Source organism: Mercenaria mercenaria, chromosome 8, assembly GCF_021730395.1.
Source record: "Mercenaria mercenaria strain notata chromosome 8, MADL_Memer_1, whole genome shotgun sequence".
NCBI classification, from domain to species: Eukaryota; Metazoa; Mollusca; class Bivalvia; order Venerida; family Veneridae; genus Mercenaria; species Mercenaria mercenaria.
In genome coordinates this window covers 25,230,742-25,374,920 of record NC_069368.1, presented here as the reverse complement: position 1 = coordinate 25,374,920, position 144,179 = coordinate 25,230,742, and the positions used below count along the sequence as shown (strand labels likewise).

At 35.2% G+C, this 144,179-nt stretch overlaps 6 protein-coding genes across 6 annotated transcripts in view; 3 read left to right on the top strand and 3 right to left on the bottom strand.

Annotated features, from left to right (window-relative positions):
* Window positions 1–10,247, bottom strand: part of LOC123522832 (ubiquitin-associated protein 1-like) — a 22,559-nt gene extending 12,312 nt beyond the window's left edge. Inside the window, exons 1-4 of the mRNA XM_053549081.1 lie at window positions 10,223–10,247; window positions 8,128–8,198; window positions 4,578–5,828; window positions 2,002–2,211 (exon numbers count right to left, since the gene is read on the bottom strand). Coding sequence (XP_053405056.1) covers window positions 2,002–2,211; window positions 4,578–5,828; window positions 8,128–8,198; window positions 10,223–10,247 — 1,557 coding nt within the window. The remainder of the gene's footprint in view (window positions 1–2,001; window positions 2,212–4,577; window positions 5,829–8,127; window positions 8,199–10,222) is intronic.
* A 17,418-nt stretch (window positions 10,248–27,665) lies between these two features.
* LOC123565813 (G-protein coupled receptor 157-like) lies at window positions 27,666–34,235 on the top strand. Its single transcript, XM_045359596.2, has 5 exons — window positions 27,666–28,303; window positions 30,705–30,726; window positions 31,317–31,516; window positions 31,775–31,969; window positions 32,540–34,235. Exons 1-5 carry the CDS (start codon window positions 27,791–27,793, stop codon window positions 33,038–33,040), a joined length of 1,431 nt encoding a protein of 476 aa, XP_045215531.2. The 5' UTR covers window positions 27,666–27,790; the 3' UTR covers window positions 33,041–34,235.
* Window positions 34,236–40,744: 6,509 nt separating this feature from the next.
* LOC123565450 (keratinocyte-associated protein 2-like) lies at window positions 40,745–54,745 on the top strand. Its single transcript, XM_053549574.1, has 5 exons — window positions 40,745–40,848; window positions 49,091–49,245; window positions 50,571–50,631; window positions 51,606–51,672; window positions 53,822–54,745. Exons 1-5 carry the CDS (start codon window positions 40,845–40,847, stop codon window positions 53,928–53,930), a joined length of 396 nt encoding a protein of 131 aa, XP_053405549.1. The 5' UTR covers window positions 40,745–40,844; the 3' UTR covers window positions 53,931–54,745.
* Window positions 54,746–65,097: 10,352 nt separating this feature from the next.
* On the bottom strand, window positions 65,098–76,980 carry LOC123522833 (amiloride-sensitive sodium channel subunit alpha-like). Its single transcript, XM_045300296.2, has 11 exons — window positions 75,472–76,980; window positions 74,161–74,234; window positions 72,617–72,771; window positions 72,039–72,095; window positions 71,532–71,640; window positions 71,248–71,320; window positions 70,621–70,678; window positions 70,120–70,160; window positions 68,109–68,184; window positions 67,409–67,539; window positions 65,098–66,110 (listed from the first exon to the last, which is right to left on the bottom strand). The coding sequence occupies exons 1-11, from the start codon at window positions 76,326–76,328 to the stop codon at window positions 65,516–65,518; spliced, it is 2,226 nt and encodes a 741-aa protein (XP_045156231.2). The 5' UTR covers window positions 76,329–76,980; the 3' UTR covers window positions 65,098–65,515.
* Window positions 76,981–81,448: 4,468 nt separating this feature from the next.
* LOC123522834 (methyltransferase-like protein 25B) lies at window positions 81,449–111,200 on the top strand. Its single transcript, XM_045300297.2, has 12 exons — window positions 81,449–81,577; window positions 84,472–84,587; window positions 85,154–85,287; window positions 85,586–85,648; window positions 89,564–89,643; window positions 91,310–91,470; window positions 94,554–94,587; window positions 97,068–98,071; window positions 100,418–100,545; window positions 107,453–107,585; window positions 108,579–108,769; window positions 109,881–111,200. The coding sequence occupies exons 1-12, from the start codon at window positions 81,473–81,475 to the stop codon at window positions 109,964–109,966; spliced, it is 2,235 nt and encodes a 744-aa protein (XP_045156232.2). The 5' UTR covers window positions 81,449–81,472; the 3' UTR covers window positions 109,967–111,200.
* Window positions 111,201–120,564: 9,364 nt separating this feature from the next.
* On the bottom strand, window positions 120,565–130,357 carry LOC123522835 (uncharacterized). Its single transcript, XM_045300298.2, has 3 exons — window positions 129,936–130,357; window positions 123,032–123,226; window positions 120,565–121,251 (listed from the first exon to the last, which is right to left on the bottom strand). Exons 1-3 carry the CDS (start codon window positions 130,333–130,335, stop codon window positions 120,662–120,664), a joined length of 1,185 nt encoding a protein of 394 aa, XP_045156233.2. The 5' UTR covers window positions 130,336–130,357; the 3' UTR covers window positions 120,565–120,661.
* Between the last annotated feature and the right edge of the window lie 13,822 nt (window positions 130,358–144,179).

Sequence of the window (144,179 nt, the reverse complement as noted above, 5' to 3'; positions counted from 1 at the left end):
GTTTTCCCTACGGCCAATAATAAAAAAGTTACTAAAAATAAGCTATTTATAGTAACGTAAAAGGGAAGTAATTAAAAAAATAAATATTGTAAGTGGACAAAAGAAGGATCTACCAAATAAATCTGTTGACATAAATGAAATCTCAGATCAGTATCTTCATTAGTTATGGAGATATAACAATTTTAATTTGAAATAAAGGGAGGTAATTTGACATAAAATCAGTCCATAGTTATCTACCCTGATTGTCTCAGTCCAACTAATAACAATAATGAAATTTTAAATAAGTCCTGTAAGTTCTTACTGATATAAATCCATTTTGATTACAATCAGGGGAGATAATCAGATATAAAATAACTCTGGAACCTATGATTGGATCGGATTTGTCATGGAATCCAAGATTTATTGTTGTTGAAGATATTTTGGAAGTTTGTATCAAATAAAACCATAAAAGAAGTCTCTATATGGTTGCAAAAGCCAAAATAGCCAATTTTGGACCTTTAAGGGGCCATAACTCTGGAACCCATGATGGAATCTGGCCAGTTGAAGAAAGGAAGCAAGATCTTGTGGTGATACAAGTTGTGTGCAAGTTTGGTTAAAATCAAATCATAAATGAAGCTGCTATTGTGCAGACAAGGTCAAAATAGCTAATTTTGGCCCTTTCAGGGGCCATAACTCGGGAAACCATAATGGGATCTGGCCAGTTCAAGAAAGGAACCGAGATCTTATGGTGATACAAGTTGTGTGCAAGTTTGGTTAAAATAAAATCATAAATGAAGCTGCTATTGTGCAGAAAAGGTCAAAATAGCTAATTCTGGCCCTTTCAGGGGCCATAACTCTGGAACCCATCAAGGAATCTGGCCAGTTCAAGAAAGGAACCGTGATCTTATGGTGATACAAGTTGTGTGCAAGTTTGGTAAAAATCAAATCAAAAATAAAGCTGCTATTGTGCAGACAAGGTCAAAATAGCTAATTCTGGCCCTTTCAGGGGCCATAACTCTGGAACCCATAAAGGGATCTGGCCAGTTCAAGAAAGGAACTGTGATCTTATGGTGATACAAGTTGTGTGCAAGTTTGGTTAAAATAAAATCATAAATGAAACCACTATCGTGCAGACAAGAAATTGTTGACACACGGACGGACGGACTGACGACGGGTGATCACAAAAGCTCACCTTGTCACTATGTGACAGGTGAGCTAAAAATGAGAGCACTTTTCCGGGTATTTATTGAACACCCCTCGTACAGCAACTGCAGCCACAGAGGGTGCGAACATCCTCTACTAGTACAGACACAGAGCGATCTGACCAGAGGGACAGAGTGAGATAAAGCCCCCAGAACAGACAGAGAGAACTTTTCAGATACAGACATGTCCGGCTAACTTAGCCTAGCTCTTTTCGAATAGACAGTCTGGTTCTTTAACGTGCCCGGTGTATAGCACCGAATACACGCGAAGCCGTCTTTCCTGGGAAGAATCAGTACAGGCCTCTAGTTAGGTGGGAGACACTCAAGAGCATCTCAGAAATTTCCAGTGCCTGGACCGGGATATGAACCCCGGACCTCTGGATTGACAGTCAAGCGTGTTACCACTAGACCACCGGCCCACCAAGATATGGGTTAAATATTGTTACAGCAAATATCCCCTTCCTTTATATCTACATATAAAATGGTATCACATTATTAATATAATTCTTTGCTGACCTAATTTAGAATATCTTTTGTATCTTGTTACAAAAATAGATTTATTCCCAGCATTTTTAAGTACAGTTTGATTTTGTCATTTGAGGGTTCAATTTAAAGACTAGTCGGTCAATCTGGGAAATCAGCATAATTCACTTTGCCTTAGTTAGGTAAGAACCACTATCATACTGAATAACAATACCTAATAAATTATAATGGACTTTTCCATTATTGAAAGTACAAAATCATCGCTAACCTCCAAACTGAACTACATGTATATACATGTAGCCTCACTAATGTTTATATGTTTCATATGTTTACCTACCTCCTTCTCATCGTGCCCAATTTTCTCGACAGCTCTTGCAAGTCGATCCTTCTGAAAGCCCATCATGGCAAGTTTATCAACACAGCCCTGAGCCTCAGTAGACAGTTCCCTGTACAAATCTGGACTGGTTCTAGCAGGCAAGGATACAGTAGATGGTTGTTCTGATGCTGAACGAGGGGTTGGCGGTAGAGGGCTGTATCTGTTCCATGGCTGAAATATTTTCAGACATTTTCTATCATATTAGGGATCATGTTTGACATATTTTCAAAATAAATTGTACCAAATTTCTTTTTAACTGCTTAATTTTTACGAGTTTGTGATAAGCGGTGGCGTTTAGAGTCACTGGGGGGCACATGGGTAAAACCACCCAACTTCTGTAAGCCGGCCAGATGACTTCCCCACATGAAGAATTCTAAATCACTAGGTTTTGAACCCACATAGGTGACAGGCAACTGATTTGGCAAAGGAAGTTCCTCTCATACTCATACAATTAATGTAAAACATTTTAACACCTGTTTGTCCTGGAAATAAATGTTGACAATTATATGAATACAATTAAAAATATCTTCAGGATTTAGAAATATTCAATACATTTCCCTCACATTTTGACATGTTTAAAATAACTGTAAACTTACATTAATTTCTTGATTAAATCTGACAAGTTCAACATAACAAGAGGACCATGATGGTCCTGAATCGCTCACCTGTTCCCACATGACCCAGTTTTGAGTATGACGTCGTTTTTTCTATTATTTGACATAGTGACCTAGTTTTTGAGCTCATGTGACCCAGTTTTGAACCTGACCTAGATATCATCAAGATAAAAATTCTGACCAATTTTCATGAAGATCCATTGAAAAATATGGCCTCTAGAGAGGTCACAAAGTTTTTCTATTATTTGACCTATTGACCTAGTTTTCGAAGGTACATGACCCTGTTTTGAACTTGATCTAGATATCATCAAGGTGAACATTCTCACTAATTTTCATGAAGATCTCATGAAAAATATGGCCTCTAGAGAGGTCACAAGGTTTTTCTATTTTCATACCTACTGGCCTAGTTTTTGACCGCACGTGACCCAGTTTCGAAACTGACCTAGATATCATCAAGATGAACATTCAGACCAATTTTCATGAAGATCCATTGAAAAATATGGCCTCTAGAGAGGTCAAAAGATTTTTCTAATATAAGACCTACTTACCTTATTTTTGACTGCAGCTGACCCAGTTTCAAACTTGACCTAGATATCATCAAGATGAATATTCAGACCAACTTTCATACAGATCCCATGAAAAGTATGGCCTCTAGAGAGGTCACAAGGTTTTTTTATTATTTGACCTACTGACCTAGTTTTTGATGGCACATGACCCAGTTTCAAACCTGACCTAGATATCATCAAGGTGAACATTCTGACCAATTTTCATGAAGATCCATTTAAGGGTATGGCCTCTAGAGAGGTCACAAGGTTTTTCTATTGTAAGACCTACTGACCTAGTTTTTGACCGCACGTGACCCAGTTTCGAACTTGACCTAGATATCATCAAGATGAACATTCAGACCAACTTTCATACAGATCCCATGAAAAATATGGCCTCTAGAGAGGTCACAAGGTTTTTTCATTATTTGACCTACTGACCTACTTTCTGATGGCACATGACCCACTTTCGAACTTGACCTAGATATCATCAAGATGAACATTCTGACCAATTTTTATGAAGATCCATTCACAAGTATGGCCTCTAGAGAGGTCACAAGGTTTTTCTATTTTTAGACCTACTGACCTAGTTTTTGACCGCACATGACCCAGTTTCAAACTTGACCTAGATATCATCAAGATGAACATTCAGACCAACTTTCATACAGATCCCATGAAAGATATGGCCTCTAGAGAGGTCACAAGGTTTTTCTATTATTTGACCTACTGACCTAGTTTTTTAAGGCACATGACCCAGTTTCGAACTTGACCTAGATATCACCAAGGTGAACCTTCTGACCAATTTTCATGAAGATCTTGTGAAAAATATGGCCTCTAGAGAGGTCACAAGGTTTTTCTATTTTTAGACCTACTGACCTAGTTTTTGACCGCACGTGACCCAGTTTCGAACTTGACTTAGATTTCATCAAGGTGAACATTCTGACCAATTTTCAGAAAGACCCCATGAAAAATGTGACCTCTAGAGTGGTCACAAGCAAAAGTTTACGCACGGACGGACGGACGGACGCACGGACGGACGACGGACGCTGCGCGATCACAAAAGCTCACCTTGTCACTTTGTGACAGGTGAGCTAAAAACAAAATGTTCAGTCTTTGGTAGCAGTACTTGTACTCACTTATACATCACTGGAGAAGTAACTTTCGAACCAAACAATAAATCTTCTGTGACCTTAACCTCTACCCTGCTAAATTTCTAAAATAGACTGGTCTATTATTTAATCTGAACAGTACTATTAATAAATCGAAGGGGTGTTCAATGAAAATTTACTGACTGAACAGCAAACAGTGCAGACCAAGATCTTGGTCTGCCATCGCTTGCCACCAGCTGGCTAAAGGTTAATACAAAATTAAAAGTGTTTACCTGTGTTGGTCTTGGGGGTGGTACTGGTTTTCTTGGTGCTGGCTGTGGTCTTGCCGGTCCATTTGCACTACTAGCCTCTTCCTCACCAAAATGATGGTTAATGAAGTTAAGACCATCACTTGAATTTGTGTTTGATTGTAAGTTTTGCGTTTGATGACTGTTTGTAAATTGCACATTTATGTTTGTTCCTACACTATCTATAGACACCTTTGGTTGAGTGTTTTCATAATTTGAATCGTTCGTGTCTGTAGTGTCACTATTGTCAAGATCATGTCGACTATAGGTAAATGTTCTAGGAGGCTTTGGTAAAGCAACTCTTCGTTTTGATATGACTTTTGTTGCACTTTCCTCTCTTTGGAATGATGCATCAATGGAATCTGACTTTTCTATGTTTTCACTTTGTCCATTCTTCTGTTCTGAACTTTGGTTAATTGTCTGAGAAAATGTTGGGTCACTATAACTCTGACCAATTGGGGGTAGGGGTGGACTGCGCCCCACAAGGTCCCGCCTTGGGGGTACAGGTGGTAAATTAGTCAAACTAAGACCATCTGTTTTATTATTATCATAAATAATTTCTTTACTCCCTCTCTTTAAATCCACTAACTTTAATTCCACATTCTCATAATTTGGAACATCTTCATCACCATCATGCTCAACAGCACTATTATCTATTTGTTCACCATTAGCTTCAATACCAACTGTATTTTCACTTTGAACCACATTTGGTTCAGGCGATATTTTTTTTGTTTCTTCAAGAACACTAGCTAACTCTTCCATGTCATTAATAGTCTGCAGTTCCAAATTATCAAAAGGATTGTCCTCCTTTTCGAACCAAGTCAAGTCTAAATCATTTGACTTTGATGCAGTCTTTGAGTCAGAATCTTCTGTAACACCATTTTCACTTGGACTACTACTTGGCATAGGTTTCAAAATATCATTAGAAATGTTTGCAATTAGAGGGTTTGGAACTAATACATTAACATATTCATCTTTTGGCTTTGGTCTTACTTTAGGGCGCGGAGCCGGTTGAGGTAATAATATACCAGGGTTCTCGTATAAAGGTTCAGGTCCAGTTTGCGCGTTAGCATACAATGACTCACTAGGGGCAGTATCTTGTTGATCAACGTCCTCCTTGGAGACCGCTTGTCTAACTGACTCAGCAATCTCCTGTTCTAGTCTGCGTTGCTCTGCTGACTGCTTCTCTCTTTCAGCTGACCATTTCAGCACAGCTTCCTCTACCTCAAATGTGTACTGTAATATGTACAATATAACAATACACACATACATACAGTGTAACACGATCATGCAATAAAGTATGTTGGAATATTTTCTTTTCCTATTTTCAGTAACAGCTGGTCTAATGCGCAATCCCAACCTTGGAATGATTTGACACATCAAACTGTTCTTAACTGGATTTTGAAGGCAGACACTTTTTTTATTTCAGTAATTCCCGACCACAATTCTTACAAACTAAGACTGTTTTTCATGAAACAATGTATGTATATTATATTATATAGTAAATAATTATTAATTTTGTAACAATATCATTTTCTGATTACAATAAACATACCTCTTGTTTTTGAGAGCCCTGGACTGTTTAGATGTATAAAGACTGATGGTAACTCAACCTAAATAATGGAAGTAAGGCTTGTAAAAGAAAAATTTGATTTTAAAAGTATCTAAACTTTCACATACATAAACAAAAGACCAGCAATAACAATCTACACAACGCAGTCTGTCACGACAGCGAAATCCCCGCCACTGCATGGATAGTGAAAGGTACACCTTTTGACGTGGGTTAAGCTGTGGAACCTATTGACCTGAACTGACATTGCGACTCATGAATTCTGCACAACATCTTGATGAGGTGAGCATTTGACCCAAGTTTCATGAAAATCCTTCAATGGGATTAGGAGATACAGAGCTGAAACTTTGACCTTCATTTGTGACCTTGACCTTGATTTGACATGGCCGACTCATGAGTTTATTGATGAGGTGATCATTTGACCCAGTTTGATGAAAATCCTTCAGGGTTAGGAGATACAGAGTGACACCAAATGGAAGGCCAAACCTTCTACCCTTACAGTTGTGACCCTTGACCTGAGCTGGCATGGTTGACTTATAATTTCTTCACATGAGTTCTGATGAGGTTAATCATTTGACCCAAGTTTTATAAAATTCCTTCAAGGGGTTAAGGAGATATAGAGCGGACACGAAATCGAAGCTCAAACCTTTGACCTTCAGTTGTGACCTTGACCTGAGCCGAACAATGCTGACTCATAGTGTTTCTCACATCACCCTTGATGAGGTGAACGTTTTGAACCCCAAGTTTGATGCAAATCTGAGCTCAAGGGGTTTAGTAAATATAGACGACACAAATGGAAGCTCAATCCTTGACCCAAAGTTGTGACCTTGATCTTGAGCCGGCAAGACCGACTCATGGGTACTGCACATCGTCTTGATGAGGTGATCATTTGACCAAGTTTTATAAATTTCCTTCAAGGGGTTTAAGAATATAATGCGTACACGAAAATGGAAGGCTCAAACTTGACCCCGAGTTGTGACCTTGACCTTGAGCTGGCATGGTGACCTCATGGGTTCTGCACATTGTCTTGATGAGGTGATCATTTGACCCAAGTTTTATAAAATTCCTTCAAGGGGTTTAGGATATATAGAGCGGACACAAAATGGCGGATCAAACCTTTGACCTTGAGTTGTGACCTTGACCTTGAAACCGACACGGCTGACTCATGGGTTCTGCACATCGTCTTGGATGAGGTGATTCATATGACCCAATGTTTGATGACAATCCTTCAAGGGTTTAGGAGATATGGAGCGGACACCGAAAGAGTTACAAGACGGAAGGCCTGACGGACCGGAAGGACGGATGCAGACCATTCCTATAATCCTCTCCGCCATGGCGGGGGATTAAAAATATCTAAGATCATAATTCAATAACATTCAAATTAATATTTAATGTATACACCATAAAGTGAAGCAAAAGGGTGGCAACGTCGGGGGTTAGGGTAGGCATAAAATACAGTGCAACTTCTCTAGAGCCAACACCACTAGAAAGGTAAAAAATTAAATATTTGTTGAACAGTACAAACACATTTGTACAGATTGAGGCTCTGTAGACGTTTATAGCTGATTAAACATATTTTTGTTTTTGTTGGGTTTAACGTCACACCTACACTATGATATGTTATACGCACCTTTCCTGCTCTGTGGTAGAGGAAGACCCAACTCTCAGTACTGTAAAATATTCCAGCTATGCTGAGCTAAAAACTTTTGAATGGGAGACCAAGGAAAATCTCAATGATATACTGCCAGTAAACCATATTTCAAGCATGCATTAACCTTTAGCCTGCTGCCTGCATATGTGTCTGCCTTTGCGACTAGTGCAGACTGGTCATGGTCTGCACTGTTCGCTATTCAGTCAATAAATTTTCAGTGAACACCACTTTGAATAATAAATGGCACTGCCCAAATTGAATGACAGACCAGTCCATTTTAGAAATTTAGCAGGGTAAAGGTTAAAATAGTTCACCTTTGTTGGAGGCTTAAACTTTGGACCAAGTTTAAAAGGAATATCATCCAGGCAGTTTGTGGTGAAGCTTCCTGAAAAAAAAAGACAAAACCTGATTGTCATATAATATATATGAGAGTTAAGTACATTGTATCAGTAAATTTCACATCTATCTGTATAAAAAATAGCCTGCTTGTTTCATATTTAATACATGCATGAAAACTAGAAAATGCTTTTGTAAAAAAGCGCATGTCTCCCCCAATGCAAAGTTCCTATAGGCAAGAAGTCAATAGGGTCAGAGCGAAAGTCAAAGAGACACTGATGGTTAGGTGCAATAGGATCATCTACTGGCATTCCAGTCATCCCCGCCAATTTCAACACTCTTGGTCCTAGTGGATCTCAGTCACTGTTCAGCTCCATGACCTTGACCTTTGATCAGTACCTCAAAATAAATAAGGGGTCATCTACTCTGCATGTCCAAATCATCCTATAAAGTTTCAACATGTAGGTCTAATGTTCTCAAAGTATTTTTCCAAAAAATGATTTTACATAACAGGCCACTGGAACTTGACTTTAATAGACGGACCCCAAAAACAATAGGGTCATCTACTCTGATGTTCAATCAACCTATTGAAGTTTCAACATTCTGGGTCAGTGGTTCTATCAAGTAATGAATCGGAACTGGTAAGCAATGTTCAGGCCCCTGTGACCTGACCTTTAACGGAGTGACCCCCAAAACAATAGTGGCGTTAATCTAGCATGAACAATCATCCTATGAAGTTTCAACATTCTGGGTCGAGAGTTTTTCAAGTTATTGATTGGAAATGGTTTTCCATGTTCAGGCCCCTGTGGCCTTGACCTTTAACAGATCGACCCTAAAATCGTTAGGGGTCATCTACTCTGCATGAACAATCATCCTATGAAGTTTCAACATTCTGGGTCAAGTGGTTCTCAAGTTACTGACCGGAAATGGTTTTCAATGTTCAGGCCCCTGTGACCTTGACCTTTCACAGAGTGACCCCAAAATCGTTTGGGGTCATCTACTCTGCATGACCAATCATCCTACTAAGTTTCAACATTCTGGGTCAAGTGGTTCTCAAGTTACTGACCGGAAATGGTTTTCAATGTTCAGGCCCCTGTGACCTTGACCTTTGATGAAGTGACCCCAAAATCGATAGGGGTCATCTACTTTGCATGTACAATCATCCTATGAAGTTTCAACATTCTGGGTCAAGTGGTTCTCTAGTTATTGATCGGAAATGGTTTTCAATGTTCAGGCCCCTGTGACCTTGACCTTTGAATGAGTGACCCAAAATCAATAGGGGTCATCTACTCTTCATGACCAATCATCCTATGAAGTTTCAACATTCTGGGTCAAGTGGTTCTCTAGTTATTGATCGGAAATGGTTTTCAATGTTCAGGCCCCTGTGACCTTGACCTTTGAATGAGTGACCCAAAATCAATAGGGGTCATCTACTCTTCATGACCAATCATCCTATGAAGTTTCAACATTCTGGGTCAAGTGGTTCTCTAGTTATTGATCGGAAATGGTTTTCAATGTTCAGGCCCCTGTGACCTTGACCTTTGACGGAGTGACCCCAAAATCAATAAGGGTCGTCTACTCCAGCAGCCCTACAACCCTATGAAGTTTGAAGGTTCTAGGTCAAATGGTTCTCCAGTTATTGCTCGGAAATGAAGTGTGACGTATGGACGGACGGAAGGACGGACAGACAGGGCAAAAACAATATGTCTCCCCATGTCTCCTGGCGGAGACATAATAAGACATACAATTATCATTTCACATGATTTAATATGTCCTTATAGTTTTACCACAACAAAATTACTGGTGAAGGAAACTTCAAGTGACGGTTCTGTAACATTTACATTTACATTAAATCTGTTTCTTTTACAACTCGGAAATGAAGCTGTCGTTACTTGTTCGATAACATTTCTTTGCCATTTCTCAGACTCATATAAATAGTAATCAGATCTCAACAACTAAGCCATTATCGTGAATTTTTGAACAAATGACCTCATTTATAGAAAATAAAATTGAATATAAAAATTGATTCATTTAAACAAACCACTGGTGTTTACAAAACAGTATAGTACATACCATATAAACTACCACCAAATGCCATCCTTCTTGGTCTGAAATGAAATGCAAATGGCAAATAAGTAAGATGCATTTTCAATTCTTAGAAGTGTTGTATTTTGGGCAGGCAGAGGTAAGAGGGCATTAAGCTTGTGTTTTAGCCAATGTGGAAACAAATTACAAATGGGAATTGATATATACTTATTTAATGGCAATGTTGGGCCTGATTTGCTGCCTGTATACAGATTTCATTGTGTAGCATTTCTATCCACCTGCTACTTTTTATGCAAAGGCCCTCGGTTACTGATAGATTTTTTTCAAGAATAGGTTTGCTAGAGACTTATGTTGGTCTCATTTTTGTAGTTGAATATATACATGAAAACTGGCAGAATGTTCAATAAATTGTCTTCTCTTTTAGAACAGTGTGAGGAGCATGTAGCAATTATTATGAGGCCCACACTGGACTTTCTGTCAAACATATTTCACTATATATTATTCACTTTGACTTGTTTTAGGATGAAAATGAGTTTTTATTAATCTACTCTTTTTCAATGAAACAGACTTTTATTAATCTAATGATTTTCATAGTACATGGTCCAATACTCTTGCTTCTGCCTCTTCCCTAATCACCTGTTGAGTATCATCACAGTTAATCAGGTATGTTTATCAGGTCCCAGAAAAGTAACAAATTAGCAACATTTTATCTAAATCTATCTATATAATTATAGCCTTTGTTAATTGGTTTTAACATCACACTGACAAAATTATCAGTCATATGTTTGCTTTCCGCTAGCCTAGTAATTCAGTCCACAGAGCATTGGAATGGTAATCTGAGGCCTCAGGTTAGAGTCCAGGTCTATCTCACCCTGTGGCAATTGGCACCCAATATTGGGCAGTGACTGAATATACTGCAACATCATGTTCACTTTGTTTTCTGTCCCAACAGAAATTCGAGGGATGAATTTCATATAATGGGAGAGTATGTCACCGCATAGGACTTGAATGTTAAAAAAGGATGTGTCGGTGGCCAGGTAGCTCAGTCGGTAGAACATAGAAAAAGTATTCCGAGGCCCCTGGCTCGAGCCCTTGTCTGGGCCTTGTCTAGCTGCACATATTTCTTACACTGTGGCATTTTTCTTTTCTTTTCGGTAATATTAATTAATATTAATTCTACAGAGTATATATACGTATTTTGAATGAAAATTTGTGGCCCGTTGTAGCTAAAAATTTTGTTGGAAAGCCATGGGGATTACAAGAGGACAACTGTCCGGTGCATAGATCAAAACAGACTGAAACTTGGAAAGAATCGAACATTACTCCTTGTTTAATTTGGCCACGTCATTCACCTGACATTAACATTATAGAAAACTTGTGGAGGACAATTAAGTGTTGCCTTGAAAAGAGACTTGACGAGGTAAAAAACAGGGTCGACCTCATTCGAGTTGTGAAGGATATTTGGTACGACATTGATCCAGCCGTCGTATCAGCTCTGAACGATTCATTACCAAAACGTATGCGGGCTGTTGTAAAGGCAAATGGATCTATTACAAAATATTAACAAGTACCGGTAAGTTACTTTTGATTGACAAAGTTTTGAGTTACCGTAGTTAATATGTCACGTTATCAAAAAGTTAACGTCAAAGTGACATCGCTTTTGCGTACTTTAATATGGCCACACACTGTTACAGTGTAGTTTATCACCAGAATAATTACCGATAATTGTTTTTTTCTCGCTTCCAATACAAGTGAATGGATGATGATTATTGTGTCTGTATTTTTTGGGACACTTTTCAAAATAATTATTTTTTGGGAAATAAGTCTTGAGAAAGTAAAAATAACTAATACTTTATGCTGTCTTAACACTTAAGGAAAATACAGTAGGGATTATAATTACTATCGATGCAGTTATTATAGTGAGCAACTGGGTGGTGGAGACGACAAACCTGAGAGTGAAAGAAAAATAAGAATGTCTGCTGTAAAAAGGAAATTTAAGAAGGACAAATATGCTTCTTTAAAAAGAAAGTGTAGTGTACAAGAGAATATTATTTTCTACATTTGAAATTTACTTACTGAACATGTAAAATACTCCTTTCATAAAAATGACAATATTTTATATGCCACTTGTTAGGGCAAGTGACTGTTCACTAAGGGCGAGTAGATTTTACTGGCTACTAATCCTGCAGGGCGAGTGGTGCGAAAATTTTTTTACACCCTACTGAGTACCGCCAAATGTTGAACTATAATATGTTTTTTATAATTATGAATCCATCACTTCCTGTATCCAGATTAATGATACTGGGTACACAGAATTTAGACAAAAGATGTAACAGTTGCCACCATTTCATTCCTAGCAAAGATGTTACAGAGGCCACGATTTTGTTCCCATCAAAAGATGTAGCTGAGGCCGAAATTTCATTCCTGTCACAAGATATAACAGAGGCCACTATTTCATTTCTACAGGGATCAGCCTACAAGGCGATTTGAGCGATATCATCGCTTTTAAGTCGGCCACTTCGCCTAATTATCGCCTCTGGGCGAAATCCAAATCGCAGAGTTTTTCAGCGAGTTATTATCTGTTTACTTAAAGTTGCAAAACTTGATGCATATTCTAGATTAAATTATCGATAAATCCATAGTCAACCCCGCCTACTCGCCTGTCAAACTTCAGCCAATCGTAGCGTTAATATCTAACAGTGTCAATCAATAATATTGTAAGCCGCCGCCATTTTGAAAATTTTCAATTGGCGTGTAAAAAGCCGATAAACTTAACTAGAGCATGATTTTATGCAACAATTGTATATTATTCTTTCATTTTATTAAAGATTACTTCAAAAATTATTTCAGTTACCATAATTACGGTCAATTTCTGTAAATGAACGGCTCGGCCAGGTACTGTGGATAAAAAATGATTTCGCGGACGTCAGAACTGCCGTACAAAATATTGTAAAAAGATCGCCATTAACTACGAGTTTGGTATTATTTTCGAAAAAATAATAAATAAATAAATTAAATGTATAAATCTGAACAAGTTGGTGCAAAAATCGGGCATTATAAAAGTACGAGAATCGAAACATTAATGAAAATTTTCACGCCGTTTTGATAGAATCTATCTTTAACAAGAGCACCGCCTTGCGGGTGCTGACGCTCATCTGATTTTTTTTTGTGTAATAGAAATATTGTCCTACCCATGATTTTCTAAGTCTAAAAAGGGCCATCATTCTTGCAAAAAGCAGGTTAGAGTTATGTTTCTTGATGTTCAGTGTCCACTTATGATGGTGAAAAACTGTTGCAAGTTTTAAAGCAATAGCTTTGATAGTTTATGAGAAAAGTTGACTTAAACATAATACTCAACCAAGAAAATTATTTTCTAAGTCCAAAAAGGGCAATAATTATTGCAAAAAGCAGGATGGAGTTATGTTGCATGCTGTACAGGGTCAGCTTATGATGGTCAACAAGTGTTGCAAGTTTCAAAGCAAAAGCTTTGATAGTTTAAGAGAAAAAGTTGACCTAAACATAAAACTTAACCAAGAAATCTGATATTTTCTAAGTCCAAAAGGGGCCATAAATCTTGCAAAAAGCAGGATGGAGTTATGTTTCTTGCTGTACAGGGTCAACTTATGATGGTGAACAAGTGTTGCAAGTTTTAAAGCAATAGCTTTGATAGTTTAGGATAAAAGGTGACCTAAACATAAAACTTAACCAAGAAAACTGATTTTCTAAGTCCAAAAGGGGCCATAAATCTTGCAAAAAGCAAGATGGAGTTATGTTTCTTCATGTACAGGGTCTGCTTATGATGGTGAACAAGTATTCCAAGTTTCAAAGCAATAGCTTTGATAGTTTAGGAGAAAAGTTGACCTAAACATAAAACTTAACCAAGAAATCTGATATTTTCTAAGTACAAAAGGGGCCATAAATCTTGCAAAAAGCAAGATGGAGTTATGTTTCTTGCTATACAGGGTCAGCTTATGATGGTGAACAAGTATTCCAAGTTTCAAAGCAATAGCTTTGATAGTTTAGGAGAAAAGCTGACCTAAACATAAAACTTAACCAGGCAACGCCGACGCAGACGCAGACGCCGACGCCGACAACCGCTCAAGTGATGACAATAACTCATCATTTTTTTTCAAAAAATCAGATGAGCTAAAAATGTAAAACAGGCCACTATTTCACTGATACCAGGGTAAGGACAACAAACATTTTTCAATACCACCCTTTCATTCCTATCAAAGATGTACCAGAGGCCACTATTTCATTCCTGTTAAAAGATGTAACAGATGACACTATATTTCTAACATTTCCAGGGGGAGGACAGTGAACTTTCTTCCTTACCTATCTCTCCCCACCCAACCTCACAACTAACAGGTTGGACAGCTTTGGAGGTCAGTAGTGAGGCCATTATAAACCTTCTGTTTCTTCCTGTGCCCAGATAAATGACATTTGAATACTGAAAACTTAGACCAAAAATGCATCAGAGGCCATAATTTCATAAACAAAGGGTCTGACAGCATCTGTAGTGAGAACAACTGTCCTGTAAAGGGTTTTAGGGAATGAGGGTTGGGAGTGTCGAGATTGTTTGGTGCATTCTTAGACTATATATCCACAGTAGTGGTGTCATTCAGTTTACAAAAATATTAACTGATTATATAATGTAAGATCAGGTTAAAAATGTCTGCATGCAAGCATGTGCAAGTTTGTGCTTTATGAAATTACTGGTAGAATTTAACTTAAAAAAAAAAAAAAAAAAAAAAAAAAAAAACAAGAGCTGTCTCCATAGGATGACACATGCCCCCGATGGCAGTTTAAATGAATAGTTATGGCCGATGTTTGAGTTTAGGACCTTTGACCTACGGAGCTGGGTCTTGCGCGCGACACGTCGTCTTACTGTGTCACACATTTATGCGTAGTTATTTTAAAATCCATGCATGAATGACAAAGATATGGACCGGACATGCCCATCAATGCACTATCATGAAAAAAGACCTTTAACATCTAAGTGTGACCTTGACCTTTGAGATACGGACCTGGGTCTTGCACGCGACACGTCGTCTTACTGTGGTACACATTCATGCCAAGTTATTTGAAAATCCATCCATCGATGACAAAGATATGGACCGGACACGCCCATCAATGCACTATCCCTTAACGTCTAAGTGTGACCTTGACCTTTGAGGTACGGACTTGGGTCTTGCGCGCGACACGTCGTCTTACTGTGGTACACATTCATGCCAAGTTATTTGAAAATCCATTCATCGATGACAAAGATATGGACCGGACACACCCATCAATGCAATAACCTTTAATGTCTAAGTGTGACCTTGACCTTTGAGCTACGGACCTGGGTCTTGCGCGCGACACGTCGTCTTACTGTGGTACACATTCATGCCAAGTTATTTGAAAATCCATCCATCGATGACAAAGATATGGACCGGACACGCCCATCAATGCACTATCCCTTAACGTCTAAGTGTGACCTTGACCTTTGAGGTACGGACCTGGGTCTTGCGCGCGACACGTCGTCTTACTGTGGTACACATTCATGCCAAGTTATTTGAAAATCCATCCATCTATGACAAAGATATGGACCGGACACGAAAAATGCGGACAGACCGACAGACTGACAGACAGACGGTTCAAAAACTATATGCCTCCCTTCGGGGGCATAAAAAAAAATCCCTACCTACCTACCCATTCCTAAAAGTCTGGGTTGGAGCACTACAAACATACAATTTTTTAATTTAGGCCCAAGTGTTTTGTAATGAATTGGGTATTAGGAATTTTAATTGCGTTTCAGTACGCACACTGTATGAATTCAACTAAGTTTCTGCAACTTTGTGTAAATATGCAAATACACAGCTTTTCTGGAGCTCTAAGTAGCGATATAGTTCTTTATGGGACTAAAAGTCTCTGAAAATCTGATATGCTAGAAAATGTTGAAAAACCGTTTTAAAGTGAGTGGATTTTATATAAAATAAAGAACAACCGGATTTAGTGTTGTTCAGCCTTTATAAATAATGTGGCCCGTTACAGTATGTGTTGTCTATGTAGTGTGTATATATAGTTGATAGGTGTTACCAACATTTATCTGTGGTAATTTAATTAAAAGTTCTTTCATATAGTTACATATATTCATATAAATGCAGTTTCAAAGGCCAGTCAATATGCATTCGATGGTACCCTTGCGTCAAATAATGACCGCAGATCTTTTTTACTATTGCCGTAGGTTCAACATATTTGTTTTTGTCTAAGCATGTATAATTGATTCTGTATATTTTTTAGTGTTGCACTGTGCATAATATTTCATTAAATTACGCTAGAAGAGTCTGTGAAATGCGTAGGGGAAGTGATTGGTGGTGCAGTTTTAATTACGGTTAACCAATATAATATATCACGTGTTTGGGACTTTTCCTACATTACACTTCAATAAAACAAGGTTAAAATTTTTGCTATACAAACGACTGTCATTCCATTAAACTTGACACAGGGACATGTTGAACGTCCAAATATTAAAAGGCGCCATTGGTGGGCCCTGTGTACAGTGTATATATACATTTGGCACAAGCCATTGAGACGCGTTCCTCACTCTTCCATTCCCAGCTTTTAACACTCTCCAGTAGATGTACACAGCGGCATTGGAGAGCGTATCATCGAAGTTGAAGTTTTACTCTGACACTATAAATACTAATTAAGGATTGCCATTAGGAATTACTGTCTTCCATAATGAAAGGATGGACAGATTCTGAAGCAGCAACTAATTGTAAAGTATGAAAATTTCATTTGCTATCCGCATGATCTTTCAAGTAGTCTTTGTCTTTAAGCAAATGTTGAAAATTATGAACTTGCAGTTGCATGAAATGAAATTACGGTGCTTTCCAAATGTAGAAAATTAGTTTAGAAATGTCATATGACGAAACTCAGAACAAAAATACATCTTTAAACTGAAAAATACTTACACTGTCTGTCTTACGTTCAAACAAATTTGGTACACTTTCTTTATCGATTAGTCAACAAAGCCTGACATTTGACAATTCCGTCCATCTTTGTTTTACAGCGCCCTCTTTGAAAATTGCGAATAACATTTTCTACTTGTCGTTGTCAGACCGACACAGGTTAATGTGTAGTGTAATTACGGTAATGCAGTTTATTATTTACTGGGGGTCATAGTAATAAAGAATGCCTTCTTTCTGTAATATATTTATGGACGAGTTGGCAAATTGAGGCTCATAAACTTTTAGGGTTAAAAATCCGTCTTTGGATTATTTGTAAAAAATACATCCATCCATTCATGCAGTCATTTGAAATTCAAGGTCCACGAGGACATCTGACATACAAAACTATAAAAAATACCAACAATAACACAGATACAAAAATAGCAATACATAGTATACTGCAAACATGTGTATAATGAGGGAAAAAAACACATGATGAATGAGATAATACTTACTATATGCATGCTAAAAATTTTTTTTTATTGCAAAAATTGAAAGCCTTACTATCACTATTCATTTGCGTAGAAAACTTAATAGAACTTGGGTGCTGAAAATAAAACTTATCCATATATGTTCTTCTCAAGTCATTTAAAGTGTCTGCAATTAAATAGATAATGGAATTCATCACCCACTGAAAGATTTGAATTACAAAGCTGACAGTGCCTGATTTCTCTGGAAATATTAATAAACCTGCCCTTTTCAATAGGTAACTTATGGGTTAGTACATCTAAATGTAAAAATGCAGTCATTGGCAAGATCAGTAGGAAGAATTCTGAAATAATTTTCTAATGCAAAATCTTGTTTATACATTCTATAGTTTAGACATTTAGTGGTTTTCAACAACACTACTCCAATTTACTAAATTAGGATAAACTGATCCTTTAACCTATTGGTAACAATACTCTCAAACATACTAATAGGAGCAACACCTTGATTCAACCAATAATAAGAGAAACCAAGACTATTTAAACTATCTATCTATCAGCGTTGACGTCAAACCCCTTGCGGGAACGTAGACGTTTTGCGCGTCAAAATCAATAAGAGAAAGAATATAGTAATAAAAAATTTAGAGTGGAAAAAAAAAACAACTAAAAATAAATTTGGTGATATAAAAAGATTAAAAACTTCAGTTAGCAAGATAACTAGGGCGAGACATGTTCTAGACTGCAAACTGCAACACTGAACTGCTCTAGGGTAGGGAGGTGGGCGACACTGGAGGGAAGTTGGTTCCAATGGTACACTGTTCTCGGAAAGTAAGAAAACTTGTAATAGTCAGTGGTTGCAGTAATTAACCTATAACTTAGGGAATGGCAATAGCGAACATAGCGGTTCATTGGGGTCAGGTAATATACAATTGGGATAGCAACCATTCTTATTAATTTTAAGGCAGATCATGATGAATCTTATAGAAGAATGATAACCTAAAATCTATACGCGACGAAGGTTTAGAGAGTGTAGCATATCTGTTACACTGGAAGTACGGCCGTAGTAGGTCTTGATCCAACGGGCGGCTCTCCTTTGGACGCTTTCAATTTGGTCAATTTGAGTTTGGGTGTGGGGCGACCATACCTCGGAGGCATATTCGAGCTGGGGTCGGACTAGAGTCTGGTAAGCAATGGTCTTAATGGGTTGGGATTTGACCCTAATGTTTCTTTGTAAAAACCCTAGGGTTTTGTTAGCTTTCTTGGTTGACCTGTTTATGTGATTGTCCCATGATAGGTCATCTGAAATACCCACGCCAAGGTATTTAGCTGAGCTGACCGATTCAAGTTTGACTTCATGTAGGTAATACTGGGTAGGAATAGGATGTTTCCTTCTAGTGACGTGGATCACTTGACACTTGGAGGGGTTGAACTCCATATCCCATTCCAACTCCCACTTTTCTAGAAGTTTGAGGTCATTTTGGGGAGTGACAGATTGGTCTGCAGATGTCAGAGTTAGATATATTGCCGTGTCATCTGCAAACAGACGGACTTTGGAGCTGACGGACTTTGGAGCTGACGTTTTGTGGGAGGTCATTTATGTAAGCTAGGAAGAGCAGGGGACCAAGTACAGACCCATGTGGGACACCTGATGATACTGGGATGGCATCAGAGGTAGTGCCATTTAGGACTACTGATTGGATCCTATTATCTAAAAAGCCTTTGACCCATCTCAGTGTGTTACCTCTGACTCCATATTCGTGCATTTTTAGAAGAACTTTCTCATGGCTAACCTTGTCGAAAGCCTTACTAAAATCTAGTTATATAAGATCTACTTGTTTCTTGTTGTAGACTGAAGTGACCAGATCATTTACTAACATAACTAACTGAGTGACACATGATCTTTTTTCCCTAAAACCATGCTGCAGGTCATACAGAATACCATGGTTGGTGAAGTGCTTAACAATAGATGAGGAAACAATGTGTTCAAGAACTTTGCACAGGACACATGTTAATGAAATTGGCCTATAATTTACTAGATTTGACCTATCACCTTTTTTAAAAATGGGGGCAACATATGCGGATTTCCACTGGGATGGAACTGATCCTTCCTCCAGAAATTTCTGGAATATGACCTCAAACTATTATATACAAAGTCTATCCAACTTGATTTAATGTTACGCAGTGTAGGAAGTAGGTATGATGTCCTATACAATAGATTACAGATTTTGCCTTCGTTAAAACTCACTAGTATAATTACCCCAAAAATTAAGAACTCGACTTTTAATATGATTTGTACTGAAAGTGGTAAAACTCCTAAATCACCACAAATCATACAGTTTGTAGTACTTACTCTGTTTCAAGTTGAAAACTGTTTTTATGTATTTTAACTGAAATTTATTCATACTACTAACATCTTCTACTTCAAACCATATAACAAATTTCAGTACATTTCATTTTCTTTTGAAATAATGACCAGCAGTCAATACTGAGGCATCATTGCTATGTGTAGGAGGTAGAAAGCAAAAAGGGTGTCAATACTCCAAGCGACTCAATCCACCTTCCCAATGGGAATAAAAAAATAAAGCCAATATAAATTTAGACTTGAGAGAAAAGAAGAAAAAAGAAAGGGTAACAATTATAACGATTAATATCAGCATAATTGTCACGCAAGGCATGTAAGAACGACAATAAAATCAATTTTAGATACGGGGAAGAAAATAATTATGAATCCAGATGAAATTGAAATACACGCATATATCAACTTATTATTATTATTACACATTTCAATTACATGCTTAGGCTGTGTCACAATCTTAATGAATAATATAAATGAATTTGATAAATGAATATAAATCAACACAGTTTACAAACTCCAGAAGGAAATACTTTAAATGTCGATGAGCCGGTCTCTTTATACTATATTTGAGTCGCACCATGGGAAAACCAACATAGTGCATTTGCGACCAGCATGGACCCAGACCAGCCTGCGCATCCGCGCAGTCTGGTCAGGATCCATACTGTTCGCTTCCAAACCCTAATGCAATTAGAGAAACTGTTAGCGAACAGTATTAACAAGGCTGGTCTGGACCCATGATGGTCGCATATGGACTATGGTGATTTTCTCATGGTGCAGCTCGTATATAAAACACTCGGTAAAATCTGATATCACTGTCACTTCTGATAATTCAAGCACTATGAATAAGTATTGATCATCGCATCCAAAGCATTGACGTCTTCTTAAATTCACTTTCAGAAGAAAGTTGAAAGTCTACACTCAGCCAGAACAGCTTATACTGTTTCACTTAAGCACAAACTAAGAAAGCTACTTTCAGAAGAAAGCTTTAATGTATGTACACTTTCAGCATACAATAAATTACCCATTAAATATCATTCACTTAAGCACAAACTAAGAAGACAAACTGTCTGAAGCGACATTCAAAAGAATCATGCATCGATAGAAAATATGCAAAATAAAATATACAAGCAACACAAGAAACAATGACAGAACAACGCACAGAGTACTTGTAAGGGTAATTTCACAAACGACGTGACACATCAAAACTAAGAACTAAATGGTTCTAATATTTGTATGTAAGTTTATGGTAACCCATATGGGCGACTCCTACAGAAGACTGTAAGTAATGATAGTAAGAGGATAGTGCAAGATACAGAAGATGCTCCAATTCCAGAAGCTTCCCTGGTTCTTAAATTAGCCTGCTAGGTGTAAATATGACTGGGTTTTGTATTGAATATATATAATAAAGCATTTCAAGTGTCAACATCATGGGTATTATAACTGTAAAGATGGCTGGATGTTATTGAATGTTTATAACATTTGAGTAGACAAAATCACGAGTGTTTGTAAACATGACTGTTTTGTATTGAATATATAACATTTCAATCGATCAAATAATAGTAGGTTGTCACTTGAAAGAAGACTGAAACATTTACACATAAAATTATGATAAATGTACAACACTATTTAGTAAACTAAATAAGCAAGCGACACGGACATATATTAAAACATTTATAATTGTCTTTATGACAGCTCGTGTCAATCTGTGATACAAAAAATAACATTTTCATTTGTTATCGTTTACCATTAATGAACACATTTCATATCCTTTTTAATCCCGGATTTGAAGCTTTTGCCTAGACTTTTGTTAATTAAATCATTTTCATTGGTCAAACCATAACCATTAATTTTTTTCTAACCAACTACATCTTGTACGACAAAAACAAATGAATCAGATAACAGGATATGACCGCATATATAAATAACACAAACATAGGTAAATAGTTAAAACTGTAATTATATATGTACGTTAAGCAGACATATAAAATGTGGAAGTTAGCATTCGTTAGCTGTTGCTTGTTATTTCTTGTTAGTGAGGTAGGTATTTTTATCACTTGATTTTTGCCTTATGCTGTTGTTGTTTTTTTAATCCGATGCCGCGTATCAGATGTATTTCACGTCATTTCAATGAGTGAAATCATTCTGACCTGCATTTAGGTTAGTTTACATCCGCTGAATTTACAAAAACATTAAAATGAAGCTATGCCCAGCTCATCACCACGTTCGTTTGGCAAATAGTTTCGCTTAAGCACTCTAATCTCACTTACTTTTATGCCTTAACTTCCAGTCGAAGTTAATCGCTCTACATTTTGATGATAACCAGTCAAAAGTTTAAGAAAAGGTGAATTTGGGACCGTTTCTGGACATTCTTTAGTAAATTTTTAACATTTATTTTATGCACGTGTACACTTGCAAAGACATTATACGGCACAATTCCAAATAACATTTCTCCGTGATCTACTATCCCGCAAGTTCCTTACACAAACCTGACTGGTTCACGAATGAGGCAAACCAACAGCAGTTGGACATTATCATTGCTACTATTTTACAGTAAATCCCCTTATTGACAACATTAATCAGTTATATACTTGTACGTACACATCATCGAAAGGAAGTGGACAGTAGAACGTGATCCTGAGGTTGTAGATTCATAGATACCGTATTAATTAACTACGAACCTTAATTACCATATGAAATGAAATTATCTACTTAATTCCGGATTATCTGCCATTTAACTGTTATGTAGTGGGACTATTTGTACACATCGGGATCAGGCTATATCTGCCTTTGCAACGTTTGCTGTCAATTACATTTCTTTTATGTTAACTCAGTTGTCGAGTGTGATTAATTATGTACGTATGTACATTTACGCGATGAAGTGCTGTGTAGCTGGCTGCGTATTTTGAATGTGGCTTTTCCAAATGTAATTTTATCATCGTTTTGTTTTTCATCAGATTCATTTATCTATTTTCGTATTTTTTGTAGGCTATACCGGCTCCTGGTCGCGGAGCATTAGAAGGTTTCTGTAACATTGATGAACATTGTTACAATGAAAGAAAATGTTGTGCAAGCTTCGATACACAACGAGGACAAATTGCTGTCAGGAAACTCAAAAAATTAGGATTCAGCCGAGGAATTGTGAACGGTTATTGTGAAACACGCGGACAATCTGGTTCAAGTAAGTATATCAGCATAATGAAAGCTGTATTTTATATATACAGAGGTATAATTTCTTAACATTAGTAGTTTGCACGTACCTGCTACGAACCAAAGAAGTAACTGTGGTCCTTGCAAGTGATTCGCAAACGCAACTAACATGACTTTCGCATGTAAACAGATATGTATCATACAATTTCAAATTGTTTTAATAAAAAGTTTTAGAAAAATATTTTGCGCTCTGTTCTTGCTTGTCTTATATTTAATTTACAAGGCAAATTATTTATTGTAAAGGTGATACATGTAATTCTTTTTTATTGCTTTTTCAGGATGTCTCTAGCCATGATACTAATGTTAGAAGAACTGGGGGCCAGACGTTTTGCCCTTTTCTTCAAAATATTTTGTACATTCGTTATATGTGGGCTTTGCATATGCTGTCATGAAAGGGAGGAATAAAATATTTTAAATCAATTTGTGTGTGTGTGTGTGTGCGCGCGTGCGCGCTCGCGCGTGTGTGTGTGTTTAGTGCCGGTGTTTAGCAGTATTTCAGTTATGTAACGGCGGACAGTTTTTGAATATGTATCAGTACTAACCTTCTCTCCACATGTCACTTCCAACTTCGTTGACCTTTCATTTTAGGTACTAGTAGTTTCATTACGTAATTCTGACATTGTAGCACTGGATGCTGTTCTGAACATAGCCCACGCTAAATACTCTGGTGATTCAAATACGACCCGTCCTATGACATCACTTTGTACGTTGTCCCACCTTTTTAAGGTCTTGCCCTAGGTGCAAACATTTTTTCGTGTTTTGACTAAGACCCATTTGCACCCGTTGGAACTTGGACCCTATGTAGATGAATCTGGATGGGGATTATGGTCAGCGAATTAAATGAAATCACATCAAAAACGAGCAATAGATTCATAATCATACTATTGCTTATCCATTGTACATGAAATGTAATGTAAAGTTATATTTGACTGAACTATTGTCAAGATGTATAAAATTGAATGACTTAGTAAAGTTTGCATTATTTGTTTTCATCCCACTTTCAAGTAATGAAAGTATGGCCTTATTGATGTGTAAAATATCGGTTCAGTTTACGTAACAATGTTAAAGAAAATCAACTTTTGTTCAATATGAAAATGAAATATGGAAAGATTTTTTAAGTAAAAACATCAAAAAAGGTGTTGGGACAGGAAAGTTTTTATTCCTGAGTATCATACTATATAAAATCTGACTTATATACATCGCCATAGAAAGTTATGCAAGCCGATTCCAATAAAGAAATTTTGACTAAATTTGGTAAACATCTTCAGACAAAGGATGTACATATCAAAAGAGCGGAACGTAACTATTACTAAATGTACCAGTTGGATACAAGTGTGTTTTGTTTACATTTTGTCCAGAATTAAGATCATTAATTGTTTTGTCTAAGTAACAAGTGTATTACATTACAATAAATCAAATCTGTAAAATGGATCTTATGACGCATGTAACATATCCAAGCAATATAACGGCAGATTTAGTTTGACTGAGTATGCTCATTATTATTATTATCTTATTATTATACTAGATTAATATAACGCCCTTTTCATGATAAACACGTTCAAAGGCGCATTACATATAGCAAACGCAATCACACAGGGAGCGAAATTCATCCTCTACTAGTACAGACACAGAGCGATCTGGCCGGAGGGACAGAGTGAGATAAAGCTCCTAGAACAGATAGAGAGAAATCCTTTTTAAATAGATGCAGGTCTGTCCGTCTAACTTAGCCTAGTTCCTTGGGAATAGACAGTCTGGTTCTTTAACGTGTCCGGTGTATAGCACCGATACATGCGAAACCGCCTGTCCCGGGAAGAACCAGGTCTTTTAGCTAGGTGAGAGACACTCAAGAGCATCTCATAAATATCCAGTGCCTTGACGGAGGTTCGAACCCCGGACCTCTGGATTGACAGTCAAGCGTGTTACAACTAGACCACCGGTCCAATTAAAGGTAATAGAAAATATTGCACCCCTCACGACCCTAGGCCCAGCCTTTTTTATATGGGAAATCCTAAATTTTAGTTTTCCTAATACATAACAACCATGTTTGGTATAATTATGTCCAAGTATGAACTGGAAACAATATGCAAATGTAGTCTTAAATTGTTAACAGAATGTCACCTTTTCGGATTGCTACTGCTATACATACATTGTTTGGTATAATTCAATAACTTCTGTTTACCAAAGTGGGTGATAAAATAACTTTTACAAATCCTGATCATATGTACATCTAATAAACAGTTTATCATATACATTACATACTTAATATAAGACTGCTTGAATAGCATTTGAGAATGATTTGTTTCTCACATTTTTATAGCGATTTTGATGAAAGCTGTTAAATGTACCCCTAACCCTTCTTCTTCAGCTTTACTATTCATTATAACTAATAATGTAAGATGATTACTGAAATAAATATTTAGGATAAGATATTTAGTGCCTTATAGATAGTTTTCATAGTTGTTTGATAGGATATAAAACAACTACAACAAAAAAAAAAACAAAAAAAAAACCCGAAACAATACCCCCCACCCCCTCAAAAAAAGAAAAAAAAAAAAGAAAAAGAAAAAAACAGCAACTGATTAGATAGGCATTTAAATACTCGGATACACTTTTTAAGATAAAAGCGCCCTTGTGTATGCTTTTTTTTTCACTGAAGATTTTTATGTGTGACACTTTCTTTGCTAAGTTCTTATAATAAAAACCAAAGCCAAATTATTCTTTCTTAATTGAAACGTTAGATTTAATTATGTTACAGAACTTAGCGTTTTCAAATGCATGTCATGCTGCTAAACTTGTTTTTCTAGCTAGTCAATTAAATTCACACCAGAAGAACAATATTTACATAAACGATTTTAATTTCCTGACGCTAAAGATGCGTAAACATAGCTTTTAATATTTCTGGAATCAGTACTCTTGACGATCCCTTATCACTGGAGTGTAGTTAGGGTTGTACAGGGGTATTGTCAGTAATCACGGTCAGCCATTGATCTGATTACTGTTTCTTAGATAATGTGCCAGTCATTTTATCAATCGAAAATAGGGTAAACATGATAACTGGATTTCTCCCAGATGCGCTTAATTCTGCTTCTGCTACGAGACAATTTGTCCGCCCAAATTGTATTGCAACAAACGTTGAGAAATGGCTTTTTAAGTCAAAGTTTTCATTCATTACATAAACTAGTATGCTGACTCAATTGTAAAATTTTAGCGTTTATCTGCATCGATATAAACTTCATAGCTAAGGACGAAGAAACACTAAAAACAAGGACAAACGTTCAACCGTAGAAGCCCAATTTAAAAACTGCAGCCGCCCATTAAACAGCACTCCATGTTGAACATAACGATACATGTAAATATATGCAAGTGAACATCGATTAAGCGTATGTATGCATAATAACAAAATCATTGAAGTAACACATCAACAGAAACATACATAAGCACAGTGGACCTTGAAACCAGCAGTTGCATAACTTCCACAGGGAAGTTTAAACTAACCAAACCTCACTCTTTAATTCCATATATTACAAGACACTGTGAATCATATAACCCCGCCAGATGAATCCCTTACAAACGTTGTAGGAGTCACATGAATACATTGTATAACACAGATATACTGATGTAAAGATTTGTAAATCAAAATCCGTGGAACCATACACAGTGATTTTGCAGAACAAGCCAGAGCACAAAAAGAAACACCGTTTAGGTAACGACAAAGCAGGTCAATAATCAAACCAGGGGAATTTAAGAGTTAAATGTCACGGAGTCCCCACCTGTCCCGTCATCGTAAGATAAATGAATAGTGACCAATATAAAAGGGTTGAACACGCAATGTGTAGAACGATATGTCCATATAACATGTTCCAGTGAAACATTTGATAATTTTAATTTAAAACGGTCGGAAATGACTTTGTCGGAGAATTTACACTTCCATAAAAATCAGGTTGTTATATACATTGTGTCATTACATTTCTTTTATAAAATTAAGTAAAACATTTCGTATGATAACGGTAGCCCAACTGAAGAAGTTTTCTGGTATTAGTAATATTATAAAGGTTATAGGGTCTTCATGTCAACATAAAAGCATGCTCTGACAAGAACTATAAATCCAATAAGATGTTGCATCGGGTGATCTCCATCAAGGTGATCGTCTGTCAGACATCTGTCTTATCATGTATTTTCGTTTTACAATTTCATTCTTTGTTCTGTCGCATTTAACAATACATAAAATCAGTTATAACATATACTGAATACATACTGTACAAGAAATTTTGACCAAATGAATTATTATGCGTACGTTACAAAACTTCTCTCAGACATATTTTTAGATATGACACCTGTCCATCCCCGTAAACACTACTAACCGAATTATGAAGCTTATCAAAACTTGGAATTTTTGAAGAACATTGCATTAGGAGTCATTGAAAACTTTCAGGGAAACTCAGCATTTAAAAGCTAGCAAGCTGATTTGTTTTAATGAAATGTCACACATAAATACAGAGCTTTATGGCTGGAGGTTTTACAAAGTACTTCAGGGCCTTTTAACTGTTCCATAAACAAATCGAATAAGACGGATTTGAGATTTGGTACATAATTTGATATATTAAGAAAGACTGTTATGGAAAATAATTCTTGTTTGAGTGACTGCGATGATGTTTCTAAAAACGGCATTCCTTCTTCGGAATATATTTACGTTGTATTAACGGCTGTAACGTCAGGGTTGTCGATATTTGGCGGAACGTGCATTTGTGTTTTATATTTTACTTTCAAAGACCTCCGTTCACCAGGGCGACAACTGTTACTATTTTTAGCATTTTCGGACGCCATGTTGGCTCTTGGAAATCTTTTAGGGATCATTTGGCACTTGTACAGTGATTCGTCTGTCATAAACAGAAGTGAAGCATACTGTGATTTTCAAAGTGCAATGACTATTTATTTCAGTATGACGTCATTTGCATGGACCGTTACCATGGGAGCAAGTTTGTTCGCCACCGTAGTGCTAAACAAGCAAAGTTTTACTGTGACTTATATGAAATTATTTCATATTCTAGCATGGATACCAGCCGGTACCGAACATTTACTTATATATTTGTGTGTTTATCGAGAAAATGTACGTAATTACAAGAATGAAGTATGACAATATATTACTTTTACTGTATCTAATAATTATATATATTATGTAATGGTTAAACATTGTATAATATCTATAATAACATGAATATAGTGTATATGTTGAGATGATCTAGATAGATTAAGCTTCAAGCTAGACAACTATACTCCCAGTATAAAATTTCTGTCAAAATGATAAAGTTGCAGGTAGAGATTAAATGTTCAAACATAACTAAAACCTTGCAATCTGTTGGTAAAATGATAAAATTGTTTCTGAAACTATGAGCAACTCATCATTCACAATAAAAATGCATAGGGACTTTTTTACAGTTTAGATTATTAATCTCTTTAACATATACAATCTCATTTACATATACCATCTTTGCGAAAACAATTCATGATTTAAATAGCTAAAACTTGAATTTATGTCATTATTATTATTATTATTTACCAGATTTTTATAGCGCTCTTTTCATCTATAAAATAAACGTTCAAAAGCGCTGTACAAACTACATATCACAGAATGATATGGACATACAATACAACACAAAAAAAAATATAAAAACAATAAAAGGTATTTAGCCTGAATCAGGTTTTACTCTACATTTTAATTGTACTAGATATTTTAAAGAACAATTAACAATAGGAAATGATTTCCATTGCAAAGCTTGTTTTCCAGTGCAAAGTGAGTTTCAATAGACCTTGAAGAAAAAGTGTGTTTTCAATGATTGTTTGAAAGCATCCAAGCTTTTAGCGCCTCTAATGGTAGTCGGAAGAGCATTCCATAACTTCGGTGAAGCTGATGAAAAACTACGATCACCGTACTTCACAGTTTTGCTTTTAGGAACAACTAGTTGTTTTGAGTTGTTCTTGGATCTCAAATTTCTTGCTGGCTGTTAGAGTTCCAGCAAGTCTTTAACATAGATCGGTGATTGGTCATGCAACGCTTTAACATAGATCGGTGATTGGTCATGCAACGCTCATTAGCCCCTACTGAGTTTTTTTTACAACATTTAAGAAACATAATCAAAGAATACAGACGCATTCAGAAATTTAAATCGATATTTGCTTTATCCTTTTTGACATACAATTTATAAATAAATAAATAAATAAATATTTTTACATAATTCATCAGAAGTTCAAATGCCAGGCTGCTTAATATCATGTTTGGTGTTACTTCAAAGTTTAATATTAACTGCGTTCTTAGTCTTTAATGTCTTTAATACCTTTTGTCAGTGAATGTTTCTCATTGCAGAGTTGGTGCAGCCGTTCTGCGCACGCGCGGAATTATTATCAAATGGAACGCACGGCAAAAATACTCATTTTTTTGCATGTCCGCACGCATTTAGTGTATAATGTGCATAATATACTGACTAAAGGTTAGGGTTAGAATCACCATGGTTACAAAATATATACATTTAAGGTATTTTTGTTCTAATTTAGTTAATCCGGTATATACCGGTGTCGGTAATATATCACGGGCGCAACAACTCTGTATTTAGTCACAGCCTTTGTCTGTATTTTCTTGTCTGCTTGCCAGACAAGCAGCTTCCTACTTTAGGTATATTGGTTTCTTATCACAACAGGTTATTGCACTTCCACCGAGTTCAAACATAATCTATTTTTGAAGTACGCCTTCAAGTGCACGGGATTTTCATGATAACCATCCGGTCACTTATTGTAGCCATAGTAACATGCAAATTTTTCAAATAGAAGTAAAACGATACTGTCCGCGCACATTTCTTACTTGATGTATGTTGCTTTTTTTCTCGCCAAAGGTATTTATTCCACTATAGCTGTGTTCATTTATAGAGCAAGGTTTTACTAGAACAATTATAAATTTTAAAATCCGTGCAAAATTTACAGGTAGATTTGTCAAATTGACTTAAGCCAATATTTTTTTCCTGTTAAACTTTGATGCCCCAAGATACGTTTGATTAAATATTGGCATTTGTAAAATTAGATTTTTATACGCATGTTTGAAGAAAAACCCGGAAGTTTCATGTAATGGCCATGTCCATCCATCCGTCCAACAACAATTTCGTTTCCGGATTCTAAGTCAGAAAGTATAAAAGCTACAGCAAACAGTTAGCAACTTTACAGCAAGACTTAACACTACTTGAGGAAGATCCCTGTTGTTTTTGGATCGATTGGGTCCGTCGCTCAATGGTGAAGGCCTTAGTGAATTTACTAAACGGTACCATTTTTCGTTTCTGGCCATTAAGTCTAAAAGTTTTATAGCTACATCTCAAGGTCACACTGACCTGGAAACTGAAAATTGTTTCGGGACTCTAATATGTTAAAATCCACGACTTTCAAACATCAAATAATAAGTGAGTACAACTCCATTAATTTTTTGGTCAGTGGCATAAAGGTCAAGGTTACAGGAATCTGAATAGATTTCGGGTATTTTTTTTTTTTAGATTCCGTGTTTTAAATCACAAAGTATATAAGAAACAGCATTCAAATTTTACTTGATGACTTAGCACCACTTTAGAAGGACTTTAGAAAGACTTTCTTTTTGACTTTCTGTTAAGTTTCTTGAAATTGTGTCTTAGTAAACTTCATCCACTTGATGCAATCCCTCCTAAAATTCCCACATCATACCTCAAAATGAAATGTTGAGTTAAATACCCATTTTACCTTATATATAATACCTTATGCATAGTTAAGGTGCTTCGCAAAAAAAAGTAAATGAGAAATACAGCATTTACTTTGCTTTTAAAGTTACTATTCATAGTGACAACTTGGATGTTTGCTATCTAGATGTTTTATTGAAATAATATTGCAAAAGGCACAGTACTTGGTGTATTTACATAAGTTAAGACCATACTTTGTTTCTGCATTTTAATTTTAGCTATTTAATAAACTGTCTTGTTAAAGCTCTGAAAGATGCTGAAAAAAGATTGACTGGATAAATATGATAGGCCTCTATTCTAATGCTTAAAATCATGTTTATTTTAGACAATAAACTCCAGCTTTGTGTTCTACAATATAATGATGCTTTATAAGTTTCAATATTATATCTTTAACAGGTATCATCACAATAATTGCTCTCGGCATGAATGTACTAGGCACGGACACTACACTCGAGCAAGCAAGCTGGTGCTGGATTGATACCAGAGTCCCTAATGTATTGTTATGGCAGTTTATTACGGGGAAATGTTTCGAAATCGTAGCTTACGTAACAACAGTCGTATTGTACACGGCCATCAAGATCTTCCTCGCAAGACAGGTAACTTTTTATTTCCAATTTTAACGACTTAATGAAAAATGTACTCGTACCTTCTATAAATGGCCTGTCCATATGTGGTACAATATGACCGGTCTATTTTGGCGTGCTCAAGTCAAAACTTTAAAAAAGAAATATCTAATTGAAAATTATTTCTGATGTCATGACTAATAACGATGATATATTTCTATTCTCTTTCATTAATTGACATAAAGGCATACTTCTCATCATATAATTATTTCACTTAATTTGAACAAAAAGGCAAAGAAGAAAATAGGAAGAGTAAGCTCGAGGCGTACGAGGAGAGATGTTATTGCTGAGGCCAACAGGAAACTTACCTTTGTGCCTCTGGTCTTCATCGTATGCAGAATATGGGGGACAGTCCGGTTTCTTATTGGAAATTTTGCACACGACATTGTGAATGAACCATCTGTAACATGGATTAATCCACTGCAGGTATCTACTTAGTAATAAAATAATCAGTAGCTGGTTATATCTTAACAGAAACAGGTCAAAACTGTAATTCTTATAGCATTTGTTTAAGATACCAAATTAGCCTGATAGCCTATGGCTATCATTTGTGCAGTTTTGATTTCTTACATGTAGATAATACTTTTTAATTCATTTGATTGCATTCTGTCAATTAGTCCTAAAGAAGACGCCTTTGGAAGAAATGTAAACGGACGGACGGACAAACAGACGGACGGACGGACGGACGGACAGGCTGATGACGTGTACCACATGATACAAATAGCTAATACTAGTCCTTCGGACCCATGTGTACTAATTAATGATCAAATAGAAACTGCAAGATTACCGTGAACTGAACATGATTTTAGACAGTGACACATGTCAGTCATAACTCATAACAAAGCTGATTTTAATTAAGCTTCCTTGTTGATGGATACTCGATATCAAACTGTATACGCCAATCTGATTTTATTTCTATTCAAAAACATAAAATGAAAAAGGAAATCTCAATCACATACTATAAAACGTTTTTCGTCTTCTTTATTTCTATCTAAGGGAATTGGTGACAGTGTCCAAGGTTTTGCAAACTTTGTTATATATTGCTTTTCTACGCGATCTATTCGCCGACGGATGTTTCCTTGTTCAAACAAAGTAGGAGACATCACTGTATACGGTACTGACAACAATACAGTAAGGGGAGTTAAGAAGAATGCAGTAGGCCCTTGCAGCATAAAACCAGAAACAACAACAGTCTCTGCCGATTTATACAAAAGCAAAGTATCTTCAGATAAATCTCCGCAACGAATTAATACAAAATATTCAAAGTATGAATCAACATTCAATGAAAAAGACACAACTACGACACAAGAAGACACTGCGGTAAAATATTCTGAAGTATTTTCATTACATGCGGTCCAGTCTGGAGTGACATTAGTGACACCAATGGAAACGGCACTGTCTACATCTGGAGTGGAAGCTGGAGAAGTGAATACGTCTTGTTTTGAAAATGAGACCAACAATAATTCAGTAGAACGACAAGAAACAAAAGAAATGTAGCTTTCTACTAAAATCACTATTGTAAGATTTTAAGTAAATGTGATACATATGAAAACCCGGCTTATCTAGGCAAAAGGAGGTACTCGCAAAATGAGAGCATATATACATAGACATACATATAAGAGGAAGAATAAACCAAGTGTGTGGTGCCAGATATAAATATTGAAAACAAAATAACTCTGTTGGGGTGCTTTCTTTTTTCCTGCAAAAATTCTTTCATATTCTATGACAATGAGTGTACCCGAAAAAGGCGAGACATAGTCTGCTCCTGAAAAATTGCGATAAAAGATAAAAATCATCTGGAGATAAAACGGTGTGCAAAAAGCGACAAAAAGCAAGCCTTATGGTGAGCCTGTTACGCGCATATCATTACAGGTATCTAATTCTTACCACGGACACTCAAGTCGAATATTCTACATAATAACTAAATCAGGATCTTCTCAGCCCGAGGCTAGATGGCCTGGATGGAAGCATGCATTTCTATTACCGTCAATAACAATGTTCGATCGAACCGAGCCTGCAATTTGTGCATTCATGTCACGTTAGACGACCTGTTTCTTTTCTTTTCTGCTTCAGCTCCCACCACCCACAACCACCCCTGCCGTAAATTAATGTCCTCTTCTGTGGCTCAGTTTGAGGCGTGTGATTCCAGTTACGGTTGCGTTTGGTGTACTTTATGCTTCAAGTCATTTTACCTTTTCAGTTTGAAAACTATCTGTTTAATTACTTAAAGAATAATAAGTATCTGTTTTGAACCGGTGGTGCGATACATACACATTCCGTTTCTTTTAAGATTTTTAAAGATATCTTTGCTATAAACGAATCATTTAAATATAAATGTTTTCCAACACGTCTGAATTATATTATTTATTTATTTTTGTTACATGATATACCTAAATATTTAACAGCGAATCATTTTATACGTCCGTTTTGAAAAAAAAATGGACGTATTATGGTACGGCGATGTCCGTCCGACCGTTCAAGACGTTAAGTCAGAAAGTATAGCAGCTACAGCTTTTAAACTCTACAGGATGACTAAACACCACTTGAGGAGATCCCCTATTGTTTTTTGTTCAAATGTTGTGTTATGACCCGTAAGGCGGAACTCTTGTTATATGAAATAATTACTGACAGAAATGATCAAATGCATGGGGTGATCTTAAATAGTTTATATGTCCACTAATTTTTTATTCTAAATCAGCCATCAGATTACGTAGAATACTCAGAATACAGAATATAATGAAAACAAGCTAAAGATCAAATCAAATATAAACTGGTTTAATTGGCTGATTGGTCGTTGCTTGCTTTTTACTGCTTTCTGGGTATATACTTATTTGCTTGCCTAGACGATTTTATTGTTTACAATATAAGACTTTCTTCTATTTGAGGGTCATCAAGACGTTGACATTAAGAAACAAGATAAATATATTTCAATTAGTTTCAAAGCTGCATCTGCTGCTGATCGTAGGTTCAAAATGATTTTATAATGACTTTAAAATAAAGATGTCTGTGACTGATTCTCTTTTGGTCTATTCATGAGAGGTAATGACATGTGCAACGACCCTCACATCCCCTTGCACCGGTTTAAACGGCAACTATAATTTAGAGCCGTTGAATGGAAGGAAAAGAAACTTGACAACTAAACTAAATTTATAGGAGCTTTTTCAGTGTTTTGCTTCTCATATCATAGCCATCTTTTTACATTATTAAATTATCTTTGTTAGTTACAAGCAGTGTGTTTAATAGAATATTCAAACATACGCATGTACTGATCGGGTCGAAGCATTTCTCTCCAGTTAGTGTAAGCAGGAGGCTATCTTATACAGTGAGAAGAAATTCGTGCTTTTGACCGTTTGCCCTCTGTGAAACGAAGGCAACTTCCTGCATGAAAGTAAGTAGATACTAAAGTTTCGAAAGCTGAAGGTTGTAAGATTTTTTTAAAGAACAAGGTCAGTAATTCGTAAAAAAAAAAATGCTTCAGTGGTGAATTCGAAAGAAGTTCAAAGAAAATATATCCTAATTAAGGTTTTCTTTTTTTCTCATTTTCGCGTAGAACGGATTGTTTAACCATATTGTTTCACTGCTAGAATGCTTAATGCATGAAATGAGACTGTTTCATGGATATATTTCAGTGTTGGGAAGTTTTATAATCGAAAAGAGCAATGTTCTCTAAAGATATGTAAAACACATCTGAATTTGTCGTAATTTAATTCAAACAAAGAATTATTTAAATTAGTGACTTTAACCTTATTTGGTCAATGGAAGAATAAGTCCACTCGGAAAATTCTGCACATAAATGAAAAAGCGCAGTGTTCTGGAATGTCTGGAGCGTGTGCAGACTGTATAAGGACTGGCGTAACTTTTCAAGACTCAATATGTCAGTGTTGTTATATTCTCTTGTCCTTTTGGACCTAAGAGTCCGCTTAAAATGTCTATTTAATTATTATAGTCTATTATTATTTTACATGGTTGCATTCTATGCTTCAAAATATCTTCTTGCAGATTTAATCAAAACTATCTAATGGTAAGTGTCATATATTAATTACCATATATTACAGAACAAACAGAACAGCAAAGTGATAAGTAATTACAACAGTGGAAAATATATGTCTTGGTTCCTTTCTACTCTATAAAAGATCTCAAAATGGATGAGTATCAAAGCAAAACAACGTACAATTTCATTCCTTTGACCACAATTAGAATAATAGTCTTGAATTTTTAGAACAGGATTACATGTAGTCATGGAAATGGCCTAACTAATCAAAAAGTAATTAATGGGTGTTAACCTTAATTATTGCTAACTACTTGTCATCACACACATGAATTGTATCAAGTATTTACACTTTAAAATATTTGCTGCTCTGCACGTTTAGCTCTTTAACAAGAGGGTCACGATGGGCCTTGATCGCTCATCTGAGTTTCAGATCTTGAACAGGACCATAATATGCTCACAGAGATGCTACAGAAGGTCCATTCAGCAGATGAAGGTGTTTTAAAGTATTTCTATTTTTACCGCTATGGTAAAAGAGAGGCAAAGAGCCCTCATTTTAACAAAACTGAAAAGGACCTTATAATGATGTTAAAAAGTTTGATAGTTAGATCATGAAGGTCCATCAAGCAGTTCATGAGAAATAGTCATTTAGAGGTAATTAATTGTGTAGGTTTAGTGGCAAAATAGCGACCAGGTTCCCCGTTTGAACAAATTTGCGAGCAGGCCTTTAAATAATGAAGTTTAATGAAATCCATATGAAGTTCAAGAGAAAAAGTCGTCTAAAGGTTATAACACACTAAATAGTTGTTGTTCTTTATTCTATATAAAATTGACCTATTTCCAATGGTCGCATCACACATCAGGACCCATTTTAAATGTTGGTAAACTACATTTACTTGAAGAATATTGTCAGTGATAAATAAAAATCTAAAGAAAAGTGGGGGTCATGTTTGATGCAAGAAAATTAATTTCAGTCAAACACACAAACTGCAAAATCAGCTTAAAAATGAGACCCCAAATTATACTGGTGGTGTATGATCTAAGTTTCCATGAAAAATTTTGTCATGTTGTTATTTCATGATCAAAATGCTATCTACATGTCAAGCATAGATCTGTCATGTGATTTTACCTAAAAAATGCAAAGAAAATAAGGAAAATAGCTCTACACAGCAAAAAATCTGAGGACTATTTGTATCCGCCATTGTGCGACTACCACTTTTTTTGCGCCATTTTTCTATTTTAAAAGTGTCTATATGTCTATAAGAAAAACTTTTTTTCTCTGACACTGTGCCAGTTTCATTTGAAATATAAAAGAAACATAAACGCATGAAAAATAAAAGGTTTTAGCTTGATATCAATAACTTCTTAGGTTTTATGCTTTCAGTACCACAAACAAGCATCGTGATTTTGTCAATAATACTGTACGCCAAAATTTGAAGAGTGCTAATGCACTCTGTTTGCCCTTAATGACATTTTTACTCTGATGCATACAATTACACATTTAAACTGTTAATTAGTCACTTTTACCTGGTGTCAGACATTAGAATCGAAGCTATAAATCATTTTGAAAAATACACAACAGTGAAAAGGTGATATTTTGGTGTTACTCATTTTCACAAATTCAATAAATTGTCATTTTCTATCAGATTCTAATCAAACAGTCCATTTCACCGTACATCTGCCAGATTTCATTTTTACCAATTCACTATAGTTTATAACACACTAAATAGTTGTTGTTCTTTATTCTATATAAAATTGGCCTATTTCCAATGGCCGCAGCACACATCATGACCCATTTTAAATGTCTGTTAACTACATTTTCTTGAAGAATATTGTCAGTGATAAATAAAAATCAAAAGAAAAGTGGGGGTCATGTTTGATGCAAGAAAAATAATTTCAGTCAAATGCACAAACTGCAAAATCAGCTTAAAAATGAGACCCCAAATTATACTGGTGGTGTATGATCTAAGTTTCCATGAAAAATTTTGTCATGTTGTTATTTCATGATCAAAATGCTATCTATATGTCAAGCATAGATCTGTCATATGTGATTTTACCAAAAACAATTGCAAAGAAAATAAGGAAAATAGCTCTACACAGCAAAAAAACAGGATTATTTGTATCCGCCATAATGCGACTACCATTTTTTTTCGCGCCATTTTTCTATTTAGTGTCTGTATGCCTAAAAGTTTTTTTCTCTGTTTTAGCTTTAGCAAAGGTCAAGTGCCCTCTTTTAAATCAGACTGTGAAATGACCTTATAATGATGCTAGTGACAAAGTTTCATGAAGACCCATCAAACAACAGCTCAGCAGAAAAAAGTCGTTTAAAAGTATTTTTAGTTCTAGTTGACCATAGAAGGGGTCATGCGACACTCCCCCACCACCTCGTTTACAATGATGCCACAGACCAAGTTTGAAGAAAATCCATTAAGCGGTTCATGAGAATAAGTCATTTAAAGGTATTTTTATTTAAGCTCAAGCCCAGCAAACACCTGACGTCGGAACAACGTTGAAACAACGTTGGATTTTGGCCGCGACGTCGGCGACCTAAATACAACGTCTGTTCAACGTCATATTCACGACGTCTAGCAGACGTTAGATTAAGACGTCTATACGACGTTGGATTCTGGTCGGACTTGAAGAGAGTGCAATGTTGTCATTTGTTAATCAACTATTTGGTGTAGAATTATTTTCAAAGTGTTAAAATAATTACTTGTTCTCACAAAGTCCTGAAAAAGCGCGTAAAACTGACAAATAATATTTCAGTTGGATATTAAAAATCATAATTGTTTTTTTTTCTCTCTTTTTTTTTTACACAACAAATCATATTACAGACTGTTTACTTTTCAGAATATTAAAATAATAATACTAATAATAATAAATTTTGTACAGGAAATCAATATACATTGAACTTGTATAGTTTATTAGACTAGTAAATTTATAACCCAAGGTTTTCTCTACACATGATGTCTATTAGTCACGCATTCTCCAGATACGCTTGCTTTGGTTTACACGATATTCCTGTAATTTGATACATTGGAGAGGTTAGATAGAGCCAGTTTCAAGTTTAAAAAACAAAACAAAAACATTTGATATTTTAGAACTGCATTTTACCAAAGTTTGTGCACTTTTTTCGAGGTCAGGGAAGATATTTGAATCTTGGATATATTATATATTTGTTTTGCATGAAGTGATAATGATATTAGCTCTTACGAAATAACATTTTCGCTTTTTTATTTCAATTTAGCGGACATGAAAACTTTGTATTTTATACATTTCAGGTGGATGTTTTAGCTGTGTTGAAGAGGCATGCATAATTGACTACATTTTATCTTATGGACTTATTTATGTTGTCACAAGTGGAAATAAAGATTAGAAAATACATACAGTTGTGTTGATTAGATGCTGGGTCACAAGTAAAATTCCAACGTTTAAATAGCAGAAATTCATTAACTGTTATAGTTAAATTATGGGTAAAATGCAGTCGTTAACAAGTTGGGTTATGGTTGGATTTTGGTTGGGTTAAGGTTGCATCATGGTTGGATATTAGTTAGATTCCCGACGTTGTATCGACGTCGGATTATGACGTTTAAAAACTTTCAAATCCAACTATAATCCGACGTTGATCCGACGTCGGGGTCCAACGTCGGTACAACGTCAATACGACATCTTTTGTTTGCTGGGAGAGGCCTCTAAAACGGGCCAAGCTCGTCCATTTGAACAATTTGGGAGAGGACCTTAAGATGATGCTACAGATCAAGTTTGATGAACATCCAGGATGCTACTGGCCAAGTTTGTGACAGTTCTGACCGGAGGTTTGAATAGAGGAGAGGTCTTCTGAAGACTGAAAGTATGGACGGACGGACCTACCGGCAACGGAATGGTTAGCAAATACAAAAGGTTATAGCAGTAATATCTGCCAACAGTAATGTCTAAGTACTACTGCCAACAGTAATGGCAGTAGTACGTACTGCTTTTATTAATTAGTTCCAGCAGTAAGCAGTATTAATGCTGTACTTACTATAATGTTATAGATGTAGGTAAGAGAACATCAATTGTTTTCCCATAGACTTCATTTATAACATTATAGCGTATACGGCCTTCCATAAATCGAAACATGTATATCCAGTCACATTTTTTTCCAAGAACTATCTTACTTCTACCAAAATATCGGACGAAAAACATATGAATAGTTATACTTTATTTAAGTAATTTCCGTGTGAATGAGATAACCTCCTGTTTACATCGTTAAAAGGTAAAGGTAAAGGTAAAGGTAAGTCTTCTGAAGACTGAAAGTATGGACGGACGGACCTACCGGCAACGGAATGGTTAGCAAATACAAACGGTTATAGCAGTAATATCTGCCAACAGTAATGGCTAAGAAATACTGCCAACAGTAATGGCTGTTATACGTACTGCTTTGATTAATTAGTTCCAGCAGTAAGCAGTATTAATGCTGTACCTACTATAATGTTATAGATGTAGGTAAGAGAACAACAATTGTTTTCCCATAGACCTCCATTATAACATTATAGCGTATACGGCCTTCCATAAATCGAAACATGTATATCCAGTCACATTTTTTTTCCAAGAACTATCTTACTTCTACCAAAATATCGGACAAAAAACATATGAATAGTTATACTTTATTTAAGTAATTTTCGTGTGAATGAGATAACCCCCTGTTTACATCGTTAAAAGGTAAAGGTAAAGGTAAGTTTTATTTACCGTCGCTTGGTGAAACAATTAACATAAACTCTATAGAGCTTTTCAGCGACCCTAAATTAAGAACATTTAAAACCAATTATACCTCACACCCGGCAATTTGCTGGTACCCATTTACAGCTGGGTCGACTGAGGCAATCGTGATCATCAGTAAAGCGCCTTGCCCAAGGACACACCAAAATGGGAGTAGCAAGGACTTGAACCAGGGGCTTTCCGTAGAAAAGCGTCTTAGCCCTCTTGACCAATGCGGCCACTACACGGCGGGAGAAATTCATTTGATAAAACTTTCTTCACTACACATAAAACGTAGCAAATTTTGTCAAACTGTGTAATGAAATGCTGTAAATGCAGTAAAAACATTCCATATTGAAAAAAAATCACTTCTTGGGTTTATTTACATGACTGACCAATCAGAACGCACAGATGCTACCTTATTATACTTCATTCCCAGTAAGTTCCCTGTATTTTTTTAATTGGTGGTCTCTGACCAGTAATACTGCAAATAACTTATTCGTCCATATTTAGACTTTACCCTGAAACCGGAAACAAGTGGCACTTTGCCGACAAATTATTTTAGAAAAAGAAAAAATGGGTAATGCATCGTTGTATACATATATTTTCTTTTTGGAATGATTAACTATTAGCTTTTCTTTGATTTAATGAATACATTATATTTAGATAATTATAGAGATTAGCACTACGACGAAGAATTAAAAAGAACTGCAATCGGATACTTTTAATTCGGATAACATTAGATTTTGCTAACTACCTTAATTTACTAAGATATATTTGATTAAGGCCATAATTTGCAGATGGGATATGGCTTTTTTTCGAATTCATGTGTTGGTAGTCCATTGACTGCTAGCTAAAAAGATTCAGCTCAGAGATGTTTATACCACTTAAATTGCTGCTATTTTTGCGTTACATCTGGTCTTGGGTATTTGATTTTTGCGAGAACAACAATGTGCAATGCTCTCTACAGTGAACAAATTTGACCTACTTTGAAAGCTGATTACGTTTCACACCCTATTTTTGTAAACGTAGGTCAATTATTTTTAAATGCCCTCATCGATCATTTGACAAAGTAAAATCGGTAATGTATTGTGTGTTGTCCATATATTTGATGGAATTACCCTTCCACTGTGTTAATTTTACATTGCATTAATTTTTAATGTCTTACTCACGAAATTTATTTTGAAAATATAGGGGTCCTATACATTTTACACTTTCACAGGAAGAGCTTTATCAAGTCGGATGCCGTACCGCAAAATTAGGATTAACTCCCTTGGCGAAAGTGAAAGTCACATGCACCGGAAACATGATGGGTTTAAAAGTAAACAAGGACTAGAAAAATGATTTTCTGCTTGAAATCATAGTGGAAAAGAGTGAGTTAGTTGGGCTTTACGGCAAACCGACACAAAAAGGTCATATATCGCCGAGTATAGGAGAGATCGCCGTGACGTCACGCGTTAACATCTGTTTATCTGGTGGTTGGCAAAACAAATGATTTTAAGACCGTTTGCTTATGAATCAGAATTTTTAATTTTTAATAACTTTTTTGCTCATTTATGGATTTTCAAAATTCAGAAAGATTTGAAATACTAGCAATCTTCATATTTTTGTATCCAAATATCTTTTTTCAATGAATAACCGTTTTAAATGACATATAATTTTAAAAGCTGCGTAGTGATTTTCACAACCTTTAGAAAAACAGTGTAAGTTAAGCGTTCATAATTAATCCATTTTATTTCGAAATAACAATTAAAAGTAATCAATAAATTGCTTCTTTTATAACCTTTCCATTGATCAAAAAATTATTTATGTAATTTGTGTTTTAAGAAAGTTTAGACCGTTAGAAAAACATCACTGTTTACAAAAAACATGGACAGTTGGCTTCTGCCCACCCGATCACTGTCTTATCAGTTCTAAAAATAGAATTTGTATACAAACACGATCTCTCCTATAGTGGAAAAGAAAAGGTTTACGAAGTTAATAGGAAATAAAAGCAACATAATATTGTTTTTCTTTCCTTTATTCATTTATTCCCTTAGTACCGCGAAAATAGGTGCAAACAGGCTATATGCTATTACGGATGCTGAAACGAATCCCGTACTGAAACCTAACCAGGAATCATGTCAGAAGTCTGTCATGCTATAACTTCAACAAATGAAATGCAATAGACTAACCTTTTACTATAAAATATTTCTAATCCATTTGATCTGGCATAAAATAATCCATGCAACATAATTTGAACACAAGTTATACACACAAGCTGGGCACTAGACAACTTTTGAGGACAGGTATCCACACCCTCTGGAAAGGGAATTTCTCCTTGTTTTAAGACAAAAAGGGGAATTTTTAAGCCATATATATGTTTCTATTTTTCACACTTATTAATACTGTTTTCAACCATTTCTAACTAATGTAACTATCAGTCAGGGGTGTAACTGTTTTAACTTCTGTAACCTATTTCAGTTACTTTTTCAAGCATTTTATAACCTGCATTAGTTATAAAATATAGTTAGCTCAGGTTAGGGCTGTCATCGACAGAAACGATATCGATGTATCAACGATATTTTTTTGGCGATCAATTATCGATTCCCATTTTCAAAAATTGATATTTTACAAAGAGAAAAAACTATCCAGATAAACACCCAGACCCTCGAAAACAATTAAGTTCACACAGTTGTAAATTTGGATGAATGCAAAAGAGAAGTGAAGGCATAATAAAAACAAGAGCACCGCCTTGCGGGTGCTGACGCTCATCTGATTTTTTTTGTGTAATAGAAATATTGTCCTACCCATGATTTTCTAAGTCTAAAAAGGCCATCATTCTTGCAAAAAGCAGGATAGAGTTTTTTTCTTGATGTACAGTGTCCACTTATGATGGTGAAAAACTGTTGCAAGTTTTAAAGCAATAGCTTTAATAGTTTATGAGAAAAGTTGACTTAAACATAATACTCAACCAAGAAAATGATTTCTAAGTCCAAAAGGGCAATATTATTGCAAAAAGCAGGATGGAGTTATGTTGCTTGCTGTACAGGGTCAGCTTATGATGGTGAACAAGTGTTGCAAGTTTCAAAGCAATAGCTTTGATAGTTTAAGAGAAAAAGTTGACCTAAACTAAAACTTAACAAGAAATCTGATATTTTCTAAGTCAAAAAGGGCCATAAATCTTGCAAAAAGCAGGACGGAGTTATGTTTCTTGCTATACAGGGTCAACTTATGATGGTAAACAAGTGTTGCAAGTTTTAAAGCAATAGCTTTGATAGTTTAGGATAAAAGCTGACCTAAACATAAAACTTAACCAAGAAAACTGATTTTCTAAGTCCAAAAGGGGCAATAAATCTTGCAAAAAGCAAGATGGAGTTATGATTCTTGACGTACAGGGTCTGCTTATGATGGTGAACAAGTATTCCAAGTTTCAAAGCAATAGCTTTGATAGTTTAGGAGAAAAGTTGACCTAAACATAAAACTTAACCAAGAAATCTGATATTTTCTAAGTACAAAAGGGGCCATAAATCTTGCAAAAAGCAAGATGGAGTTATGTTTCTTGCTATACAGGGTCAGCTTATGATGGTGAACAAGTATTCCAAGTTTCAAAGCAATAGCTTTGATAGTTTAGGAGAAAAGCTGACCTAAACATAAAACTTAACCAGGCAACGCCGACGCAGACGCCGACGCCGACAACCGCTCAAGTGATGACAATAACTCATCATTTTTTTTCAAAAAATCAGATGAGCTAATGAAAGATTTTATTAAATCTTTTATATCTGTTAGGTAATATCTATTTCTTTTATTTCATAAATCAAAGAACTAAAAATACACAGAATGGCAACTCGGGATAATCCCGTGTCATCTTGTGTTAGATCGTTATCTTATTTCAAAGTGTTTGCCGACTTGATCAATCGTGATCAAATCAACAGACGCTTACTGAAGTATAAAATTGACTTGCAATCATAAATTCATTCCTTCCCTGTGTAGAAAATACTAATAACATTAAAAAAGCACCATTATCATTGTTAACAATCGATCCGAAAGTAACCTTATTTAAAAGCGTTTGCCGACATGATCAATCGTGATCAACAGACGTTTACAACGAGATCTCATTCAGTTGTCATGGGATGTTGGCGAGATTTGCTCTATATGCCTTTCAAGTTGCCGATCTATTTATTTTTATAGCTCTTTGCATAAATACAAATACAACACAATCAAACAGCAATATGAAAAGTAGGCAATAAAACTCAAAATAGCATTTACAGGAAGGTAACATTATATAGTATGCATATGAACAAATAGGTTGTTAATCTAACTTAATAATCGATATATCAATGTATCATCGATATTTGTCTTCTGATATATCGGTATCGTCGATATACCTAAGACCCAATCAATGACAGCCCTAGCTCAGGTAAGCCGTAAGTTATTCAAAAAAGTCTTTTTGCTGTTCTCACAAAGTGACCTGTAAAGTGAAATTAGTAGCAAACTGTGGTAAATCAAATTCTCTTTTAGTCTGAGCATGACCTGATAAGCATAATGGGATATTAAGAGTTTTATAGCTTTAAAACATTTGCGTAAAAACTTTATCAGCCTTGTGTAAAAAATTTTACTGCATAGCTGGAAAGATAAAAGGTCAAGGATTTAGGAAATAGTTGCATTAGTCTCATTCAAAATGAAGAATTGGCACAGGAGGGCTTTGTAATATTTTATAATACATTTTTGTAACTGAAACAAGTTATGAAGGTTTAAGCAATAACTCAAATGGGTTATAAACTGTGATAACTTGAAACAATTACACCCCGGACTGACTATATATTGCCGCAGTAACCTTCCCTACAGGCACTATGATATAACTTGAAAGAGAGTTCATATTAAGTTTTGTCAAACAACCTATTGTCAGGGGAATTTTCTTCTGAAAAAGGGGAAAAAAACATATTATTTTATGAGGGGAATGGGGCCCATATTCGGCCCCAAAATCGGCCAAACAAGTGCCCTGACAAGTTTCAAACTGATACCCCTGTCTGCAATATTTTGTCTGCCATTGCAGTTGTCACCTGATAAGGGTACTCTTCATTTTGAAAACCAATCATTGAGTCATTATTTATTGACCTTTTCTGAGAACTTGAACAGGTCAGAGAGATGCATGGCTTGTTTGCACCAGCTGGTTCATTTGCACCAGGCTAATTGACGCATAACAAGACATGTACACATGGGCCTAATGAACCATATTTGTCATAAATATCAAATTGTGATGAAAAACTTGTAAACATATGTGCTTAGAAACACATTCGCAAGCTTGTTTTAATGTGTACGCTTACTTCATGCTCAGACAAGCTATATAAGCTGCCTTGACTAGATTTTTGCTGCAGAATGAAGATAATATGGAACAGATTTAGAACTGTCAGTAAAGCAGGAGTTATTTGCATCGAATTTATGGTATTTTTCACCTTTTATACATTATTTTGCTGTGTTTCATCAGTTTGCCGCCATTTTGCAGTTTTCCCAGCTGTATTGTGATCATGTGACTGAAAGCAGCCATTTGATGCTGGCGAAACTGGAAATAGTGTAAAGGAGAGAAATGTTGCCATATTTTAGTTACGCATGCAGGAGGATACAAATATACGGTTGCATCTCAAATCAGCGGAAGTCAGTGTGTTTTCTTCCTCCTTTATCTCTCGGATTTTACAAATGGCCAAAATAAAGATTTTCCAGCAGCTACATTATTTTATATTAAGGATTTTGTAAAATTTATGGTGACCAAAGTGTACAAAATAACGTATCTTTTGCAAAGCGATCCACAGATTGTTGTAAGTGTCAAATTCATTGAAATTTAGTTGCATTACATAAGTAAAAGTCCAATAAATCATAAAATGTCAACACCATGATGGGATTATCCACACAATGATTGTTAGTCCTCTTCTAAAATCAGAAAAACATTCAACTTATGATTTATGGTTCATTAGGCCTATGTATACATGTCTTATTATGGGTCAGTTGAATAGCCTGGTTTTAACAAACCAGCCTGGTTCAAAACGGCCATCTCTCTGACCTGTTAAACCTTCTAAGGTAGGTTTTTTATGAATTTTATCGAAAATGGTTATGTTTATGATTAAATTATATTCATAAGTACGTAAAATTTTGATCTTGATTTTCAAAAATAACCATGTGCTCTGAACTGTTGCATGACGTAATCAGTTTCTCACGAGAGACTGTGCGAGATGTTGTTTGATACTGATCAGTTAACCAAATGGGGTTTCGCCATAACTTACTGGACGCCACCATCAGAAAATAAAAATAGCGTCAGTTAAGTTATGGTAGCCAGAACTAATCGACTGCTGGCTTTGTCGAATAAATTGTATTTAATATTTTATAAGGACAGTATAGTAACTTTTGACCAAGAGAGATGGCAACTAAAAGAAACATCAGATTATAGAATACGCCATATCCAATTAAACAAAATGAAAAGGCTAGCTTAGATCTGGTAGGGCACTAAATCTTCCACGTTTTCTCATTCAAACATTCTATGTCATGTTTCATATTATTGTTTGCTGTAACATGATATTGGTTTTATTGTTTAATTAGCTATTTATTACGTAGTATTATTATATAAGAAAATATAGTCAATTGTATTGACGTGTTGGGACAGGACTCCTGTATTTTAGAAAAGGACTCTTCAAAATTTGGACCCCAAGGGTCCTGGGACTCTTGGGTTTTCAGGTCTAGTGGAACCCCTGAAAAATTTAAAATAAATTGATTAGATTATTGGTCCTGTGTAATGTAAAGTAGGTAAGCATTAGCAAAATGTTCGTAAGTGGCCAACTGATCACCCAGCCCTGAAAAGTGCCCTGTCAGATGGCTTCATGCAAGCTGAAACTAGATGGAAATAAAAAGACTCGTTTTTAGCTCGACTATTCGAAGAATAGTCTAGCTATTCTACTCACCCTGGCGTCGGCGTCGGCGTCACACCTTGGTTAAGTTTTTGCATGCAAGTACATACAGCCATCAGTGAAAGGCATATAGCTTTGAAACTTATTTCTTCTTTTTCTAGGTCAATTACCAACCTCTCTGGGTCAAGTCCCATAACTCTGACATGTATTTTGAGCAAATTATGCCCCCTTTTGGACTTAGAAAATTTTGGTTAAAGTTTTACATGCAAGTTACTATCTCCAAAACTAATGCAGATATTGATTTGAAACTTCACATGTGTCTTCGGGGTTATAAAACTAGTTGATAGCAGCAAGTCCCATAACTCTGACTTTCATTTTGGCCAAATTATGCCCCCTTTTGGACTTAGAAAATTCTGGTTAAAGTTTTGCGTGCAAGTACATACAACTATTTCTAAAAGGCATATAGATTTAAAACTTATTTTTTCTTTTTCTAGATCAATTACCAACCTCACTGGGTCAAGTCCCATAACTCTGACATGTTATTTGAGCAAATTATGCCCCCTTTTAGACTTAGAAAATTTTGGTTAAAGTTTTACATGCAAGTTACTATCTCCAAAACTAATGCAGATATTGATTTGAAACTTCACATGTGTCTTCGGGGTTATAAAACTAGTTGATAGCAGCAAGTCCCATAACTCTGACTTTCATTTTGGCCAAATTATGCCCCCTTTTGGACTTAGAAAATTCTGGTTAAAGTTTTGCGTGCAAGTACATACAACTATTTCTAAAAGGCATATAGATTTAAAACTTATTTTTTCTTTTTCTAGATCAATTACCAACCTCACTGGGTCAAGTCCCATAACTCTGACATGTTTTTTGAGCAAATTATGCCCCCTTTTAGACTTAGAAAATTTTGGTTAAAGTTTTACATGCAAGTTATTATCTCCAAAAATAATGCAGATATTGATTTGAAACTTCACATGTGTCTTCGGGGTTATAAAACTAGTTGATAGCAGCAAGTCCCATAACTCTGACTTTCATTTTGGCCAAATTATGCCCCCTTTTGGACTTAGAAAATTCTGGTTAAAGTTTTGCGTGCAAGTACATACAACTATTTCTAAAAGGCATATAGATTTAAAACTTATTTTTTCTTTTTCTAGATCAATTACCAACCTCACTGGGTCAAGTCCCATAACTCTGACATGTTTTTTGAGCAAATTATGCCCCCTTTTAGACTTAGAAAATTTTGGTTAAAGTTTTACATGCAAGTTATTATCTCCAAAATAATGCAGATATTGATTGAAACTTCACATGTGTCTTCGGGGTTATAAAACTAGTTGATAGGATCAAGTCCCATAACTCTGACTTTCATTTTGGCCAAATTATGCCCCCTTTTGGACTTAGAAAATTCTGGTTGAAGTTTTGCGTGCAAGTACATACAGCTATTACTAAAAGGCATATAGATTTGAAACTTATTTTTTCTTTTTCTAGATCAATTACTAACCTCACTGGATCAAGTCCCAAAACTCTGGCATGTATTTTGGGCAAATTATGCCCCCTTTTGGACTTTGAAAATTCTGGTTAAAGTTTTACATGCAAGTTACTATCTCCAAAACTAATGCAGATATTGAATTGAAACTTCTCATGTGCCTTCGGGGTTATAAAACTAGTTGATAGCAGCAAGTCCCATAACTGATATGCATTTTGGTCAAATTATTCCCCCTTTTGAACTTAAAACTCTTTTGATATTTAACTTTTTTGGGTAGTATTTTCCTGCTTCTGGGTCAATATTTCGAATAGTCGAGCTTGGCTGTCTTACGGACAGCTCTTGTTTAGAAGCTAATTATTCTATCTATATCCTAGTCAGTGCAGTGCTTTCCAACCAGGTGACAGATCTAACATTGAACAAATTTGTAATGTAAAGCTTATGTTCTCTTTTGAATGCAGCTGTGTCAACTGGTGCATCATTGATGTTATCTACCACTTTGATGGTGGTGAGCTTTGCCGTCATGCAGATGTTTAGGCAGCAGCTTGGTGGCTCAGAATACATGACGATTGTTGGAGGATTTATTGGATCGATTGTCTTTATTCTAGTTCTCACTGTATCCTTTTATAACTCATATTTAAAGAGTACATTTAACATTTTAGATGCTTGAAATGTATTTGAGTAACCTGAAAATAGATGATAAGATTCCCAAAATGTGTATCTACATAAATATGCATTTAGAATTTAGAAATTTTTTGGTTTCAGAGATTGCTTGTCCTGCATGATTAGTGACTTACAATTGTCACTCGTACTACAACAAAGTTCACTAGTCCTACAATTTTCGGATGTCCCTATTTTTTTTTTTTGCATACAACACTTTTACATGTACGGTGTATTAAATATAGTTAGACTGGTTCATAATGTCTGTATTCACATTGGTATGTACCTTTTAATAGCCAGAATATTGCTATAATTGCAATGATGCTTATCAAAGGCTGGTATGATCCTGTAGATGGGTTATTGTAACCTGTTTCAAAATTTTGGTAGAAATTGATGATATCCAGCTGGTTTACGGAAGGTCGTTGGTTCTACCCAGGTGCCTGCTCATGATGAAATAATGCACTGATGGGCACCTTGGGTCTTCCTCCACCATTAAAGCTGGAAAGTCGCCATATGTCCTATCATGTGTCGGTGCGACGTTAAATCCAACAAAAAAAAGAAATTGATGACATGCAAATAGTACATCTAAACGTAAGATATGTAAAATATGTGTATAACTCCTGCACTTCTAAGCCTGTAGGATTTTAAAACGAACATTCACTGATAAACTTGAAAAACTGTTTTTGTTTTTTTTGCTTGGGAATATAAAAGCAACTAAAGTAAATTCAAGTCAAGTTGTCAGTAATGACAGGAAACTAATCTTTCAGTAAGATCAAATTTCAACTTGATATTATATGAACAATTCTTGGGTAAATTTAATTTATTATATGCAAGCATTTGAGATTTGAACCCAGGTGAGGTCACGGCTTTTTCTTCGTAGAAGACAAATTTACTATTTTTCCCATACATGAATGATACAATATTGTTTACTCTAGATTTTAAGCACACTTCTGTCCCAGTAAAATAAATAAATAAAAACATTTGTATAAGCAGATGAATTTGTTGAAATAAATTATTTCGTGACTTCTAATGTTCTGTTCAATTTCAGACCTGAATGTTACAAGTGTATATCTGAGTCAGAAGTTAACATATATATCTCACCAGACATGAAAGTGCAAAGGAATATCATTAAGTTATTGTAATTAATAGATTGAATACAGTTTTGATCATGCTTTCTTGTCTCTATTGTCAAAATACAAAAAATGTACTTCTACATGAAGTCTGTATGCATTATGCCATATGTACGTGTACCTAGAACTTATTTTCTTTAACTTTTACAAGGCAGTAAACAACTTTGAAAACTTGATGTTTGGAGAAGGTTTCCATAGCAAAGTACCAGAAGGTAAAGTATATTTATTTAATGCTTAATGTATTACCTAAAAGTATTTTGTGTTATTTAACACTTAAGTTAAGGAGAAATTGTTTGCCATGATTTAGTTCACTTAGCTAACCCTTACCCTGCTAAATTTCTATAATGAACTTATTTTTCAAATTGGACAATACCATTAACTGTTAAAGTGGGTGCTTACCAAAAAGATACTGATTGAATGGCAAACAGTGCAGATCTTGATCAGACTGCACGGATATGCATGCTGATCATGATCTACACTGGTCGTAAAGGCAGAATCAATCGTGTCCAGTCAGTTCAACATGATAAAGGTCAAGAAGAATCTTTTGCCCTTCACCAGTGTGAGTTCAAAACCCCATTTGGAATGTAGAATTCTGTTGTGCCAGCGGTTCCACACAGATGCCTGTATATAATTTATAGGATATAAATGCCTGGAGAGGCAGCTAGGAGGTCCTCCTCTAAAATTAAAGCTTGAAAAGTTGTAATATGATCTTAAAGGTATTAATATGGCTCTAAACCTGTCAAAAGAATCTTCTTGTTTAATTAGCATTTTGCACTAATATTATGATGATAATTGATATTTATGAAACTCTGTAATTTCTAAATTAAAATAAAACTGTTTTACTTTTGAACATGAGATGCAATTCATTCACATTTATGCTGGCAAAAATGTAACAGGCTTGGTTTGTATTTGGAACTGGATTAAAGTAATATTTGAGCCGTGCCATGGGAAAACCAACATAGTGGGTGTGCGACCAGCATGGATCCAGACCAGCCTGCGCATCCGCGCAGTCTGGTCAGGATCCATGCTGTTCGCTTTTAAAGCCTATTGGAATTGGAGAAACTGTTAGCGAACAGCATGGATCCTGACCAGACTGCGCGGATGCGCAGGCTGGTCTGGATCCATGCTGGTCGCACACCCACTATGTTGGTTTTCCCATGGCACGGCTCATTTGTTTTTATTTCAGTTATATTTAGCCTGGTAGTAGCAATGTTTTCATCTGCTCTTGTACACAGAGTTTGTGTAACCACATGGTATGTTTACTTCTAATGGTTTTTATATTTTTAGAAATTGTCAGATATGATTTTGATCCACAGTAAATCCTTCCAGAAATTTTGGGTTTTAATTTTTAGCTTACCTGAGCACAACACTTTGTGATGAGCTATTTTGATCGCTCGCTCTCCATTTTCTGCCCATTTGTCGTCAGCCCACACTTGGTCCCATTTAGGAGACCACTAGAGCTAAAAATAGAAAATACTTGTAAGTCACTTTTACTTCTGAACTATTCGACGGTTCTTCATCAAACTTTGTCAATAGCATCATTATAATTTTCTTTCCTATTTTTGTTCAAATGGGAGCACTTGACACCAAGAGGCCACTAGAGCTAAAAATAGAAATATCTTTAAACATTTTCTCATGAACTGCTTAATGGATTTTCATCAGTCTTGGGCTCTAGCATCTTTAAACAAGTCCTCTCCATATTTTATTCAAATGGAGGTCCGGTCCCCTTTAAGGTCCACTAGAGCAAAAAGTAGAGATACATTATAACAACTTTTTAGCTTACCACAGCACGAAGTGCTCAAGGTGAGCTGTTGTGACTGGTCATTGTCCGGCATGCGTCGTCCGTCAACATTTGCCTTGTGAACACTAGAGAGGCTGCAGTTGTAACCCAATATTTATGGAACATGGTCAGAATGTTTGTCTTGGTAATCTCTAGGTCAAGTTCAAAACTGGGTCATGTGAGATCAAAAACTAGTTCAGTACACTCTAGTTTATATGAACAGGTTGATGAATCAGCGTTAAACCTTTTCATAAGACTCACTGTAAGGTTCACTCCCATATTTTCAAAATCAAGTCACCTTTTAGTTGCGGCTTGAGCCAAAATAGTTAAACATTTAAACAACTTCTTCTCATGTGTAGCTTGATAACATCTTCATCAAATTTGATGTCACTCTTCATTATAAGCTCCTCTTCTAAACTTGTTTAAATGGGGTCACCCAGCCCTCTTTTGGGGGCCTGTAAAGCTAAGTATAGAAATACTTTTAAACAACTTCTCCTGAACTGCTGGATGTAGATTAACATTTTAAAGAGACATTCCAAAACACCCCCAACCTGCTCTAATTGTTTGTAGACATTTTTTCTGCCCAATTTTAGAGACCTAAGAAAACAAATAGTGTTTGAACTCTGCCATCTGTCTCACTATTTTATGTGATAAACTTCTGCTGCCACGAGAACTTTCAACACCTTGAGCGTATTATGCAACTCCTCTTCCAAAGTTTTTAGCTGTCTAGCCTATATCAGCTCTGAAACTAAAGTGAGCAATCTATAGCCATCATGGCCCTCTTGTTCTTTTTAAACTGCAGTATTAACTCGTTAGTTCGAGCCTCACTTGTGGCGTTGAATTCTTTATGTGAGGAAGCCATTCAGCTGGCTTACAGAAGGTCGGTGCTTCTACCCAGGTGCACGCTCGTGATGAATAAGGCACGAAGAGGCACCTAAAGTCTTCCTCCACCATCAAAGCTGACAGTCTCCACAGTCTCTATAATTGTGTCGGTGCGACATTAAACCCAACAAAATAAAATATATAACTCAAGTTATTGCTGGAACATCTAAAAAATCTTGCTATACATAATAATATACAACAAGTCTATGTAAGTTTTCTGAAATGAAAATAAAAAAGCATAGATTGCAAGGAAACTTGGCATTAATCTTCATTGTATGGCTGGTCAGGGTTAAGCTAAAATGGATATTATGTAGGCTTTAGTTAGGACAAATTGAATGTTTTCCATGCAAGAAAAGAAGTTTAAATATAAATGTCATTTGCATTAATCTGAATATATCTGATTGCCTTTCCTGAAAAGTGTAACAACTTATTCATTAAAATGTGGAAAGAGGACCTATGTTTGCATTATAGAATTTCTCAGGACATATTTAAGTATCAAGTTTCTTTGGACTGTCTAATCAGTGTTAATTGTTGGTAACTTATTTTTGAAGATTCCATGGTTGCATCAATCCATAAAAGAGAATTCCAATGAATAAATGGAATTCTTATGTATTCTGTCTCTGAAAATTCATGTCCCCTTGACTTAGTGGTATTAGATGGTAAAATGGAAATTAATGTGAAAGAAATTAAATGTTTTTATTTTATGTGTTTAATATATATTTTACATTTGTATTTTTCAGTCTTATATTTTCCTTGGTTGCTTTGTACTACATCAACAAGATATCTCAAGTGAAATATGCAGTGGCTGCCCCAGTACAAGTTAAACAGACACCAAAAAAGAAGAAGTAGACCAGTATCACATGACATATAGACTTACATTATTATAAAACAGCGGTACTTGCCTATTTCTGACTAAATATTTTGTTTATTTTTTTTTTTTGAGAAATAAAATCTGCTTTATATATTGGGAAATACTGGCTATTAAATGTTTAATGTGCAACTGTGTATCATCACTGTAGTGCAAAAAGTGAATAAGTCCTTCTTTAAGTCAATGGAGTTACCCACTTTTTGCACTGAGGTGATGGACTATGTTATACCCTCGCGCACTTAAGTCCAAGTCTTGTAGGGCGGGATCTTTTTTTTTCCGTTAATTTTGAATGCCGTTCTAGAAAGAAATTGATACAGAAAAAGAAAGTAGAGTTTTATCTTCTGGCGAAATATTATATTGATATCTGGAGTAGTACAAAACATTAATAGACAGACAGATCATCAAACAAACAAAAGGCCCGCACATGTAATAAAGAAATAATAGATATGATACGTATGATTTAATTTGAATAGTTTTATTGCAAATAAATGAATAATGCAACAGTTTGGATTTATTTCTGAAAAACCCTTATATATTTTTCTGAGTAATTTGGATATTTTAAAACTGATAGCAAGTTTCATAGAAGTTCTGTTATGCAATTCTTAGGTTACTTGTACCATGCGAAAAAAGAGGTGTGTTTACAAATTTTTTTTTTTGTGATTTCACAAGGCATAATCAGAAATAGGTTAATAGTTACTAGCTTTCATTGAGTGTATGAATGTGTAAAAATGTAAAATTTGGTGAATGTTTTATAATTCTAGGAACATGATCCTTTATGAAATAAACCAAAGAAAAACATGTTTTGCTTTTCTTTCTATACAACTAATTAACAGAATGGTCAGTAAAACTTTGTTATACAGTGAGTAATAATTTGAGATCACTGACATAGTTACGTTTCCCCCACCCCACCTGGGGGAGGCGTATTTTGTATTTTCCTTACTTGTTCGTCCATCTCTTTTTATTTCCAATTAATAGCTTTGGAACCATTGCACTTAGAACGTTTAAACTCCATAGGGTGATAGGGTTTATAGAGCATAGTGTTTGGGGTCACTTTATCAAAAGCCAAGGTCATAGGGTCTTGATGATGAAAAACCTTTTGAGAACCACTTTACACAAAACCTTGGTAACTTCGTAGGGTGATTGGGCATGCCAAGTAGGTGACCCTTGTTGATTTTTTGCTCCACTGTTTGAAGAATAGAGTGGCTATTCTACTCGCCCCGGCGTCGGCGTGACCCTTCTTGGTTAAAGTTTTTTGGCAACCTTTGTTTTTCTGTCGTATCTTTGTTACTATTGCTTATATCTTACTGTAACCTCGTATAAACATTATCCAATATACAAACTAAGTATGTGTAGGGGCTGAGCCCATTATACCCAAGGTCAAGGTCACCAAGATGTTATACTTTGGTTATTTTTAGCTCACCAGTCACAAAGTGACAAGGTGAGCTTTTGTGATCGCGCGGCGTCTGTAAACTTTTGCTTGTGACCACTCTAGAGGTCACATTTTTCATGGGATCTTTATGAAAGTTTGTCAGAATGTTCATCTTGATGATATCTAGGTCAAGTGCGAAACTGGGTCACATGCGGTCCAAATCTAGGTCAGTAGGTCTAAAAATAGAAAAATCTTGTGACCTCTCTAGAGGCCATATTTTTAGCTCGAATAGTCTAGCTATTCTACTCACCCTGGCGTCGGCGTCACACCTTGGTTAAGTTTTTGCATGCAAGTACATACAGCTATCATTTAAAGGCATATAGCTTTGAAACTTATTTATTCTTTTTCTAGGTCAATTACCAACCTCACTGGGTCAAGTTCCATAACTCTAACATGTATTTTGAACAAATTATGCCCCCTTTTGGACTTAGAAAATTCTGGTTAAAGTTTTACATGCAAGTTACTATCTCCAAAACTAATGTAGATATTGAATTGAAACTTCACATGTGTCTTCGGGGTTATAAAACTAGTTGATAGCAGCAAGTCCCATAACTCTGACCTTCATTTTGGGCAAATTATGCCCCCTTTTGGACTTAGAAAATTCTGGTTAAAGTTTTGCGTGCAAGTACATACAGCTATTACCAAAAGGCATATTGATTTGAAACTTATTTTTTCTTTTTCTAGATCAATTACCTACATCACTAGGTCAAGTCCCATAACTCTGACATGTATTTTGGCCAAATTATGCCCCTTTTTGGACTTAAAAAATTCTGGTTAAAGTTTTGCGTGCAAGTACATACAGCTATTACTAAAAGGCATATGGATTTAAAACTTATTTTTTCCTTTTCTAGATCAATTACCTACCTCACTGGGTCAAGTCCCATAACTCTGACATGTATTTTGGGCAAATTATGCCCCCTTTTGGACTTAGAAAATTCTGGTTAAAGTTTTACATGCAAGTTACTATCTCCAAAACTAATGCAGATATTGAATTGAAACTTCACATGTGTTCTCGGGGTTATAAAACTAGTTGACAGAATCAAGTCCCATAACTCTGACATGTATTTTGGGCAAATTATGCCCCCTTTTGGACTTAGAAAATTCTGGTTAAAGTTTTACATGCAAGTTACTACCTCCAAAACTAATGCAGATATTGAATTGAAACTTCACATGTGTCTTCGGGGTTATAAAACTAGTTGACAGAATCAAGTCCCATAACTCTGACATGTATTTTGGGCAAATTATGCCCCCTTTTGGACTTAGAAAATTCTGGTTAAAGTTTTACATGCAAGTTACTATCTCCAAAACTAATGCAGATATGGAATTGAAACTTAACATGTTTCTTTGGGGTTATAAAACTAGTTGATAGCATCAAGTCCCATAACTCTGATATGCATTTTGGTCAAATTATGTCCCCTTTTGAACTTAAAACTCTTTTGATATTTAACATTTTGGGTAATAATTTCCTGCTTCTGTGACAATATTTCGAATAGTCGAGCTTGGCTGACTTACGGATAGCTCTTGTTCAATGGATCTTCATGAAAATTGTTCAGAATGTTCACCTTGATGATATCTAGATCAAGTTTGAAACTGGGTCACGTGCGGTCAAAAACTAGGTCAGTAGGTCAAATAATAGAAAAACCTTGTGACCTCTCTAGAGGCCATATTTTTCATGGGATCTGTATGAAAATTGGTTTGAATATTTATATTGATGATATCTAGGTCAAGTTCGAAACTGGGTCATGTGCAGTCAAAAACTAGGTCAGTAGGTCTAAAAATAGAAAAAACCTTTTGACCTGTCTAGAGGCCATATTTGTCAATGGATCTTCATGAAAATTGGTCAGAATGTTTACCTTGATGATATCTAGGTCAAGTTTGAAACTGGGTTATGTGCAGTCAAAAACTAGGCCAGTAGGTCTAAAAATAGAAAAACCTTGTGAAATCTCTAGAGGCCATACTTTTCATGAGATCTTAATGAAAATTGATGAGTATGTTCATCTTGATGATATCTAGGTCAGATTAGAAATTGGGTCAAGTGCAGTCAGAACCTAGGTCAGTAGGTCTAAAAATAAAAAAAACCTTGTTAAATCTCTGGAGGCCATATATTTCATGAGATCTTCATAAAAATTGGTCTGGATGTTCACCTTGATGATATCTAGTTCAATTTCAAAACTGGGTCAAATGCCTTCAAAAACTAGGTCATTAGGTTAAATAATAGAAAAAACTTGTGACCTCTGTAGAGGCCATATTTTTCAGTGAATATTCATGAAAATTGTCAGAATTTTTATCTTGATGATATCTAGGTCAAGTTCAAAACTGGGTCACATGAGCTCAAAAACTAGGTCACTATGTCAAATAATAGAAAAAACGACGTCATACTTAAAACTGGGTCATGTGGGGACTGGTGAGCGATTCAGGACCATGATGGTCCTCTTGTTGAGGTTAAAGTTTTTGGGCAACCTTTGTTTTTCTGTCATATCTTTGTTAATATTGCTTATATCTTACTGTAACTTCACATAAACATTGTCCAGTATACAAAGTATATGTAGTGGCTGAGCCTAATATACCCAAGGTCAAGGTCACCAAGATGTTATAGTTAGGTTATTTTTAAGGTTAATTTTTGGCAACCTTTGTTTTTCTGTCATATCTTTGTATTACTATTGCATCTTACTGTAACTTTACATAAACATTTAAATGCAATATAAGGTAAAGACTTGAAACTTAAAATGTATCTTTATCATCATCATCTGCATGTATGGTAACAATCCCCATAACTCAGATTTGTATTTTTGACCAAATTATGCCCCTTTCATAATTTATTTAACAAACTTCGTTTTCTGGACACAACTTTGGTACTATATAAGGTAATGACTTGAAACTCAGAATATATCTTTACCATCAACGTCTGCATATGTGGTAACAATCCCATTAACTCTTATTTGTGTTCTTGACAGAATTATGTCCCTTGGTGTATCTTCCTTTTAAAGTAGAGGTTTCTTATCGAGACATATATTCATTTTACTGTCAAATCGCCGGATAGTGGAGCACGCTGTTTTACGGACAGCTCTTGTTGGATTAGTAGATCAAAGTCACAGGGGCCAGAATATGGAAAAGCAGTTTTGATCAGTAACTTGTAAACCACTTTAGGTCAAAGGTAAACGACACGGGTGCCAGAACATGGAAATCCTCTTCCTATCAATATCTTGAGACCTATTTGATCAAGAACCTTTAAACTTAATAGGGTTTTGGAGTAGATGGCCCGCGGAGATGTGACGGTATTTACATGAACTGTACAAGTAGATTAAAAGTCAGGGTCGCAATCTGAGCTGTAATGGCAAATCTGTCCTTCGTATTTCATATCAGGTGGGAAACTTACAAACCACTAAAGACAGTGACTTCAGTCATGGCGTATAGGTAGGTTGAGAGAGCGCATGGTCAAATACTAAGGTCAGAAATTGATCTGAAAAGTCAAATCTGTCTGTTGTATTTCGTGTCCGGAGCATAACGTGATAAGCATTCAAGTATTGATGTTAGATTTTGCATACAAGTAATTTGCAATGTACGGAAGAGGATCGGTGCTAGGTGGGTTTTGTTTATTAACCTGAAATTTCGAGATATTAAATTTTGAGATATTAACCTGAAATTTCGAGATATTAACCTAGTAGTCAATAATACGAAATTTCGACTTCTTATCTTGCCTTTTTATCCGCAAAGTTTGAACATTTGTCCGTCTGTCAAAGGCCAAAAATGTAATGGACCACATTTGACTCCTCGAAGTGGAATAATCTATCTACACATCCATTATTGTACCCTGGTCAACAACATGTAGCGACTTGAACATATACTACCATACATCGATATATGACTTACCCCTTACAGCCTCTAAAGCTAGTCCGGATTTCAAACTGAATGCAGGATATATACCTTCATATGCATGTATAGTATGTTCAGATGGTAGGAGCTCGAACTAGGTCGAAAACCTAGATATGGTCAAAATAGTGAAATACTCTAAGTTTTAATATTTCCCGGTCACCTTCTATGACCTCTCCTAAAAATGTAGATCTATCCAGGTATCCAATCTTGGTCAGACTCATTACTACACGCATGTAGGGTATGTCTATATTTCCTTGCCATGTGGGCTCAAACTAAGTTGAAAACCTTCCAGACTTAAACATGGTTTTAATAGTGTTTTTTAGCAAACACTTACCGGTCATCTTAATCATATGAATCTGTAAGGCTACCCGATGGATACACCAGTACCTTATCTTGGCCAGGACCTATACATCAACGTAAACTATTGTAGTTAGTATCTCGTAATTTTGAGATACTTAACTCGAAATTTCGACTTACTAACTCGAAATTGCAAATTAAGTAACTCGAAATTTCGACTTAGTAACTCGAAATTTCGACATACGTAACTCGAAATTTTGATAAACTTAACTCAAATTTTCGACATAGTAGCTCCAAATTTCGACCTAGTAACTCGAAATGTCGAGATACGTAACTCGAAATTTCGACTTAGTAACTCGAAATTTCTAGATATGTAACTCGAAATTTCGTGTTTATAAATAACATACACCTGTGTGACAATAATGCTCTTCTGCAGCAATGAGATGATATGCAGAGCGAAAGAACCGAGCCGTTAGGTTAAAGGTCAAAGTCGCAAATTGAGCTGAAAGTTCAAGCCTGTCAGTCATATTTCGTGCCCGGACTATAACTTAATAAACATTTAAGTTATTGACTTCAAACCTTGCTTATACAATGCAGGAAGTTGTCGATGAGATTATATATGCACATCGCAAGAACCGAAATAATAGATCAAAGGTCAAGTCACAAATGTTGAAAGGGCAAATCTGTCTTTACTTCGGGTTCGAAGTGGTTTTCAACCATTCGAGGTATTGACTTTAAACTAGGCATGTAGATATGTGATGAGACGATGTGCAAAGTGCATGCACAGCAAGGAATCTCTGTTCGTCATATTGCGTGTATAGAGAGTTACTTTATAATCATTCAAGGTATTGTCTTCAAACGTGGCATGCACGCAATGGACAATGAAAAGATATAGCATTGACGGATTGGAAGGTCAAAAGTCTTGGTCACAAACTGCTCTCTCATGCCCAGTCTGTCCTTCTATTTCATGTTAGGGTGGATAACTTAGAAGCCATTCAAGGTATTGACTTCAAACTTTGCATATAGGCAGGTTGATATGAGACAGTGTGTACAGCGTATGAACTTGATCGGTAGGTCAATTGTTTAGGTCAGAAACTGATCTCAAAGGTCAAATCTATTATATTTCTTGTCCGACGCACAACTTAAAAACTATATCTAGTATTAATTTGATACTTGGAATAAAGAAATTAGGAAAACTGAAGAAATTGTCCCTATTATCTGACAATTTGGAACCTGCATAGCAATTTATACTCTTTTGTTGTTTACCAAACACGATATCATAGTAAATATTCTCAATATGGAGTTGATTAAATCACCCCTTGGCTTTGCCAGTTTCTGAGATATACAGGCTCCACAACCCCAAATACCCTCTCTAAATCCCAGTTTCTTTAGTTCTGCTCTTTGTTTTCTTGTTTAGGGCAATTCCATTTTTATAACTGGGGACCATACATCGCCTTTCATGGAGTTGCACTTTAATTGTCTATCATTTAAACTTTTATGTATACCGCCGTATGAACACACCTGCTGATGTCACTTAACTTTTTCGTACTTTTAAAATACGCAGATGTTGAGTGCTGATCAAGCCTGGGCTAGAGAGTGTGGACAGTACCATGCATTTCCACTCCTGTCCATCATTCAAACCAAACCTGCAACAATTTTATTCTTGTAATGTTGGACATTTTCTATTAGTATTTTAAATAGATTGATATATTTTCTCATATAATTTAAAAGGGGACACTATTGTCTAAACAGATATTTTCTAGGTCCTTCAAACCAAAACATTAGCCCCATTAGCACGAATGTATTTGATGAATTTGAATAATGTCTGCGATTAATATACAGTCCATGTACTACTTTATACAAATTGCTTCTCAAGCTTACTCTGGAAAAGAAATGTTAATTATTCATAGTGGTTATTACACATTTCTCCGTTATAAAACCTTATTGAAAAGTTTAATGTACAAGCTTATAAAAGTAGAAACTAATGGTGGATTTCACGGAAGCACAGAGCACAAAATTTACGTGACATGTTAACACAACCCTATATTCCCTTTAAATGAGGTAACAAAATGTCATAATCATGTTAAATTATGCTGATCAATCAGCCTGGCTCCCTGTCTAATTCGTTATATTTAATAACTATCTTAAAAATTGAAGTAAAATTTAAGCCTCTAAAATACTAGTAGTACCAACAGCAACTTTCTACATTTAATTAGATGATATGCTGGTTTATTACATACTTGTTTCTATTCTCCGTTAAGTTACACTGGTAACGGAAACGTCAATATTTTTCCATACACTGACGCCTGAATTTCATATCGGGTGCGTGACGTAATTCAGTGTGTGTTGTTGCACTATTTTTTTTCTATTTAGTTCAGTATTGTCAATCCATTCAGGCTGTTAAACATATTTATGATATTTACATAATATTTATACGTGTAGATGCCTATGTAATAAAAAGGTTATTATCTTTGCATCGGGAAATATGCACTCGTTCTTCAGCGGACGAATATTGCGCTCCTAAAGTCTCGCAAGATTTCCGCTTAAGAACTCGTGCATATTTCCCGATACAAAGCTAATAACCTATAATTACATAACAGTTTCTAATAAAGAGATTTTTTCAGGTCAATTTTCAGTCATGATCTCCTACACATTTTTATAAAGTTTGTAACCTGATCTTGACCATTTTACACTGATTATTTGTGATAAACAGGTACGGTCCCATGATAGAAAACAAGAACATTTTAAAAGATAATTCTATCGTTTGCTCTTCTTGTCCCTAAAAGGGGTTTAGTGAAACCATTTGAACAAACTTGAAATGAACCTTACAAAGATGCTAAAGACCATGTTTGGTGAAGATACAAAATGTATATTACATTTTTATGTGAGGAAGTTATTTAAAGGTTTTCAATTTCTAGCTCTGATTACCCATAGCAGAACAAGAACAACTTGAACAAATCTGAGAGAATCTTGAGAGAGGTCTATACAAGGACCAAGTCTTGAGAAGATTAAGTGATTCATAAAAAGTTGTTTAAAACGTTTGTCTTTTCTAAGCTATGGTTGCCCTTATATTGGCCTGTGCGGAACCATTTCAATAAGTTTGAGATGGGACTGTACAATGATACTACATATCAAATTTTGTTATAATCCATCATCTGGTTCATGAAAAGAAGTCGTTTAAATGCTTTGGTATTATTAGTTTTAGCAAAAGGGGTCAAACGGATCCAATTGAATGGATTTGAGAGAATACCTTACAAGAATTATACAGATCAAGTTTGGTGAAGTGGACCATCAAGGGATTCATGAGAAGGGATCGTTTTTATATTTTTTAACTCTGGCGGACCCTAAAAGGGGCTAAGCTAAATCATTTGGACAAACTTTATTCATGCCAGGATGCTACTGACCAAGTTTGGTGTAATTCTAACCGCTAGTTTCAGAGAAGAATTTGCTTCAGTAAAAATGTTCATGCAGGGGTGCGGTCGCAGGACGAAGGACACCGGACCGCCCTACTATAATAATAGCTCACCCTGAACAAAGTTCAGTTGAGCCAAAACTAACCAAGAAATACCAATTTTCTCAGATAAAAAGTTCCATAATTCTGACAAGAGAGAAAGAGTTATGATTCTTGATCTACTTACTAATCTAAAGATAATAAACAATTATTTTTCTGAGATCGGGTGTTTTGAGGCTGCTTAATCGGGGCAACTTGTAAGTTTCTATTGTTAGAGCTTCTTTTAAATAAAACACATTGAAAAGCCCAGAGAAAGTCCATGTCGAGGTATGTGAGCAAAGGGGCCAAGCAGAACAAGAACAACTTGAACAAATCTGAGAGAATCTTGAGAGAGGTCTATACAAGGACCAAGTCTTGAGAAGATTAAGTGATTCATAAAAAGTTGTTTAAAACGTTTGTCTTTTCTAAGCTATGGTTGCCCTTATATTGGCCTGTGCGGAACCATTTCAATAAGTTTGAGATGGGACTGTACAATGATCTACATATCAAATTTTGTTATAATCATCATCTGGTTCATGAAAAGAAGTCGTTTATTAAATGCTTTGGTATTATTAGTTTTAGCAAAAGGGGTCAACGGATCCAATTGAATGGATTGAGAGATACCTTACAAGGAATTATTACAGATCAAGTTTGGTGATGGTACCATCAAGGGATTCATGAGAAGGATCGTTTTTATATTTTTAACATCTGGCGACCCTAAAAGGGGCGTAAGCTAAATCATTTGGACAAACTTTATTCATGCCAGGATGCTACGACCAAGTTTGGTTTTAATTTAACGCTAGTTTCAGAGAAGAATTTGCTTCAGTAAAAATGTTTCATGCAGGGGTGCGGTCGCAGGACGAAGGACACCGGACCGCCCTACATAATATAGCTCACCCTGAACAAAGTTCAGTTGAGCCAAAACATAACCAAGAAATACCAATTTTCTCAGATAAAAAGTTCCATAATTTGACAAAGATGAAAGAGTTATGATTTTCTGATCTACTTACATATCAAAGAAATAAGAACAATTATTTTTCTGAGATCGGTTGTTTTGAGGCTGCTTAATCGGGGCAACTTGTAAGTTTCTATTGTATGAGCTTCTTTTAAATAAAACACATTTGAAAAGCCAAAGAGAAGTCCATGTCGAGGTATGTGAGCAAAGGGGCCAAGCAGAACAAGAACAACTTGAACAAATCTGAGAGAATCTTGAGAGAGGTCTATACAAGGACCAAGTCTTGAGAAGATTAAGTGATTCATAAAAAGTTGTTTAAAACGTTTGTCTTTTCTAAGCTATGGTGCCCTTATATTGGCCTGTGCGGAACCATTTCAATAAGTTTGAGATGGGATGTACAATGATACTACATATCAAATTTTGTTATAATCCATCATCTGTTCATGAAAAGAAGTCGTTTAAATGCTTTGGTATTATTAGTTTTAGCAAAAGGGGTCAAACGGATCCAGTTGAATGGATTTGAGAGAATACCTAACAAGGATTATACAGATCAAGTTTGGTGAAGTGGGCCATCAAGGGATTCATGAGAAGGGATCGTTTTTATATTTTTTAACTCTGGCGGACCCTAAAAGGGACTAAGCTAAATCATTTGGACACACTTTGTTCATGCCAGGATGCTACTGACCAAGTTTGGTGTGATTCTAACCACTAGTTTCAGAGAAGAATTTGCTTCAGTAAAAATGTTCATGCAGGGGTGCGGTTGCAGGACGAAGGACACCGGACCGCCCTACTATACTAATAGCTCACCCTGAACAAAGTTCAGTTGAGCCAAAACTGACCAAGAAATACCAATTTTCTCAGATAGAAAGTTCCATAATTCTGACAAGAGAGAAAGAGTTATGATTCTTGATCTACTTACTAATCTAAAGATAATAAACGATTATTTTCCTGAGATCGGGAGTTTTGAGGCTGCTTAATCGGGGCAACTTGTCAGTTTCTATTGTTAGAGCTTCTTTTAAATAAAACACATTGAAAAGCCCAGAGAAAGTCCATGTCGAGGTATGTGAGCAAATGCCAGAGTGCATATTAATAAAGAATAAGATAGACCTGTTTGCTTTTAATCGTCTATGTGCAAAACGAATAGAACATTGAATCATTTTCTAAAATTCTAAAATTCTTTTTTCTTGTAATTGTAAAAATAATTGATCCATGTGAGTTACATCTGAAAACAAATTTACATTACTATCGTATAAAGTTAAATTATACAACTGGCTCTACTTTTTGACATTGTGTGGGGGCCAACATACATATTTTACCTGACTCATTATAACATCTTCAATGAGATCTTCCTAGAGATTTTACTATAATTGCATATAAAGCAAAGAAAACCACGTAACCAGGCTAACTTAACATTTCAATTGAAACCAGGGTCTTATGCAAAACTTTAAAATTATATTATACCTATATCAGCTTCATATTTAAAAAAAATACACTTTGGAATTGTACAACGGTTCTGAATGAGCTATAGATAAACTGGTTCAGACACATTAGGACTGAAGTACGCCACAGCACCATTGTAAAGGAACACGTTCTCTGGGTGGTGCTTTTCTGCAGTATTTCTATCTTTGTATTTAACCCCATTTGGGTGCAAAACATTTCCCGTGTATACAGGTTCATGACGATTGTCATATATGTAATCATTTTGACGAGGGGGACGAATAACATTCACCGTGTAATTCCCGCCATTAGTACTGTATCTATTATCAATTTTATGTGAATCAGAGTCTTTTGCATAAATTTCTCTTGTTCTTGACTGATAAAAGGGATTCTTTCCATCATATCTTCTGGAGTATCCATTATGGCGAGATGGGTTGTCGTTACTTGCAGTGACGTGTTCGTTATTTAGCTCCCTTGTTTCGGCAGCAGCATAGCTACTTCTCTTCAAGATACGTGCTTGCACATTGCCGCCTAATGCGTTAACACCAGCATTGTTTGCAGTTTTATCTTCCTTCGTCTTGTTAACTTCTTCAAGCCGCCGCCTTTGCCGGTACATCGCCCATGTTATCGACGTGATTTCTGAGTCACTCAACCTCCTTGGAGATGCAACACTGCTCGACCTAAAAAGAGATGCAAAATTATTTAATCCCATTGCCCTTCACAGTAGTTTAAATTTGAAGTTTTAAGTCAACAAGGATATCTATCGAGTTTCGGGAAGATGCAAGTCTAGTAAAGACGAGGTAAGTCCTTCATTATTACTATCTATGACAGTTAAACCGTCCTCTTAAAATGGACCAACATCGACCAAAGATTCACAGGAAGTACCCAAATTCACAAAGACTTCTTCATGTTATAAGATGAAATGGCGGCTATACCAACTATTAAACGTTAGATTTAATTAAGTTTACAACTTAAATAGTTTATTGTTTTGAAAGTTCCATGTACACCGCCGTACACCAACGGGTGTCTCTAAACTATTTTTGATACTTGTAATGTGTGTAAATGTTGAGTTCTTCCCAACCCGGGGCTAGACAGTGTGAACAGTAGCTTGCATTACCACTACCTTCATGAACAGGCTCTATAAAACCGAGCCCGCAACATCTTTTCATTTTTGTAGTTTTAGGCGACCTTTGGTTTTCTACTTTTTCTATTTTACTGAAGAAGTCTTGTTACAGATCGTTGTATTTGCCATTCACAATATATAATAAATATGAGCTACAATTTAACAGTTTTCAAATGAGAATCTGTGTGTCGTAGGGTTTGTTAAATGTGTAGAGTCAAACTTTTTCGAGAAACCACTTCTATTAACATACCACATGCATTAATTAAAACGTATTTTGTTGTAATAAGAGATCATTTGTGTTAAGAATTCACTTTCTGCCTTTCCATTTCTCGGTCTCTTAATGCAAGTTGTACTGTAAGAGGTATAGCGGGGTGCAAAATGTATGAACATGAATCTCAATCTACAGACACGTTTCAGATAAGTAAAATGTGTTTAGAAATGACACTGCTACAGTAAGGCTGCGTATATTCACTAAAGATTAAACATTTTACCGAATAGTTAAGCAGGCCTTGCTGTTTGCTTATGATTTAGTATGAGCGGTTGGGTTTTGTAATACAGTTATTATACAGCCCTAGACTGCTTTAATACACACACCTTGTTATTTGGGAAAGTGACTCATGTCGAAAAGTCTTTCTGAATCGGATAATTGTGTGATTAACTTCGAATCATGTTTCAATTGCCTCTTTCTGTTCGACCCCCCGCTAATGCGTCCATGTTAGAAAACAATTCAGTCTGCATGAAAAAGGTCGGAAGTTAAACCTAAACGCCCCACCATACCTAGAGACACATTGAAAATTCCTTCGAAAAGTAGATCCGATTTAAATCCCTAACACAACCTTAGTATGCTATAGTTACCTTTTTCTGATATAACGCACAAACTGGACAACACTCTGTAGTACCATGTACAATATTTCGAGAACGGTGACAACAGAAACCCCAGCAACAAAAGCTGACAGCCCTCCTATTCTAACAAATATATCCATAATCTGAAATAAATCACATCTAATTTGAGCAAAATTTAAATTGGTGTAAACTAAAAGATATAATTTCAATATATTTATTCCAAGAGAAAAAAAAATGCTATTGAATGCAGCTCTGTAAAATGAAGTGAAATCTTAAAGGTATAACAGACTAATTTTCATCTTTGAAAATATGAACAATTAAAAGGTTAATGTGCATAAACAGTACTATGCATTAGGTTTGAAATAGTACTCATTTAATATATGTAGGTATAGCTAAACACAGTATAAATAGGTACTACCACTATAAAGAATTGAAGTTTTTAATAATCGATTATGAATGTAGCTCTGTCTAAACAAATAATTTATAAACTTAGTAACATAAAATACATATGTTGAGGAGTTTCAGCATTTGAAAATAAATTGTTAGTGAACCACGGACATTGAATATCATTTTTTTTTACAGGAAACATTCTTCTTATACCTAAACAAATGAACATGGTACTTTTTTTACTTCTTTGTTATCTATCTCAAATACTATAAACCATATTATGATTTCTGTACGTTCACTAACACTGTCAGAAGTAAATTTATACCTCGAAAGGCTCGTATTCTTCAATTTCTTCTGTAAACATCGGACTTAGATGTATCGTCAGTAATGCAATGTTTTCTCTGAAAAGATGCAGATGTAGATATTAATTAAAGTGATTATATGTACAAAGTGGCACCGTTGGCTCATTGAAATGTTGCTCAGGGTGTTTTTTATGAAAGGTTTCTACTTTTTAGCTCACCAGAGCATGAAGTGATCAAGATGAGCTATTGTGATCCCCTCACCAGAGCATGAAGTGATCGAGATGAGCTATTGTGATACCCTCACCTGAGCATGAAGTGATCGAGATGAGCTATTGTGATACCCTCACCAGAGCATGAAGTGATCGAGATGAGCTATTGTGATACCCTCACCTGAGCATGAAGTGATCGAGATGACTATTGTGATACCTCACCAGAGCATGAAGTGAACGAGATGAGCTATTGTGATACCCTCACCAGAGCATGAAGTGAACGAGATGAGCTATTGTGATACCCTCACCAGAGCATGAAGTGATCGAGATGAGCTATTGTGATACCCTCACCAGAGCATGAAGTGATCGAGATGAGCTATTGTGATACGCTCACCAGAGCATGAAGTGAACGAGATGAGCTATTGTGATATCCTCACCTGAGCATGAAGTGATCGAGATGAGCTATTGTGATACCCTCACCTGAGCATGAAGTGATCGAGATGAGCTATTGTGATACCCTCACCAGAGCATGAAGTGATCGAGATGAGCTATTGTGATACCCTCACCAGAGCATGAAGTGATCAAGATGAGCTATTGTGATACCCTCACCAGAGCATGAAGTGATCAAGATGAGCTATTATGATACCCTCACCAGAGCATGAAGTGATCAAGATGAGCTATTATGATACCCTGTATTCGTCGTTCATCGTTGTAGTATGTCGCCCTTCGACTAACACTCTAGATGTTACAATTTTGGTCCTATAATAATGAAACTTAGTCAGAATGTTCCCCTTGAAAAACATATTAGATGATTTTGTCACTGGGTCGATTGAGCTCAAACACTAAGTCATTGGGCCATATAGATAAACCTTGATAACACTAAAATGATACATATTTCTATCTTCGTAAAACTTTGTCTTTTTTTATGTTTGTCCCAATGAAAATTTTGAAACTTGATTATTTGAGGTAAAAATAATTAACTAGGTCAAATAATAGAAAAATAATAATAAAAGCCTTATTAACGCCACAGATATCATATTTTCTACTTGATCTTTGCCTTTGTCAGATTGTGAACCTCTACAAAATTTAGGTCAGATTTGATACTGTATGCCTTCGCCCAACAGCTAGGTCACTAGGTCAAATAACAGAAAATCCTTGTTAATACAATGAGGGCATTATTTTTACCTGATCTTAAAAATGATTTGTGAGAATGATTACCTTTATGAAATCTAGGTCAAGTTTGATACTGGATCATTTGAGATAAAAATCTAGGCCACCCTGTTAAACAATAGCAAAACCTTTATGATACTGCCGAGTTCATTTTGTTCGATCTCTGATCTTCATAACATTTTGTCAAAATGTCTCTATATAGTACATGTATATGATATGTTTGGAACTTATTTATCTTAAATTACAAACTAGGTCACTGAGTCATATTATAGAAAAAAGTTAACACTTTAAAAGCCCATTTTTAACTTTATCCTACAAAACGTTTTCAAAGTGTTTAGTTTTATCAAATCGACTGTGTTATTTGAGGTAAAAAAACTGGACAACCTACTAGTATTTACTATTCACATGTTCTACTCGATTAATACGGCCAGAATGTTTGTTTAATTAAATCTAGGTCAAATTAGACACCAGTCATGTGGAGTAAGAACTAAGGCCAGTGACTGATAAATGACCTTATTTACTTCAGTGTACATGAATATTTGGTTGCCATCGATCGGGTTTAAGTTAAAATGTTATAAATTTCTTGTGGAGATTTTCGAAAGACTTCTGAGAAAATTTTGCATTATAAGCTTGCCGTAACTGGAAAAGAATTTACCTTATGTAGCCCTTGGTAACATTCTGCTGGCCATACTTTTCCTGAAACAGATGCGACAGTATGACATAATAAGTTTGGGCACATGGAATAATTGGACATTGTGCTTTAATTACTGCCAATATCAACTATCCCTCGTGGCACAAAGGGATATGTTCATGTAACAAAACGGTCGGTTTGACCAGGATTTTGGGTAAGAGGTAGGCAGAGAACCGAATATATGAAGATAAAACTTTGACTTATAGAAAAATATGTTTTTAGATCTGAAACATGATGACTATTTGTAATTTTTGAAAGAAATCACAGAGCACCACCGTCCTCCAAGCCCGATCCCGTCCTAATTTATAATTTCAATTGAAACAAGCTAGATCTACACAAGTCTTCAAAAATATACTTCTAAGTTTTAAGTTAAGCAGATTTTAGTTGGAATGCGTTCTAGGTCCGATCAAGCTTGATCGGCATTTGTTAATTTACAGATATTTTATAAAACTTTGAAGTACATACTGTATATTGTTCCGATGGCCAACCAATTGCAGACATTTGTAAATCTAATTTCTTTTCACTGAAAAATAAGAATTTGAATAATTAGTATTTGAATATTTTGAAATTCCGGTTTATGGAAATACATTAAAGACTCAACGGAACACAAATATATATCATCATTTGAAGTCGACTGGAATAGATATTCCTCAAAAGGTATGAAAGAACAGTGCATGTGATGTTCAAAAGTTTTTAAGAAACGTCCCGTGGCTCAGCTGTACAACATGCGCATGTTGAAAGTTCTGAAACTAATCGTCTGACAGCATAACTTGATTGAATCCACAGGTGCATGCACACCATCCCCGATCTCAATTTGATACCGCTCTGATTTTTTTTTGATTTTTTCACATTATTTGATTATATATAATGTCATCGCCTTCTAAGAAAATATCGTGGTACACTTTAGAAATCTCTATTTCTATAAAGAATCCCAGCAATTGGTAGGGTTGTAAGCATTTAAAACATTTTTTCATTACTTTGAAGTTGAAAAGTGAGGAATTTCCGCAATAATTTGGGACCAGGTGCTTAAAATGTTTACGTCATCTTATACAAATGTTTTAATTAGTGTATGGCTTGTTACATTGTTAATACCTGCATCTCTCTCGACACTGGCACGGTAAATTCCCTAGAAACTGCAAACGTTGTAGAGATTTTACGCATATATCTGAAACGTTGTATATATATATATCAGTCAAAAATATATTATTGTTATATAATTCAAGGGTGTTACAAAAAGTTATATAACCCGAAGAATGTGTGTATTTGTGTTTAGAAAACGAAACAATGACTTAATAATAGAGTTTATTAACATGCATTGCAAACAGGTAAAATGCAGTTATTTCTAAAAATATGTTGAATGTCGCGAATTTACGTACAGTCGGATGCTTGATTCATTTTACAAATGTTGAGACTCATATCCTCTCCACCTATGCTGCAACCACAAAGCCTAACCAAGTGGTCTTTTAAGCAATTTCTTTCACATATCTGAAAAAAAATATTGCTTTGAAAAATCACTTACATTCTTACATTTCCTGAAAATCCTGTATAAGGCTAAATGTCCTACGAATATGCATGGGAATGTCTAGAATAAAAAAAACATGAAAAAAAACACACACACAAAAAAAACAACAACTAGGCATAACTAGTTCTTTGCTTTGGAATGTATATGACATTCTGAGTACAAATTCAAATTAACCATTCGCAAGCTTTTGATCGAAGTATTTTCGAATATGGCATTTCATTCATCAAATACACACAGCTTGTTTCTTTTGTAGAATCACAATCATCGTGACTTAAAATCTGTATTTTAAAAAGATATATTTGTCAGAAAAGGGATAATATTAACATTTAAACAGCTTATTATGTTTAATGAAGTCACCAACCTTTTTGCTGACACCCGAAGTGCTACATGATCTGTCCAATCGTTTAAGTGATGTAAGCTGAAAACATATATGAAGTTTAAGCAGAGAACAGTTACAAAGGTTGTGTCCATCTGACTTGGTGTTAAAATTAAAACCATTGCTGACTTAATTACAGCAAGTGTACCCACGGTTTTACTTAAGTCTGGTATATGTTATTTCGTTTAACTTAGCTTTCAAGACGTGTTTAAGTCTTTAAAAGGGCTATGCCCCCAGGTTAACATAAATTTTGTATCAAAGACATATAGCCAGAAATCTTTATTTAATACTAAAAATCATGAAAAATCATTATTATTGTTAATATCATAACTACATAAAATACAGCTTAGTCACTTTGTGTCCAATGCCATGTACTCTTCCTAGTGTCAACTGCATCTCTGTTTTTGTTTTTAGTTTATGACAAACTAATGAAAGAACTTTATAAAGAAACAAAATTTGACATAAGCCTGTAGTATATTAACTGATCCATTAACAATAAAAAACGGACAGCTTTTCACGGAAATGACAAGTGTTTGGATAAAGCAGAACAAATCATAATGTACCTTATTTACAGATACAGTGGAGTGGAATCCTGGAGAAATCTGTACGACTTGATTTTGTAAAATGTCCGAACCGTGGCCTAGAGAGACTATGAACTCTGCAGATGGTGATAAATATTCAATATACTCTTCTGACTGGACATTCAGTACAAGTTCCACTGTAAAAGATGATTTATTTTATAACAATATCTTTATCAGAAACAATGCATACAAAATAAATATGGTAAAGAATATTACTGTGTTATCTTAGGGGACAAACATAGGTCTACAGAGTACAACCATGGCAAATGAATACTGATATATTGGCTATGGAAATCTATCGTTAGTTTTCTGCATGATTTTCGATATACATGTAGCTTTTCCCAACATGAACGTTTTCACTTCACTCTTCGTATTTCTTCATCAATGGCAAAGCTTAATTTTCTCAGTCAGGCTAATGGACTGTGTTATTGTAAGTTTTGATGCTGACAAAGTTAAGTTTCCTCAAAATAGGCATGGGCTCATTGTTATCATATTTCTGATATTTGAAGAATATGGAATCTACCCATTTTATTTCCGCTTAAGCAGGTGATTATAATAGGCTATATCAAATAAAATTTACTAATATTCTTCTTGGTTACGGTCTATGCTTTCTAAAGGATCTTCTTATCTATATAATATTAAAACTATGATGTTATTATTCAATTTATCAATATGGATCTGTGAATCTTTACGTTTTCAATTATTTGAAATTTATAATTCAAAATGAAATATTTTGTATGCTATTTCAGAGTACAATGTATTTCATTACCACACTCAATTTTACCACACTTAATATTTTAAAATGTCTTGATATTAATTTGAATGTTTTAGGTAGTAAGGAGCAATATATATTTATATATACATGTATATATAAATTTTGTTTTCACTTTTTTTGTGTAATAAAAATTCTATTCCAATAAAAACTGTCCTATAGCATTTTACAAAAATCCTACTGGATACACGAAGCCCAATGGGATTTTTAAAAAGGATAGAATAACTTGATAAGTAATAAAATCTGTAAAAAGTAAGCCCGTTTTGAATTTTTTTAATCCGGTTGGACTTTTCCATATTTGTAACAGAAGTGCCGATTTTATGAATGTGTACATTTTAAATGATGTCGAGAAAATTCCTATAAAATTGTACAATACGTAGCATATAGATGAACATATTAGTCATCAAATAACTTTCTTTGGATGAAATCTTAAAAATCCCATTAGGTTTTAACAAATGTCCTCCCAGCGGATTTTTCCAGTGTGTATCATTTTTTTCCGATATGAGAAAACGGGAAAAAAGTCCAAGCGGATTTCTTATAAACATAATTATAAAAATGATATTTTAGCCTTGTTTTAATTCTACGCACACATGATAAAATATAAGTATTTTCACTTCTCAGTCAGATTATTTCATATTAACGAAAAACAAACACATCCTTTATATACCCGATATTGCTATGCCACATATTTAAACCATTCGTGCAAGGCAGCCGGTAACTGACGTTTATCAGAATTTTTGAAAAATAGACCTACCAGTTCTTGTGTTTTTCAGTGTAGACATTGCAATGCAGTTGCCATAATCAGGATCTGTCTTGGTTTGAATGTCCCTATGAAAAGCAAGTAAATGAAAAGGAAACAATATTAAGTTTATTTCTTCAACTGAAATAGAAAAAAAAACATCCCACAAAAAAGTATGAATCATTCCATTGTCGCAAAGGGGCATCCCTCCACGATAAACCAAAGGCCTTCTTGTTAGCTCACCTGTCACAAAGTGACAAGGTGAGCTTTTGTGATCGCGCGGTGTCCGTCGTCCGTCGTCCGTGCGTCAGTGCGTCCGTGCGTCCGTAAACTTTTGCTTGTGACCACTCTAGAGGTCACATTTTTTGTCGGATCTTTATGAAAGTTGGTCTGAATGTTCATCTTGATGATATCTAGGTCAGGTTTGAAACTGGATCAACTGCGGTCAAAAACTAGGTCAGTAGGTCTAAAATTAGAAAAATCTTTTGACCTCTCTAGAGGCCATACTTTTCAATGGATCTTCATGAAAATTGATCTGAATGTTCACCTTGATGATATCTAGGTCAATTTTGAAACTGGGTCACGTGCGGTCAAAAACTAGGCCAGTAGTTATAAAAATAGAAAAACCTTGTGACCTCTCTAGAGGTCATATTTTTCATGAGATCTTCATGAAAATTGGTCAGAATTTTTATCTTGATAATATGGTCAATTCAAACTGTCACATGAGCAAAACTATTAAAGGGTATCTGTCAATAAATAGAAAAAAAACGACGTTATGAATCATTCATTGTGGCAAAGGTGGCGATCCTCACGAACCATCAAAGGTCCTCTTGTTTTTGTTTAAGTACATATGCCTGAGACTATGGGTATATAAACTTGTCAATAGTTGTTTTCATTCTCCAGTATTACAGTAAAATGAGATAAGAAGAAAATATAGCTAACAAAAGTATTATCATGAAAATGCAAAAAAAATCAACATATTTTAGTCAGGACCTCTTCATGAATAAATGTTCATAATCTTGTAATGACTATGTTAATAGTTTAGGCTGAAAATACTTTTGATTGTAACCTTTGTCTTTTTTACGCTGACCGGATCTTACATTTTGCACCATTGAAATTCTGCATAAAAGTGTTTTCAACAACTGCTTTATCTCTTTTAAACGTTATTAAAGTACACTACTTAAAATTTCTTGTCTACAGGAGAATGTGTCACAAATTTAAGCGATTTATTTTCACAATAGCGTTATAAGAATGGCAAATATTCGGAGAAATTTAGTGGTTGAGAAAAAAATATTAGTCTCGGTTTCAAAAGGGATAAAAACTTACATAGGTTGACACTGTCTGTTATCTTTCCAGCATTTAACTAACGTCTCGTTCGTGGCATGACCCATTTTTTCTACATCGGCCTTAGATAGCTGAACAACTTCTTTTAACAGCCCCGGTTTTCCATATTGACTTAATCGATGCAACAGAGATAAGTTTGAAGATCTAGTAAGTTCTTGTACTACAATGTCATTTTCAGTGCTTGCAACAAATTCAGAAAATGTGTCTGTATTTCTTGTTAATAAAAACGCTTTCAGTTTTTTATTTGTTTCTAGCTCTTCTCTGACAGTATTTGTTTCTTCTCTTGTAACAATTATATTTTTACCATTTATTAAGTCATCCAGATCGTTTAATCCACTGTTGACAAGTTGAGACTTTTTAATTACATTTAAATTACACACCGTCAATGAAATGTCATCGGAAATTAATCCTTTAGATTGCCTTATACTATTAATGCGAAACGTGGACGGTTCATCTGAATAGTCTCTTAGAATGAAATATAACAAAGACCCGAATGTTAAAACAGATATTACAACAATAATCATCCAAATTATAAACCCCACAGTTCCTGTTGTTTTGCTTGCAACCCTTGCTCCATGTATATCCAACATAGACATGACCCTTCGGGCGCTGCGTAAAAGCCAGTATTCAGAGAAAACATTTCTTACTTCAGAAAGATCTCTCCATTCTTTATCGTTATCGTCTAGCAATCCATTTTTCATTACACGTCTTTCACGCGTATTTTCCGAGTCGTTCTTGGCGTGTTTTTCTTGATCACGGTCTTTTCCAGTATCCGAAATGGAAGAAAAATATCTGTCACAACGATCTTTCCAAGACTGAGACTCAAACTCATCCGCCATTATCTGTCTATTTCTTTAAGTCGCAACGTATTCCGTTCAACTTTCTACGTTCTCACTAAGAGTGGCTCTCTTTTTGTAGAAAAATTCAGTCCAAGTTGCGTTGAACATTGAAAGAACAGTTTAATTACATAATTGAATGCGCTGAGAGGTATTTGTTTACAGTTTATAGTTACCTTTATTATTTTTTACAAAGTGTTCATTCTTCCTCTGTTATATCTATTGAACTTTCTATTGCTCAAGTTATGAAATTATTATTAAATATTATTGTAATCTCATACAATGACGTTGGTGTGCGCGGTTTTATCAATATGTTTTATATTATGCAAACAGAATGCCCTATTCGCAAACTACATTTTTTTTTTTGTATTCCTATTATCCACTCTCATGAGAAATTGATAGTCATCTCTACATTTTTTAAAAGAAAAAAATTTGTGAAATCCCAAATGCAATAGAATCAACAATTATATTCCAGTCATGCAAGTCAATAATCCATTTAAGATAGGCAGATCTAATGTTAAAATGTTTTAAGTACATGTGTATAAAAATGAATCAACACTTGCGTTATTTTACAATTTGAATCAATATGAAAAAATAATTGCCGCGTGCTTGCATTGTTCGAAATGATCAATCACAAAACCACAGCTATATATACGCTGTACATAATCCACCCTGTGCTATTGTTTAAACAGTTCTATTGAGTTGAAGTGTATAATATATCTTTTTGTTTTTTGTGTTATCCTAGCATAGATTTGTCAGTAATAGCGATCAATGTTATTATCTTTACAACGAATAATGTGCGCGGTGACTTTGAACGGTAAATCACAAAAAGGTCGGATTATCTCTTAAGATTATCTTTGACTTTATAATCCTAGTTATTTATTTATAGCTTGTCTATATACTAGTAGCAGCTGAAGTGTAATTAATTTGCAGTGCTGAAGTTCCATTCTTAAATAACAAATCTTAGGCCGAAATAAATCCAAAGGTTGAAAATAAAAAGAAATCAAGAGCAAAAGATTAAGGAAGAAAGTCTTGTCCGATTAGTTAGAACGCAGAAAAATTCGGATATCAAAGTAGAAAAGTGGAAACACCATTGGTAGCTCTTAAGTGTCGCGGGCTCGGTTTGATTGAGTATGTTCATGGACAGTAATGGAATTTCATGCTGCCGTCCGAACCTTTTCCCCGGGTTGACCTAACTAAACGTTTGCACATGTTACAAGTAAAAACAAATACAATTTAGAGACATCCGCAGATTTGTTCATACGGTTTACATAGAATCTTAATCACAAGGTGCAATTTCATAAAATGGGGTTATTATAAGCCCCCATTTGAAATTGCCCTAAATGATAAAACAGTGGATAGAACTAAACAAACTGGAATTTCGGGAGGGGATCTAAGGTCATAGAGCCTGCATATCAATTAAGGAGACTACCAAAGACAAAATTAAAAATTTGCATCCAATTAATAGAATAGAATATAGATTTACAATTTCTAAAATTAATTTTTGAACCCTATTAAAATACGTAAGTTGTCAATTTGTATTGAATTATTAACGTTTTAATTTTACAAATATATTTCTATGACTAAAATGCTACTTGAAAAAAAGAGAACTTCCTGTTGCAGCACGTGCATATAAGGATTAAAACATTGTTTACATACTTCCAAAAGTACTGACAAATTGAAATGTTCAACAGAAATTTTAAAATCTATTTCACATAAAGTAGTAGATGCATTTTGAATATAAACTATTAATTATATTATCTGTAGGTTCTAAGTTTCTGTGAATTCCGGTGGTTTAATTAAAATAAAATATATATATATATTGCTGAAACTAACATGCTGATAAAAACACGGTCGCAACGCATGCGCCTAAATATTTTAATACACAAAACAATGTAACATAATCGCTCTCGTTCTGCAGCAGACTAAATACTAGTAAGTATCTGAGTCTTTGTTTTAGATAATATGTAAGTAGCCAGGTACTAGTAGCTCACCCAGGAACAATTAACCCGATGCCCTAGGGATAACATGCAATATCTGAATGTATGGCTGGGAATGCCTTCCATCGTGGAAAACCAAACTATTTCCAAACAGTTCTATATAGTAATTCAGGTTATCTCACCGAAACGACATCCTTGAAGCTGAAGCGTTTCATTTGTAATAGAATTCTGAGGTTGTGTTACTCAGAAAGTATCTGGTATAATTTACTAACTTCGCTTCATTTGACCGAACATTGTGTTTTATGACGTTTAAGAGAGGGGTCATTTCTGTCTACAAGTGTTTTTGTTTGTCCAGTGCTGATTGGGAAATTATAGGAACTTGTTTAGATTATAAATTTTCACCGTATCCGACGGTCCGCAGTTCATCCGTTTGTTTGGTATTTATGTTTAGTTCACCACTCTGCATACTTTGCGATAGTAACAATTTTAAAAATCTACTATTTGTGATTTAAGATTTTAGGTATAAGAATACGTTAGAAGTGCCAGTAGTAAGGACAACAAAATACAACAAAATAGAAAAAGTGGAAACTTCACAGGTCGCTCAACACGACAAAAACGAAAATGTTGCAGGCTCGGTTTCATTGAGCCTGTTCATGGACGGTAGTGAAAATGTATGCTACCGTCCAGGCCCTCTAGCCCCGGGTTGAGCAAAACTCAACATTTACACATGCTAAAAGTACAAAAAGCAATTTAGAGACATCCGCAGATGTATTCACACGGCGGTGAACATGGAACCTTCAATGATACACGGGTTGTGGCGTGTAATTTCATGAAAAGCGGCGTTTGGTCCCCAGATAAAGTAATGGGTTTGCCCCAAACGAGAAAACAATGGGCAGAACTAAACAAACTGGAATTTATAGAAAGGGGATCTAAGGTTATGGAGCCTGTATATCACAGGAACTGTCAAAAGACAAAATTAAAAAGCAGGCACCATATCCAAGGGGTGATCATACAATACCCAAGGCTACGAAAGCGGGAGTAATAGAACCACCCTGGCTGAAATGGTCATGCTAAGAATTCCTTCAGAATGAATTCAGCCAGAGTATGGAACAGCCTGCCAAATGACATGCGCACCATAGATAAATATTCCGATTTTGTCAGGCTGATCTGCACCTGGACTTGTCCTGCATGTAAATGTGACATGTGCCATTGATTTCTGCCTTATGTTGCTTTATTTTATAGTTATAAGCTACTATATGTTGCTTTATGTTAATATACTGTACAGTTCTTGTCCGGAGTATTTCTCATTAGCCACTGGTTGGAATGTAGCCAAACTTCACAAGAAGCTTCACAATTAAGAGGAAATGCGCATAATGTCTCTTTGTTGTGGCTGAATGATTTTTCACTGAGTAATTGCCATTGGATTACTTAACAACAGTACACTATAACTATATTACAACTCATGTCTGGAGAACAAGTTGGAATTAACCCAAACTTCAAGATGCGCATGATATCTTCATGTTTTGGTTGGATGATTTTTCAATGAGTTACTGGCCTTCAATTATTCTCCATTAGTATACTCTATTACCTGCATTTCTTGTCTGGAGTATTCCTCAGCAACCAATGGCTTTTATTCATCAAAAGATGACATGAAGCTTCACTCCTATATCATTTTCATGTTGCGGTCAGAAAGATTTTCCACTGAGTCATTGCTCTTTGATTATATGACATTAGTATACTGTTGTACCATTTCTTGTTCGGAGTATTCTTCAGCAGCCACTGGCTGGAATTCATTGAACCTTCATAGGAAACTTCACTTCTTAGAGGAAATGTACGTATTATCTTTATGTTCTTTTCGGATGATTTTCACTGAGTTATTGCCCTTTAATATACAACATTAGTGAATTATAGCGCCATCGTAGAAGGGAGTATTTCTCAGCAACCACTGACAGAATTCAGCGAAAATTCATAGGATGCTTCACTTTCAAGAGGAGGTGGGTATAATTTCTTTATGTTCCAGTGGAGTGATTTTCAATGAGATATCACCCTTTGATTGTTTTGACATTAGTAAGCTATATGTGCCCAGTCAGTGAATTCTGCTTTTGTTCTTTCAGTACGCAATAATCATATTTCGGGGAGCATCCATTGGTTTTACAGACATTTTTTGTTGTTTCATTTGCATCAATCTGTGTTTATGTATTTTATTTGCTTTACTTAATACTGCATTGAATTCTTAACCTTCTGATCTTTTACTCATGTTTTATGTGCTATGATAATTAAAACTTTGTATTTTATGTGTTGATTTGATTAATAAATTTCTATGTTTTTGTTTTTACATCTACTTCAACCTTGTTTTATTCATACTATGCTTGTCTGGAAATAGTCCTTGAGTTAATGTAATTTGTTATTTAGGAAGGAAAATAAATTTTCTTTTATCTTGTTTCTTCTTGCATCTTGTTTAAGGTATGATCTCGTCGACTTAATTGGATTGTGACTTGTAATGTTAACCTGAAATTTAAGCTTTTTTTCTTCTTTTTTTGTGTGTGTGTGGGTGGGGGGGGGGGGGAAAGGAAGGGGTATATAGTAGATCCAATTGCAAGGTGCAAAACTAATTTAAGTTGTGATCTCATAGTGAATCTAGTGATTCTGTGAGTTGATATGAGTAATTTTCTTGGCCCCAACATTGACAGTGCCGGACAAATCTGGAATCAGACAGGCAATCGTACGCATTATCACCGATGTTTGGCAATCTATGTGGAATCATTTATCGTAGGTATACGCGAATTGCCAGTAATCAGTGAACTCAACTGGAATTATCTGGAAGACTTTTAAAAAGTATCTTTAATAATTGACAGCTCGCGAGTTTGAATGTAGACAGATTTAATGATAAGGTTATACAAAAAAACTCTGTGATCTAGAATTGTCCTGTAAAAAACTAATGTTCAGACTTCATTCTAAAAGATATAGACACTTAAATTTGAAGAATAAGTTTGTATCAGCCTCAACAGTTCGGCACGTGATTACACCCAAATTTTCATAATACTTATAAATCAAGCCTGCTTGAACTCAAAGTAGAAAGTTAAACAGTGCGTTCAGAATAAATATACAAGGACAATTATTCTTTTCATTTGTTGGAGGATTTGACGCATTCTTAACGGAACGGCACGGGACAAGACGGGATTGACAAGAGTCAAGCGCTCAGCAACCATGATCAAAGTATCGCCGGAAAATTTAGAAAAAATTCAATTGTATATACAGCAGCTTATATTATTCTTACAAAACTGCACATGGATATTAGATGCATACGTATCAGTAAGAATTCCTGTAGCTTGGTTCAACATATTGTTCAAAGCTGGCGTTAATTCATTTTGTAATAGGAATTCGCGATGTTGATAATGTTGCACTGGCTTGGTTTTAACCCGTTTTAAGGGGTTTGACGTGTGTTATCTAAGTGTTTATGGTTCGATATGGCCTCTGAGACGTATGACCTATAATTATGTCAGTGAAACATTAAACCAAACAAAAGAAACATCTACATCTACATCTACATCTTTCACCCAACCGTCGATTTCCGACTATCACTGGGCGGCGCTGTCAGAGAAACAGTTGTTAAAGAACTGATATGTTACAATGTTAAAAGAATAAAGGCTAAAAAAGACAGTATGCTACAGTTAAAATGGGACAGAGGCAACAGAATTACATACTGACCACCGCCAGCCTCTCTCTAAAGATACTGAGACTGGGGCTAGATTTAACATGAGTTGGTAGGGAGTTCCAGAGTCGGATGGTCCTAGGGAAGTAGGAGTTAGAAAAGTACTGAGTGTGAGACATGGGATTAAGTAATTTAGGTTTCTAGTTGGAATAAGATGAGATTGGTCGACTGCAACTGTCTGGGTCCTTATTTTATAAAACATTACTAATGAATTGTGTAACCTTCTATATTGGAGTGTATTCCATTCTAAGGTTTTCAGCATTTGTGTAACACTACTGGTGTAACTGTAGTCATACATGACGTACCTAGCAGCTGACCTTTGGACATTTTCGACTTTGCTAGTGAGGGTTTTTTGCCAAGGATGCCAGACGCTTGAACAGTACTCAAGTTGAGGGCGGACATAGGTGTTATAGGCAGCAATTTTGACCTTTTTATTATCAGTTTTGACATTTCGTTGTATGAAGCGAAGAGTGGAAGTTGCTTTGGAAGTGATACTGTCAATGTGTTTGGACCAGTTTAGATCTTTGGAAATGGTTATGCCTAAGTATTTAGCTGCCTCACAAGTTTTTAACTCTATGTTGTGAAGTTTGTAGGGGTAGACTACAGGATTTTTCTTTCTAAAAATTCTAAGGAAAGATCAGATTACTAGGGGAAAAGTTTATTTGATATAGGCAGTGGCTAGTAGGGGTCTGGTAAGTTGGTAACCTGACCTCTACACCAGAACCGGACCTGTAAACAACCTGTACAGGACAGGCTAGAGGTCCCGTAATCAATATGAATATTGAGAATTGTATTACAAAGAGCTGACTGTATCTTAAAAAATGGAGGATGATTTCAAAAGTTCTCCGTATTTTTCTTGTTATTTTAAAGGTGGTAATTAAGTCACAAGAAACAGAAGTATTTAAGTATTTATAATTCTTTAATCCCAGGAAGAATACGGTATCAAATTCTACAAAATTTATACGTCATAATTGGAAGCTTTTATTGTTTTTCGTGTTTTTTCATGGGAATGATGAATTGAAATAATAAATAAACTTAAACTTATTTTTTGCTTTAGTATTTAAGACATATTTGGACTTTGCTCATGAATTATTGAATTCATTTTACTGCTTGAGTAATAAATAAGCATAACTACTGGAAATTGCAGTTCGAATTTCATAGTTAATATGCACTGAAGTGGAAAAACAACAAATAAATATGAAAACAAATTTTGAGATCATCTCCCATTTTTAAAGATCTATAGAATATTTATCTTCTAGCTCTTTGTAATTAATACTATTCTCAGTATTCATATTGATTACAGGACCTCTAGCCTGCCCTGTACAGGTTGTCTAGAGGTCTGGTAACCAGACCCCTAGTCCAGCTGCCCTAGCAAGTTCATTTAATAATGGATCAGTAATTGCTGATCAAACAAAAAGGCTAGCTGTCTTCACAATTTAAAAAGATAGCTGCCTTTTTAATATTTATTATAGTTGAATAATCTTGAGGATTGCCGATATTCATAGTTGTATTTTATTCATTCAGGAACATACTTTGTCCTTTGATGGGGTTAGAATGCATGTTGGACCTAAAAAACATAATCATTTTGAAATCACTAAATTACATGGTTTTGCATTTACTAATCTGTGGTCAGATACCCACAAAATTAATGATTATTTTCGATATCGACATTATAGGATAAATCCCGTTTTCCGGTATTAACCACCAATAAACACCCGTTCCCATTTTCACGGTGAGTGGGGTATCGGCCATTGCGCTATATAGCGGTAGTGTTTAGATTATCCATTTTTCAAGTTTGAAACAAAGAAAATGAATAAAAAAAGTATTGCAGATTACCATAAACCATTGTTGTAATTAAGATGTAGCAAAATATCCTCAAAGTTTACTTTATTTTTGAAATTTTATCTTTTATTCTGCACTGCCGCTTCCGTGGCTCGATATCGAAGGTGTGAAATTATTCGCATTTTTCAAGGTAAACAGATTATTTTTGCAAAAAAAAATGTTGCCGAGGTCGTAGAATAGTATATCCATTGTGAGAAAGTAAGAATTTTCCTAAATACTTATCTTCTGGCAAAAATAATCGTTAATATTGTAAACGGTCTTTATATCGGTTAATCTCGCCAGCCCCCCTGACCCTATGTACGGAAATACCGGAAAACGGGATTTATCAATAATGTCGATATGGTCAATTTATGTTTCACAGCATCTGCATGGAAAGTTATAGAACAGCGATATCTGATAATGTTTATCCTTATGTAATAAAAAAATATTAAACAAGGTGGTGACAGGTTTTTCATCCATAAATGAGATCTCTTCAGCAGGTCACATGATGCAGTGAATTCAAAGTTTTACTTCATGCTCTGTTAGAGTTTCAGATCTAGTTGATTTCATACAGATACTTGTCCCACTGAATGTTTCCTGCTTATGGCACACTTTATGTGAAGGTTCTGTAGACTATGTACTGAAACTCAATATCTGTTGTTTTATTTTTCAGGATTTCTATTTCAAAAACCACTGGGACAGATTGCCAGAATCTTGGTGTTCAGTATTATCTGACTTGACAACAGAAGAATTGAGCTTTCTGCTTGACAGACATCCAGTGCATTTAAGGTATGGTATTTTTCTTCAGATGTATTGATCTAGGTGGCGAAAGATATTGATATATTTATGCTTAAACCCATTTTATGCAATTTATAATTAAGACTGTTACTTCATATATAATCTTAATTTACATAAAGAAATAATGCATATTTTGAGTTGGTTGTACATAATAATTACTATTTCCTGAAGTATTTTAAAAGTCTAGTACCTGTTTGACATTTTAACTTAAATTTATATAGCTTGACTTTTTCAACAATGAATATTAAAAGTGAGTTTAAATTGACTGTTAAATCTCTGTTCAATTAAACTTGTAAAAACCACTGTTTGGAAAGCCAATTATTTATTTGCAGAAGGTGGTGTTTATTCACAGATTGAAATATTCTGCAAATTTTATATCAGAAATGATACTAGAGCCAAGTGGTCTGTGTTCACAGATGATCTGTGTTCACAAGTTTCTACATTTGTAATTTCTATAAATTTCTATAGATCTAAATGAATTTTCTATAAATGAAATGAAGTCTGGAAAAAATGACCAAAATCTGGAGACTTGCAGCTTTAAGACTTTAACATTTTAGGAAAGTGGCACCCTTATCTTTGCTAAGTTTTAAGTCATGTTGTGATGCGTACTCGCTGGATAGACGATGTGAGGGTGACATTTCCAACAAGTTACAGAATTTGTTCAGTGGATGCGCTGATGGAACAGCAGCAGGTCAGTTCTCTTTTTTTCCCCCTCTGATATATATTTGATTAGAATTTCTTTTTATTTCAGCTCTTCATTACTAGTATATTATTGGTTGCACATAATGAAAAATTGATTTAAAAATGATAGGAAAATGTTTTTTGTAATGCCCAGCTATACATGTATGAGATCGACCTTAACTTGTTTCATAGACTAATTATTTTTTTCATTGTTTTTATTTAATGATAATCAGTATTAAAAATTCAAACTGTCTATTTAGTTGATGCTAAACTTTCCCCAGTGATAGCTCATTCATTTTATTATATAGGAAGCAGAAGTAGGACAGATGGTAAAGACAATGAAACCAGTCCAGTCCAGTTTCAACCATTAGGTATCATTTCAGCATATTAGCATTTGAAAACATTTTTTTTTATTAGAAAGAGCATTGTGAAAAAGCAGGGGAGAGGGGGATTGGGATTATGAAAATCTTACTATAAAAGAATTAACAGTCTGAATATTATCTATGGTCCTATTCCTTTGATTATTTGGAACAGTGTTGTAACATTTCTAGAGTAGTCATCTATTAATAATTGTTGCCAAAGGAATCAAATAGTACTCTGTTCTGCCCTTTCATATTGAGATTATGAATTGTAGATAAGAACCAAGGTCATAAATACTTAATCACATAGCTGTTCTGTCACTTTGTTTTTGTGTTATATATATGAATTTCTATGCCACATACTCTTTATGAGTCTTGACTAACTAAAATCTTCTGTACTGTGATGATCTGACATGCAGTACACTGGTTCCATAACTTTATTTTCATTTTTCACAAGTTTATGCCCCTTTTCTAACTTTTGGTATTCATTAATATTTTACTTTCCTAGTGACAATGTGCACAGTCTGCACACACACTAAACATTTCAGAACGCTACTCATTTTCACTCTGTTGACTTAGGAGTACATGTATGTGTAAAATCTTTTAAGCAGTCAGAGAAATATGACTGTAATGAAATGGCAGTCATTTTAGTTACAGTGGCTTCATTATTCTTATCATATATAGGCACTACCATGTATAGTAAATCAATGAGCTTCATTATTCTTATCATATATAGGCACTACCATGTATAGTAAATCAATGAACTTCATTATTCTTATCATAAATAGGCACTACCATGTACATAGCAAATCAGTGAGCTTCATTATTCTTACCATATATAGGCACTACCATGTATAGTAAATCAATGAGCTTCATTATTCTTATCATATATAGGCACTGCCATGTATAGTAAATCAATGAGCTTCATTATTCTTATCATATATACGCACTACCACGTATAGTAAATCAGTGAGCTTCATTATTCTTACTTTATATAGGCACTACCATCTATGGTAAATCAGTAATTGTCATTATGTGTACCTTATATAGGCACTACCATATATGTAAATCAATGAGCTTCATTATTTGTACCTTATATAGGCACTAGGTATATTAGTGACTCATTATTCTAACCTTATGTAGGCACTACCATATATGGTAAATCAATGAGTTTTATTATTCTTACCTTATATAGACACTACTATATATGGTAAATCAATGGGGTTTAATATTCTTACCTTATATAGGCACTACTATATATGGTAAATGAATGGGCTTTATTATTCGTACCTTATATAGGCACTATATATACCATATATGGTAAATCAATGAGCTTTATTATTCTTACCTGATATAGGCACTACCATATATGGTAAATCAATGAGCTTTATTATTCTTACCTTTTATAGGCACTACCATATATGGTAAATCAATGAGCTTAATTATTCTTACCTTATATAGACACTACCATATATGGTAAATCAATGAGCTTTATTATTCTTACCTTATATAGACACTACCATATATGGTAAATCAATGAGCTTAATTATTCTTACCTTATATAGACACTACCATATATCGTAAATCAATGAGCTTTATTATTCTTACCTTATATAGACACTACCATATATGGTAAATCAATGAGATTTATTATAATTACCTTATATAGACACTACCATATATATGGTAAATCAATGAGCTTTATTATTCTTACCTTAATATATAAGCACTAATTAATGAGCTTCATACTGTTGACACCTCTCTACCCTAAATGACTGTTGTTTCTTTAAAATGAGTTGAATATTACAGCATTGAAATCAAAAAGATCATATACACCATTTCAGTAAATTGATAGCATTAGAATAGCAGTGTCTTTTCTACTAATTATTTTGCAGTCTGAATTTCATATTTTTGTCTTTAAAAAGCTTTTTTCTAATCTAAGTAGGAAATACTGTCACATGTGGCATACTGTAAATCATTTAATTTCATGAGCATGAAATTTCATGGTTTTGGTCAAAACAGCAATTTCGTGGGGATATGAATTTGTGGATTTCAACTTTTGAACATAAAATGAATGGGAATTTTACTTGTTCATTGGGATTGAATTTCATGGATTTTATAACCTGTATTAGTTATAAAATATAAGTTAACTGAGGTAAGTTATTCAAAAAAAGTCTTTTTGCTGTTCTCACAAGGTGACCTATACAGTGAAATAAGTAGCAGTCTGTTACAAAGTTAATCAAATTCTCTTTTAGTCTGATCATGACCTGATAAGCATAATGGGATGCTAAGAGTTTTATAGCTTTAAACCTTTTGCATAAAACCTTATCAGCCTTGCATAAAAAAATTTACTGCATAGCTGGAAAGATAAGAGTTCAAGGATTCAGGAAATAATTGCATTAGTCACATTCAAAATGAGGAATTGGCACAGGAGGGCTTTGTAATATTTTATGATAACTGAAACAAGTTATGAAAATATAAGCAATAACTCAAATGGGTTATAAACTGTGATAACTTGTAACAGTTACACCCCTGACTGATCAATGGGAATGACTTTGTTCAGTTTAAAAGGGAAATACCTCCAGATGAACATGAACATATTATATTTTTTTAAACAAGATAAACAAAGTTAATAAAACATTAAAACTTATATAATACTGGTGTTGTTCAAGTTAAGACTTTATGGGAATTATATAAAACACAGGTAAATGCATTCTGTTTTATGTCAGATTTTTATAACATGACTAAAGCAATAGAGATCTTTTCTAGTATATATTTTACACACTGCATTTTTATATATGAATAATGCCCAGAACCAGTTGTATGCCTTTGTTTTTACTCTATATTTTCAGTTACTAACTAGAAAAGGACTTTTTTTTACCTCTTAAAATTGTCATAAACCTGGAGTGTCATGCTTCTAAATTATGCCCCCAGGGGTATATTGTTTTGCTGATGTCAGTCGGTCTGTCTGTCTGCTTGTCCATCGATGCGTAGACCAATCAGTTCCCAGATGATAACTGAAGAACCTTTGGGCCTAGGATCATGAAAGTTGACAGGGAGGTTGATCATGATCAGCAGATGACCTTTATTGATTTTGAGGTCAAAGGTCAAGGTCACAGTGACATAGAACAGTAGAATTTTTTGCGCCAAATAACTAGAGAATGTTTCAGTCTAAGATCACATTTGATACAGAGGTCACTTATGACTGGTACATGACCCAACACAGTGACTAAATAATTTCTGTTCCTTGTGCAGTTACTGTATGCATCAAGGGGGGCATTTCATGTTCTATGAGCTCTTTTTCACATCTTTTATAAGACCTAATTCAAGATATAACATATTAGCAGATACTAACTTTATATAAATTTAGTCATTTTTTTTTCAATAAAAGAACTTGTTTACGTTTCTTAGTAAACTAAGTTTGATTGTAGCAGATGCTACTTGGATCTATTTCATGAAAAAATCCATATTAACCCTTACCATGCTGGACACAACTGGTTCTGCCTTTGCGACCAGTGTACATCATGATCAGCCTCCACATCCATGCAGTCTGATCATGATCTGCACTGTTCACTATTCAGCCAGTATCTTTTTTGTAAACACCCCTTTTAACAGTTAATGGTGCTGTCCAAATTGAAAAATGGACAAGTCCATTATAGAAACTTAGCAGGGCCAGGATTAAGGTAGTGGACCCCTAATGACACTTGGCAACTTCCATGCAAATGTGTTTTTACATTTACCCATCCTATATTCTTCCATTCAGCATGCAAAAAGCCAAATGACTTTCAATAAAAGTGCCAAAATACTATATAAGGATTACGTAATTTGCAGATTGTTATTACAGGTCTAACACCTTAAGAAGTAGAGTAGATTTTGCAATATTCTGTAACTGATAGCTTAAAAGTAATTTTCCTCTATGTTTTGCAGATGAGAGTGGGAAGCTGCATGCCTTCTTTAAGAAACATGTGAAACCAAAGAAACAGCATGAAATCAAAAACTTAGGACAGGTTTGTAACAATCCATTTTAAATTTCTTGAAAAGACTACAGTGTTATGAGTATATGCATTAACCTGTTTGAAAAGGTTTTCCACACTTTTTCACCATAGATACAGATATTGAACTGAATGTTTTATGTGTGTGTAAAATAAATCTACGTATCAATTTTCACTTTAGTTATTATGTCCTCCCCCACCACACACACACACACAAGGGGAGGGAGACATATTGTTTTTGCCCTGTCCTTCCGTCCTTCTGTCTGTCCGTCACACTCCATTTCCAATCAATAATTGAATAACCATTTGACCTAGAACCTTCAGACTTCATAGAAGGGCAGGGCTTATGGAGTAGACGGCCCCAATTACCTTTGAGGTCACTTCATCAAAGGTCAAGGTCACAGGGGCCTGAACATGAAAAACCATTTCTGGTCAATAACTTGAGAACCACTTGACCCAAAATGTTGAAACTTCATAGGATGATTGACCATGCAGAGTAGATGACCCCTATTTATTTTGGGGTCACTCTGTTAAAGGTCAAGATCACAGGGGCCTGAACATGAAAAAAACATTTCCGATCAGTAACTTGAGAACAACTTGACCATGAATGTTGAAAATTCATACTATTAGGATGATTGGACATGCAGATTAGATGACCCTGAATGATTTTTAGGTTACTCTATTAAAGGTCAAGGTCACAGCAAACAGAACATGGAAATTCATTTCCAGTTGATAACTTGAGAACCATTTTATGACCCTTATTGTTTTTGGGGTCACTCCATCAAAGGTCAAGGTCACAGGGGCCATCTGTCTGTCACACTTCATTTTCTATCAATAATTGGAGAACCATGTGGGCTTCAATTTTCATTGGATGATAGGGCTTACAGAGAAGATGACCCCTATTATTTTTGTGGTTACTAAGTCAAAGTTCAAGATCACAGAGGCCTGAAAATGGAAAGCCATTTCTGATCAATAACTTCAGAACCACTTGACCCAGAATGATGAAACTTCATATGATGATTAAACATGTAGAGTAGATGACCCCCTATAGTTTTTCGGGTCACTTGATCAAAAGTCAAGGTCACAGGGACAAGAACATGGAAAATGGTTTCCTATCAATAACTTGAGAACCACTAGGCCCAGAATGTTGGAACTAGGTGGGATGATTGGACATCCCAAGTAGATGATCCCTATTGCAGCCAACCATCAGTGTCTCTTTGACTTTGGCTCCTGTCCCTGGTTGACTTCTTGCCTATATGACTACGCATTGGGGGAGACATGCGCTTTTCTACAAAAGCCTCTCCTTAAGTTGTCATATAATTTCAGGTGCTGTTGTGTCAGAAAATTAATACTTTTTCCTTCGTGCTTTTTAACCATGTAAAGTTCTGCTGGAACTACATGTAGTATACTGTTTCAAGCACCTGCAAATACATCATTTTCATTTTTACTAATATATATGGACATTGTAACTTGCACATTTGAAACCGTCTTGAATGATAAAACTAACATGAATAGAAATACCATTTTGGCAATAAATTAATTAAATAGAAATAGCATCATGGCTATAAATAGAACTAGCAGCAGTCACAAAAAAGACTGCAAATATTGGTATTTGGTTTCAAGTTGCAATGAAATTCTTTTTCTTTTTTTCAGTTAAAAAAAAACAAAACTTTGTTTTCAGGTTATATATCTGTTAAGCAAGCATATTGAATGCGACAATGTGGTAGATGTGGGCTCAGGTCTAGGACACTTGGCAAGGCTGTTGTCCTTTGGATATAACTTGAATGTCACATCAGTAGAAGCTGCAGGTACACATGCACCTAAGGCTACTAAATATGATAGGTGAGCTAACTTTGGTCAAGCAGAGATTTAGATGTAATAGATAATTGATTGTGAAAATAAGAGTGTTGGTACGATTTGGTTTCCTATGTCTTTTTTGTTTTACTGTTAAGAATATTTTGATCATTTGAGCTAACCTTTGTTGGTGTTTAGCTGGTTTGCTCAACTCCATGGGGAGAGCTAAGATCTATAGACCATGGGGTCGTCAATTCAATCCCCTCGTGGGGCAAATGTTCTTTATGATGATTTGATAAAAGGCATTGTGTCTGAAATCATTTGTCTTTGACCTCTGATTCATGTGGGGAAGTTGGCAATTACTTGCAAAGAACAGCTTTGTTCCAGTGCAGAAGCAGAATCTAACACTGGTTAGATTACTGTAAACCTAGAAATGTTCGCGGATACTATGTTTCGCGCTTTTCAGAACGTGGATATTTTCGCGGATACAAATATTCGCGGAATCATATCCATCGCAAATCCCGTGAAAGTGAAGTCGCAAATGAACGTATTTAGTATGCTAAGGTAATAGTTGCATACTTGCATTTATAGTATTCTTGAAAACATTCAGTATTTTGTACCCTTTCATTATAAATGTACCCCAATCCTTTTCATCCATATCAACGGTTATTCACACAACCGATTATTGACAGTCAGTAAATTGCTGTTATTACACTATCATTTATTTCCATTTAAAGCAGTATCTTTTGTTAGGAGATTAAACAACACTTAGCAGAAATAGACACAATATTTTACTTACAAATAATACATGTGTATATCGCATTGGCTGCTGACTACAAATTGCATTATATGTCGTTCGATAGATGCATACTTTTTCTGTTTTTTATCCCCTGTTTGCCTGACAGATCGATATTGAAAAGGCTGTTACATCATAGATAAATAACTTGTCAATCAACTGAGTTAATGTGGATTTGTGCACTCATTTTATACAATTATGTTACTAGAATTTGAACTATTAATATCCAGGTATGTGTAAGTACAGAACCATTTTATAGTGGTCTATTTAAACTGAAGCTAAAATCTTTCGTGTTTTTGTTAGATCAGAGTTTTTCGCGGCTATTTAATTTCACAGAAACATACTACCCGCGAAAGGCGCTAATTTAAAAAGTGCGAAAACATTTTTAGGTTTACAGTAACTGCTCGCCATTACATAACTGAAATACTGTTGAAAAACGGCTTAAACCCAAAACATGCATACAGTTTGTTGGTATATTTGTAAGTTTTGAATAGCAGATTTGATTTCCCTGCCATGGATTTGGCATTGCTTTTAAATATTGGGGTTCATTGAGCTATTCTCCTTTTAAAAGCTTTTTTAAAAACACATTTTTGCTTGAACCATTAGTTAAACATCAGTATGATTTAGAATCGTCAATTCTTGTAGAGCATATTGTCAAATCATCTTTATTTGTCTAAGGAACTAATTTTTGTGGATTTCGTGCTTGTGTCAATCTGAGAAATCATATCCCAGAGAAAAAATCAAATTCTTATTAATTTCTTCTTAGATGTTGAAATCCATTAATTAAATTTGTATCCCCAAAAGATAGCAGCTTTGGTCAAAACCACAATATTTTATGCTCACAGATTTTAAACAGTTTTACAGTTTTTAGCTCGACTATTCGAAGAATAGTCTAGCTATTCTACTCACCCTGGCGTCGGCGTCGGCGTCGGCGTCACACCTTGGTTAAGTTTTTGCATGCAAGTACATACAGCTATCATTTAAAGGCATATAGCTTTGAAACTTATTTATTCTTTTTCTAGGTCAATTACCAACCTCACTGGGTCAAGTTCCATAACTCTAACATGTATTTTGAGCAAATTATGCCCCCTTTTGGACTTAGAAAATTCTGGTTAAAGTTTTACATGCAAGTTACTATCTCCAAAACTAATGCAGATATTGAATTGAAACTTCACATGTGTCTTCGGGGTTATAAAACTAGTTGATAGCACCAAGTCCCATAACTCTGACCTTCATTTTGGCCAAATTATGCCCCCTTTTGGACTTAGAAAATTCTGGTTAAAGTTTTGCGTGCAAGTACATACAGCTATTACTAAAAGGCATATAGATTTGAAACTTATTTTTTCTTTTTCTAGATCAATTACCTACCTCACTGGGTCAAGTCCCATAACTCTGGCATGTATTTTGGCCAAATTATGCCCCCTTTTGGACTTAGAAAATTCTGGTTAAAGTTTTGCGTGCAAGTACATACAGCTATTACTAAAAGGCATATAGATTTGAAACTTATTTTTTCTTTTTCTAGATCAATTACCTACCTCACTGGGTCAAGTCCCATAACTCTGGCATGTATTTTGGCCAAATTATGCCCCCTTTTGGACTTAGAAAATTCTGGTTAAAGTTTTGCGTGCAAGTACATACAGCTATTACTAAAAGGCATATAGATTTGGAACTTATTTATTCTTTTTCTAGATCAATTACCTACCTCACTGGGTCAAGTTCCATAACTCTTAACATGTATTTTGAGCAAATTATGCCCCCTTTTGGACTTAGAAAATTCTGGTTAAAGTTTTACATGCAAGTTACTATCCCCAAAACTAATGCAGATATTGAATTGAAACTTAACATGTTTCTTCGGGGTTATAAAACTAGTTGATAGCATCAAGTCCCATAACTCTGATATGTCCCCTTTTGAACTTAATACTCTTTTGATATTTAACATTTTGGGTAATAATTTCCAGCTTCTGTGACAATATTTCGAATAGTCGAGCTTGGCTGTCTTATGGACAGCTCTTGTTTGTCATATTCTGCACCTCGAGTGAAAGAAATTGCAAAGGTTTTCACTACATGAAGTGGGAATTCCATTTATATATGAACCACGCCATGAGAAATAGTATGTTTGTGACCAGCATGGATCCAGACCAGCCTGCACGTCCATGCAGTCTTGTCAGGATCCATGCTGTTTGCTAAAAGTTCCTCTAATTCCAATAGGCTTTGAAAGCAAACAACATGTATCCTAACAAGACTGTGTGGATGCGCAGGCTGGTCTGGATCCATGTTGGTCGCAAACACACTATGTTGGTTTTCTCATTTTCACTTAATCTGTTTGCCTTTTCAGAGAAATAGATAGAGAGATTAAAAAGAAAATAATGGTAAGCATTTAATTATATTTATTTGAATTTCTTTAACAATGATTGGATTTTCAAATCAGCTAGTACCAGTAGTAGTAATGACTAATATGTAAGTGATTCTTTAGTTTTCATCAACAGCCTGTGTGTTTACTAGTACCATTTATCAAGATTTCGACCATATTCATTACCATTTTAAGTCTAAGCTTTCTTTTTATATGCCGGCGTATTATGTGAACATCCGTGGTGGCAACGGGCGGGTGGTCGGCATCCATAAGCATATCCACTCTCCAAGTCAAACAGTTTCCATCCAATCTTCACCAAACTTGCTGACAATTTTTGTGGGCATAATATCTTGGCCAGGTTAGATAACCAGCCAAATCGCCCCAGGCACTCTTTGATTATGGCCATTTAATTACTCGAAATCTGTGACTTTAGCCTTGTCTGCTCTCTTAGTCGAACAGTTTTCATCCGATTTTCACCAAACTTGCTAACAATATTTATGGGCATTATATCTAGCCAAAATTTAATAACCGGCCAAATCGCCACAGGGACCCTTGGATTATGGCCCTTGAATTACTCGGAAAACTGCAAATTTAGCCTTGTCTGCTCTCTAAGTCTAATAGTTTTCATCAGATCTTCACCAAACTTGGTGGCAATGTTTGTGGGCATAATATCTTGGCCAGGTTTGCTAATCACCCAAATCACCCCCGGCACTCCTGGATTATGGCCCTTGAATTACTCAAAATCTTTTTATGATACATAACTGAATATTTAGACGGGCGTATTTTGTGACAGTTGGGCACTCTTGTTAGCAGAACTGTCTGTAACTACGGATTGAATACTCATGAAAAGTTTCATTAACCTCTGTGCTAATTTAAGAATAACAGAGCAAAAATAAAATTTAATAATGGTTTATTTATATATTTGTGGGTTCACAGGGGCCTCTGGCTTACTGAATCTGAAAAGATTTTCGTGTGCATTTCTCTCAAAAAGCTATTTCTTCTTATTTTCTCACAGGGTTAAATGAAATTTCACTAACCTTAAATACAAACATGTACATTTGATAAGGATTTTCTACATTTGAAGTAATTATCTAAAGATGAAATATTTTGACAGATCTTTAAGTTAGAAGTGTGAATGTAATTAAGAAGTGTTGGCATGCTTTTACAGGGCTTATTTTAGCTGTCACATGGATTTTTTCTAACGAAGGCTCATTCCCCAATGTAATTAAATCAGAGAACTCTAACTACTGTTAAAACAGGAATATAAATTAGGCAGTGGCTAGGTAGCCGGTTCTGGCTACTTAGACCTTTAGTCTGCTTAGCCGGTTCCGGTTCCGGCTACCTAGACTAAAGGTCTAGGTAGCCGATTCTATATATACATAGCGTATATGAAATATAAGTCAAGGTAGCTGGTTTTAATAAACTGTATTATAAAGGATCATTATACTACTTAAATTGATTACATTTCTTGTGATTTATTATTTAGTATTTGTGTTTAACCTGTTTATTTCGCAGTATTTATGCACTCCTATCATATCGGCCAACATTTTGTTATGTTAAAACGTACTCGATACATATTGAGATACCGTGATTCATTCTTAAAACAAAACAAAAACAAACAGTAAAAAAGGGCAAAACAGAGAGCATAAATGTACATTAAATGATGTGGCTCTACTGAACATTTCGTGTGCCTTTTTAAAGTGACAGTTGTAAATGATCATCACTTCCGCACCTTTATGTGCGTCTTTAAAAAATTACTACATAATTTCTCTGCCAATTTGTTTATGAGTTAATAATCTTGACTGGTTCTAATTGTTTGTTTGAACATACGACCTCTTTAAATTATTCTAAGGCAGTGTATACTAAATGTGAAAGATGGTTACGTATCAAAAGACCTAATTCTAAAGGATCGCCGACAATTGACATCATTTATCAAATATGTTTCTTTAATATACATTTGTGTATAACAAACTACAAAAATCATTAAAAATTTTGTTTTAAGAATTTAAAAACACGCCGATGACGATAACGACACTTTGATCATTTATTGATAACACAACAAAATATCGGCCAATATAATAGATACGGTGAAATGAACAGGTAAATCACTAATAGTAAATCATAAATCACAAGAAATGTAATTTATTTAACTAATATAATGATCCTTTGTAATACAGTTTATCAAAGACGGCTACCTTGACTTACATGTTCATATACAATATGTATATATATATATATATAGAGAGAGAGAGAGAGTCTAGGTAGCCGGAACCGGCTTCGTAGCCACTTCCTATAAATTAACTGAAACAGTTCTTAATTTAATAAAATTATGAAAATCTAAAAATGTTTGCTCAACAGTTCCTTTGTTCATTATTCCTTATATGTTATATATTTTCTGACCATTTTTAATGAAAAATAAAATATTGGCAATTTTAAATGCAAGTCTTAAATGCAAGTCTTAAATGTTATAACTACAGACAGATATTACATATTTTTCAGGCTGCTGAAGGAAATGATTGTGGTAAAATCTCTCTGCCTTGTCATGTGACCAGCATGATTTACCCAAATATGACTTCAGATGAGTTCATAGCAATAATTACTTCCCAACAGAAAATCAATTCTGAAACTTTCGAGCAAGAACAGAATGTCAGTTCTGAAACTTTCGAGCAAGAACAGATTGTCACTTCTGAAACTGCCCAGCAACAACAAAATATCAATTCTGGAACTTCTCAGCAACTATTTGATTCAGGTACTAGGAAAATTATGAGAGATGACTCTAAATATAGAGCATGTGCTCTTCAATCGAAAGAGGTAGAAAAAGGTAATGATAATTCAAATGAATTTGCTGAAACAGTGGGTGATAATTTGACCAAATACTCTGAACAAGTCAGTGAAAATTTGACTGAAAACTCTGAACCAGTCAGAGACAGATTTGATAAACTCCTCACAGATAGAAACAAAAGAATGTCAAATGATGGACAAAATTATAAAGGAATGAAATATGCAAAACTAGAATCAGATTCTTTAAATAGTCATTGCGGTGATCCATTAAGGTTAGAACGTGTAACATCTTCCTGTAATTCAGAAACAGGCTCGTTAATTGGCAATATTTCTGAAACAGACTTGGAAGCAAGAGTTGAATTAGACTCAGAATCAACTAAATCTGGTCTTAGAGATGATACAGTAACTTCTTGTGATTTACATAAACAGTCGGGGAGAAGTTATCTCAGTGACAATGAAGTCTGTGAAATAAGTAATTCAAAAACTCCACTTACTCAGGTAGGAACAGTATGTCAAAATACAGACACTTTAGATGTACATAGTCCATGTAAGCTACAAAGTTTTGGTGAACAAATTGATTCATCTCAGTGGCGATTTGTGTTAACTGGATTACACGCATGTGGAGATCTGACACCAACTTTCCTACGATTTTTTGTGAATTGTGATGCTGCAGCGGGTTTGGCTTCAGTTGGCTGCTGCTACATGAAGATATCGGATGAAAGGTAGTGTATGTAAGATTCACATACCATAACTTAGTTTGGGTAACTTGTTGATAATTTGTAAAAGTAATTTTATATTATACCAGATCTATGTGATAAATGCGCTCAAAGTTGCTTTACATACAAAGGCAATCACTGATGGTGCCAAATTCATCCTCAGATCTAGAGAAAGCTCCCAGAACAAAGGGAGAGAAATATTTTAGATACAGACATGTCTGGCTAACTGCCAATACATGCAAACCCTTGGAAAGAACCAGTACTGGCTTCTCAGTTTGGCGGGAGACTATCAAAAACAGCTCTGAAATTTCACGTTTCAGGACATGGATTCGTAGTCAAGATCTCTGGATTAACATTTAAGCATGTTACATTTAGGTTATTGAGCCCCCCAAACAAAATGCTCAGTTGATCAGCACTTCACTGTAGGTAATATATACATGTAGAGGTTTAGACTTCATATGCATTTATTCGTTTATGTAGTAAATCTCTATATTTAACTATAAACATCTGCTACAATTGTCCGATAGCTTTAATATTACAGGTTAAACTTCACATAAAAGCAAACTTACATGCTTAAAATCTAACATGTAGTTGAACCTGTAAGTTTGCTTTTACTGGTAGTCTTGAATATGTGAAGCTGTCTTTTGCGAATTGTTTACAACAAAAAATTTTGACAGAAGTCACAGCACTATATAAGATACAGTAAAAAAATCAATAATATTCTCTGGCAACAAATTTTCTACAAAATTAAGTCTCAACAAAGCAGAAACAAAGTTCCCATACTTTTATTTTGACGAGTCAAAATCAGTTGAATTTATATTTCAATGAAATAGTCGTTTTAGGCAAGACCACAAAACTCCATACCAATGGAATAAATAATTTCATAGTATTTTACTACAAGTGACTCTTGGAAAGTGTGCATCGTGATGTTCATGAAATGTTTGCCATTCCAGCAGTTGTCATAAATTGACGATTTAGTTATTTAAGAGATTTGAACTTCAAGCATCATCTTATCAATTAAAACAGTGTGAACAAGAGTGCCAGAATGTCACAATATACGCCCGTCACAGCAAATTTCTTTACTCTAGCACCTGTATTTGCAAATGGAATTTTAATTTTGTGGTTGTTTAGTAATCATTGTAAGTCATTTGTTTTTCTAAGTCCACAAAAAAACTCCTTACCAGGTAGAGATACCTTAAAATACACCTAAAATTTGAAAGTAACATCTATGTTGTACCACAGAAAAGTGGTCTTGTTTTTTCCCTACAGTCAGTTATAAAAAAGTTACAATATAAGTTATTTATAGTAACAACTAAAGGAAGATAATCTTAAAAAAAAAAAAAAAAAAAAAAAAAAAAAAAATCCAAAAAATTTTTTTAAGTCCACACAAAAATCTTTACCAGGTAGAGATTGGTCAAAATACACCTCATAATTGGATGTAGCATGCATGTTGTACTACAGAAAAGTGGTCTCGATTTTTCCCTACCACTAGTAATGAAAAAGTTACAATATAAGCTATTTATAGTAACAACAAAGGGAAGTAATTCTAAAGAAGGGAACTGCGCATGACACTTCGTCTCATGATGGTGTATAATTGTGCCAAGTTACATCAAAATCCCTCCATGCATGAAGAAGAAATGCTTTGGACAAAGTCATTCTTGTATTTGACCTTTGGCCTCTAAGTGTGACCTTGACCTTTGACCTAGGGACCTGGTTCTTGCGCATGACACTCCACCTCGTGGTGGTGAACATTTGTGCAAAGTTATATCAAAATCCCTCTATGCGTGAAAAAGAAATGCTCCGGACAAGGTTTTCATTCTTGTATCCTTTGACCTCTAAGTGTGACCTTGACCTTAGACCTAGGGACCTGGTTCTTGCGCATGACACTCCGCCTCGTGGTGGTGAACATTTGTGCCAAGTTATATCAAAATCCCATCATGCATGAAGAAGATATGCTCCGGACAAAGTCATTCTTGAATTTGACCTTTGACCTCTAAGTGTGACCTTGACCTTAGACCTAGGGACCTGGTTTTTGCGCATGACACTCCGTCTCATGATGGTGAACAACTGTGCCAAGTTTCATCAAAATCCCTTCATGCATGTAGAAGATATGCTCCGGACAAAGTCTGTTGACGCCGCCCGCCCGCCCGCCAGGGGCGTTCCCATAATACGTCCCGTTTTTCAAACGGGCGTATAAAAATGTGTAAATATAAGGTTTAAATTGCAGTTTAGTATTTTCCATTTGTGTGTGTCAGTACATTGTTTTGTTTACAAGTAAATGAAGAGGGCTTTTAGTTTTTGAGGTCATGAAACATAACAGACAATATAATTAAAATTTGCATTTGTTTGTAGTTGTGGCGTTGAAACAGTTGGATATCCTATGAGCAGATATTGTTCATCTTTACCACATCATCAACTGTCTTACGCTAGTAGAGAACTTGCCTGCCATTTTGCAGATACCTACTCACAGAGATTAAAAGGTAGGTTTTTTTCAAATATGTTTACCGGGTAAGTCAAAATTGCAACATTTATAGATTCGCAAGAATTTGTTTATGGAATAAGTCATGTTTATTGATTTTATAAAATTTTTATTTCAATATATTTTCTAGTTTTATGTTTGCATTTGTCAGAATTTGTTTATGGAATAAGTCATTATGTCTCCCACCACACAGTGGTGTGGGAGACATATTGATTTACTCCAGTCTGTGTGTGTGTGTGTGTCTGTCACAAAGCTTGTCCGCACTCTAAGTCGAACATTTCTCATCCGATTTTCACCAAACTTAAACAAAATGTGTTTGACCATAAGACCTCAGCCAAGTTCGATAACTAGCCAAATCGGTCCAGGCGTCTTGGAGTTATGGCCCTTGAATTACCAAAAATCGGTCTTTTTACTCTTGTCCGCACCCGAATTGGAATATTTCTCATCCAATCTTCACCAAACTTGAACAAAATGTGTTTGACCATGAGACCTCGGCCAAGTTTGATAACTAGTCAAATCGGTCCAGGCATTTTGGAGTTACGGCCCTTGAATTAACGAAAAATTGGCCTTTTTACTCATGTCCGCACTCTTAGTCAAACATTTCTCATCTGATCTTCACCAAACTTGAACAAAATGTGTTTGACCATGAGACCTCGGCCAAGTTTGATAACTAGCCAAATCGGTCCAGGCATTTTGGAGTTATGGCCCTTGAATTATCGAAAAATCGGCCTATTTACTCTTGTCCGCACTCTAAGTCGAACATTTCTCATCCGATCTTCACCAAACTTGAACAAAATGTATTTGACCATGAGACCTCGGCCATGTTCGATAACTAGCCAAATTGGTCCAGGCATTTTAGAGTTACGGCCCTTGAATTACCGAAAAAATCCGTCGGTTTACTCTTGTCCGCTCTCTAAGTTGAACATTTCTCACCCGATCTTCACCAAACGTGAACAAAATGTGTTTGGCCATAAGACCTTACCCAAGTTCGATAACTAGCCAAATCCACCTAGGCACTTTTGATTTATGGCCCTTGAATTACTTATTGGATCCACTCATCCAGACCATCTAATTGGATCGACTCGTCTAAAACATCTAGAGAAAGTAACATTTTTCATAGGGGCAGTTGTGGGAGACATGCGCTTTTCTCAAAAGCATCTCTAGTGTTTATTATCCCCCGCCGATGAAATCGGGAGGGGGGTATTGAAATGGCGTTGTCCGTCAGTCTGTCCGTCCGTCCGTCCGCAGCCATTTCTCAGTAACTACTTGGTAGAATTTCATGAAACTTGGAATAAACATGAACCAACATACTGTGATGATGCCTGTCAAGTTTTTTTCTTGATTGGTCAATTTCCCTCAGAGTTATTGCCCTTGATTTAATGAAAAATGTCCGTCTGCAGCCATTTCTCAGTAACTAGCAGGTAGAATTTCATCAAACTTGAAATAGACATGAACCAAGATACTGTGATGATGCCCTTCAAGTTTTTTTTCGATTGGTCAATTTCTCTTAGAGTTATTGCCCTTGATTTAATGAAAAATGCACAAAAATATCCGTCCGCAGCCATTTCTCAGTTACTAGCAGGTAGAATTTCATCAAACTTGAAATAAATATGAACCAACATACTTTGATGATGCCCGTCATTTTCTTTTTTTATTGGTCAATTTTCCCTATAGTTATTGCCCTTTAATTGTTTAAAAATCCACAGATCTGTACATAACAAACCAACCAATTGGAAGAATTTCATTAAACTTCTTTCATTCTTTTCCATGAACATTTATTATAAACATGTGATGTTGTGTACCTACACCTGGTCGCCACCTTACCTTGGTCACCCCCCCCCCCCCCCAAATTTTTTTATTAGCTCACCTGTCACAAAGTGACAAGGTGAGCTTTTGTGATCGCGCGGTGTCCGTCGTCCGTCGTCCGTCTGTCCGTGCGTGCGTCCGTCCGTCCGTAAACTTTTGCTTGTGACCACTCTAGAGGTCACATTTTTCATGGGATCTTTATGAAAGTTGGTCAGAATGTTCATCTTGATGATATCTTGGTCAAGTTCGAAACTGGGTCACGTGCCTTCAAAAACTAGGTCAGTAGATCTAAAAATAGAAAAACCTTGTGACCTCTCTAGAGGCCATATATTTCACAAGATCTTCATGAAACTTGGTCAGAGTGTTCACCTTGATGATATCTAGGTCAAGTTCGAAACTGGGTCACGTGCCTTCAAAAACTAGGTCAGTAGGTCTAAAAATAGAAAAACCTTGTGACCTCTCTAGAGGCCATATATTTCACAAGATCTTCAAGAAAATTGGTCAGAACGTTCACCTTGATAATATCTAGGTCAAGTTCGAAACTGGGTCACGTGCCATCAAAAAGTAGGTCAGTAGGTCAAATAATAGAAAAACTTTGTGACCTCTCTAGAGGCCATATTTTTCATGGGATCTGTATGAAAGTTGGTCTGAATGTTCATCTTGATGATATCTAGGTCAAGTTCGAAACTGGGTCATGTGCGGTCAAAAACTAGGTCAGTAGGTCTGAAAATAGAAAAACCTTATGACCTCTCTAGAGGCCATATATTTCATGAGATCTTCATGAAAATTGGTCAGAATGTTCACCTTAATGATATCTAGGTCAAGTTCGAAAGTGGGTCACGTGCCTTCAAAAACTAGGTCAGTAGGTCAAATAATAGAAAAACCTTGTGACCTCTCTAGAGGCCATATTTTTCATGGGATCTGTATGAAAATTAGTCTGAATGTTCATCTTGATGATATCTAGGTCAGGTTTGAAAGTGGGTCACGTGCCGTCAAAAACTAGGTCAGTAAGTCACATAATAGAAAAACTTTGTGACCTCTCTAAAGGCCATATTTTTCATGGGATCTGTATGAAAATTGGTCTGAATGTTCATCTTGATGATATCTAGGTCAAGTTCGAAAGAGGTTCATGTACGGTCAAAAACTAGGTCATTAGGTCTAAAAATAGAAAAACCTTGTGACCTCTCTAGAGACCATACTTGTGAATGGATCTCAATAAAAATTGGTCAGAATGTTCATCTTGATGATATCTAGGTCAAGTTTGAAACTGGGTCACGTGCCTTAAAAAACTAGGTCAGTAGGTCAAAGAATAAAAAAACCTTGTGACCTCTCTAGAGGCCATACTTTTCATGGGATCTGTATGAAAGTTGGTCTGAATGTTCATCTTGATGATATCTAGGTCAAGTTTGAAACTGGGTCAACTGCGGTCAAAAACTAGGTCAGTAGGTCTAAAATTATTAAAATCTTTTGACCTCTCTAGAGACCATATTTTTCAATGGATCTTCATGAAAATTGGTCAGAATTTTTATCTTGATAATATCTAGGTCAAGTTCAAAACTGGGTCACATGAGCTCAAAAACTAGGTCACTGTGTCAAATAATAGAAAAAACGACGTCATACTCAAAACTGGGTCATGTGGGAAGAGGTGAGCGATTCAGGACCATCATGGTCCTCTTGTTTTTTTTTTATTTTTAGTTTTCCATCAAAATTTATAATCAACATGTAAACTTTTGTATCCTCGCCCCCCCCCCCCCCCCCCCCCCCCCCCCCAAAAAAAAAAAACAATTCATTTTCTGTTAATTTGATTTTGACTAATGAAATTATTTGCTTCTTGGTAACATTCTTAACTTTTTGCTGGATATATTTTTTTGCCGTTCCTCACCACTGACCCTTTCGGCGGGGGATACCAATTCATCGAATTTGCTTGTTGATTTTATAAAATTTTTATTTCAATATATTTTCTAGTTTTATGTTTGCATTTGTCAGAATTTGGATATTTTAAGAATGTGAATAATTTTTTTTTTAAAGTGCCAGTCATTTTTAAATAGTTTATTTCGCACAACTGAGGCAGACTAAGGGTGGTAATAATTATTTCATACTTGCATTTTGAATTAATTCCATCTTAATATCTAGTTGTTAATGCAAATATTTTACAAATATGATACAATAGGCCTTACACTGGTACTTAAATCTTTCCTGAGGCAAAGTATGAATACTAATGGTAAAATAGTAAGTTCAAGTTTAAAACTTCCTCCAGTGAAAATCTAACCTATAGTAAGCCATATTTGAACACAAAATTTCAAACAAAACGGCTTCTTTACAAAAGTCTGATTAACCCCTTATAATGAGAAAAAAAAACAACATTTAAAATCTAGAAATAAATGTATAGTTTAGAAAAAACATATATCTGTGGCAAGAATTTTAAATTGAAAGTATATTTTTGGCCTTAAAATATTTTAGAACATGATTAAAATTCAAAAAGGTCCTGCTACCATTTTTGGGACCTAAAAAATAATGCTTAACTTGCATCTAGATCCTGCAAAATATAGCTACAATTCAAAAAATGAACTATTACAGATTTTATGGATGATCTCAGAATCAGTAGTATAAAGATCTCACTGTGCTAAGCTCACTGCAGAAATGTCATCGACATATAATTGACATTTCACCAGATGGATGATAATCTTGCCTCTTTGTGTTATGTTGTAAATTAATCTCGAATCAACAATATATTGCTTGTTGCAAATAAATTATTCTTTTCATTAGTTTAAGGATTATGTTTGGCTGATTGGTTAATGTCACTCATTTTGAATCACTTGCCCCTCATAGTTGTGGTTTGAAGCCTCAGTTTAGGTTTGGGAATTCTTTCATAAAATTATATTGAAGCCATCAAGCCATCTAATGAAAAGTCAGTGGTTCTAACTAGGTGCCTGTCCATGCTTGAAAAGGCACTTTGGGTCTTCCTCCACTGTAAAATGCTTGAAAGTAGCCATGTGATATACATGTATACTTAATTAAGGGGAAATTAAACAGTTGCCTATGTATTTAGGCAAAAAATTTCCTACAGGTAGAATTTCTTTAAACTTTGTGTAATGACTGAGAATCAAGTTTAAAACGGAAATATGTATTAAAAACCATAGGTTCCCAAGCTTGATCTTGAGTTATCTGCCCTTGAAAATCAGAAAATACTAAAACAAGAGCTGTCGGATGACAGCGCGCTCGACTATTCGAAGAATTGATTGAAGAATGGGGTCAAAATATTTCCATAGATTTTCAGACAAAAGAAAAAAATGGATTAAACAAAAAATTTTCCTGTATTTGTGGATTTCGATTAGTCTTGCACTAAGTGGCAATGTGTGACCATGATGGCAAATATGTTATTAAGTTATATGTTAGGCAAACACAGACTTGTATGAAAAGTTTAACTAATTTCCAAGTCCAAAAAGGGTCATAATTCAGTCAAAATAGTTGACAGAGTTATGTACACTTGCCTACAGATGGAAATCATGTTGATAATCTAGTGTTAACAGTTTCAAAGCCACAGTTCAAATATTTTGACAAAAATGTCAAAGTCCAAAAAGGGCCATAATTCAGCCAAAATAGTTGTCAAGAGTTATGTACTCTTGCCTGCAGATGGAAATCATAATGATTAACAAGTGTTTAAAGTTTAAAAGCCATATGTCAAATAGTCTTGACAAAACATGGACATATATGAAAACAGAACTAATTTCCAAGTTCAAAAAGGGCCATAATTCAGCCAAAAATGATGACAGAGTTATGTTCTCTTGCCTATTGATAGAGACTATAATACTGAACAAGATATAAAAGTTTCAAAGCCATATGTCAAACACTTTACACAAAATATAAACTGGTACGAAAAACTTAACCAAGACTTCTAAGTCAGAAGGGGCCATAATTCAGCCAAAATGCTTGATGGAGTTATGTACTCTTGCCTTCAACTGGATATGGTGATGGTAAACAAGTGTTGAAAGTTTCAAAGCTTTATCTCAAAAGACTTTGTCAAAATGTAGACTGGTACGAAAAACTTAACCAAGATTTCTAAGTAAAAAAGGGGCAATAATTCAACCAAAATGCTTGATGGAGTTATGTACTCTTGCCTACAACTGGACATGATGATGGTAAACAAGTGTTGAAAGTTTCAAAGCTTTATCTCAAAAGACTTTGCCAAAATATGAACTGGTACGAAAAACTTAACCAAGATTTCTAAGTCAAAAGGGGCCATAATTCAGTCAAAATGCTTGACAGAGTTTTATACTCTTGCCTATAACTGGACATGGTGATGGTAAACAAGTGTTGAAAGTTTCAAAGCTTTATCTCAAAAGACTTAAAGTCAAAATGTGGACTGGTACGAAAAACTTAACCGGGGTGTGACGCCGACGCCGACGCCGTGGTGAGTAGGATAGCTCTACTTATTCTTCGAATAGTCGAGCTAAAAATCCAGTTTTCAAGGGCAGTGTGTATTTTAAATTTATTTCTGTTTCAGACTTCTTTGCAGTCAGTATACAAAGTTTAAAGAAATTCGGTCCTTGGGAAAGACTAGGACTTTGCGGTATCAGTTTGTCATGTTCATAGTTAAGGACATTAATTTTGCAACAGTCGCTATATTGACATGGGGCAAAAAATTTCTTACAGATGGAATTTCTTCTTTAAACTTTTTTTACTGACAGAGAATCAAATCAAAAACAGAAATATGAAATAAAACAAACTATAGGAGCCCAGCCTTGGTCATAAATAATCTGCCCTTGAAAGTCGGAAAATACTGAACAGATCTACTTTCAAGAGTAGATAATTCAAGATCAAGCCTGGGTACCTATGGTTTTAGATACATCTTTCTGTTCTAAACTTGTTTCCCATTCAGTACACAAAGTTTAAAGAAATTCTGCCCGTAGGAATTTTTTTGCCCTGTATACATAGGCAACTGTGGCATTTCCCCTTAATTGTGTTGTTGTGACATTGTGCAATCTAGTTACATTTGTATTTAAATTAGAAACCATGTTTTGTGTTTGAGATTTCGTATGATGTCTATATTATATACATGTAAGTATATTTAATTAAACTAACTTTTTTTTTTTATCTTGTAGAGTGTCCTCCCCTTCTAAAGATCCACAGCTACAGAGCTGCTCTAGAGTGGATTGCAAACAAACTGTGCCCAGACTTCAAAAGAACTGCTGTGCAAATACCAACAAAGAAAATAAAGGACTTACAGTTTGATAGGTACATTATTCAATCTTGTTATTGTTCCTTGACACAAATTTTGACAGACCTTGTAGAACTGAATCTGGATAAGTATGTTATTATGTCCCCATTGGAAAAACGTCTGAAGAGGGGCAGATTGTTTTGGATTGTTGATCTGTCTGTCTTGTTTATTTTCTGATCAGTATCTAGAGAATGTTTAGTAAACTTCACAGGATGTTTGCCTGTGGATAGTAGATGAGCCATTCTAGGTATTAGCAGGTCAAAGGTCAAGGTCACAGTTACCTTGAGACTGAAAATGTTTCCACTCATTAACTAAAGGATGCTTTGGGCTACAGTTATCCAGGATGACTGACTGCAGTAAATTTTGTTGACAGCTGTTGTTTTGAGGGTAAGAAGGTCAAAAGTCTTGGTCAGATTGACCTGGATAATGGAAACCATTTCTACCTAGTAAATATTTCAGTACCATTGTGCTTAATGCTTTTTATCTTCATAGAATTTTTGCCTGTGGTCAACAGAAAATTACTTATGTTTTAGGTGTTGATAAAATGAAGGTCAAGGTCACACTGATACAGTGACCATGAAACTCAAAACTGATCAGTATCTAAAGCACTTGGGTTTTCAACTTTTATAGGGTTGTCTGTGGGCTGGAGATGACTCGGAACTTTTATTTTGAGTTTAGTTCTTCAATGACTAAGGTCACAGTAACCTTAAGACTGAAAACTCTTCTGATCAGAAACTAGAGAAAGCTTGGGATTGTGGCTGTCTACACTCATAGAATAGTTCCCTGTATTCTTGTTATTATTTTATGCTTGAAAAAAAAGTTACCTTCTTGAAGTCATTCAAAACAGTTTAACATTACAAGTTGGAAACTAATTTAGGGGAAAAACAACATTAAAATGTCCTGAAGTAGACAGTTCTTAAGCTCACTTAAGCTTCACACTTTTAAAGTCTTGTGAAGGATTGTGTAAACGGGTTGAATATGTGATACATTTTATCATTCTGTATTAACAGGTATGTGAGATTAGGTCTGCAGAAATTGAACATTCCCGAGGAACAATTACCTGATGAATTGCTACACCAAGCTGACAGAATGACTGAGAAATGGAAAGATGTTGTTGCATTTTACACAATACGTCTTGCCCTTGCTCCTGTTGTAGAAACTCTAGTACTGCTTGACCGGATGATGTTTTTATATGAGAAAGGTAAATAATAGTAATTTATTAAAAAGTACCCTGCTGAATTACTATAATAAACTTGTCCATCTTTTAATTTGGGCAGTACCATTTACTGTGAAAAGGGCTGCTTACCAAAAAGATTCTTAATAAATGGTGAACAGTGCAGATCTTGATAAGACTGCATGGATGTGCAGGCTGAACATAATCTGCACTGGTCGCAAAGGCAGAATCAGTTGAATCCAGCATGATAAGGGTTAATAATCATATGTAGTTAACCTTTCTGTAAAGTTGATTGAACAGCTATTCCAAGTAAGACAGAAGATAGAAACTGACACTATATGATATGTGTAGTATACAGTGTATAATGTAGTTAGCTAAGACTTAGAGATATGTCTTAAAATCAGGTAAATGTTTATTTCTTGTCTTTTTTTGAGAGTGCCTGAATGGATTGTTCTGGGTAATTCAGTAAAGTGTGAGCCATAAGTTTTAGGTTGATTGTCCAGCTTACATCATTAATTGTTCATCATTCACAATTTACATAAACATCTCTGAAACTACTGACCAGAATTAACCCCAGACTAGATCTCTGTCTATGCGTGTGTGTGTGTGCTTGGGTTTAACGTCTTTTTCAACATTTTTTCAGTCATATAAATGACAGTGTCTACTTGTAGCAGTGTGCACAATGCCCAACTCTATAGTGCTGCCTCACTGGAATATCACACTGTAGACATGTGACATGATACCCCACTCTATCTCAAAGTCAGTAGGGATCATCTACTTTTGCCTGTCCAATCATCCTATTAAGTTTCAACATTCTGGGTCACGTGGTTCTCAAGTGAATGATCGGAAACGGTTCTCCAGTTATTACAGAAATGAAGAGTGACTGACTGACAGGGCAAAAACAATGTCTCCCCCAGTATTTGGGTGAGGGAAATAATAAGTAATGCTCTCATTGAGTATCTTATACCTGGGTAAAGCTACTTGTATTAATTTTAAGATATGTTTTACTACATTCATTAAATGGGCTGAATTCTAAATAGCATAACTTTTGTTTATCATTACGTATATGTATGCTGCATTGTTTCATGTGTTTACAAGCAACAAAATATCATTAAACTATTGTTGAAATTATTTTCAGGGTATACAAGTGCTTTGGTGCCAGTCTTTGACCCTGGACTCTCACCTAGAAATTTTGTGCTACTCTCGTGGAAGGACAGTACTTGATGACAAGTAACCATCTAGAAAAATAAGTGTTTGTCTTTGTTATGCTTTAAGACACACTGTTACAATGCGGACAGCGTTACAATGCAGACACTGTTACAGTGTACATAATTTGACCTACCAGCTTCTTATGATAGAGGAAGATGCTAGATGATCATATCTTCAGCTGCAGTCAATAAACGTGATGGCATGCTTCCTCACATAAAGAATTGGACATTAAAAGCCCATCTCTGCAAGGGGCAAGTGATTCGAAGTCATAAAACTTGACCACAGAGAGATGCTCCATGTATTGATGAAGGTTTAAATTCAACATTGTGAAAAATATTATTTTTAGCTTGACTGCACAAAGTGTATGGAGAGCTGTCCTACTCAACATGGCGATGGCACTCCCACCTTGGTTAAATTTTGATACACTTTCAATTTATCACCATTATTACTAGATGGATTTGCTTCTTGGTATTCATCATCACAGACATGCTAAACAAGAGCTGTAAATCTGGCATTGATATTTCAAGAAGTGTGCTCCCTTTTTACTCTCAATTCAGGTTAAAGTTTTTGTTGTTACTAAATAGATTTTATTCAAACTTCTTATGACACAAGGTTTATATCTCTAGCACCAATATTTTAGGTATACCCCTTTTTAGATTTTATGTTAAAATTTGTAAGCATTTTATCTCTGTTTCTATCAAATAAATTTGATTCAAATTAGAACAGTTGTTCCATATCATCACCAATATCACATGATACAAGTTTCATAACTTTGGCAGAAATATTCAATGAATTATGTAGAGACCGTACCAGAGCTCTTCGCATACTTTGATTTTTCAAAATACAGTGTTTTTTACAAGTGCACCAGTTACAATTAAACAAGAGGGCCAAGATGGCCCTAGGTCGCTCACCTGATAAACACATCATAACAGTGGACATGTTTGACATAGTGATTTCATGGAAACAAATATTCTTACCAATTTTCATTAAGATTGGATCAAAAATGTGGTCTCTTAAGTGTAAAAAGCATTTTCTTCAATTTGACCTAGTGACCTAGTTTTTGAGCTAAGATGACCTACATTCAAATTCGACCTAGATTTGATCAAGGCAATCATTCTGACTAAATTTCATCAACCTCGATTAAAAAATACAGCCTCTATCGCATACAAAACGTTTTTCTTTGATATATCCTAGCGACCTAGTTTTTGACCCCAGATGACCCATATTTAAACTTGACCTTTATTTCATCAAGCTAGCATTCTGACCAAATTTCATGAAGATCAATTGAAAAATACAGTCTCTAATGCATATACAAAGTTTTTTCTTTTATTTGACCTAAAGACGTAGTTTTTGTCCACAGATGACCCATATTCTAACTTGACCTAGCTTTTTGTCAAGGCAATCATTCTGACTAAATTTTATGAGAATCCAGTGTAAAATGCAGCCCCTAGTGCATACACAAGGTTTTTCTTTAATTTGACTGGGTGATCTAGTTTTTTATCCCATATGACCAATATTCAAAATCCACTTAGATTTCATATAGACAAACATTCTGATTAAATTTCATGAAGATCCGGTGTAAAATGCAGCCCCTACTGCATACACAAGGTTTTTATTTGATTTGACCTAGTGACCTAGTTTTTGATCCCCGATGACCCATATTCAAACTTGGCCTAGATATTATCAAGGCAATCATTCTGACCAAAATTCATGAAGATCAATTGAAAAATACAGCCTCTATCGCATACACAAGGTTTTTCTTGACCTAGTGACCTAGTTTCTGACCCCAGATGACCCATTTTCAAAACTGGCCTAGATTTCATCAAGGTTATTATTCTGACAAAATTGCATGAGGATCAGTTTAAAAAATACAGCCTCTATCGCATACACAAGGTTTTTATTTGATTTGACCTGGTGACCTACTGTTTAACCCCAGATAACCCATTTTCAAACTCAGCCTAGATTTCATCAAGGTAATCATTCTGACCAAAATTCATGAAGATAAAATGAAAAATACAGCCTCTATTGCATACACAAGGTTTTTCCTTGATAAGACCTAGTGACCTAGTTTTTGACCCCGGGTGACCCATTTTCAAACTTGGCCTAGATTTCATCAAGATTATCATTCTTACAAAATTTCATGAAGATCAATTGAAAAATACAGCCTCTATCGCATACACAAGGCTTTTCTTTGATTTGACCTACTGACCTAGTTTTTGACCACGGATGACCCATTTTCAAACTTGGCCTAGATTTCATCAAGGTTATCATTCTTACAAAATTTTATGAAGATCAATTGAAAAATACAGCCTCTATCGCATACACAAGGTTTTTCCTTGATTTGACCTAGTGACCTAGTTTTTGACCCAGGATGACCCATTTTCGAACTCGGCCTAGATTTCATCAAGGTAATCATTCTGACCAAAATTCATGAAGATAAAATGAAAAGTACAGCCTCTATCGCATACACATGGTTTTTCCTTGATTTGACCTAGTGACCTAGTTTTTGACTGCGGGTGACCCATTTTCGAACTCGCTAGATTTTATCATGGTAATCATTCTGACAAAATTTCATGGATATCAATTGAAAAATACAGCCTCTATCGCATACACAAGGTTTTTCTTTGATTTGACCTAGTTTTTGAACCCAGATGACCCATTTTCGAACTCGGACTAGATTTCATCAAGGTTATCATTCTGACCAAAATTCATGAAGATCAGTTGAAAAATACAGCCTCTATCGCATACGCAAGCTAAATGTTGACGGACGACAGACGCCGGATGCCGGACATTGAGCGATCAGAAAAACTCACCTGAGCATTGCTCAGGTGAGCTAAAAAGTTAACAACAGACTCTGACTATGAATCGTTGAAATGAATGAATGAAAGTCAATCTTAGTCAAAATACTGATTGACAGTGAATGCTAATGACTTCATGTGTTGCAGAAAGGTATTTTAGTTTGTAAGTGTAATTTCCTATCAATTGAAATCCTCTCAAAACTTGTAAAATAATTGCTTATATTTGGACAAAGCTCACAGTCTTTGCCGTTCGCCAGCTGCTAAAAGGGCAAATATAAAAGATTCAGTGTAAGTTATATTTCACTGGTACTACCAGTTAGTAAGTTCATACTCTAAAAAACACGTCAGAGGAATTTGGGCAGTTTTGACTGACTGAAATGTTGGCAACATTAGATTATATTTTTTCTTTACATGAAAATTGCTGTTAGGTAACAAAGCGAATACGCCCATAATCCGGAGTACACCTATTATGATGTTATTGTCACAAAATTGTTCCAATTCATGTAATGTATTACCGGTAGGTGCACTTGAACTGCATAGCTATAGCTACTGCTCTTATAGGGAAGTGGTTGAGTGTCTGCCTTAGGTGCGAGAGGTCCTGGGTTCGAGTCCCGGTTGGAGCTTAAATACTGTAAGTGTATTAATATTAGCGGAGTACTAATTTTCGCGCTATTAGCGGGCTCGGGCATGGCTAATTCATGTCTAGCGCTAATATTAGACTGAAATGAAAAGCTTAAAAAAGTGATATTTATAGTATTGAAAATACCGTTATCACAATGCAACAGAACACAGAGAAATATATGCTAATTGTGTAAATACAACAATACTAGTAACTGCATTCCTAACTATTATTCTGCAGAATTTTTTGAATAGAATAATTTAACCTGTTTGAATATTAGTACAAAAGTAATCTATTTTTGTAAATTAAGCTGCTTTTTTTTTTGCCACTGTCCATAAACATGGTATATAACACCTTCGGAGTAGCTGGCCAGTTTGTCCGGTCGCGCTAATAACAAGTGTCACCATACCATTATACTGCTTTGAAAACCCAAGTGCAAATTTGAAAACAAACAATTATCACCATTCTGCACTGTGTACATGTACAAATTTACAGTATACAGATTAACACTAATCTAAACGAATGTAGATTTTATGTCATACTGTAGACCTATGCATTTTTATGTGCGTGCCTAGTCGATTTCATTACTAATACCATATTTTAGCACACAGTATCATGAATGATTATTTAGCAATCCAGATCACTGCTGGATGTTAAATCAAATGCACCCAACTGGAAAATATTCACTATATTATGTCCTTTTGATGTTTCTGCGTATTCAAGAAGAGTTACATTTCCTTGATCACAATATTTTCTTTTACATGAAAATATTAAATGCTCATAACTTTACACTTCTGGTTAAAATATTGTCAGTATGTTTGTTTTTAGAAATGTATGGACACTTTGCCTTCATTTCAAAGCTTTTTAACTTCATACCTATGATTTTAAAAAATTTGGTACTATCTCTAAATTATGTCCTTTTTATGCATCCAAATGTGTGGGGGCATATAGCGTTATGCCTATTTCCATCAGCCCATACGTCCCCAAATCTTACAAGTCCAATTCCTACCACAAGATTAACCTGATTTGCTTAAAAATTTCACGATATATAAGCTTGATGTGCAGATGACAATGAAGGAAAGAATTTTTACTGTGACTATTTTTACTGCAGTTATGGCCTTTTGATAGTTTTGCTAAAAAGAATATAGTCCGAGTTGGACACACGAGTTTTCTCTATTATAGAGAAAACTCGTGTCCAACTCCTCCCACATAATATTAGCTTGATTTGCTTCAAACTTTCACAGATGAACAGGCTTGATGTGCAGATGACCTTAAAGGAAGGAACTTTGGCTGTGACTATTTTCACCGCAGTTATGGCACTTTGATAATTTTGCTGTATAGAGTATAAAGAAAAATGCGAGTTCAACTTCTCAAACACTAATGACTATTAGAAGGATATGCTTGAATGTTTCAGATAAAGGTTCTTGATTTGGAGATGACCAGAAATAATTGACTTCTGAGAATTGGGTAGGAGATAAGGGTTACATAATAATCAGTCCAGTGACAGCTCTAGTTTCCCGTGATATTTCACTATCTAGCATCATAATATTTTATCTTTGAGCGACATATCACAACTGTGTGCTATTTTACAATCATTCTTTCTGAGGGGATATGCAAGTCTCTTTATCGAAACCAGATTATTTTCAGTCTAAAAAGTTTTTAGATAATATCAGGTGGTCAGTCTTACTTGCATTAGCTGTCATCCTGATGTAGCATGACCCTGATTAAAACATCAATATTTCAGACCGTTAGAATTCCAAGTAAATGAACCTGTTAACCAAGTGTATCCCTGTGCTAAAATGGTTGCTAAAAACCGTATTTCATAAAATTTCAGCATGCTTTTCCCTTCTTTAATAATGTTATTAAATTCTCAGATAATATAGCATTCTAAAACACTGATATATGTGTGAAGTAATTATTTAACTCTTGGCCTGCCGACGGTGATTCTGTCTTTGCGACCAGTGCAGACCAAGATCAGCCTGCACATCCATGCAGTTTATTTTACACAATAAAGTTTACAGATATCCCATTGACAGGATCACAAATCATCCAGTATTTTTGAATAGGATTTATAGTCACTAGATATTTTGTTGAGTGAATGGAAGAATTCATAAGGTCCTTATATTTGAAAGTAAAAGGCTACCCAGTGCTTTCTTGATCAGACATGCATTACTGTTACTGGGCATCCAGTACGTTTCATCTCTAAATAATTTATCTGATTTAGACTCCCCTGGCACTACTGATATAGAGTATATCTGGGAAGGTGGCGTACATAATCAAGGTTTGCCTGCCTGGTAAAGCCCCGGCAAACTCGAGTTCTAGATGACGATATACCTTCCTTTTAGAGTTTAATGAGTAGTTTGGATCTACATCAAGCGCATACAGACAATATATCCCTTCTTACATGCTACCTTTGAAATGTTAATGTCGTTCCTAAAACGAGTCGATGTACTGTAACACTCCATGGGTAATTTAGTTGCATTGGTTGTGAAGATTAGGATTGTCCATCCATGTTAAGGCCTATGGGACTACAGTTACAATGCTTGGAAATGGATGGGTTTTGTTCGTAATTGCGTAATTAAATGCAGCACTAGGAACGAGACCTACTGTAAGTTTACTTGGCACAAGACCTTGAAATAATATAGTTTGTTCTGTGACTGAACTGACCTGAGGCAATGGATGTTGTCTAGATCTCTATAGATGCGTAAGTAAGGGTAAATGGCTGGTATGTCTTGAACAAGTCTGTAGTGCACTACTAATACACCACTTCAAGATGTGAGAGATGGCTCGACGATAGAAGAACCAGATGTCTTTTAAAGCTTTTAATTTAGTAACAAACTTGTGAATAGAGTTAAAATGTTGTCGAGTGACGTCGCTGCTGGCATGCTGTTTGGCGCCAAATAATGCCAGTGTTACTCGAGCTATTTAACCACAAACATTTAAATATTGTGAAAAGGGCATAGGCCCCACTTTCAGTCAAAGGGTTTCCTTAGTAACCAACATGCAAGCATGATAAGGTTGGGAAAAATTTTAAAGTATTTATTAACATTGATTAAGCGAACTATGAAGTTACTCACTGAAAACATGATGAAACTAGAACTAAGAAGGGTTTATTTTTTGTAGAAAAGCGCACATCTCCCCCACTGCATAGTCGTACAGGCAAGAAGTAAATAGGGGGACAGGAGCTAAAGTTGAAGAGTTTGTTTGTTGGGTTTAACCCAGTTTTTCAACAGTATTTCAGTCATTAATGGCGGGCAGTTAACCTAACCAGTGTTCCTGGATTCTGTACCAGTACAAACCTGTTCTCCACAAGTAACTGCCAACTTCCCCACATGTCGTTTATCAAATAGTCACGGAGAACATACGCCCCGCCCGAGGATCGAACTCACAAGATCCGTTGACCAATGCTCTTACCTACTGTCTAAGCTGGCGGGTTGACGCTGATGGTTGGCTGCAATTGGGATCATCTACTTGGCATGTCCAATGATCCCACTAAGTTTCAACTTTGGGGTCTAGCGGTTCAAAAGTTCTGAATTGGAAATGTTTTTCCATGTTCAGGCCCCTGTGGCCTTGACCTTTCGTTAACTGATCCCAATATCAGTAGGGGTCATCTACTCTGCATATCCAGTCATCCTAATAAGTTTCAACATTCTAGGTCGTGGTTCTTACATTACTGATTGGAAAGAGTTTTTCATGTTCAGCCCCCTTTGACCTTGACCTTTTATGTAATGACCCCCAAAAACATTAGGGGTCATCTGCTCTATAAGTCTTTTCATCCTATGAAGTGTAAGGTTCTAGGTCAAATGGTTTTCAAGTTACTGACCAGAAATGAATTTCAATGTTCTGTCCGCTGTGACTTTGACATGTAATAGTGACCCCAAAATCAATAGGGCTCATCTACTCTGCATGTCTAACATCTTATGAAGTTTCAACATTCTTGGTCAACTGGTCCTTTAAGTTTTTGATCAGAAATGGTTTTCCATGTGCCCCTGTGACCTTGACCTTTAACAGAGAAACCCCAAAATCAATAGGTGTCATCTACTCTGCATGACAATTATCCTTTTAAGTTTCAACATTCTGGATCAAGCGGCTCTCAAGTTACTGATTGTAAGAGTCTTCTATGGTCAGCCCCCTGTGACCTTGACCTTTGATGGAGTGACCCCAAAAACAAATGGGGTCATCTACTTCATAAGCCATGCCACCCATTGAAGTTTGAAGGTTCTGGATCAAATAGTTCTCAAGTTGTTGACCGGAAATGAATTTTCATGTTCTGTCCACTGTGACCGAGACCTTTAACAGAGTGACCCCAAAATCAATAGGGGTAATCTACTCTGCATGTCCAATCATCCTATGAAGTTTCAACATTCTGGGTTAAGTGGTTCTCAAGTTATTGATTGGAAATGGTTTTCCATGTTCTGGCCCCTGTGACCTTGACCTTAAACAGAGTGACCCCAAAATCAATACGGGGCATCTACTCTGCACGTCCAACCATCCTAAGAAGTTTCAACATTCTAGGTCAAGTGATTCTCCAAGTTATTGATCAGAAATGGTTTTCCATGTTCAGGCCCCTGTGACCTTGACCTTTGATGGAGTGACCCCAAAAACAATAGGGTTTGTCTACTCTATAAGCCACCCTATTAAGTCTGATGGTTCTAGGTCAAATGGTTCTTCAGTTATTGATCGGAAATGTAGTGTGACAGACAGACTGACGGGGCAAAAACAATATGTCTAGGAGACATAAACATAGTGAAAAATCCTGTTAATTCTGGATCACCCTTGTACAGTTGTAGGTAGAAAATCTATATTAATTTTTCTTTTGTACAGGATTTCATTATTCGGTGTACAAGAAAATATACCACACAACTTTTCTGTTTTGTATTTATTGAAAACAATAACAAGAGGGTCATTGACCCTAAAGCGCTCACCTGTGTACAAGGCTTCAAGTGTGTTTGTATAAGTACGGAGTTAGGTTTCTTCTCTGTTAGCCTATATTATATACATGTCACACACACTTTTGAACCTAGGGCAATAATTTGAACAATTATGGTACACATTACAAATCTGATATCACACGCCAAATATCAAGGCTCTAGCTATTATTGATTCAGAGAAGAAAAGTGACCACAATCCCTGGCAGCTGTTTTTTGAAGAATCGGAAAAATTTGAACAATCTTGGTAGAGGGTCACACAACAACCATTTGTGCAAAATTATTTTAAAATCGGGCCAGCAGTTTCGCACAAAAAAAAAGATTTTTGAAGTTGCCATTATACACATATAGGGAAAAGTGACCACACCCTCTGACCGCCTTGTTTTTTTGACAAATCAAAATAATTTCAACAATCTTGGTCACACAAGGATCATTTGTGTAAAATTATTTTAAAATCGAGCCAGCAGTTTCACACAAGAAAATTTTTAAAGTTTCAACTACATGTATATACAAATAGGGAAAAGTGACCATGCCCTCTGGCGACCATGTTTTTTGATGAATCAAAATTATTTGAACAATCTTGGTAGAGGGTCACACAAGGACCATTTGTGCAAAATTATTTTAAAATCGGGCCAGCAGTTTTACATAAAAAAGATTTTTAAAATTGCCACTATATACATATAGGGAAAAGTGACCACGCCCTCTGACTGCCTTGTTTTTTTTGAAAAATCAAAATAATTTGAACAATCTTCGTAGAGGGTCACACAAGGACCATTTGTGTAAAATTATTTTAGAATCGGGCCAGTAGTTTCACACAAGCAGATTTTTTAAAGTTTCAACTATATACAAACAGGGAAAAGTGACCACGCCTTCTGGCGGTGATGTTTTTTTGATGAATCAAAATAATTTGAACAATCTTGGTAGAGGGTCACACAAGGACCACCTGTGTAAAATTATTCTAAAATTGGACAAGCAGTTTCATACAGGAAGATTTTTAAAGTTTCCACTATATACATATAGGGAAAAGTGACCACGCCCTCTGGCAGCCGTTTTTTGACAAATCAGTATAATTTGAACAATCTTGGTAGAGGGTAGCATAAGGACCATTTGTTTGAAATTATTTCAATATTGAATCATCGGTTTAGAAGATGTTGTTTGGAGTTTTGTCTTTTTTAGCTCTGGCAGCCCCTATGTGCAACCAAGCGGAACCGTTTGGACAAATTTGGTAGAGGACCACCCAAGAAATATGGCCAAGTTTCAATAAAATCCATTCTTTGGTTGTGGATGTTGTTTAAACACAAATGTTGATGACGGAAGACTTGACGCACACACTCACGGACAGATGGACACAGCGTGATCATAATACCTTACCATAAGCACTTTGTGCTCAGGTGAGCTAAAAAGTAATACATGTTATAACATGTTAAAACTCTTTTCATTCCAAATTGTTCGCAGTTTCTACTTTATACTAAATGTATAGTATTTCTGTCTAGTCATTTTATCATTTAACAATACAAGAAATATCGGAAAAAACGATGGATGCTCCCTGAAATTTGCACCCATTTCAATTGAAAATATGTGCATCTCCTCTTAAGATTGAAGAGTCCTATGAATTTTGCTGAGTTCCACACAGTGGTTGCTAGGAAATACTGCCGACTATAATGGCACTATAGTTTGCTAATGCTGAATAATCAAAGGGTAATAATTAGAAGAAAAATCATCCAACTGAAAAACAAAGATAATATAGTAAAGCTTCCTATTAAGAATGGCTAAATTCCAACCTGTGGTTGCTAAGAAATACTTCGGGCAATAATAATACTTTAGTATACTTTTAATTGTTGAATAATCGAAGGGCATCAACTAGATGAACAAGAGCACTGCCCACTGGTGCCATTGCTCGTCTGTAAATGCTGGACAGTATTGTAAGAAATGAGTTACAGTTCAGAATTACTAAGTACAAAAAGGGCCATATGAGAAAAGGTGGACTTAAAACAAAAATTTTAACCAACGCCGATGCTGGCGATCAAGTTTGGTGAAGTTCAATCAAGTGGTTCATGAGAAGTCGTTCAAATGTTTTTTTTCTTCTATTTCTAGCTCTGGCGGCCACTAATTGGGAGTACTTACATCAACTGCTGCTTACTTTGTTATTAATTTGAATCTGTTTTAAATCTAAATCTATCTATTTATCAAAACTAATCTCAAGAAAGACAGTTGGGCTTAGGGCTAACTGTTTAACACTTAATACACAGGACAAAATCGATTGCATGCTACATTCATACTACTGATGTAATCACAGAGACTGACAAGCATTATTCTACAACGTTATACTGTCACTTCCTGCAAGACAAGCAGAGCAACTTTAAATTTAACTTTCATCTTCTGATAGGTCTGAATAGTCTGAAAAATCTAAATCTGGTTCAGGACATACCAAAGGTATAACATTTAACCAAGGAAACATTTCTTCTTCTATTCCACGTATGTGCACAGGTCTAGCTACCTTCTCAGTATACATTTGACGTAAAACAGGATCAGGTAAGAAGCCTGCTTTGAACTCTTTCAGCGCATCGGGTATTCCTGAGCAGAACTGTCTGTAGTTTAGTGTAAGCCAAAGAAATACAATAGAGCTATAGATAATTTCTTTATCACCAAAAAGTAGCATTGGTTTTGTTATAAGAAGTATGTCATTTTCTGTATCATAAAAACAAACTAATAATTTCTTTTTGGAGATTCCAATCCCTGGAATCAAACCATGTTTCAGCTGATTTCCGTGAATTTTTTTCTGCAAAAATGAAAACACAATTGTCTGAGCAATGATCTGTTTGAAATTATTTGATGCTTCGTCAACGCAATCAACAGATGTGTGGTCTGGGTCTTCCATATATCTCATGCAAGCTACTTGAATATCAGCTCCCTCAAGTATTATGTCAGTATTTCCATGCCATCCATTCTCTAAGCCTGAAGAAAACAAACAAGAGGGCCTTAATAGGGCATCTGAGCATCATTTATTTGAGGGTGGCACAAAACTATTGTAACTCTGGAGTTCCAGATGGGACGGGTGGCAGGATACTAAGAGACAATATAAGGTTACACAAGGTGCAAACGAAAATAAATAAATGATGGTCCTTTATAGTTCATCAGAGTTGATCTGGCCTAGGCTTCTGACTAAATTTTTGATCCAGTCATGACCCAGTTTCAAACTTGACCTAGAGATCTACAGTGTTCACAAAAAGCTTTTCCTTTGATTTGACTTGGTGACCTAATGTTTGACCCCATATGACCCAGATCGAATTTGACCTACAGATCATCAAGACAAACATTCTGACCAAGTTTCATAAAGACTGAGTAACAACTGTGGCCTTTAGAGTGTTCACAAACTTTTCCTTTGATCTGACCTACTGGAATAGATTTTGATCCCATATGACCTAGTTTCAAACCTGACCTAGAGATCATCAAGACAAACATTCTGACCAAATTTCATAAATATTGGGTTACAACTGTGGCCTCTGGAGTGTTCACAAGGCAAATGTTGACAGCCAATACACAATGACCAGTCACAGTAGCTCACCTTGAGCACTTTGTGCTCTTTTGAGCTAAAACATTTTTATGTGTGGTGGGGAGGGAGATGGATTAATTACAATAAAATCAACGGTAACACATACACAACAAATAGAAAGTTTCAAATCTACATGCCTTTAAGTAATAGCTGTATGTACTTGCACGCAAAACTTTAATCAGGATTTTCTAAGTTCAAAAGGGAGCATAATTTGCCCAAAATACATGTCAGTTATGGAACATGACCCATTTTTTTTAGCTCTGCAGCCCCCAAAAGGGATCAAGCAAAACAATTCAACAAATGTAAGAGAGGACCATACAAGGATGCTACTGAACAATTTTGGTGAAGATCCATAAAGTTGTTCATGAGAAGTGGTTCTTAACCATTTTCCTACTTTTACTTTTAGCTCTGGATTGCCTCTTAAAGGGTCAAGTGTAACTATATGAACAAATATGAGACAATCATGTACAAGGATGCTATAGACAAAGTTGTGGTAAGTTCTATCATTTGGTTCGTGATAAGAAGTAGTTTAAAGGTTGATTTTTTCAGGTCTGGTGGCCCAAATAAGAGGCAAAGCTGTTCCATTTGAATAAATTTTAAAGAGGACCATGAAAAGTTGCTACAGACAAAGTTTGGTGTAAATCTTTCAAATGGTTCATGAGAAGAAGTCATTAAGCTTTTTTTTCTATTTTTAGCACCGACTACCCAAGTGAAAATGTTGGTGCAGTATGACCATCGACATATATAACAACAGCTGTCCAAACAACAGCAGGCTTTACTTTTCTCAGTGCTTCACTCCGAATTAAAGCTTTGCCAGTTAAAGGGGCTTAATTCAATAAAATATATAATCAGAGTTCTGAAGATTGTTTCTCCTGGTGTAGACTTTGACAGTAAATAACTGTTTTAAGTCTCATTTTAAAATCCTTTAAAGTAACAGCCATATTCGACTTTATCAAAAACTTGAACAAAAAAAGTTCAAAAGGGGCATAAAGTCAAAATTCAAATTTAAATCAGAGTTTCGGGGGTTGTTTCTTCTAGAGTAGACTTTGACAGTAAATAAGTATTAAGTTGCAAGCAAAATTTCTGTTAAGTTGTTTCAAAGTCAGACCAGGGCTTTAAAAGTGTTGGCAGTCGTAATCCTGAAAGAGACTGAAACAGTCTAAGACACTACCTAATACTTACCAAAGCTGGTGTCTCCTATCACCCCAACCAAATCATCGTTTTCCTTGCAAGGACATTTTGTATCACCAATTCTTAGTCCAGAGCCTGATGCAATTGTGTAGTTACAACTAACTGTCAGCTTTGTTAAAAGATGTTGGGCAAGCACAGCACACCAATGTCCTTCAGAACATGTATCTTCAAATAAACTTTCATGATCTACAAAAAATACAGAAACAATTACCGTATTTTGGTGTGTATAGGTCGCGGCAATGTATAGTACGCAGCTAATTTTTGCCCTGGAAATTGTCGGAAAATTAAAGTTCTAGCGTATTAGTCACAGTTAAATATTTACCGGCAAAAAAGTTATGACAGCGGCCATATTGATGCCGCGGACTGAATCATTATCAAAACCTGATTGGTGGAAATCGCACAGTGTTATTTTTGATCCCAACCAATTCGTACCAACGGTAGTATCGGTTACAGGCTGAATCTTAAATCAAAGAAAAGCGGCTTTTTGACACTAATTGGCAGCAGACGGTTTGTGTTTACATTCTGCAATTATGCAAGTTATGCAAGTTAAAGTGTGAATTGTTTGCACAGCAATTATAACACCTTTCCGTGTCATGTAATTAACCGCGTTCTTTTCATTCTGAGTAAAAAGATTAACAATATCTCTTTTTTGAGTTTTTCTTTTATTTGAAAATTAAAAGTAAAACTTATCTTTCAAGTTTTTTATTCCGCTAAGAATTAGTATAAACAATGTTTGGAATGTAGGACGGATCCGACGGATTTTATTATCCAACCCGGAGTACATGTACCTGTCAATGGCGTCCAGTAAAATGAAAGTAGAAACTAACGTAATTCAAAGTACAAATACATCATTGAATTAAAGTCATTCGTGATTTTAATAGTCTGTATGGGTTACATGTACCGTAATAATTCTATTTATAGCCCGGGCGTTTATTAGAAACATGGTCGGCTCAAAAGTTAGGGATGGGCGAATATTAGAGACAAATCACCAGCAAACATTCAAAATCTTGATGCAATATTTATTTTCGAACATATAGGTGACTGTAAGAAAGTGATGATGTGATAGTCATACAAAAATTGATAACGGCCGTACTAGATCGGTACTATAACCGGCCAAGCTAAATTCACAAAATACATGATTAAATTTAATTTATTCTGTCATGAATATAGTATTAAGTATTTTTTGTCGTGATTCTGTCAATTTCAAGCAAATTTAAACAACACCCTATTGTTTTAGATCAAAGCGCCTTGAATCCAGTATTGATTAAATTTCCCATGCGGAACCCGTCTCGAAATGCCAGACTATGACGTGACGTAATTACGAAAAGCGCGCGCCTTTGCATTAGCACATGTCACTAGGTCAATACACATTACATGTATATATGATATGGCGGCATGTGTGTTAGTTTCAGTTAAAGCAGCCATAAAAGGTTATGTTCATAACATTAATCATCCTTTCGGAACTATACCGACATGCATATTAGAACCTGAAAAGTATCGTGTTCATATATTTGGAATTAAAGACAAGAAAAGTGATGTACGATCTTACATCAGAAGGGAAATAAGAAAACTCGCTGTTTAACTGATAAAGGTAGGATTATTTTCTAAGATTCATAGGATGGGCGCTTATTAGATAACATCGTATTTTTGATTTTTTTCTAAAAAAAGGCCGTTTTTTTTACAAAAAGTCGGGACTGGGCGTTTATTAGAGCATGGGCTATAAATAGAATTATTACGGTATTTACGAAATATTTTATTGAAAATAACCGCTATTGGTTGAAAAGCCGCCAATATTGATACTTTTTATCCATTTTGTTTATTTGTAACAGATGCACGTAATTTTGCGAGAGCTACGGTCAGAAAATTGGCCAAAAAAAAATACTGCTGGCAATGTTCTGTCGTATAGGTCGCAGGAACCTTTTCAGACAGCAAAATGGGTAGAAAAAGTGCGACCTATACGCACCAAAATACGGTTAAGACATTTGTAAAATACATAAACTTAAGGAATCTTCTAAATTAGCTATATATCTTTAAGACTTTTGATTATACGTATAGAAAGTCAAACTATGATTAAAAACATTCAACTGGCCTGTCCTTTCTTACGAAGTTAGGAGTCATTAAGACATAAATCACTTTTACATAAATCCAAAACTTTTTCTAATTTTGTGTTTTTATTCTATAACTAGAAATACATTCTGCATACCCATGGGGCAGAATGTCGGGCCCACCAGCTGTCTAAAAAAGTAACATTTAATTATTATACTATTTGGCGGTGTACGAACTGATTTACACTAGCACCTGTATTTGCATTTATATTTTACTTTAAATTTCACGGTGAAAGCTACGTAAGATGCAGGGCTTTTGAATTTTGCACAAATTTTAAACTATATCTTTTGGAATTATCAAGAATTTGTGTTAGACGAAATTCGAGCTTTTTTATAGTCAACCTCAGTTTGCTTTCGTAGCTACTATTGAACATCTGGTTATGTTTCAATGCGTAATTCTGAAGAGATGAATGATAAAGAAATGTGTAGAAACAGTTTAATTTCTTATTTTGATATCAAATTAACAGCAAAACAACGTCAAGATATTTGTCCGGCTACTGGGGAAAACAGCTTCTTTTAGTGACCCAATCTGAGGCCCCATGGAACCCATATTTTACATCACAACACGATGCTGGTTACATCAGTTGCAGAAGGAGCTGAAGTTTGTGCAGTGTGGTATTTATTTATAAGTGTCAAATATTTTTTTAGGGAATAATGGAGCCGAAATATGGAAATATGTCCGGAAAATGGTTCCCAACCAGTAAACATACCTGATTTTTTTTACATTACGCACTTATGCACGTACGTGTGTACTGTGCCCTACGCCTTGTCTATCTCTAATTCTGGCAGTGATTTTTTTACTTTTTTTGGCAACAGCAGCCCATGCCTTTTGAATTGGGAATTTTTAGCGCGATAAACTTCAGAATTGGGAAAAATTAACAAAACTTAATAAAGAAATCATTTTGAAAAGTTTAAAGTAAATTCATTTCATTCAAATATGCACTGAGGTTGAACAGACAGGTTATTTTCTGATGTCACAGGATCTGATGGCTCAGATAGCTTAGGGTCACCATGAGCTTCTGTTGATTTCTGAGGGTCATTTTGTGGGGACTCAGAATTCTCGAACAGATCACTTTGCTTTTCTGACATTTGATTTGTATTTGATTTCTCTTTAACTTTACCAAAAGATGTTCGAATGACTGGAGTACCGATGGCGTGTTTAAGTTTTATTTTCTTATTATAATATTTGGAATTATGTGACATTTTTCGTTAATTTAGGTAATTTTCTAACAATTTTTTTTCCGACTCATTTTGGCACATGAAAAAGCGTTTAGCGACCGTGATGAAAGTCATACTAAAAGCCGTACTATGCCGTGACCCTGAATCGGCGCAAAAAAAATCACTGTCTGGCTACCATATCTTATTTAATGATTTTTTTTGCGCCGATTTGACTCCGAAATTTGGCGTCTTCCCAACTGACAAAAATGGTCAAAATTCCCAAAAAATGCTTAAAAATTCCCCAAAACGAGATGATTTTTCCCAATTAGATTGATTTCTTGTGAAAGTTGAACTAAAACGATGCAAATAATCATAAAAATTCCGACTCTAATTATGGTTTATTCGCAGAATTTTGTTGCCAACTCGAAGCGCGTTGTTTACATAAAACGGGTCACGGCATAGTACGGCATTTAGTATGACTTTCATCACGATCGCTAAACGCTTTTTCATGCGTCAAAATGAATCGGAAAAAAGATTGTTAGAAAATTACCTAAATCATCGAAAAATGTCGCATAATTCCAAATATTATAATAAGAAAATAAAACTTAAACACGCCATCGGTACTCCGGACATTCGAACATATTTTTGTAAAGTTAAAGAGAAATTAAGTTCAAATCAAACGTCAGAAAAGCAAAGTGATCTGTCCAAGAAATCCGAGCCCCCACAAAATGACCCTCGGAAATCAACAGAAGCTCATGGTGACCCTAAGCTATCTGAGCCATCAGATCCTGTGGCATCAGAAAATAACCTGTCTGTCCTGTCTGTTCAACCTCAGTGCATATTTGAATGAAATAAATTTACCTTAAAATAAAACTTTTCAAAATGATTTCTTTATCAAGGTTTGTTAATTTTTCCCAATTTTGAAGTTTATTGCGCTAAAAATTCCCAACTGAAAAGGCATGGGCTGTTGCCAAAAAAAGTAAAAAAATCACTGCTTAACTGACGCTGTTTTTATTTTCTGATGGTCGTGTCCATTAAGTTATGGCGAAACCCCATTTGGTTAACTAACCAGTATCAAACCGCAACATCTCGCACACTTCTCTCGTGAGAAACGGATGACGTCATGCAACAGTTCAGAGCACGTGGTTATTTTTGAAAATCAAGATCAAAATTTCACTTATTAATGAATTTATTTTAATCATAAACATAAAATTCATAAAAAAAAACCATACTCTAGAAAGTTTAAGTTCTCAGAAAAGGTCTATACCGCCTATTGGTTTTCAAGTGAAGAGTACTCTGATCAGGTGACAACTGCAATGGCGGACACAATATTGCAGACAGGGGTACCAATTTGAAACTTGTGTGTATTACTTGTGTTCAAATTATGTTGCATGGATTATTTTTATGTCAGATCAAAAGAAACAAGAGCCATGTTAGACATCAGTCAGGGGTGTAACTGTTTTAAGTTATGTAACCTATTTCAGTTATTTTTCAAGCATTTTATAACCTGTATTAGTTATAAAATAAGGATAACCCAGGTAAGTTATTCAAAAAAAGCCTTTTTACTGTTTTCACAAAGTGACCTTTCATGTGTAATTAGTAGCAGACTGTGGTTAATCAAATTCTCTTTTAGTCTGATCATGACCTGATGAGCATAATGGGATGTTAAAGAGTTTTATAGCTTAAAAACCATTTGCGTAAGACTTTATCAGCCTTGTGTAAAAAAATTTACTGCATAGCTGGAAAGATAAAAGGGCAAGGATTCAGGAAATGATTGCATTAGTCACATTCAAAATGAGGAATTAACACAGGAGGGCTTTGTAATATTTTATGATAACTGAAACAAGTTATGAAAGTAAACAGAATAACTCAAATGGGTTATAAACTGATAACTTGAAACAGTTACACCCCTGACTGGACATGGCCAATCCCCCTGCCAGGCATATTATAATTGAAGGCTAAAGTTCCTGTTTATTAATTTTCAGGAACAGTATAGCTATGATGTTTTTCCATATGGCTACTGTAAAAAGAAGGAATTGAAAGCTAACAGGGAACAAGAGTGCCAGAATGTCACAATATACGCCCATCACAGCAAATTTCTTTACTCTAGCAGCTGTATTTGCAAATGGAATTTTAATTTTGTGGTTGTTTAGTAATCACTGTAAGTCTTTTGTTTTTCTAAGTCCACAAAAAAACTCCTTACCAGGTAGAGATATCTTAAAAAACACCTAAAATTGGAAAGTAACATCTATGTTGTACCACAGAAAAGTGGTCTTGTTTTTTCACTATGGTCAATTATAAAAATGTTACAATACAAGTTATTTATAGTAACAACTAAGGGAAGTTAACCTTCTTTACCTGGTAGAGATTGGTCAAAATACACCTCAAAATTGGATGTAGCATGCATGTTGTACTACAGAAAAGTGGTCTCGATTTTTCCCTACAACAAGTAATGAAAAAGTAACAATAAAAGCTATTTAAAGTAACAACAAAGGGAAGTAATTCTAAAGAAGGGAACTGCGCATGACACTTCGTCTCATGATGGTGTATAATTGTGCCAAGTTACATCAAAATCCCTCCATGCATGAAGAAGAAATGCTTTCTGACAAAGTCATTCTTGTATCTGACCTTTGGCCTCTAAGTGTGACCTTGACCTTAGACCTAGGGACCTGAATCTTGCGCATGACACTCTGTCTCGTGGTGGTGAACATTTGTGCCAAGTTATATCAAAATCCCTCTATGCATGAAGAAGAAATTCTCCGGACAAGGTTTTCATTCTTGTATCCTTTGACCTCTAAGTGTGACCTTAGACCTAGGGACCTGGTTCTTGCGCATGACACTCCGCCTCGTGGTGGTGAACATTTGTGCCAAGATATATCAAAATCCCTCTATGCATGAAAAAGATATGCTCCGGACAATTTTTTTTAAGAAATATGATAAAGGGGAATAACTCAAAAAATAGACAAGGTAGAGTTATTGTTCTTGCACACTGCACTTCTTCCCTATGTGTTCTATCAGTGTATGAAGTTTGAAGAAAATCCCTCCAGTACTTTTGGGAGTTATGCTCCGGACAAAATTTTTTAAGAAAATAAGATAAAGGGGAATAACTCAAAAAATAGGTAAGGTAGAGTTATTTTTCTTGCACATTGCACTTCCTCCCAATGTGTTCTATCAGTGTATGAAGTTTGAAGAAAATCCCTCCAGTACTTTTGGAGTTATGCTCCGGACAAAGATTGTTGCGGACGGACGGACAGACGGAGAGCATTTCTAATATCCCCTTCCCCTTTGGCTGGGGGATAAAAAATAATTAGAAACATTTTAAAATAAAAGGTGAGTTCATTGCATTTCATTTAATGAAATTATAGCGCGAGACTTCTGGCACGATTCCTGGTTAGGTTTCAGTACGGGATTCGTTTCAGCGCAGAGATCCTAACAGCATATATAAACATCTCTGAGCTGAATTCTTTTAGCTATAGTCTATCTCGTACATAAGCTAAATGTTGACAGATAGTTGCCAGACATCGAGCAATCACAATAACACTCCTGAGCATAGCATTGCTCAGGTGAGCTAACAATTGGTGATTGTTGCTACATAAAAAATAGATCTTATAATGAAAGCGGCCCGGGCATACCTGTTTTTTTGACAAAAAATTTAAGTAGATTTTGTAATGCTCTCCTTTGAAGTCGATCTTTTGGTATTTTCCGTTTTCCCATGTCCGCGTAACTCTTTAGAATATACAAGCCATCTAAAAAAAGCGCTCCAACATTGCAGCCAACATGTCCTTCTGCATCACCATACACATTCCAAGGGCTGCACTCAACAGATACATCACCAAAGGAATGTGGCTTTTGAGCATTTGACGAATCCACCTTCAAGACCGCGAATGACAATCCTTCCAAACCGCTCTCTAATGCGGTAACTGCATTTAAAAGAAGCTTGGTACTATTTACACAATCCCTTTTGAAAGTTTTGAAAATTCGCGGAGTTCCATCCTTTTTAGTTTTCAATCTTTTTGCGTCCCTTTCCGCCATATTGGTAGGAATGTGTTACTTCCCTTGTGCAGGTTACAGCACACTAAATAGCCGTTCTTCTTTAGGCTGAACACCACTAAATCCAGCTGTTCTTTATTTCATATAAAATCCACTTACATCATAACGGTTTTTTTGACATTTTCCAGCACATCAGATTTTCAGACACTTATATTCCCATAAAGAACTATATCGCTACATTAGAAAAACAAAAAGAAAAGGGGGTGTTAACTTTTGAATAAGAAAACTACAGTTCGTTAAATAGAATTCCAGACGTTTCACCCCCAAGACTTTTCCTCCCCTAGACATTTCACCCCCAAGACATTTCCTCCCAAGACTTTTCACCCCCAATTTAACAAACCCTAGACTTTTCACCCCCAATTTCTAATATAGTGAAAATATCGTGAAATATTTTGTTATTTGATATTTAAAATCTTTTTTATCGATACTGTATATATTTTATATAGGTTGTTAGGGCATTTATGAAGATAATTTGTTACTTTACGGACCATAATTCTATAAAATATACACTGAATTTAGGGTAACATACATGTTGTCAACTTAATCAATTGATCTTTTTAAATGTCAATTTGTTGAGACTTCTTAATGATGAATTTTCTGGCTATGCTATTCAAATGGATTCAAGTTTTAATTATGTAATATAATTATGAAATATATGAGTAGATTTAGATTACAATAGTAGATGTAAATATTAACTAAGGGTTAGAATTAGAGGGTATATGTTTATCCTTTAGTATAATAATGATAGCCCAATTGTGATAACATGTAATATGGGTATTATAAGTGCAATATGATGTGGAATTTATTTTTATGATACATTTTTATATATTTAACAAAATATATAGTCTCGGGTATCTCAGTATTGATCGGCAGCATTCGATATGTTTAATGTTATTATATGTAATACATGTATGTACTGTGATGTTATTTATGTATGCTGATGAGACTGAAATAAATAAATAAATAAATAAATAAATAAATAAATAAATAAATAAATAAATAAATAAATAAATAAATAAATAAATAAATAAATAAATAAATATTGCAATTTGAAAGTCATTCATTTCATTGTAGGTCAATATTTTAAACTCTTCATAGGTGTTGTGCTCAATCAACACCTTTTGATTGACAGAAATAGTAAATATTTTGAACTCTTCATAGGTGTTGTGATTTAATCAACACCTTTTGATTGACAGGAATAGGTGTTAAAATATAAATGGATTAACTGGCTAACCTGTAGTATATTAAACTTTAATTAATCTAAACCTTGACTGATATTCTGGAAATCCAAAAAAAAAAAAAAAATTATACTCATCACTCAAAAATGATGTTGCTTCAAAAATGAAACTAACTTTCAATATCTTGTCTAAATTTATTTGCAAAATAAATGAATTTTGGCAGATTCAGTAATTCCTTCCTATTTTCCGTAGACATCAGATTTACAGAGTGGGCCATCTTCAGTAATATGGTTTTAAACATTTTCTTCATAATTCTTTCTAGAACGGACATACAAGATGAAAGTGATATTCATTTTCTAAAGAATGTAAGATTACAAATATTTACATTTTATATCACTAAGAGCAATTCGAAATTTTTTATCTTCAATTATTTTATTAATAAGTATTTTTCAAGATTAATGGAATGTTTAAATCTACTATAAGAGAGTAATCGTTGAGAATTGTTAATGTTAGCATATCAAGTTTGATAATAATTGTCCAATATTCTCTGAAGATAAAGAATTACTGTTACTATCTTGACTTATCCATATATCCGACAATCCCAGGTTTTCTAACAGCATTTTTATTTGAAACGCCCAGTTTGAATTATTATATGTACAGTAATGTTATTGTTTGCATCGTTAAGCAACATATGATAAATTCTTTTTGTAGTGAGTTTTCATTCGAATTCAGTAAACAGAACCAGTAGCTTATCATATAATACTAATTATTTATCCTTTTTTTTCTTATTCTATTATACTTAGTACGCATGCTTGTAAAATTAATTCTATTTCCCTCATTTTTGTCGTTCACAAATGTACTTTCTTGAAATTATTTTTTGCTACATAATTATGTAATAAGATTCATCAAACCACTTCGACTTATTAGATAATCGAGAATTTGTTATTATTTCAATTTATTGATATAACTTGAACATGTACAGTTTATCATTATAAGGACAAAATATACTAAAACATGCAAGAGAATGCTGCCAATTAATTAACATTTGATAGACTTAATTTATCTTGCATCACTTGCCTATTAAGGATAACAAAAAAAAAAAAAAAAAAAAAAAATGTTGACAACAACAAACAATGTGCGATATAAACAATTCTAATATAACAAAGATCTCAAAAACAATTCAAACATGGCGGCAAAAAAGTAAACAAAAAGGGGAATAGCAGAGTGGATAACAATTTAGATTTACAATTAAGTGACGTGATTTGTGGAGCTAATAGTGTACTACATGCAGATCAATGGAAATATAGTGAATATAGTGATTCAGAAAGTGAACAGGATATATCGGTATTTCCACAGACACCAGTGAGCGAAAGCTCAGGAACTAGATCAAACACAAATATGGCTACAGGTAAACAGAATTCTCCCGTTCTAAGTGACTCAGAAAAACTAAATAAAATTCTAGTAGCTATAGATACATTGCAGAAGGGTCAAGAAGGTGTAAGGAAATTGATTGAAAGCAAAATCGATAAGTTGAAGAATGAAATGAGAGCTGACATTGATTCAAAAATTTCGAAAATGAAGGACGAAATTTCGTTGGCCATAGGGCAAGAAAGCAGACGTATTGATGATATCATGACAACAATTCAGTCCCTTACAATGCGCATGGACGCAGTTGAGCAAAGAGATCAATTAGATCCCTCCTTGCAAGATGATGGGACTATAGACATGGATAACGGTGACCAATCACAAGCTAGCGGTCAAGCACGACCTGTCTATAGAAATAGGCGGGGTTATACGGACGACTCGGATATCTCCATTATAGCTATGGGTGTTCCAGCGCAGCAGGGGGAAAACCTCATTACGACCGCACAAAAGATCATCGATGCTTTAGGCAATGAAGTATCGTCAACCGTGGCTATTACTAAAGCCTTCAGATTTAAGTCACGTTACAATGATAGACCGGCGCCAGTGAAAATCACCTTCCGAAATTTGAGGGAAAAAATTCTGGTGTTACGCAACAAGATGTCCCTCAAGAACACAGATGATTACGCGGAGGTCTACTTGAAAGGTTGCAAAAATCATGCTGAAAGGCTCATCGAATTAAACGCACGAACATTGCTACGACAACTTCCGGAAGGTCGTAGATTTCGGGTTGACGCGAACGGACGTATCCAACAACGTGAACAACGCCAACGTCAAAACAATCAAAACAACGAGCAATAGGCCCCACCCCGTCCCATTGGAAATATCAAAATCGCACATTTAAATGTGTGTGGGTGGACAAAAGATAATCATGACTTGCGAACGGCTATAATAAACTCTTTTAATGCGGATATTATCACCATTTGTAAAACACATTTGCGGGAACAAGAGGTCATTGATATTAACGGGTTTTCATGGTACGGTTACAACAGAGCAGACATACACCGTAATGCACCGAAGGGTTCAGGAGGTGTCGGCGTTTTCATAAAACAGTGTTTACATGATTGTTACAACATTGAAATTATTGATAAATCATTTGAAGGTATACTGGTTCTACGGCTTACAAACCGGGACACTGAAAGTGAATTAATTGTGTTTTCTTGTTACTTACCGCCCGAAAATTCAGTACGTGGAAGGGATGCTCAATCATTTTATGCACACCTTCTATCTCAGATATACTTGAATTGTGAAGCTGATTATATGTTCATCGGAGCCGACTTTAACTCTAGAATTGGTAACTTGTCAGAGATAATAAATGGTTGTGACAATATCCCATCTCGAGTAATTCTTGATAATACAATAAATCAACATGGTCGTGACTTTATAGACTTCCTAATTGAGGCACGATTTTTGACACTCAATGGTCGCTACACTCAGGACAATTTTACCTCGATTTCTCGTAAAGGTAAAGCCGTAGTAGATTACCAGTGCGTTCCGCATGACAATTTTATTTACTGCAAATCCTTCAAAGTAATAACAGTACAAGAGATTATCGATCAGAACAACTTGCACGGACTAATTGGAGAACGCTCGCGGCCTCCAGATCATTCGGCTCTATTGACCGAGTTTCAATGTAGCTATTATCATGACCCGAGTGAAAATAGTTCGAACAGGAATTACGACGCCGGGGTTAGATATAAATTGCGCAAAATACCACAAGAATTTATGAGTAGTGAATTAGCGAGTATTGCTATTATGAACATAATTACATTAATAGAAAATGCGCGCGAAACCCAAGTAAATATAGACAGTGTTTACCAGCATCTCTGTGAAAGTATTACTGACGAAATGAATAGGCGAATTCCTACGTATAATTCCTCTAAAAGAACAAGTAAACGCCTTAAACAAAGTAAGCCGTATTGGAATGACGATCTACAAGAATTGTGGAATAATATGCGCATTAAAGAACGTATATTCCTTAAACATTCGGGAAATAACCGCCAACGTCAGCAGTTACGTTCAGATTACATTAACGCAAGAGACGCTTTTGACAAGTTATTACGTCAGTCTGAACGCACGTACCGCCGCTCACAAGCCATCGAAATCGAGGAAATTTCAACAAGTAATCCCACAGAGTTCTGGCGCAAAATAAAGAACTTAGGTCCAAGAAAAGATACTTCAATACCCGTTGAAATTGTGAACAATGGTAACATTATCAGAGACGAAAATGCAGTTTTCGATAAATGGAAGCAAGACTTTCATAATATTTACAATCGTGATGATGACGAAGACTTTGACCATGCTCATTATAATCGCGCCAAATTACATAAACACTTACTAGAGATGAACATGGATGACCCGTTATATACGCCTAATGAACAATTAAACTGTAACATCACAATAGAAGAAGTATCAAATGTCGTAATGCATGCAAAATCTGGGTCAGCCTGCGGCTTTGACAAGATTCCTTATGATGTGCTCAAATACCCGCCAGTGATAACTGTGCTTCAACGATTATTTCAATTAATATTTGACAGTAGCTTAATTCCATCTATTTGGAGAAAGGCGATAATATGTCCCATTTTGAAAGACCCTAGTTCGGACAAAAGAATTCCGTTGAATTACAGAGGAGTCAGTCTGTTATCTTGCATTGGTAAATTGTACAGCTCGCTCATTAACAAAAGACTAAGCAAATACTTAGAAGATAACGATCTTCTGGCAGATGAACAGAATGGGTTTCGGTCCAACAGGTCATGTGAGGATCACATTTTTACCCTAAATAGTATTGTGAGAAACAACAATGCCGTATTTACCGCTTATATTGACCTCAAAAAGTGTTTTGATTTCATTGATAGGGACATGTTACTATATAAACTCCTCCTTCATAATATAGATGGAAAACTGTACAATACCATTAGAAATATATACGTTAATTCGGAGTCATGTATTCGTATCAATAACAAAGTCACTGATTGGTTTGAATGTACAACGGGGTTAAAACAGGGATGTAATTTGTCGCCGACATTATTCTCAGTATTCGCTAATGATCTTGTAAAGGATATAAATGACCGTGACCTTGGCATCGAAATGGGAGACGTTAAGATATCTATCCTCTTATACGCTGACGATATTGTGTTAATTTCAGACAAGGAAGAAAACCTACAGACTATGCTTAATACTTTGCATGACTGGTGCAGACATTGGAAGGTCATCATCAACACAAATAAGTCAAAATGCATGCACTTCAGAAAGGGCAGGGTTCCAAGGTCAGATTATGTATTCAAAATCGGTGACAATATATTAGAAACAGTCGAAAGTTATAAATATCTTGGAATTACATTTCATGAAAAAGGTGACTACTCGACAAACTGCGATTTACTTTCAAAATCCGCGGGACGTGCTCTTGGAAGTCTGATAAATAAAGTACACAATTTGAAAGACTTGGGATTCCGGACCTTCGAAAAGTTGTATAACTCGTGTGTCGCACCTATAATGGATTATGGCGCCTCCACCTGGGGCGCAAGACAATTTCAATGCCTCGACAATATACAACATCGAGCACTCCGATACTTCTTGGGTGTGCACAGGTTCACACCCATTCTGGCATTATACGGGGATACAGGTTGGCTACCAAGCCTGTATAGACGTTGGATAAGTGTTTTAAGGTTCTGGAACAGGCTCCTCTTAATGGATGACAACAGGTTGACAAAACGCGTTTTTATCCATGATTATGAATTATGTCGTAACAATTGGTCAAGTGATGTTAAGCAAATTGCCGATAATCTTGGATTAACAAACGCTTTTAATACAAAAGCAACAATACCGCTATCGGTGGCACGTGATCGAATCACTAACTTTTATTCAGAGAAGTGGTCTCGTGAAATTCAAACTGTCTCGAAATTACGAACTTACCGGCTTTTTAAATCAAATAATGAATGTGACACCTACTTAAATCTTAATCTGAAGAAGTATGAACGATCGTTACTATGCCAGTTTCGGAGCGGCATACTACCAATTAGGATCGAAACCGGTCGCTATGTTGGAGAAACCGTTGAACAGAGACTCTGTAAATTTTGCACCTCAAATTCCGTGGAAGATGAGAAACATTTTCTATTAAATTGTGATAGGTACACTACCTTAAGAACAAATATATTTGGGGACATACTGCTATCCCAAGACTTTGTTAATTTAATAGATGATGACAAATTAAAACATTTGATATGTGAATTACCTAGAAAATGTGCTAAATTTGTTGTAAGTGCTTATCTTTGCAGACGTTCTGTCATGTATTCTCACTGAATTGCTTCTGCTATCTTAAAACATACAATGCTGAATTATTTGCTCACCAAACTATATAAATACGTACTACTAAGACTGTTATACAACACTTGGTGCATTTTGTTTAACCTTGGATACATATTGTCTTAGGTCATTATTCTATAATTACACGAGTTATTTATGTTTTATGTGCATTAACTTTTCAAGATAGTCATCATACTTTATAAAGAAACGCGAATCCATGTTAGAATAAAAACCTACCATAATACAATTCCTTTCTTTCAATCAGTTGTTCTAAATACGTGTTAATATTTTTAGTTTCACTATTAACAAGGTTTCTAAACATGAAAGGTATATACATATTTCTGGAATCATTTCACGTAAATAGTTAGAATCTTTAAAGTTGAGTACTCTTTTATAACATTTTTCGATCTGTTTTCGTTTTTAAAAGAGGTAAACAAAGATTAAAGATTCTTCTTATAATTTTTGTTCAAATGTGATGACAATGATTGATGATGTTTAATGATTTAATTAATACGAGATATTGAACTCATTACTACTTACAATTATCATATAACATTTTGTATTTGCTGTAAGGAATTTCACGTTTAACTTAACGTGTTGGTAATGGTTAATACAAAAACAGAATATTTGAATTTTTGTAAAGTATATGTGTTAAGGTTAAATTTTTGTAAGAAGCCAATAAATTTCAGCGAAACTACGAATTCTCTCCAGTTCACTTAAAATTTTAATGATAGGTTTAAAGGAAGCAAATTATCCACAAAAACTTGTTTCATAGTTTACATACAATGGTTTTATTTATTTATTTATTTATTTATTAGTTAATAACAGACCTTCTTATTCATTGTTGTCTGCATATGTCAGTGATATATATTTCTCAGTTGATAGTAAATTTGTAAATTAAATATGAACCATAGGGTAATACATGTACACTAAATTTACTTTAAAATAATTGTATGATTTTAGGTGACTTATAGGCCCATTGGGCCGGGTGCTGTACTATTTTTGTATGTATGTATTGTAATACTTATGCACATGTCACGTTAATAAAACATTTACTTACTTACTTACTTATAACATTTTTTCCACAAAAGATTTATTGCTTATTTCCTACACAAAATCAGCATAATATCTGGACAAAATTAATTAATGTCCGAAAATCCCCAAACTGTTTTAATCAGCCAAATCATTAATCTTCTATAAACACTTGATTGACTTATATAATTTATTTTCGCACAATATAACAAACAAGACAAATAGGGGGTGAAAAGTCTTCATATACAATAAAACACCAGACTTTTCACCCCCAAATTGGGGGTGAAAAGTCTTGGAAGGAAAAGTCTTGGGAGGAACAGTCTTGGGGGTGAAACGTCTGACACCCCGTTAAATACAACCCGCTGAATTTATTATTTTCCGCTTCTTTCAATTTCTCTTTTCAAGACATTAAATTCTTTTTTAATTAATTCTTAATTTTTACCTAGCATGCGATAGGAACATGTCCATTTCAATAGAATGCAAAGAGATACATACTGAAACGCGATAGGGTAAAAGTAAGCACGTTGCTGCCGAGAAAATGCACTAGGAAAGGATAAAAGATTAGTACTATTTATATTTTGACAACTTGTGACTAGACCTGCAGAGGCTTACGTTCTATTTGGTAGTTATCAGCCTATAAGAGAAATTTTTTGTTTGATTTTTCCATGAATTTGCATTCATTCTCTAGGTACACCTATTTTACAATGATTCTGCTTAGTTTTGGTGCAAAATATTGAGAAAATGTAGAGAAATGACAATTCTATTTTTAAATTGTACTTGTTTTCATTCATGATTTTTGTTAATGTGGAATGCATTATCTTTGTATACGTATTTGTTTGTATTTTTGCAATTTATTCTGTAAAGCACTTTTGAACGTGTAGAAGTGCATGAAAAGAGTGCTATATAAATGTGGTATAGTAATAATAAATAATAATAATAATTCATTACAGGTCACCCCCATCTTCGTATACTTTAACTTCTTCCCCTTCAGCAGTTGAAATGTTTAGACATACATGTAGTAGAATATCTATTTTTTTATTTTCTCAGCCGATCATACAGGGAACATAACGGAATAGATCACGTAAAACTGCAACTAATGCACCTGTCAATATTTTGCCCGCCCGGGTGGGCGGCGGGCATACACGGGACTTTAGACAGAAGACCATTCCCGACAGGCGGGAATTTGACAAACATTTGGTGTACCAACCAGGCTCTAGGGTGGGATTTAGACAAAAAAGGTTGTCCCTAGGGTGGGGATTTAGACAACAAAATTTTTGAAATGTCAAATTCCCCCGGGCCGGCCCGCCGCCCCCCTGGGCGGGCAAAATATTGACAGGTGCATAATTGCGTGTTTGTTTGCATACTGCCTGCTGGAAAGATTCAAGCGTTAGTAAAATATTGTAAAAAATTTATCGGAAAGGATACGATGCGAAAATCGTGAAGAACAGTGCATGTTTGGTGATTGACACATCTACAGTTAATGGCTACGTTTTCCTATTTGATGGTGCGACGTGTAATTGGGTGTAAGACTCCATGATACTTTTCTCCTAAATCCAACATGATACAGACGGAGGTAGTTGAATTTTGTCTTGCAGCTTTCTTAGCCGTGCCATTCAAAGTTAGGCTCTTGGTGCTCTGATTTCAGACAAGTTGCTGTGTATACATTGGAGTAATCATAAGTTAGATTTACCAGATTTTGTTTTACTTTATTAATCTGGTGTTTTTTCCGCTAATGGTTGAGCCTTTCTCAGCGGCGAGTTTATTTACATTGTTTTGTCTAACTTGTTGAAAATAGGGTAAGTGCGAGGTTGGCATGCCCTTTACGCGTTTAAACCCCAGTTTCCTTTATAAAGGTTACTGACCGTGCCACCTTTTTAACTGGTTTTCTGTCTGTCTTGTATTTTCTGTTGCGTATGTTATCTTGATTATTGTAAGGGTTTTTTCCTCCTTGTCCTCATTCCCCCTATCGCTACCCTAATTGCGCTCCCCCTTTTTATAGGCATCCCCTCCGCCTTCACCATAAGTCAGTTTTCGTGCCCCCATTATTGTGCTTCCGGAATCATAAGGCGGTACACGATTGTTTTTTCCTGCGTATAGTGTGCATTTGTGTGCTTGTGTGTCTAAAGCGGTGCCCTACAGTGTTCTTGTATCTTACTTGCCTGTTTTTCTCTGTTAGTTAGCTGGTGTGATTGTGTGTTTATCTCCGGTACATGAATGTCTGCGACATTGTGGTTTACATTGTAGTTTAACTGTGATTAAGGAACGTAGTATCCCCTTTGTATATTCATCCTTGTTCTACTTTTACCTTCAACCTCTTCCCCCACCCATTTCTACACTTTACCACTTCCTTACCCTCTATCTATATTTGGCATTAATTTATATATACTTGGTAGATTTTTATACAACCCGTCTGTAATATCTTTCCATTACTGCTTCTTTTGTTGTGGGACTTCATTACAAATGCGTGGCTCTGAGGCTGTGTTTCTAGTGCTCTGTGCTTCCGAGATATCTACCATACCTATTGTCTTTGGAACAATAACATTTTCAAACGCGAGGTAGTTGGGGAAAAGGGAAAATTTATGATAAATGGAAACAGTGTGAATTAGTCTATAAACTGATTTTACGGCAACTCGTTAAATTCAGAAATGAAAATAGTAAAACAATACCAATCTTCCAATAGATTTTATGAGTTTTTATTGATAAAACAATGTTTCAACAGACAACATCTGAAGTCGATGGACCAAAACGGGTCCTAGATTTTTTTACAAGAACATAAGAGAAACCATAGAAAAAGTTCAGCATGAGATACGCTATATTGAATGATATAGATTTTCTCTCTAAAATATGGAATATGCTGCAAAAAAATTGTTTTCCGTGATTTTTTTTTCAACAATTTAATAAGAGAATTTGTAACATAGGGAAGATATTTCAAATTTGACAGATCTGATTGGTAGAATTTTTGAAACTTACTACTTTCGATATCTATAAAAGTTTAAATATTTTTAAGAAAATATAATCTATGTAGTAATCTTATATCAAAATCAATCAACGCTGTAGTACCGTGCTATTATTGCAACGTATAATTATTTTGGAAGTATTACACCTCTGCAAACCTTTCAAATCTGATTTAATATGAAAATCCCAAGCATAACATACCTGATGCTTTATGCAATATGTTCATTAATGAGCCGTGACATGAGAAAAACCAACATAGTTGATTTGCGACCAGCATGGGTCCAGACCAGCCTGCGCATCCGCGCAGTCTGGCCAGGCTCCATGCTGTACGCTTTTAAAGCCTATTGGAATTGGAGAAACTGTTAGCGAACACCATGGATCCTGACCAGACTGCACGGATGCGCTGGCTGCTCTGGATCCATGATGGTCGCAAACCCACTATATTGATTTTCTCATGGCGCGGCTCATACGGTTTTCTAAAGGTAAAAATTGATATAATGTGTAATACGAAAACAATTATAATCCAAAATATGACGTGATTACTGGTTACAGCATTTCTGTCACTTTTTAAAGATATTTAAACATACGCGTATCAAACTCCAACGCAGTGATATCCCTTGCCGCTTCGCTGATCAATGAGCGAAGCGGCAAGGGAGATCACCTGTATGAAAAAAGGACCTGTTTTACAGCTGTAAAACGTCTGTAAAAGACCTGTATTTTGAAATTACAACTGTAAAAGACCTGTAAGTGGAAAACTGATCAGAAATACAGTTAAAATTTTCAGGTGTAAAATATGAAGGTCTCAATTTACAGCTGTAAAAATTTTACTGTTGAAAGTTACAGCTGTAAAATGGTCATGTCTCAAAATTACAGCTGTAACATTTTTTGGAGGGAAACATGAGTAATTGTCAGCCATCTTTAATGCATTTTGGCGGTATATAACTGAAATTCACACAGACTTCACATCTTGTAAAATTTTGGAATTTAAAGCGGTATAGAGTAAGTACAGATGTTCAATTATCTATTATAGTTGTAAAAGAACATGTATAAATACATACATTAACTATTTACTCTATTCTGGAAGCCGATAAGTTTAAAAGAAATAATTACAAGATTGTCATATGTTTTCATGACTGACAAAGAAAGTTTTATAAACAAGATCTGCATATGTTCTACTTTGTATCCTACTCTTGAATTTTGCTGTTACTATACTGTAATCATACTACATATACTTTACGTACTAGATCATTTATTTTGCTATTTTCATAGTAATTGCTACCTTATCTAGAGAATTGCAATTCATCCTAAAACTTTTTGCACCTCTACTTTCGTCCCTTAAAATAATGCCCTCTTTTTCAATATCTATAATATTTCTACAGCTGTAACTTTTGGGCATTTTTACAGCTGTAACTTTTTTCATTTTTACAGCTGTAACTTTTTTTACAGGTGTAGCTCATTTGCATATTTCGAACTGTTTTACAGTCGTTTGACAGCTGTAAATTGAAATCTACAGCTGTAAAATCAATATTGTTATATAAAATCTACAGGTGTAAATTTGGAATAAGCATGACTGTTATTTTGAACAAAAATACAGGTCTTTTACAGCTGTAAAATTTCGTACAGGCACTGCGTTGGAGTTTGCCCTCGAATATCACTTTCTGTAACACACACAAAAAAGCAATGATAAACATACAGAAATCAGCGTTAGACCTTACATGTCCATATATGATTTTACTTTTAAAACAATACACAGATAATGTTTCCTTTTCGACTACTTTTAGGAATACATAGTCATTATCATGATTTCATTCATACCCAAACCTGATCAGACGGTTACACATTTGTTATAAAAATTAATTTCAGACTCTTTAATTTTAAAGTTATAAATAAGGATTTTTTAAAGCATAGAACCTCAAATAATTTATCTGTCTGTAGGCCACTTTCATATATTTTATTCCTATCTCGTGGTGTCTGCTGGTGGTTTTAATAAGTGCAATGTCCATGGGTTTCGGTAGTTATTTGGCTGTCGTTTTCATATAATAGGATTAGATTTCTTCAATCCTTCTCTTTCTATATCCTTTCTGCGTTTCTGCATTGTAAATATAATTGGAGATAATAAAAGAATATGGGACGTAGACGTATTGATTCTATCGTAAGAATATGAGTTTCATAAGTTACATTATGTAACTGGCCTCAGCATACAGAGGAAATCACATACTATTTGCTTATATTTTGTTTAGATCAACACTAGAAATGTATATTCTTTTAACGGCATTACTATTTTTTTTTTCGCTGTCATCGCGCTTTTGCGGAATGTAGCAATTTCCTGCCGCCATTGCATTTAATATTATCAGAAGTAAGCGTTCCGTAGTCCTACTTTTTTTATCAGGAAAACCACAGTCCTCTTCTTTAATGCACGGAATGGCTGAAACAGTAATACCTCTGTAATGTTTTGCATCCGAAGCGAGACCATTATTTTTGTATACCGGCGTTCCTGTTTTAAGATTAGTTTGAGCTTCAGCATTTGTAAAATAAAGTATTCAACAGTATCAAGTTCAACAGTTTCCTTTGTCACCATACATTAAGTGTTCGATATTCCATCTATACCATGATACAGGACTGATATTGTTATTCACATGTAAATGTATTCTTTTAAGCACTGCAGCAGTCTACCGTGCAATTTTCTTTTTCTGAAAATTGGATACAAGACTGATGCACTTAATAGTTAACATGTTATCATTAGATTACAGTCAAATTCTTTATAGTTCTTCAATGTTCATAGGGTGAAGTTCTACCAAGGATTACTGACCCGATTACAATGTACTTAAAACTACGGCTACTTTCTAGGCTTTTCAGTGCATGTATATATAGGAGGACACTTTGTAAGTAGTGCTGCTTAAAACTGTTCGATTTCAGTATTTCTTTAGTGACCCACTA

Coding starts and splice junctions, on each gene's coding strand:
- LOC123565450 (XM_053549574.1), top strand. Junction 50,632..51,605: donor CCATAGCAAAGTACCAGAAG/GTAAAGTATATT, acceptor TTTTTATTTCAG/TTATATTTAGCCTGGTAGTA. Junction 51,673..53,821: donor AGAGTTTGTGTAACCACATG/GTATGTTTACTT, acceptor TGTATTTTTCAG/TCTTATATTTTCCTTGGTTG.
- LOC123522835 (XM_045300298.2), bottom strand. CDS start 130,335: ATGGCGGAAAGGGACGCAAAAAGATTGAAAACTAAAAAGGATGGAACT. Junction 123,227..129,935: donor ATTTTTTGTCAAAAAAACAG/GTATGCCCGGGC, acceptor TATTTTTTGTAG/ATCATGAAAGTTTATTTGAA. Junction 121,252..123,031: donor GATAGGAGACACCAGCTTTG/GTAAGTATTAGG, acceptor TGTTTTCTTCAG/GCTTAGAGAATGGATGGCAT.
- LOC123565813 (XM_045359596.2), top strand. CDS start 27,791: ATGGAAAATAATTCTTGTTTGAGTGACTGCGATGATGTTTCTAAAAAC. Junction 31,517..31,774: donor AGATCTTCCTCGCAAGACAG/GTAACTTTTTAT, acceptor TTGAACAAAAAG/GCAAAGAAGAAAATAGGAAG. Junction 31,970..32,539: donor CATGGATTAATCCACTGCAG/GTATCTACTTAG, acceptor TTTCTATCTAAG/GGAATTGGTGACAGTGTCCA.
- LOC123522834 (XM_045300297.2), top strand. CDS start 81,473: ATGATCAAAGTATCGCCGGAAAATTTAGAAAAAATTCAATTGTATATA. Junction 85,288..85,585: donor CGCTGATGGAACAGCAGCAG/GTCAGTTCTCTT, acceptor TTTATTATATAG/GAAGCAGAAGTAGGACAGAT. Junction 107,586..108,578: donor AAGGACTTACAGTTTGATAG/GTACATTATTCA, acceptor CTGTATTAACAG/GTATGTGAGATTAGGTCTGC.
- LOC123522833 (XM_045300296.2), bottom strand. CDS start 76,328: ATGGCGGATGAGTTTGAGTCTCAGTCTTGGAAAGATCGTTGTGACAGA. Junction 72,096..72,616: donor CCACTGTATCTGTAAATAAG/GTACATTATGAT, acceptor ATATGTTTTCAG/CTTACATCACTTAAACGATT. Junction 68,185..70,119: donor GTTACCAAGGGCTACATAAG/GTAAATTCTTTT, acceptor GCATCTTTTCAG/AGAAAACATTGCATTACTGA.